The sequence below is a fragment of the Halichoerus grypus genome, chromosome 1 (genome assembly GCF_964656455.1).
Source record: "Halichoerus grypus chromosome 1, mHalGry1.hap1.1, whole genome shotgun sequence".
In the NCBI taxonomy this organism is placed as follows: Eukaryota; Metazoa; Chordata; class Mammalia; order Carnivora; family Phocidae; genus Halichoerus; species Halichoerus grypus.
In genome coordinates, this window is record NC_135712.1 from 97865172 (window position 1) to 98009350 (window position 144179).

The 144179-nt window shown below is 32.7% G+C and overlaps 1 protein-coding gene across 1 annotated transcript; it reads left to right on the top strand.

Annotated features, from left to right (window-relative positions):
- The first annotated feature begins 24828 nt into the window (after positions 1 to 24828).
- On the top strand, positions 24829 to 121208 carry SI (sucrase-isomaltase). The gene is made up of 47 exons (XM_036083581.2): positions 24829 to 24946; positions 26194 to 26330; positions 31661 to 31778; positions 32071 to 32180; positions 33118 to 33269; positions 34458 to 34629; positions 36237 to 36336; positions 37267 to 37379; positions 40147 to 40272; positions 41968 to 42099; positions 42186 to 42305; positions 44457 to 44570; positions 49254 to 49338; positions 50304 to 50421; positions 52211 to 52382; positions 55546 to 55662; positions 57623 to 57777; positions 58852 to 58936; positions 60393 to 60449; positions 61580 to 61704; positions 63295 to 63383; positions 66425 to 66474; positions 67184 to 67354; positions 69383 to 69538; positions 71155 to 71361; positions 74032 to 74186; positions 75865 to 76033; positions 77825 to 77921; positions 78020 to 78132; positions 78226 to 78351; positions 79856 to 79984; positions 80718 to 80828; positions 82751 to 82813; positions 88842 to 88958; positions 96596 to 96683; positions 97624 to 97762; positions 103238 to 103371; positions 104337 to 104371; positions 104456 to 104572; positions 107983 to 108131; positions 109894 to 109978; positions 110063 to 110119; positions 110731 to 110855; positions 113507 to 113595; positions 117396 to 117445; positions 117679 to 117846; positions 121090 to 121208. The coding sequence occupies exons 1-47, from the start codon at positions 24829 to 24831 to the stop codon at positions 121156 to 121158; spliced, it is 5484 nt and encodes a 1827-aa protein (XP_035939474.2). The 3' UTR covers positions 121159 to 121208.
- Positions 121209 to 144179: the final 22971 nt, after the last annotated feature.

The following is a 144179-nucleotide window of genomic DNA, read 5'->3' on the forward strand; positions in this document are numbered from 1 at the left end:
TTTGGCTTTATTCCTAAAGCCATATTTTATGATCATACTAAGGACATGTAAGGGAAATATAAGAACAGGTAAAGACAATGTAAAGACAGTATGTTAATATTGATAATAAAATATTAACTGATTTTATTAAAAGATCACCACGTGTCAGACATTTTGAAAACTGCATAATTTCTTGGTGAAAAATTCTGTTTATAAACTATTTTTAAAGTATATTTTTCAGTGTCTTTTTATAATAATGGAATAAATTTAAATGATCTGTGACAGGTAGATGTACCCTAGGTATTTATGATGTGTTAGTACAGTGGTTCTGCAAGGGTGACCAATCAAGGACTCCATAAATTCAAAACTTGTTATAATAATACAAATATATTATAAGCCTTTCAAATTTCTCACAAGTGTATAAAAAAGGTAATAACATAACAGGTTGAAAGCCAAGGCAGAAATGAGAATACAACTATCTTTTGTTAAACTGAACATTAAAGAGACTTGCAAAAAATGTAAAACAATGTCACTTCCCTTATTATTTTTTGTTTTGTACAATATATTTTTCCAGAAAATATTTTTATGTTTACATGTGATGAATTATTACCAATAATTTTAAATGACTTAATATTTTTAATTCTCATTTTTTCTATCAAATGTGGTAAGTATTCATAGATAAAATCCACATAATCAAAAGCTTGTTGGGAACTTCAGTATCTTTTAAGAAGGTAAAGGGGTCTTGAAATTAAATATTATAGAATCATTGGTCTAGCTAATACAAATAGCATAGCAGATTAGGAAAGTGCATATGTAACAAATTATAGGTCTAATTTACTTAATCTCTCTAACATAAATTTTGATTTCTGTAATTTGGAGATAATAATACAGCCCAAATCAGAGGGTGTCAAGTGATTCACGTAAATTTCTAGTAAAGTGTCTAATACACAATAGAGGCTTAATAAATATTCTCACATGAACCTCCTGAAAGTCTGGATTCATTAATTTCTATATGAAGTCTCAAATAACTGTGTGAAAAGATGATAGTCTGTGTTATATACAGGTGAATTCCATATGTGAAGGAAGCGGAAGAACAGGCCTAATAATAAAGGAACTGACATACCCTTGCCAAATGGAGAAATATTCTACTTTTGATTTGATGAGGACTTCAGTAGTTGTTTTTCATTGAGTTTATTACTCCAACAAAACTTCTCAAGAATTGGAATCAGTAATTTTCTAAGAGCCAGGATTATGAATTTTAAAGTAGTAAAGAAATGATTTTGACATAAACATTTGTATTAATTTTTATTTTACTTCAAATATAAGTGAACCCTTGAAGATATTTGATTGTTAACTGTACTTAATCTATGGTTTGGGAGAAAGAGGTTAGCAGCAAAATGTTTCCTGAAGCAGTTGAATGCATTGAATTGGAATCCAAAACATGTCAAATGTCAAATATTTTCGTTGCAGCATAACTTAATATTAAGTTAAGCTTTTTGACAACAATTAACCAATAGATCAACTGCTTTTTACCTGTTATTCCTAAGTTATTCATGAAAAGGAAAATGTTGTGACTTGTAAGCGTGTATTTTGTTCCCATCATATCTATATCACTTTACTTAAACATATGGCAAATTAAAATAAAGCTTAGCGAACACACATGGTATTAAAGGAAGGCATAGAACACAATTTGATATTTCTTATTTAGAATTGTAATTTCACTTATGAAACTTTGTTCTTATGTATACTGATTTTAGTAATATTACAGGCTTAGAAGAAACATTAACAGTCTAGCATTTGTCCAAAATAATAGAGTTTGACTTGTGTCAGGTTATTTAAAAACTCTAGCTTTGATTTTCTTTCTCAATTTTGTTTTCTATTTGGTGTCTTTTGTTCTGTATAGGCTTTTTGATTGTTTTGCCCATTTATGCAAAAAACTGCCTCTGGGACTGATCGTATTTCATTGAATCTGAAGATCACCTTGAATAATATGGACAATTTAAACATGTTAAGTCTTTCAATTCATGGACATAGGATGTCTTCCGTCTTCCCAGTATCGTATTTTTTTTTTTTTTTTTTTAAAGATTTTATTTATTTATTTGAGAGAGAGAGAATGAGAGACAGAGAGCATGAGAGGGGTTAGGGTCAGAGGGAGAAGCAGACCCCCTGCCGAGCAGGGAGCCCGATGCGGGACTCGATCCAGGGACTCCAGGATCATGACCTGAGCCGAAGGCAGTCGCTTAACCAACTGAGCCACCCAGGCGCCCCCCAGTATCGTATTTTTAATGTTCTAGTTATTTTTTATACCAATCTGTGCCAGAATTAAACGCACTTATATACCACTGCTACAGTATTACAGTTCTATTTGTCTTTATGTTTATCTTTACCAGCAAGCTGTATACTTTCTTATGCTATTATGTTGTTTTCTAGTGTCCTTTCCCACCCCCACCCCCAACTTGAAGGACTTCCTCTAACCTTCTTTGTAAGGCCAATCAGGTAACAATGAACTTCTACTTTTACTTATCTGGAAAGCCTTTAGTTCTTCTTAATTTTGAAGGACAGTTTATTTTATTTTTTTCTTTCAACACATTAAATATATCATTCTGACTGGCAAGATTTCTGCTTAGAAACCACTGTTAGTCTTATGAGGGCTCCCATGAATGTGAAGTTACTTTTTTCCTTGCTGCTTTCAAAATTTTCTCTTTGTCTTTGAATTTTGACAATTTCATTATGATGTATTTCTGTGTGAAATTTTGCAGATCATTTTACTTGGAGGTCATTGGGAATCTTGAACTTAGTTACCTGGTTATTTCTTTCCTTAATGTTGAGAAGTTTTCAACCATTTTTTCTTCAAATATAATTGTGGACCCTAGTGATTTTCTTGTTTTTCAAGACTGAAATAGAAAATTGTTTTAATTTTCAGAAATGAAACAAAACTATTGAATAATAGTTTAAAATTAAGTGAGATATGATAAACAGTAAATAATTGTTTCTTCTATTATGCACCTTGAATTCCCTAGTCCCATCAAAATAACATTGTATATCATAAAGCAGAATGAAGAGATAATTTTTCATAGCTCTCTGATAAAATTAACATAAAAAGTATTTTAAAAACATTTTTATTTTACATTTTATTTCTCTGTATATCTAAAGGAAGTATTCAGTTGAATTTTGTATTAAGCATATTAATACTGTATTGTACCATAAGATCCAGTAATTCCACTATATACCCAAAGAAAATAAAAACACTAATATTTTGAAAAGATATACACACCCCTATGTTTATTGCAGCATTATTTACAGTAGCCAAGAATGGAAGCAACCCAAGTGTCTATCCCTAGATGAATGAAGAATACACACACACATCCCATAGAATATTACTAATCCATAAAAAAGAATGTGATTTAGCCATATGCAACAGCATGGATGTCCCAGACAGTATAATGTTAAGTGAAATAAGTAAGACAGAGAAAGATAAATACCATATGAATTAACTTATATGTGGGATTTCAGAAACAAAACAAGCAAAGGAAATGGAGACAAACCAAAAAAAAAAGACTCTTAAATACAGAGATCACACTGATGGTTGCCAGAGGAGAGGTGAGTAGGGTGATGGGTGAAACAGATAAAGGGGATTAAGAGTACACTTATTTTGTTGAACATTGAGTAATGTGTAGAATTGTTGAATCATTATATTTTATACCTGAAACTAATATAACCCTGTATGTTAATTATACTTCAATTATAAAAAAAGAAAGAAAGGAACTGAGCTAGGTTTTGACTGGGAATATAAAACCAAAGATAAATATCCAACACACACACACACACACACACACACACACACACACACACACACTTTAATGAAAATACAATTGCTCTGTTGAATAAGAGTGATTTTATCATTAATTTTAAAATCTTTATATAATGTGTTCTGTTATTGAGGAGTACCACAAAGAATAAGGCAGATATGATGTCACATAGAGATTCTAATTGATCAGAAATTAAATAAGTGAACAATTAGATTCTAATTGAGGATGGAACTAAAATCACTTGACATTTTAGTTATTGTATTTCTTTAATTTAAAGTTAATTTTAATACATTTTTACCTTCCATCTACTTTTTTATTATTTATTTATTATTTTATTTTTTAATTAACATATAATGTATTATTTGTTTCAGTGGTACAGGTCTGTGATTCATCAGTCTTACACAACACACAATGCTCATTACAACTCATACCCTCCCCAATGTCCATCACCCAGTCACCCCATCTGCTAACCCCCTCCCCTCCAGCAACCCTCAGTTTGTTTCCTAAGATTAAGAGTCTCTTATGGTTTGTCTTCCTCTCTGGTTTCATCTTGTTTCATTTTTTTCCCTCTTTCCCTTTCATCCTCTGCCTTGAAAGTTTTTATCAGTAGATTTAGTTTAAAAGATGTGGGTAACTTCAACCCACTTTTTTTGAGTGTTCATAATGTATAAAACACTTTAGAAACAGAAAGGTAATTAGTCCACATTAGTATGTAATTCTCACTCTCAAATTAAGTTGTAATCTAGCTTGAGAGACAAATTTGTAAATAGCTGTCTATATTCTGAGGCTAATTTTCAAAAGTTCTATATTAAGGACTTAAGAAAAAAAAACTATATACTTTTATGTGGAAAAATTAAGGGATGCAGGGGATTGAGAAACAAACTGAAAGGACATGGCAATGGTATGAAATGAGCTGTATGTGGATCTGGTAATCCTTCCAAATTCCTGAAACTTGATACTGAAGTATAGTTTTTATTATTGGTAAACCTCCTCCTCAACAGAAGGATATTTGTACGGACTGATGCTGCTCTCAGCTTCTGGTGCCCTAGGAGGTTAAAAGCCAAAACTGTTCAAGGTCTCTTTTCCTCATTATGGCTTAATTGTCTCAAAGTGAGCTTTTAGTATCTAAAGTTGCTGAGGCAACTGGAAACAGTCGCTGGAAATGGCCTGAGAATAGACTGTCCTGTTTAATTAAGGACAGTAGGGGATTAGTTGAGTAGGGGATTGGTTTCCTATATGGATTACCAATTTAAAATATTATCAATATAAATTAATACATAATAAATGCTAATCATGTAACATTTTCTATTGGTTTTTCTGAAGACACTTTGAGAAGTTAGAGCACATTTTGGTTATCATCATATGGATTAAATGACTTTTCATTGTCTAATATCTTGAGGAGATTCTAGTGATTATTTTCTTAATTTTTTATATTCAGGATATATGGATGCCTACTAAGATTATTAGTCTAATTTTTGTATAACTGCTTAATCAAGTGCAAACTTTGACTCTTAATATCAATAGAAAGTTCAGGAAAAGGGTAGAAAACCAAAGGATGCTAAGCAATGCTAGGAAACAGCCATGAATAAAGCCTAAGAATTATCTGCTTAGGATGCTGTCAGCACTGTTAGACCCACAACTCTACTCCTTCCCAGTGAATCATCTCTGTTAGTTCAAGTAGCTGTAAGAGCAGGGAAAGAGACTCTCTGCTCCCCTCTGTCCTAAGGGACAATCCTTATATTTCATGTCTTGGGGTTTTTCCCTTCAATAGGAAGGGTTTTGAGATGTTAATACTATGATTTTTTTTTTAGCCAATATAGATTTATGATCAAGACTATATTGAAGGACCTTCAGTGTTTCCCAAGCTTGATGCTCTGCTAAAATGATAACATCAAAAAAATAAAATAGGCATTATACACAATTCAAAATTCATCATGACATCCTTTTCAAATACTATCTCCAGTATTTTGTTTTATATACTTTTCACGTGTTGATATTTGGAAACCTATCTTTTGATTTTAGGTTTTATTGTCTGTGCATATTATCTATGATTAGTAGGTTTTAATTGTGACTATAAATAACTCATTATAGTCATATATGCACAATGATTTTATTATCCCTGCAAGCTGGTGTTGCTTTACTTGTCATCAAATAGCCTAGTTTCAGTTTTGCTAGAGTCATGTTCATTAACTTACTGGTCAATTCACAGTTAATTTAATTCTGCTCTATTTTCAGAGTGGAGTAGCACTTAAGGAAAAATAAAGTGTTCTTTGATATATTAGGAGAAAACGTTTGATCTATGAAATTCTTCAAATTATAAATCAGTGTAGAATTAAACCCAAATCTTGCTTTGTGATTTTTGGCATAAACATTATTCTCAGTCTCAATGAGCCATCTGTAAAATGGTAATTATAAATTCTATTAGCAAGGTTTGGTAAGGTTTGAAGACAATCTAGGTAAATCTATCAGCACATATTATTTTTTAAAGATTTTATTTATTTGAGAGAGAGAGAGCAAGTGAGGGGGAGATGCAGAGGGAGAAGGAGAAGCGGACTCCCCATTGAGCAGGGAGCCCAACTCGGGACTCAATCCCAGAACCCTGAGATCATGACCTGAATTGAAGGCAGATACTTAACCAAGTGAGCCACCCAGGTGACTCTCAGCACATATTATTGAGAGCTCTGTCCCACACACCTGAAATCAATAGGGAGCAAAACAAGATCTACTTTTTTTTTTATTATATTATGTTAATCACCATACATTACATTATTAGTTTTTGATGTAGTGTTTCATGATTCATTGTTTGTGTATAACACCCAGTGTTCCATTCAGTACGTGCCCTCTTTAATACCCATCACCAGGCTAACCCATCCCCCCACCCCCCTCCCCTCTAGAACCGTCAGTTTGTTTCTCAGAGTCCATAGTCTCTCATGGTTCGTCTCCCCCTCCAATTCCTCCCCCTTCATTTTTCCCTTCCTGCTATCTTCTTCATCTTCTTTTTTTTTAAACATATAACGTATTATTTGTTTCAGAGGTACAGGTCTGTGATTCAACAGTCTTACACAATTCACAGCACTCACCATAGCACATACCCTCCCCAATGTCTATCACCCAGCCACTCCATCCCTCCCACCCCCCACCACTCCAGCAACCCTCAGTTTGTTTCCTGAGATTAAGAATTCCTCATATCAGTGAGGTCGTATGATACATGTCTTTCTCTGATTCACTTATTTCGCTCAGCATAATACCCTCCAGTTCTATCCATGTCGTTGCAAATGGCAAGATTTCGTTACTTTTGATGGCTGCATAATATTCCATTGTATATATATACCACATCTTCTTTAACCATTCATCTGTCGATGGACATCTTGGCTCTTTCCATAGTTTGGCTATTGTGGACATTACTGCTATAAACATTGGGGTGCATGTACCCCTTTGGGTCCCTACATTTGTATCTTTGGGGTAAATACCCAGTAGCGCAATTGCTGGGTCGTAGGGTAGCTCTATTTTCAACTTTTTGAGGAACCTCCATACTGTTTTCCAGAGTGGCTGTACCTACTCTTAAATGTATTTTTTGAAGTTTATAGAAATTCTGATAAAAGAAAAAGCCTTTAGAGCTGAGATGATCAAAATGCTTCATGCAAGAACTGAAGCATGAAAGATGATGGGTAGATTTTGAGGATGGTTACAATAGAAATGGTGACGCTAAAATATCTTGAAACATTTTAGGAGAAATTTGACAGGAAAAATTCTGAATTTAATTTGACTTTGAAGGATGAAGGTTCATTCAAGTAAAAATGTACAGTAGAATGTAAGGCATATTGCAGTTTAGGTGAGAAGATCAAACAAGAAAAAAATGTACAGTAGAAAGGCACACTGTAGTTTTGGTGAAAAGATAAACTAGAAAAACAAATTTAGCAGTTTTCAGTATAGAGTTGACAATTGAAGGATGAGTTCTCTGAGGGAAGGGATGTTGAGAAAGAACAGAGCTCCAAAGTAATATTGAAAATGTATAAACCATACTATTTTTTTGCTGTTCTAACTTTTAAGATCTAGCTCAATATTGCCTTGACTGTCATGAAAAATATGAAGAGTCCACTTTCAGAAAGTGAATATTGTGACTCCTCAAAATTCTATTTGGAAAACAAAGATGAATATCTAATTATATTTTAACTAATATACTAGTACAAATAAATACTTTATTTATAGATCAGGTAGGTGCATTTTTTTTCTAACATGATTTTTCCCCCAAAATATCTCTTTAGTATCTCTTTAGTATAGGAAATCTTTGAGGAACAGAAAATTATGTTTATTTTTTAGTAATGTCCACTTTCTAAAAAAGTACAAGACAATCTTGAAACTACAGAGAATATATTGGTTTCATGACCCTGAATTATAATTGAAAATAAATGTGTTTGTTTGTGTACCAATTTCTGATGAAAAGCTATATTGAATGCAGATGATTCCATCTTCTTCTTTTTTTTTTTTTTAAGATTTTATTTATTCATTTGAGAGAGAGAGAGCACAAAAGAGCACAAGCCGAGAAGAGGGGTGGAGGGAGAGGGAGAAGTAGGCTCCCACTGAGCAGGGAGCTTAACATAGGGCTCGATCCCAGGACCCTGAGCTCATGACCTAAGCTGAAAGCAGACTGCTTAATGGGCTGAGCCACCCAGACTCCCTGATGATTCCATCTTCTTATAGATTCTTATTTAGTAGTTAATTATGATTAGACACCATATTTATATTCAGTGCTTGTTCATAAGACAAGTTGTGTCTTTGAAATGTGGATATCATGAAGATTGATATAATCACGTTTCATTCATGATTAATTATTTTTAGGTTGCAGAAATAATTTTAAGATTAAGGAACTAATATATATACATATATATTTATTTTTTTGTTTATTAATAGCTTTTACTATTTTCTAGTTTAACACAAATTCTCAATATTACTCTTTCTCATAATGAAGATACTTGACTCAATGTGATATTTTAGGCATCTTTCCTATCTTATAATAAACTGAATATATACACATATATTCTAATCAATTTGTTTTCTAGCATCCTTTCCTCATATTCTCCCAAAATGTCTGTTTTAAAACAAAATAAAAAAAAATTGCTGGGTAGAAGAAAAGTCTAGATTTAGAGCCTGAGTACTTGCATTTTTTTTTTTTTTTAAACACACACACATCCACACACATACACATGAAATTTCTTGGGCTATATATGGTTGAATTATTGCCACTCCACCCTACCTACACTTCACTTCTGAGATGAAAAAGCAAGACATGTACAGGAGAGTGGAATTCACGTATATTCTTGTCAGCTCCTTTACGCTTGCAGGAAGGTATCAAAGTACCATCTTTCAGCTGACCGTTCAAGTACATACAACAGAGAACAATACTGGAGGTGCTTCTTAGGGAGTGTAACCAATGTCATTGCCAATTAATTCTTATCAAGTGGTCAATTTAGTGAGGCATTGATACTCTGAGAATGTATACAGATTTTTCATTTTAGTAAATATAGAGAGTATCCTATTTTAATACTAAAAATGTAGTCCTGATAATGTGTACTAAAGTCAATTTTAATACTAAAAATGTAGTCCTGATAATGTGTACTAAAGCCAATTTTCTGGTCTTAATGATTTCTATTTCCAGAGAGTTAAAAACATTTTAAATGACCCCAAATTACATTTTGCTTTTTTAGATTCAGTACCATTTATTATTGGGATTTTGTACATATTCACATTTGAAAACACAATTGTTTTACTTAAATTCATCGACCATCAGATTGAGGGAAATCTTTGCAACTTTAATCACACCTAAGGATGTCCTAAGTATAGGAAACTTATACTTTGTTGTCACTAATAAGAGAAATTTCTCTCTTTTTTTTTTTCCATTTTCCACTATTTTTATTTAAAAGTCTGGGTAAATTTTTTTTTATTATGTTATGTTAATTACCACACATTACATCATTAGTTTTTGATGTAGTGTTCCATGATTCATTGTCTGTGTATAACACCCAGGGCTCCATGCAGAATGTGCCCTCTTTAATACCCATCACCAGGCTAACCCATCCCTCTACCCTCTAATGAAAAAATGAAAAGTAAGTTTAATATAATTAATCTTAATCCATAAATAACTTAAAAACAGCATGGCATTTCAAGACTAAATTTTTGCTTATCTGGCTTAATCCAAATACATATTTTAGAATGCCTAACTTTCCTGTTTTCAATTTTTAATCCAACTACACCTTTTGATATATACTGACACCCCAAACCACCCATGTGTTAGAATCTACACCTCTGGACATCACTAGGTGAAAAAAATATTCTGAGCAATCATAAACTGAGATACCAAATATCTCATAAACTGAGATACCATGCTGTTGCACAAACATGGCTTTACTAACAAAAATAACAATGCTGCTTAAACTAAATTGAAAGTTATTGTCCAGTAACATTTGGTATCTCAGTTTATGATTGCTCAGAATTTTTTTTTTTCACCTAGCGATGTCCAGAGGTGTAGATTCTAATACATGGGTGGTTTGGGGTGTAAGTATATATCAAAAGGTGTAGTTGGATTAAAAATTGAAAACAGGAAAGTTAGGCATTCTAAAATATATATTTGGATTAAGCCAGATAAGCAAAAATTTAGTCTTGAAATGCCATGCTGTTTTTAAATTATTTATGGTTTAAGATTAATTATATTAAACTTACTTTTCATTTTTTTCATTAGGCTTATACTGAGGAGCAGTAGAAAAAACAAACCAACGAAGCTCATTGCCTTAGAAAATCTAAACAATATGATGTGATTTTGATTACCTAAGTCCTATACAAAAAAATGTACCTGAAATAAATATATATACACTCTAAGTATAGGAAATTGGTGTAAACTTCCTGAACAGATGGCTTTATTTTAGCTAATGAACACTGGAAATTACATAAATGATTCTGACTTTCATTTGGCATAGGTTACAAGAGAGCATAGAACAAATTTTATGGTCATTGATCTTAAATATTCAGGGAATTGTGTCATTATCATCAATCCTGATTTCTTCTAATTATATTTATTGTCTTGTTGCCATTCACTAATTATAAATACTATATTCTATGATGTTTTATAGATTTATATAAGCTCTCTTAAGTTCTTTTGTTATCACTGAGAGATTTGTACATAAATAAATAGGGCCACTTGCTAATGTATTCAGTGATATTTACTGAGTATTCACTATTTGATGGGCCACAGCTAACTAGTATGAGGCCATATTCTAAGTGGTTTAGAACACTGAAGGATTCTTAGTAAGACTATTGGCAACTATATGCAAATATTTATAAAACAAATTAGAAAATAAAGACATGAGAGAAAGTAAGGTACCATATGGAGTTTCAGAAATAATAGAAATTGCTAACAGTTAGGGAAAGAAAAGAGGTGTGGAAAAGTTAAAAAAAAAAAGTCTTCATAACAGAACATCAGACTTGAGCTCTAAGTAGTAGGATTTAAATATCAATACTGTGTTATACAGAATAAAATTCTTGTAAATAAGGTGAAGTGAATTTATTTCTAAAAATGTTAACTTACATTTCTTACAGATAGCAGTCTGTCCAACTTTAATAGGCTAAATGAGAGAAATAAATTTCTTCTTACAGGCTTTGGCAGGATAACCTTTCTAACAGCAGAGAGAATGTATTATTTTCTTCTTTGGGGTTTTGTAGGGTTTATTAATTAACTTTATCTAAAATTTATTGATTTATTTCTATGTGATATATATGGGGCTCTCCAGTATGAAGGATGGAAATATAAATTAAAAAAAATAACCAAATGGTAAGTTACATACTATTTAATGTTCCTTATCTTAAACATTTTAATTAAAATAATTTAAATAAATCAAATACAAATTAATAGACAAAACATTTAATTGGCTAAAACTCCAAACCCAAAACACCTCAATATCATTCCATTGTAGTTAAAATTACAAAATATATAGAAAATAAGAGTCAGTCGATTTATTATTTTTTAAAAATATAGCACATCATCAGACACCAGAAATTAAGAGGAGAAAGTATTAAAACAAGAAAACAAAAAGCAAGCAAACAAAAACCATCTGCAAAATGAAGATTCATCCTTAAAATCTATAGGATTGTGATGGCCTATGATAATCAGATCCTATCCTATTTTATTTTCCAAGCACTTCACTTCTTAAATTACATCGTCATAGGTTTTGATCTGTATTGCTTCCTTAAATCATGATTGGTTTTTGTTTTGAGGGTTTTTTTACAGTTATTTTTACTTTTTTTTACAAATAGTGTGTCAGAATCTGCTGCAATTGCCTGGATCATATAATCTTAGCCACTTAAGTGAGAAAAATAAATTTTTAATGAATTAAAATAACACAAATAAAATTATTTCTTTAGGCCTTTGGGAGAAAAGATGACAAAATGAAAGACACAGAAAGTCACTCTTTGTGTATTTCTTATTTTAAAACATGTTTATATTTAAAAAGGGATACTTTGATTGGTTATATTGTAGTTGTGGGACTTGATTCTTATTCTAAATGGTAAAAGAAAAGTTAAATCAAGTTACAAGTATTCTCCATACTTTTTTTTTTTAGAACAAGAATAAATAAAACTTGATGGTTCACTTAAGCAGCTTCAAGTGTACATTTTTTACCTTATTTTGAAAGTTTCAATAAAGATATTCAAAGTAAATGTCATACCCATGACAATTTCATCACACTTCCCAGATGTATTAGAAACCTTGCATTAATGAGGGGAATATCATTTCTCTAAGAATGTAGCACAGTATTGCCAGAGAGAACCATCTCACTACATTTTCTCCTATCACCCTCAACCCTTGATATACTCTCTATTTTATTATTATAGTAATATGGAGGTTGATGAAAATTAATATTTAGAAAGAAAATGTAGTTTTTAGTCAGGCATGTAAGTTGCTGGAATTTGCTAATTAAGCACAAAGCTCTATGGGAACCAGTGCCAAAGTATGGAAACCTCAACCACAACTGATGAATTGATGGGAGCTCAATGTGGACTAGTCTGAGAGGTAAAAACTGGGGGCCCAGTCATCAAGGGCTCTCACACTTTTTTGAGTTTTACTTCCAGGAGCTTGGCCTTTGCCCATTTTGTCCCATCTAGGGTAGAGAAGCTAAAAAACTAAGAGCATGTGTGAAGTTCATAGTTTAGAAGCACTAAAAGACTGAGGCCTTCTCATAGCACTGTAGAATTCTTTCCTTCTCCCTATATATTACCAAAAGGTTAATAAAGGACTGTTTACAGTAGTGTTTTCTTTATACTAAGTGCTTCATATCCAGCTGTCAAGAAAAAATTACAAGAATTACTAAAAGCCAAAAAAAAAAAAAAAAAAACAGTTTGAAGAAATAGAGCATCAGAACATGAATCAGATATGGCAGGAATGTTGGAACTATCAGACCTGGAATATAACAAAAATATTAGAAAGCTATGTCTCCAATGGGTAAAGCAGAAAGCATGCAAAAACATACAGATAATTTTAGAAAAGAGATGGGTAGCCTAAGAAGAACCAAAAATAAGTACTAGAGATGAAAAACCCTGTAACAGAATGAAGAATGGCTTTGATGGGTTTGTTGGTAGATGGTAAGTGGCCCAGGCAAGAATCTCTTAGCTTGAGGGTATCCTAATAGAAACTACTCAAACTGAAAAACAAGAAGAGTGTGAAAAAAAATAGAACAGAATATTCAAGGACTGTAGGAAAACTACAGAGGACTAACATGCTCATAATGGGTATTCCAGAAGGAGAAAAAAGAAAGAACACAAGAAATATTTGAAACAATAATGGCTGAGAGTTTCCCCAAATTAATGTCTGATACTGAACCATAGATCCAGGAAGGTCATAAAACTTTGTGTAGAATAAATCCTCAAAAAAAACCCACATCCATGAATATCATTTTCCAACTATAGAAAACTAAGAGAAAAAAATATACATGCACACACACACACATGCTGGAAGAAGCCATAGTTTAAAAACAAATTACTTATATAGAAGCAAAGATAAGAATTACATCCAACTTCTCAGAAAGAGTGTAAGTGAAAAGAGAGTAGAGTGAAATATTTAAAGTGTTGAAAGAGAAGAAATTGCCAACCTAGAATTTTGTTCCAAGGAAAAATTGTCTTTCAAGAGTGAAGGAGAAATGCTTTCTCAGACAAACACAATTTGAAGGAATATGTTGAAATAGACACAACTTGCAAGAAATGTTAAAAGAAATTCTTTAGAGAGAAAGAAAATAATAAAAGTCAAAAAGTCAGACCTATATAACTGTTGCATAAGGAATAGGTGAAGGCAAAATAAAAAATACTTATTTTTCTTTTTTTAAATTTAATTCAAGGTAGTTAACATATAGTATAGTATTGGTTTCAGGAATAGAATTTAGTGAATCATCACTTACATATAACACCTAGTACTTATCCCAACAAATGCCCTCCTTAATGCCTATCACCTATTTAGTCCATCCCCCTACCCGCCTCCCCTCCAGCAACCCCCAATTTGTTCTCTATAGTTAAGAATCTCTTCTGGTTTGCCTCCCTCTCTATTTTATCTTATTTTATTTTTCCTTCCCTTCCCTTATGTTCATTTGTTTTGTTTCTTAAATTCCACATATGAATGAAATCATGATATTTGTCTTTCTCTAATGGAATTATTTTGTTTAACATAATACACTCTAGTTCCATCCACATTGTTGCAAATGGCAAGGTTTCATTCTTTTTGATGGATGAGTAATATTCCATTGTATATTTATACCATCTCTTTATCCTTTCATCAGTCAATGGACATTAAGGGTCTTTCCATAATTTGGCTATTGCTGATAGTGCTGTTATAAATATTGGGGTGCATGTGCCCTTTCAAATCAGCATGTTTTTTATCCTTTGTATACATTTTTTATCCTTTGTATAAATCCCTATCCTTTGTATCAATTGCACCTAGTACTGCAATTGCTGGATCATAGGGTAGTTCTATTTTTAAAGTTTTGCAGAATCTCCATACTGTTTTCCAGAGAGGCTGCACCAGTTTGCATTCCTACCAACAGTGCAAAAGGGTTCCCCTTTCTCCACATCCTCACCAACACCTGTTGTTTCCTGAGCTGTTAATTTTAGCCATTCTGACAAGTGTGAGGTGATATCTCATTGTGGTTTTGATTTGTATTTCCCTGATGATCAGTGATGTTGAGCATTTTTTCATATGTCTGTTAGTCATTTGTATGTCTTTTTTGGAAAAATGTCTGTTCATTTCTTCTGAAAATATACATGGTATGATCTCAATCTTTTGTAAGGTTGAGGCCAGATTTGTGACCCAGTATGTGTTCTATTCTGGAAAATGTTCCATGTGCACTTAAAAAAATGTGTATTCTGCTGGTTTAGGATGAAATGTTCTGACTATGTCTATTAAGTCCATCTGGTCCAGTGTGTCATTCAAAGCCATCGCTTCCTTGATCTGCTCATATAATCTGTCCATTGCTGTAAGTAGGGTGTTAAAATCCCTTACTGTTACTGTATTATTATCAATGAGTTTCTTTAAGTTTGTTGTTAGTTCATTTATATATTTGGCTGCTCCCATGTTGGGAGCATAAATATTTACAACTGTTAGATCTTCTTGTTCGGTAGACCTCTTTATTATGATATAGTTCCCTTCTTCATCTCTTATTATAGTCTTTGGTTTAAAATCTAGTTTGTCCGATATAAGTATGGTTACTCCAGCTTTCTTTTGATGTCTATTAGCATGATAGATGGTTCTCCACTCCCCTCATTTTCAATCTGGAGGTGGCTTTGGGTCTAAAATGAGTCTCTTATAAGCAGCACTCAGTGGGTCTTGTTTTTGTTTTGTTTTGTTTTGTTTTTATTCATTCTGATACCTTATGTTTTTTGATTAGAGCATTTAGTCCATTTACATTTAGATTAATTATTGATAGACACGAATTTAGTGCCATTGTATTACCTGTAAAGTAGTTGTTCCTGTAGATTATCTCTGTTCCTTTCTAGCCTTTGTTGCTTTTGGTCTGTCTTTCCCACTCAAAGGATCACCTTTAATATCTCTTACAGAGGTGGTTTATTGTTCACCAACTCCTTTAGTTTTTGCTTGTCTCGGAAACTCTTTATTTCTCCTTCTATTCTGAATGACAGCCTTTTAGATAAAGTATTCTTGGCTGTATATTTTTCCCATTTAGAATGTTAAATATAACTTTCCACCTTCTTCTGGCCTTCCAAGTTTCTGTGGGTTGGTCTGCTGCTAACCTTATGTGTCTACCCTTGTAGGTTAAGGATCTTTTGTCCCTAGCTGCTTTCAGAATTCTCTCTTTATCTTTGTATTTTGCAAGTTACACTGTGATATGTCTTGGTATTGATTTTGTTGATTTTGAGGAGGGTTCTCTGTGCCTCTTGGACTTGAATGCCTGTTTCCTTCCCCAGACTAGGGAGGTTCTCAGCTATAATTTGTTCAAATAAACCTTTTGACCCTTTTTCCCACTCTTCTTCTGGGAATCCTGTGACATGGATATTGTTGTGCTTTATGGAATTGCTGAGTTCCCTAAGTCTATATTCATGATCTAATAGTTTTCTTTCCTTCTTTTTTTCAGCTTCATTATTTTCCATAATTTTATCTTCTGTATCACCTATTAATTCCTCTTCTTCCACCCTCGTTTTGATTTAATCCAGTAGGTTTTGCATCTCAGTTATACATTTTTTATTTCAGCCTGACAAGTTTTCAGGTCTTTTATCTCTGCAGCAAAGGGTTCTCTGGTATCTTCTATGCTTTTTTCAAGACCAGCTAGTATTCTTATGAATGCTGTTCTAAATTCTTGTTCAGATGTGTTGCTTATATCTATTTTGAGCAAATACTTCACTGTGATTTCTTCTTGATCTTTCTTTTGGGGAGAATTCATCCATCTTTTCATTTTGTCTAGGTTCCTGTCTTTTGCATGTTACAAAAGCTTGTTGTATCCTGCTCCTGAGAGTAATGTTATATTAAGAAGGGTTCATAAACTGTCCATGGCCTGGTGCTTCAGGAAGTGTTTTTGGCATATGCTGTGTGCACTCTGCTAATGTGTTTTGGCTGTTCTTTCCCACAAGTTAGTCATCTACAGAGTTCCTCCTTGATTGCAGTAGTGAGTGTTGGACCTTTAACTAGGTGTGCTTTAATATGTTTGTTAAAATAAGCCTGATTAAAAAAAAATTAAAACCTTATCCAAAAAAAGAGAAAAGGAAAAGGAACAAAAATGCAAACAGACAAACAAAAAAACTGTAAGCCTGATTCCAAGGAGAAAGAATGAAAGAAAGAAAGAAATAAGAAAGAAAAGAAAGAAATAAGAAAGAAAGAAAGAACCTGATCTAAACAATGAGAAAAGGAAACAAACGAACAAATAACTATAAGCCTGATTCCAAAGGAAAAAGGAAAGAAAGAAAAGAAAAGAAAAGTAAAGTAAAGTAAAGTAAAGAAAAGAAAGAAAAGAAAAGAAAAGAAAAGAAAAGAAAAGAAAAAAGAAAAGAAAAGAAAAGGGAAGGGAAGGGAAGGGAAGGGAAAGAAAGGAAAGGAAAGGAAAGGAAAGGGGAAAAAAAAAAAAAAACTTGGTCCTATTTCTACCAGAACTGAAGCTGACACTTTGCAGCATTCTATGGTCAGTAGACTTGGTACATGCAGGGGACCTGTATTGGTCCTCTGGGGGAGAGGCCCAATGCACTGGCTCACATTCAGACCTGCCCTAGTAAAGATGCCTATGCAGGTCTCAGAGGGATGTGGTTTGGTATAAGGGGCTCCAGCCTCTACTGGGGGTGCTGTGTTGCTCGCTGAAGTCCTACTGTGCCAGTGGACAGGGGTGGAAAATGGCATCATCCTGCCCTCTTGTGCCAGGGGAGGGAACTCATGACCACTGGTGTTCAGGAAACCCAAACAGAAAAGCAAACAACTTCCCCTCCTTTATTTATTCCAGGCTTCCATCAGCTCTTTGCCCTCAGACCAAATCTTAAAGGACCTGGCAAGGCGTGGACCCACCCAGAGCCTTGCAGCTCTGCACCAGGTGTCGTTCTGACCCAGAAAAGCAGTTGCATGACCACACAAGTGCCTGGAGTCTATGGTGAAGCACAGTGAAAAGCTACTACCTGGTTATCTGCCCTCTGTGCACCTCTGTCTCCTGCTTTTGAGTGGCTACTCAATGGCGCCCACGGGGTCCCTTGTCGTTGGAGAAGCAATATACCCTCTTCCAAATGTGCTACAGGAAGGGGAATGTTCTGTCCCAGGGCAACCCAGGGCATCCCCACACCACACTGTCCGCTCCTAGGCCTCTACCCTCCCTCTCTGGAGCACCACTGCCTGCCTGGCTTGACTGTGGCAAATGGCGCAGCCTTCTAAAACTGAGGAATTTGAGTGCCACTGTTTGCAAAAAAATTGCCATAGTCAGTTCCTCTCAGTTCCCCAGCCAGTGGTCTTGGGAGAGTGTTTTTCTTGCGTGATCCCCATGCGTTGCTCTCTCTTCCCCTCTCTCCCTCCTTTCCCATCTTCTTTCTGCAAAAAGGGCTCCCTTCCCTCCATGGCACCATGGTCTTTCTCACCCCCAATTCATGTCTCTAAACCTTGCAGCTGCTACGTTCTCTTCCTCTAAATTGTGCAGATTGCTCTTTTAATCCTCAGATCAATTTCCTAGTTGTTCAAAATGATTTGATGTTGATCTAGCTGTGTTTGAGAGACGAAGCTGCCCAGAGTCCTCCTACTGCTCCACTATCTTAATTCTTCCTCCCTCTCTTTCATTTTATAGTTCAGAGGAAGGTTAATGATCTAGGATGGATAGGTCTTTTCTTGTTTGTTTCAATTTTTTTTTATTTAAATTCTAGTTAGTTAAAATATAGTGTAATGTTAGTTTCAGGAGTAGAATTTGGTGATTTATCCACTTACGTATAACATGCAGTGCTAGTCACAACAAATGCCCTCCTTAAAACCATCACCCATTTAGCCCATCTCCCCACCCACCTCCCTTCCTTCAACACTCTGTTCTGTATAGTTAAAAGTCTCTTAAGGTTTGCATCCCTTTCTCTTTTTCCCATGTTTGTCTGTTTTGTTTCTTGTATTCTACATTGATTGAAATCATATTTTATTTACCTTTCTCTGACTGAATTATTTTGTTTAGCATAATACACATTAGCTCCATCCATGTCATTGCAAATGACAAGATTTCATTAATTCTTGTATTCCACATTGACTGAAATCATATTGTATTTATCTTTCTCTGGCTGAATTATTTTGTTTAGCATAATATGCAATAGCTCCATCATGTCATTGTAAATGGCAAGATTTCATTAATTCATTAATCCTTATGGCTGATGTATATATATATATATATATATATCTTTTTCAAGACTGCTTTGGCTATTCAGCATCTGTTGTGGTTCAATACAAATTTTAGGATTATTTGTTCTAGCTCTGTGAAAAATGCTGTTGGTATTTTGATAGGGATTGCATTAATTGTGAAGATTGCTTTGGGTAGTATAGACATTTTAACAATATTTGTTCTTCCAATCCATGCGCATGGAATGTTTTTCCATTTTTTTGTGTCACCTTCAGTTTCTTTGATCAGTGTTTTATAGTTTTCAGAGTACAGGTCTTTCACCTCTTTGATTAGGTTTATTCCTAAGTATCTTACTGTTTTTGGTGCTATTGTAAATTGGATTATAAATCATATAACTTCTAACCCAAAGTGTATGTTTGATGTGTATGATTTAACTACCGTATGTTTGAAATTCTGAAATGCACATTACAAAGTCTAAAGAGGGCAAAGTCCATAAAGAGAGTAGTTGAACACTAATCTGTCCTGTTTAGTAAAAGTGTAGTTTAAGTATAGTTCAGTGTCACTGCTGGCGTTTACAACTTTTTCTGCCTATTGCCTACCTAACTCAATTTTTATTAATTTACTTCATGCCATTTTAAATTTTTGCACAGTTTTTATATTAATAAGTAAAAAAAAATTTAAAACTCACAATTATTTTTAGATAAAAACAATATGTTTTAAGTTAAAACACATTTTTTCATTACTATATATAACTTCGTTATGTCTATAATTGAATACCTTTATATTGTAGTTTTGTCTGAATTTACCTCTAAGCAGTTCATGAGCCCATTACTTCCTTGGTCTTAAAGTTAATGAGTAGAACCAGAGTTAGGGTGGGAGGATATGGACCAAAGGGAGAAAAAGAAACTGTTCAAGGCAAAGGCCCGCTCACAGCACCAGACATGGAAACCTGAATATGAAATAGAAGGCATGAAAATTTCAAATCACATAAAGCTTTTTAAATTGAGAGGACAAACACTATTACTTAAAGTATTTCTACACATAAAAGTAAATCTAAAAGATAATTAATTAAAACTTGACAGATTTACAGTGTCAGTTCAAAGAGGTGAGAAACTGTAGTGTTTGATCTCACTCTTAAAAGAGGAGAAAAAGGGTAGACAATTTGCTAATTAGTTACTTTATTTTGAACCAATCAGAAAACTTAAATTGCAGGGAAAACAACTAACCTCAGTTTTAGGGTTGATCTCATAATGACTCTATCGGTAGGTATTTTTATTTCCTCTCTGTGAAGAGACTTAGGCTTTAAAACATTAACAAATTTGCCCCCAGTTTCTTAGGAATATGTAGTACAGCTGGCATTTGTACCTAGGTCTCTTGTGAGTGTAATGTTAGTTTCAGAAGTAGAATTTGGTGATTCATCACTTACGTATAACATGCAGTGCTAGTCACAACAAATGCCCTCCTTAAAACCATCACCCATTTAGCCCATCTCCCCACCCACCTCCCTTCCTTCAACACTCTGTTCTGTATAGTTAAAAGTCTCTTAAGGTTTGCATCCCTTTCTCTTTTTCCATGTTTATCTGTTTTGTTTCTTGTATTCCACATTGATTGAAATCATATTTTATTTATCTTTGGTAAATAAATTTGTATCAAATTCTTTGATCTTAAACACTTAAACACTATAGTGGCTTAAACCAGTAATGTAACTGATACTATAATTTTTACTGTATGAAATGGTGTTTAGTATAATTTTTGATAATTTAATTTTTGCTCTAAATAAAAAATATAAATAAAATGTTGGTTTTATTTCTAGATTACTTATTTATATATCTCTTCTTTTACATTTTATTCTAATAAATTTGCTCAGTCCTTCAACCTTAAAGTTAATAATGAGATGCAGGAGATAACTTTTATTTAATCATTACTTTTTAAATTATCTTCTATTTTATACCTATTTTATATATCTTCGTTAAATATTATCTTCTAATTGTTAATTCCTGCAAATGTTTTTCAGATCCTAGCTTACCAATGTTTCTACTTTTTAGTGATAGTTTAAATTTCACATAATTAGGTAAAACAATTTCACATAATTAGGTAAAACAATTTCCAAACAACATCTAAATAATGAAAGAAATAAAATTTTGAAGAAAAAAAACAATATAAGTAAATACTTTTATGTTCTTGGACTAGTTCATAGCTTCCAGAAATCAAAGACTATCTGAGGGCACAATTATTAATTAACTTAGATTCCTAAACAGAAATATTTATGCAACTATTTTCAGGGCTAAGTCTTTTTCCACTGCATGTTGAACAGAAGTTTATTAAATACTGACAGGCTGGTGAAGATACAATAAAACTTTATGAATAGCTCAATATATAGCTGAACAGTTTCCTTGATCACTACTTTGGCAGCCTCACCCAACTCTTGTACAACAGAGCAAACAGAACAGGCTATGAAATAAGGTAAGTTTACGGATCATATTTCTTTGTTTCTTTCATGTTTCTAAATAATTACTTATTCCCTTAATTCATGTTAGCAATATTCCTGTCTATTGGCACTTGTTTAAAATAGAAAAGATAACATATTTTCATTTGCCATTTTAAATATATATATATCTCTTGTACTAAAACAGGAGAAAACATTTTTAATTTTTTTAAGATATGAGAAAATTTTCTTTGCCCAGCTCTTCATTATAATTTTTGTCAGACTAAGTTGAATCAAAGCATGTTTATTTAATTACTTCATATAGAAAAAAAGATTCAAAAATATTTTGAAATATGTACAAATACTCTAAGTATGACTTAATGTATTTTATTTAGGAAAATATATATAGGCGGAATAGAATACAACAGTTATAAAACATTTAATCTTTTCTAGCAAAACTTTTAAAGATCAGTCAAGTTACCATCTAATAAAGTATTACTCATTTTGAAAATAAATATACACAGAAAGGACATCAATATATAATTTTCCCGAAAATGTTTTGCTTGAAATTACTGTGATCCAAAATGTGATCACTGTAATTACCATTTACAGCATATGAACAATTTTAGTACTGATTGTTTATGAGTAGTCACAAGAGTAATTTAATTTTAATACATTAATTTTGTTCTAATTCTTCAAGATAAAAGGTTTGCTTCATAACAATATGCATTTTTGCTTTTAGACTTTTCTTAAAAATAGAAAGGCACAATCCTTATTGACTTCTTTTTTTTTTTTTAAAGATTTTATTTATTTATTTGAGACAGAGAGAATGAGAGAGAGAGCACATGAGAGGGGGGAGGGTCAGAGGGAGAAGCAGGCTCCCTGCCGAGCAGGGAGCCAGATGCGGGACTCGATCCAGGGACTCCAGGATCATGACCTGAGCCGAAGGCAGTCGCTTAACCAACTGAGCCACCCAGGCGCCCTCCTTATTGACTTCTTGATACCAAAGTAAGATATTACTTTGAGTGAGACAAACTTATTTAAAGTTAAACATTAAATGCAACTGTGTCCTTTCTCACATAACATTGAGCAATTCAGTTTCATTTTCTTAACAGTTTCATATATCTCCTGCCACTTTGATTAAGTCTAGTTTATATTTGGGTTCTTTGAAGATTACAGATGCAATAAACAGCTTATATATGTGTAATAGGAAAGCATATGCTAAGGTTGAATGCTAGTCTTTAAACATTCATTCATAAAGTATATTTTTAAAAGTGAACTTGTGCTTACTTGTTGTCAGGCTCTGAACTACTTCCATGATTATTGCTATTAAGAATATAAAAATCCTGGGGCGCCTGGGTGGCTCAGTCTTAAGCGTCTGCCTTCAGCTCAGGTCATGATTCAGAGTCCTGGGATCGAGCCCCGCATCGGGCTCCCTGCTCTGCGGGAAGCCTGCTTCTCCCTCTCCCACTGCCCCGCTTGTGTTCCTGCTCTCGCTAACTCTCTCTCTCTGTCAAATAAATAAATAAATAAATAAATCTTTAAAAAAAAAATTAAAAAAAAAAGAATATAAAAATCCTGGGGTGCCTGGGTGGCACCGTTTGTTGTGTCAGACTCTTGGTTTTGGCTCAGGTTGTGATCTCAGGGTTGTGAAATCGAGCCTCACATGGGTCTCTGCCTTCAGCATAGAGTGCTTAAGACTCTCTCTCCATCTGCCCCTCCCTCCCACTCTCTCTCTCTCTCTCAAAAATAAATAAGTAAATAAATAAATAAATAAATAAATCTTTAAAAAACGAGTATAACAATACAATTAAGGAAATTAACATATATATTAATAAGGGCAATAGATATGCTATGTGACGTGGTAAAATGGAAAAAGGATAGATTAACTCTGTCTATAAGAGTAGTAGGAAAGGACTCGCCAAGAACATGGCATTTGAATTAGGCATAAATTGGCACTAACTTAGAAGAGCAAATGTGGAAGGATTGAAGGAAGATTAAATAGCATGTACTTAAGAAGGCATGTTACCCAAGAAAGATGTTGCAGTGGTGGAGATAAGATGAAGGTATAATTCTGAAAATATTTTGGAGATAGAACCAACAGGCCTTTTGAATGATTGAATGTTGTAGAAAGATATGAAAAAGGGAAAATACGTTTTTAGGTTGGGGCAACTCTATATATGAACTAACCTAAAAAATTACAGGAGAAGGGCCTAATGTGAGAAGCCCCCCCAAAATATTTTAAGATCAGCAATTTATAATCACTATATTGTACACCTGAAACAAATATTATACTGTATGTTAACTGAAACTAATATTACACTGTATGTTAACTAACTAGAATTTAAATAAAAACTCAAAAAAAAATAAAATGAGCAATTTATTAAAGCATTTACCATGGAAATTCCAAATTCCTATCTGAGTATATGCTATTGAAGTAAGATTTATATAAAAATCATAGAATACAGAAAAATCAGGGAAACTTGAAGAGTACGAGAGATAAGAGAGGTATAGTCAGAACTAAATTAAACAAATAAAATTTAAGATAATTACTGGAAGAAAGCTCTTCCCAATCTACATTTAGGTATCCTTTGTATGCTAACTCAAATACATAATGTTATCAGAAAATAAATACACATGTTTGATATGAGAGTTTCGTGTATCATACTTACATTTTGAGGGAGGAATTGGAGATGATTTAATTCAAACCTTTTTTTTTGAAGTGACAACTCCCAAATATATATTGTATACCTATACATTTTTCATAATATTTTATATTTGTATTCCATATATATTTATATTCTTTTCCACAATATTATTATAAGAAAGCAGTGTTGGAGTTCGAGAGACAGTGTTTAAAGTAGGAAGAACTAGAATTTTTGACTTTGAGAAAATAACTTATTTTCTCTAAGGTTGAAGTTCCTAACGGGCAAAATGTGGATAACAACATCTCCTTCAAAAAATAATGAGAATTAGGGGACACAGTGCAAGTGTCAGATTTCTTTAACTTGAGAAAGGCTCTAACATGAGAGAGCAAGGCACATCTGCTTGGAGATCTTTTCTTCCCTTTATGTTTCATCTTAGTTACTGCAATAATGTGTAACTCTATTTATTAAAAATTGCATGTGTTGTTTACATTTTGCCAATGTTTATTATTTTAGATTATAAACAACTGTCTGTACCTCTGCTTGTGTTGTACTTAGTTAAAAAAAGAGGAATGTATATACTCTTATGATAATGATGGTGGCTTACTGTAGTTATATATTTTACATTTTAAATATATATTTTCTTTCTTTAGATGGCAAGGAAGAAATTTACTGGATTAGAAATCTCTCTGATTGTCCTTTTTGCTGTAGTTACTGTAATAGCTATTGCCCTAATTGCTGTTTTAGCAACTAGGACACCTGCTGTTGAAGGTAAGTAATGTTAAAAATACTTGCACGTTATAATGAAGTTAAATAAAATTTGCCCCATAATAATTATGAATTTTTAAAAGTAATCTACATGAGATGAAACATGTGAAGAAAGATCTCAAGTAAGTTACATAATTATTCCAAGTTTTTCTATCCATTATATTACAGTTATTTCAATGAAGATCTTGTAATTAAGCAATTTATGTGCTTTGACATTAATGACCTTCCCCACATTGTGTTGCTTGAGAAATTGTAAAGAGGCAAAGGGATCAAAGTGATAATGGAAGGTGGAATAATCATCTAATGTTTTTAGTGAGGTTCTTCTTATTAATAGGAAGACCTGGGTTTTTGCTCTGGCCTTCAGATACTTGCAAAATTGGGGGGCAGGGTGGAAAATCTGGGGGAATACCCTCTTAATTTTAGTCTCATTTTTTTTTTTTAAGTGAGAGAGAGGATGTATAACAAAAACAGGTAGAGGGAAGGTGAAACAAAACTTGAAGTGTTTATCTTTTTTTTCTGAATATTTCTATCCTAATTTAGAGTAAATGCATACTACTCTGATCCACCCAACCTTCTCTTCTTTCATCATTCTCTCTTGACCAAATCAGAATTAGAAAGGCTGTTACAGATTATCTTTTAGTCTAATCATAGTTAGTTTTCTACTGCCATTAGTCATTTGTTTTACCTGCTCCTAGCAAATTGAAAGCTCACTACATTGTGACATGATCATTTTATCTTACCCATATCTGATTGCTGGAAAGTTCTTATTATATAGAATTGGGATTTATTTTTCTTTGCAGTTCCTTGCTTTCTCTTCTATTCACTTCAAAGTATTGTTTTCCTCCTACTTTTCTCTTCTACTCTAATTCTTGTCTCCTTCTCTATATTCTTTTCCCATCCATATAACGCCATCTTCTTTCTTCATCTATAAAACACATTTTTTCGTAAATGTGGTAGAATGGACATTTTGCTTCCTTTTGAATCTACCTCAAGACCTTCTGTGAAAATATTTTGTTTTTCTGCAGAAACAGTCAACAAGGCTCTGCACAGTCAATTTTTAAATATCGTTTGGATATTTTCCTTTTGTGACTAGGACTTGAATTTGTGGGTCTTTTATTAGCGTAACATTTATTTTTATTTTTATTATATATGTAAATTCATTTGTCTTTCAATGTAAGGTATTTATTACCCCCAAAATCTGAAAAAAAATTAACACCCTGTTTTATTTTATTAACCTCTTTCTTTCCTAGCAATTAGTAATTCTACTTCAACTCCACCTACCACTCGTACAACCACCGTGTATCCTGGTTTAGGAAAATGTCCAAGTGAGCTAAATGATCGTATCAATGAGAGAATAAACTGCATTCCAGAACAATTTCCAACACAGGTCTGCCACAAAAGACTTTAATATTTTCTATGAATATATATTAATTAAATTAAGATAATTGCTCAGTATTGGATCAATTCCATATTTTTAAAGATCTAGCCATCAATTAAGCTGCACTTATCTTTTTATTATAGCTCCATATAAAGAGATGAGAGATAATTGAAATTGATGAGCTTGCTTTTCTCTACTTCTATTCAATAAATTAATAAGTTAATATTTTTCCATGCTTAATAAGCTATTGTTAATTTTAAAAATCTTAAAGAAATTCTATCTTTGCAAATCTACTTCTTAAAAAAATATAGCCTTTGACAGTATAAGACATTTTAGAGACAATATGAATGCTCCATAAAAGTATTTATAATGATGGCATTAAGAAGCGTCTGGAAAATTAAGTAATACTGATATTTTGGAAAATTATTATTATTTATTTTTTAATTTTTTGGTAGTATGGGAGAGGAAGCTCAAATGGAGAAAATTAAGGGTAACTTAATAGGTTCATGTAACCCTAAGTTGACTCTTCCTGGTCTTCATAACATACATGGAAATAAAGGTCAATGAGAGTATGTGTGTGCGAACGTGTGTGTGTGTTCATATTTTGTAATATCTATATATTATATGCAATCTATAATATATTATGATATCTATATAATGTAAATATATATTAATCTGTGCATATTAAATATTATACTTTATGTATTATAATGTAATATGCATATCTACAGTATATTATGTAATATTTTATGCATGTAATATGCATATCTAATATATATTAAATCTATAATAGACATATCTGAATCTCACCTCTCTTACTCTTTCTATCATAAAAAAATAACTAAATGAACTATAAAATTTCTATTAGCCTTATCTTACCATTGTTACCTCATAGTTAACACATAATTTTCTGGTTAATTTGCTATGAAAAGTTGCAAAACAATGAGACTTTTCTTAGGACAACATCAGGAATAGTAGGTCTTTATAGCCTACCTACTGATAAAAGAGCTAGATAAATAGTGTTTACTGTGACATGCTAAGATAATTGGCCAGATATTCTCTTTAGGTATATTCTCTTTAGGAAACAATTGAAGCTTAACATAGAATTCTATTAGGAACAATATGGGCTGCTAAAATCTTAAAGGGAAACAACATTTCAAAGCCAATGGTTTAAGGTTTTGATGCCTACTATTTTTAATGTCAGCCTGTCAGGTTGCTAAAGAGTGTTTTCAATGCGAAACAAATTAAACTTAAGAATTTAGCAAATTTCAGCTAACATGTATTTGTCATTTAAGAAAAGAAGGGGAACTTAATTTAAGAGCAGCTATAATTCTAGCCAGAGTGTATTAGTCAGCCTGGGCTTCTATAATAAAATGCCAAGCTGGGTGACTTAAACAACACATTTATTTTCTCACTCTTGTGGAGGCTAGAAGTCAAGATGCCATCAGGGTTGGTTTCTTTCTTTCCTTTTTTTTTTTTTTTTCTAAAGATTTTATTTATTTGACAGAGAGAGACAGGACGAGAAAGGGAACACAAGCAGGGGGAGTGTGAGAGGGAGAAGCAGGCTTCCCGCGAAGGAAGGCAGCCTGATGCAGGGCTCGATCCCAGGACCCTGGGATCATGACCTGAGATGAAGGCAGACACTTAAGGACTGAGCCACCCAGGCGCCCAGGGTTGGTTTCTAGCAATACTTCTCTTTCTGGCTTGTAGACAGCTGCATTCTTGTGTCTTCAATGGTTTTTCCTCTGTGCATGCCCAGATAGAGAGAGGGAGTGTGTATGTGACCATGCTCTGAAGTCTCTTCTTTGTACGATGACACCAGTCCTATCAGATTCGCACCCAGCCTATGACTTCATTTAACCTTAATTACCTCCTTAAATGCGCTGTCTCCGAATACAGTCACACTGGGGGCAAAGGGTTTAGGGCTTCCTACATATGAATTGTGGGGGGACACAATTCAGTCCATAATACAATCAATCCACTATATAGTAATATACCTATTATTACATATATTTCTATATGCATAATCACACACATATAATAAAAATAAAAACATAACAAATGTATTTTTACCTACCAAAGTTTATACCTACTGATGCATACTTAATCTGTTTTACTTTCTGTTTTTTTCAAATTAAGAAGAAAGAAAATTGAAGTTCACTCATATGTGGAATTTAAGAAACAAAAAAAAATGAGCAAAGGGGAAAAAAAGAGAGAGAGAGGCAAATCAAGAAACAGACTCTTAGCTATAGAGAACAGACTGATGGTTACCAGAAGGGAGGTGGGTGGGGTAATGGAGATTAAGTAGGGCAATTGTGATGAACACCGGGTGTTGTATGGAAGTGTTGAATCACTATATTTTATATACACTTGAAATTAATATTACACTGTATCTTAATTAACTGGAATTTAAATAAAAACTTAAAAATAGATTAGGAATTAAAATAATAGGGGAAAATACCTGAAATCTTGAAAAATTGGCAGAATAACAATATAAATAGCAAGTATCAAAATCTATACTTATAAAATAAACCAAAATTATTCATATTTTAAAAGCAACAATGAGGATATACATTTTTAAACTAATGTTTTGGTGTGTATATGTAGTGGTACGAGTGATGTCTTCCAAAAAATTTATGTCTACTTGGAGCCTTAGAATATTACTTTATTTGGAAATAGGATCTTTGCAGATGTAATTAAGTGCTAAATGAGTTTATGCTGGATTAGGGTGGGGCCTAAATCCAATGGCTGGTGTCCTTATAAGAGAAGGGGATGCATAGAGAGAACTATAGGGAAGAAAGCAGTGTGAAGATAGAAGTAGAGATTGGAGTAAGGTATCTTCAAATCAAGAAATCCTAGATTACCAGGAGCTTTCAGAAGCTAGGAACAGACAAGGAAGCAGTCTTCCCTAGAGCCTTAGAGGGAGCATGGTTCTGCTACCACCTTGAGGTAGGACTTCTAGACTCCAGAATTGTGAGAGAATAAATTTCTGTTGATTCAGACAACCCTGTTTATGGCTGTTACAGCAGACCTAGGAATCCAATACAGTATGTTTGAAAGAATTTCATGTAACTCCATTTTACTGTATATTTTTTTTATTTTAGTAAAATATGATTGTAATTTACTTATTTCTTTTTTCTTAGCACCTTTACACCTTCCCAAATCAGTATATCTACATCTAATCCTACCTCTTTGTTTTGTACCAACATTTTTTTTAAAACATTTTATTTATTTATTTGACAGAGAGAGACAAGCAAGAGAGGGAACACAAGCAGGGTAGTGTGAGAGGGAGAAGCAGGCTTCCTGCTGAGCAGGGAGCCCAATGCTTATGCCGGGCTCTATCCCAGGACCCCAGGATCATGACCCAAGCTGAAGGCAGATGCTTAACGACTGAGCCACCCAGGCGCCCATTGTACCAACATTTTTAAAAGCCTTTTAGAAAGAATACTGCAGGGTGCTTGGGTGGCTCAGTTGGTTAAGTGTCTGCCTTTGGCTCAGGTCATGATCCCAGAATCCTGGGATCCAGCCCTGCATCGGGCTCCCTGCTCAGCGGGAGTGTGCTTATCCCTCTGCCTGCCGCTCCCACTGCTTGTGCTCTCTCTCTTTGGGTCAAATAAATAAAAAAATCTTTAAAAAATAAAAAAATACTACTGTAAATAACAATTTTTATGTAGTTATCTCTTTGTATTATTGGGAGTATATCTATAAGCTCTATAACTAGAAGGAAAATTTCCTGATAGAAGTCACACATACTTTATATTCTGATAGATAATGACCCTCTAAAATATCAGATCCAATTATACTTCCATTTGCAACGGACACGTATGTATGTGTATACGTGTGTGTGCATGTGTATGTGTATCTGAAGCCATTTTAATTTGATGTTAAAGTAGGAGAGAAGTTAGCATGTCAGCTACTAAAAATGTAGGCTTTAAACTTCTCTTCAAGGCAAATAACCACGAAAAAACATCTCACAGATGTTCAAATTATGAAAGTGTGTCACACTATTAAATTCAAATATTAAGTATATTTTTAATTATACGAATGTTAACACACAGCATTACCATGTGGCTCCACTTTTTATATAAGGATATATAATTTTTTCCACTTCACACAATCTTTCCATACAGATCATAAAACTACTCAAGAGTTCAGTGTTTTGCGTTATTCACTGGATGAAATGTCTGCAACTTGTTGTGGCACCTGGCACATAAAATTAGTTTAACTAGTTTACTTAAATACTAAACTAATAAGTGGCTGGAAATAACTGCCTTAAGCATTTTATGTAGGCTTGAATTCAGGGCATGTCTTCATCTTTATAGCCTCACTTGCAGCTTGATACTTAATTGATACACAAAAAATAATTCAATTTTTCTGGGTTGACTACATGACAACAGAAAAGATTATAATTACTCATAGGGCAGAAACTTTTATTTTTTTTTAAGATTTTATATATTTATCTATTTGGGGGAGAGAGAGAAAGAGAGAGGGAGGAGAGGGAGAGGGACAAGCAGGCTCTGCACACTGAGCGGGGAGCCCGATCCCACAACCCAGAGATATTGAGCTGTGATCAAGAGTCCTGTGTTTAACCAGCTTAGCCACCCAGGTGACCAGGGCAGGAACTTTAAAAAAAAAAAAATATGGGCTTAGTAGTATATCTTGAAATCTGGGATTGTGATACCTTCAGCTTTGTTCTTGTTTCTCAAGGTTACTTTGGCTACTTAGGTCTTTGTTGTTCCATACAAATTGTAGTATTATTTGTTCTGGTTCTGTGAAAAATGTTGGTATTTTGATATGGGTTGTATTGAATCTGTAGATTGCTTTGAGTAGTATACTCAAATAAAAAAGAAAATAGAAGTTGGGGCACCTGGGTAGTTAGTCGGTTAAGCATCTGCCTTTGGCTCAGGTCATGATCCTGGGGTTCTGGGATCGAGCCCCACCTCGGGTTCCCTGCTCAGCGGGGAGTCTGCTTCTCCTTCTCCCTCCTGCTTGTGCTCTCTCTTTCTATGTGTCAAATAAATAAAATAAATAAAATCTTAAAAAAAATTAAAAGCAAACAAAGAAAAACCATAGGTTTCTAATAATGTGTGTTGACATGTTAATTTGATAAATCACAACTCAGAGCATCAGTCTCTGGTAGGGTGTAATTAATTCATTGCTATTTCTGCCAAGTGAAAGGAACAAGAGAATAGATGATATGTTAACATATTATATGCTTGAATAAAGAAGCTTGTTTTTTCAAACATCTAATTCAAACATTTATTGGAATGAATGAATGCTTAGACTGACACATGATCACAGTACTAATCCTATGATTCCTTCTATAAATGTTTCATCAGGCAGCTTGTGCCATGCGAGCTTGCTGCTGGAAGCCATGGAATCACTCTCTTATTCCTTGGTGCTTCTTCGTAGATAACCATGGCTACAATGTTGACAAAGTGACAACAACAAGTACTGGTGAGAAATGTTCTCATGGTGATCCAATATAATATATTTTAAGTGGAAAACAAAAAATATATTTTAAATTTTTCTTTGGAAAAATATCTTAAATAGAATCAAATGGGAAGTTTGTACACAAGAATGTTTAAATTGCTTATATCAAGGATTTATTTTTTGCATAATTGTATCTTCCAAATAATAAAAGAAGTCATTATTTGTGATAAAGGCAATATAATTATAAAGCTAATTAATAATTATTAATCTTTATAAACAAAATTATCACTCATGCCAACTTTTTTCTTCCTTTAAGGACTTGAAGCCACATTAAACAGGATATCTTCACCTACGCTATTTGGAAATGACATTCCTAGTGTTCTCTTCACAACTCAAAATCAGACACCCAATCGTTTCCGGTTTAAGGTTTGGATTTTATTTATAAAGGGGAGTTAATCATGAAAAGCAGTGATGAGCACACCCTTCATCTTACCAAGACATTTTCCCTCTTAAGAAATATTTATTCGAAAGCAAAGGACTAATTGAACATGTTATTCCACTTTCCTGAACCTGTTTCCTGAAATGTAACATGAGAACAGTTCGTCCAGCAGTTATTTTTGAAGAATTTCATAATATAGTCAATGTAAAATATTGGATATAGTGTCTTGAGAAGAATAAACACTCAATAAACTTTAGTCATTTTTATTATTTCAACCACAGACTATGATGAAGAATTAGTTTAAAATTTGAGAAACATATTAATTGTGCTGTATAAATGGGACTTTTACTTACTAGTTCTTTTTACTGGTATCACTTTTATTCATGATTTTAAAGAAACTAATTCCTGCTATTTTTTAAGCAAGTAGTTTACTTGTATTGTCTTTTGGATTTGGAAGTGAAAACAACAACATATCCTTTGTATAGTACTTTTGTAAAGCAATTTCACAGGAATTAAGAGGTTATTTTTAGCAAAATTTAAAATCTTCATGGGATTTCTAAGGGGATGAACACTGAAAAGCAATAAGAATAATTAAATTCACAAAAATATACTAGTCAAAAATAAATGTTTAGTAATAGTATCATTAATTTCTCTATATTTTTTAATCAGTCACTAAAAATCTTTATATTATATATATATATTACTTTTATAATCAATTCTATATTCCTTGACAATTTATACAATTCTGTGCATAAGCATTCAACAATGTTAAAATTAAGTTTATGTCTAGATTAATAGCTCCTCTATTAAGTTACTAAATTTAGTATTTTTTATTCAAAACTTGCATTTAATACTTAATTCAGAACTGGAAAGTGAAATAATGATTTTGACTCAAATAATGCTAATTTGTTTAAATCTTTGCAGATTACTGATCCAAATAATAGAAGATATGAAGTTCCTCATCAGTTTGTAGGAGAATTTACTGGAACCGCAGCTACTGATACATTGTATGATGTGCAGGTTATAGAAAATCCATTTAGCATCAAAGTTATTAGAAAAAGCAATATGAGAACTTTGTAAGTATCTTATTTTACATTTCTATAAGGTTAAATAACTGGTCAATTTTATTCTATTATCACAGATTTAGGAACGCCTTAATTTTAAGGCATTTTCAGAAAAAATAATTTTCCTCCCCAAAGAGGGTGTGTATACATTCTTATAAAGATTATAATGGAAAAGGGGTTTTATTTCCTGTGGATGAAACGTATGAGAAAGTGAATGAAAATGTACAAATTGGGGCCAACCAAAAGTGAAGGTAAAGAGCTTCACTGATAGAATTTTAGCCTTGCCTATATTTTTACATAATTAGAACCCCTATTGTGTCCTTTCCGCATTGTTTATCATATTCTGTTGCCAATTTGTAGGATAAAATAGTTACTATTCAGAAAGGGGCTAATTCCCATAGTAATATTAAAGGACTTCATATATGCATATATGATATATATATATGAAAAATATATGATAAATATATGTTAAGTTAAATATTGCCTGAATGCCTTCATTATGAATGTATTTTGGGGGACATTTGTGGCAAGGGATTTAGTAATTTTCAAGATAAATGCTCTCATGTCTCTAAGAAGATTAACTAAGCAGCTGTCAAGATCAAATCTTAGTAATTATTTTTCTTAAAATATAGTTTGATAATTTACAATTGACGTTTTGTTAAATCATGAAAGTATTAAATACCATTTAACATTTCTTGTAGTATATATTTGATATGCATCAAACATACAGTCTTTTTCATTTTGGAAAAATCATTTTGAACTTAATCTTAATATATATGTTAGAGGTGTGAAAGCCAGTATGGTACTGTATTTTACAACTTTGTCTCTAGAGAAAGGCAGAACTGGGTTTGAAATCTGGCTTACTTATTACCAGTTTGTCACCTTAGAAAACATGAATTAATTTTCCCTATTTGTATTATTTGTAAAATGGAATTGATAATGGTAGTTATGCTTTAAGATTGTGATGAAGATTCAAAGAAAGAATGTGAACGAAGAATCATATTGGTGGTGATAAAGCAAATTGTGTCAATAGAATTAACAAATTCTGTTTATGATGTAATTCATATATTCCCAAGAAATGATCACAGCTCAAGATTGACATATTTAAAATGAAATATTCTGGATGATAACATATAGACCCTTCTTTGATAGAACATTTGTATGTTTCCAGATCACTTATTTATTTATTTTATTGTACAGGTTTGACACCAGCATTGGTCCCCTGGTATACTCCGACCAATATTTACAGATCTCAACCAAACTTCCCAGTGAATATGTCTATGGCTTTGGGGAACATATTCATAAGAGATTTCGTCATGATTTAAACTGGAAAACATGGCCAATTTTTACCCGTGATCAACTTCCTGGTGATGTAAGGAACTTTTTTTTTAATAAATAAAATATATTGGAGCAGATGATGATTTTAGCCTATTTGAAACCATTGTTTATTTGATGCCAGTGATACCTAATCCAGAAGCTTGTGTACTTTAGGGGTGAGGATTTATAGTAAAGTCCTAAATTAACTCAAAAATTAACCAACAGATGTTATGAATGCTTCAATAAGTGTATCTAGTTTATAAATATTTTCTTTTTCTTTTTATATTTTGTCATTCTCTTTTCAGTCATTCTTATGTTTAAACTTATCCATGGCAGGGCGCCTGAGTGGTTCAGTTGGTTGAGCAGTTGAGCGTCTGACTCTTGATCTCAGCTCAGGTCTTGATCTCACAGTTGTGAGTTCAAGCCCTATGTTGGGCTCTATGCTGGGCATGGAGCTTACTTAAGATACAAAAACAAGAACAAAAACAAATCTATCCATGGCTAGTCATTACACTAGAATCATTCTAAATACTAACTGTTCTATATCACTTTGTATGATATGGTGTCTGCCTATCCATTGGACATCATATTGTACATCTATGCCTGTTTTTTCCTCTTCCATAACATATGAAAATCTTCCATAGGTTTAAATATTTGCACAGGGGATCAGTTCCCTTTGTAAGTACTGAAACTTGAGGTTCTTTATCATTTGTACAATAAGTCACTGAGAGCTAATTTGAAGTTTAACCTCCTAAGAACTTCTCCCAAACTTCCCCATGCAGAATTAGTCTTTACTTTCTAACCCTTTATTCATATTTTAGTATGACAATAACCACAGGTTAGTATCTGTGTATATATTTGTCTATATTTCTAAAATATGAGATTCTTCAGGACAAAGACTCTATCATTAAGAAAATTTTTTTTTATCGATTCATGATTGCTTTAAGTCAATTCTTAGTGATTTTTAAAATGCCAGTGCTAACTATTTCATTCCCCAAAAATGAATAAGTAGGTTGTTGCTTTAAAGAGCTTCATTTGGTAGAGACCTACTACTAATAAACTGCTAATAATGATTCTACCAATCTTTTTTTATAGCATCACTATCTGTAATGAACAATTAATAAACACTAGGCTGAGAACTTCCTCACTATTTTCCATATATTCTTTCCTTTCACCTTCCATATCCAGCCAGGAACTCTTTTTCCTTTTACCTTTCAAGTGTATTTGCAATTGGTTTCAACCATTTCATGTACTTTTTAGCTCACAGCAAACATACTGCAGAAGTTCTTTGAGGATAGACATCATCTTGGAATTTCCTGAAGTGCCTTGGGCATACGTGGGGCATAATGAATAAATATGCCATTTTCTTATCATTAATAGCCTATTAACACTCACTTAATCATAATAAAACATAAAGGAAAATTAAGTAATCTATTCATAGTCTAATGAATATGTTATATATTTTATGTATTAACATATTAATAATCAAAATAAATTAATTTTTTGCTACAGTGTTTCATATGTTAAGTATAGTAGAGAAAATTAGAGATATGAGGATAAATTACAGAAACAAATTGGAATAGATAAGGGCTATTTTAAATATATATATTTTTTAATTTTAAATATACTTCAAAAATTAATTTTCAAATTTTTGCCTTACAGAATAATAATAATTTATATGGCCATCAAACATTCTTCATGTGCATTGAAGATAATTCTGGAAAGTCATTTGGTGTTTTCTTAATGAACAGCAATGCAATGGGTAAGAGTAATTTATCTGTAATATATTTAAATGAGGTTTAACTTGAAATGTTAGAACCGCTCTCTTATTTCAATCATAGGTACTGTATGTCAGAGTAAACTCTATTGTTAATGATTTAGTATGTGAAATTATTACAAGCAGCTTTCTTTCGTAGTAGTATGACAATGGAATTTTGCATATCAGTGGGGAGAGTGTACTATGTTGTGATATTCAGGCACTTTCTTTTCCCTTCAGAGCAACATTGAAACACATCCACGAAAAAGATTATTCCTATTTCCACAACCTCACTTATTAAGATAAGTTAATATACCACTACAAACAAAAAGAGAAAGGTCTATATAGGGAGAGAAAGAAGGAAGATTAATTTTTTAGTTTATCATAATTCAAATAATGTAGAATCTTTTTTTTTAAATATTGTGAGTGCAATACCAATGTTTAACAGATGAATCAGTGATAATAAAAAGCTACAAAATTGAACCATGTCCCAGCAAGAACAATATGTTATATGGTTATCCAGGCAATTATTGTCTACATTGAGAAAACAATAAAAACTTTTATAGTTTTTTCTTGGATATTGGTATGTGATAATAAGATCTTTTAGAGAATCTTCAATTAAAATAACTAATTGAAATGCAATTTTAGAAAAAAAAATATTTTTGTTGTAAAAGGACTGATCCGTTGCTATGCAGGGGATCCAGGGAAAGATTCTGCCAACATCTGTAAAAAGAAACATCTGAGATATCCTATCATAAACCTCATATATAGTGGCATTCTATTTTTTCCTATATTCTTCCTATTTTCAGTATCTTATTTTACCTTAATTATTTAGAAAGCCGTGTAAAAATATGTGGTTAATATGAAACACTTCAATTATTTTATCAATGCGTATATTTTTACTATTTATATGTGCTTCTCCAATTTTATTTGCAGAAATTTTCATTCAGCCTACTCCAATAGTAACTTACAGAGTTATTGGTGGAATTCTGGACTTTTACATCTTTCTAGGAGATACACCAGAACAAGTAGTTCAACGGTATCAAGAGGTATGTTTTACATTTATTTTATAAAATTATTTTCTACCATACTTTTCTTACACCTCACATGTCTAATTTTATTTAAGGTATCTGGGGCCTCTTAGTTGAATGGATTTTTAAGTCTTACCATTTTTCAGGTGTGAATAGGTGGTTTTTGTTTTTTCCAATACCATGAAGCCTATGCATATATTAAATGTGTATATTTCTGGTATCAAATTGTTTCTTGCTTCTAGGCAGCTGAGTTCAGGAGTAGGATTTCTTTGAAATGTTGCATATTAAGTCTTTACTTATTCATGACCTAGTTTTATGAGATAAAGCAAAGGGAAGTATCTTATCGTCAAGACTGAGAATAGGCAACGGATGTATTGGTCATACACCCCTTTGATAAAAATCCTAGAGGCAAGTGAATTATAAGGAAGGCCAGTGAAACTTGCTGTTAATGCACAGTAAGTATCTTATCATCAAGGCTGAGAATAGGCAACGATGTATAGGTCATACACCCCTTTGATAAAAATCCTAAAGGCAAGTGAGTTACAAGGAAGGCTAGTGAAATTTGCTGTTAATGCACAGTAGGTAAACTTCAGGCAAATTGGCTCTGATGCTCAGGCATAGAAGGGCAGATTTTGAAACATAGTCTGAAGTCATATTTTCTGTCTAAGCAACTTTTGCTTTCCTATTAAATAATGTTTTCATGAACCTAAGTCCAAGATGGGTCTTAGAGAGGTAAGGAATCCAGGGCTTACCTAGAGCCTGCTTCTAAAGTATAACTCTGTATTTCTTCTATATAATTCTTTTATACAATTGTTCTCCTGTGACTGTTGGTATATATAATTCCTGGTGTTAGTATGGAAAAATAAGTTCTTTTTATTGGCATAAGATTTAAGGATTATGCCAATTTTTAAAATCTTGTTTTATTGATATATCTTTGACATACAATTCCCATTTGCTAAATGATGTTAAAGGAGAAGTAATTACTATCAAAAACTTTCTTTAGTTAGGATCCAAAAATGTGAAATAAGAGTAGGTAGGATACACAAGTAAATAATTTACAGTGTCTAACAATTCCCAAGTTCCTATTAATAAATATGAGTTTCAGAAAAGCACACGAAATGTATAGTCTGTAATACTAAATCATAATTACAGTGTTAGGCTGAGCTTTATACAGACTTTGGGTATGGTTACTACACCATCAAAACAGTGAATAGCACATTTTTGAAAGAATTTTACATTGGCTTTGTGAGACATTAGCTGGGATTGTTGCATATTACATGCGGAGTAGAGTCTGTGGTCAGCAGTAGTTGAGTTTGAGTCATGCATGATGTATGAATGTAGCATATGTATAGTAGTGCACGTGCTTGTGCCATTTTATGGGTAGCCTTGCAGAGGCTTGAATTTGAGCAATAAGATACAATTGTGGTATAGAATTAATCACTGCGGTATTTAAGTGAGGTTTAAGTTATGTAGCGAGTAGGCAAAAGAAACTTTATTTCTTGTTTGAAGAAAAACAAATTTTTTTCTGTATAAGCTAACCCACTAGCTGTCTTAATGTTTTAAAATTTAAAATTTAATTCATTTGACTGCCCAAATAGTTTTAAAAACAATGTTTATATATAAATTATAAGATAAATAATACATGAATTAATATGGTATATAATAATATTTTGTATACTTTTATTAAAAATAAATTATGTCATATACATGTATAATACACAAAGACATTTCAATTACATGTCAAAATCTTCAGTGAAATTCTATGAAACATAAGATGAAATGAGTTTAAAAATGCTAATTTTTTGAGAGTTTTGATACTAATTTATTTTTAAAATAAATTTAATGTTTAATGAATAGAATAAAATAACCCAATACAAGTAATTTTTAAAAAATGTTACATTGTAGTTTTTTAAACATATATGATAGAGAAATCGTGAAGTATATATATATGCGCCTAATTAAAAAAAACCATCATGCCAATAAAGTCTTGTATTACAAGTGTCTTTATATAACCTAATACTAAGTTTTAGTGAAAATAATTACTATTAGTTACACCCATATTTCCAGGTGCAAAAACAGGTCCTCTGTTATGGTGACACACTGGTATGCTGTTGCTGATGTGTGCTGAGCTTGTTTGGGCCACAGAGAATGAGAGGAGAAGAGACTCTATTTGGCCCATGGGGAGAAGCCCTGCATGTGAATGAGATTACTTGATAAAATAATTGGGTCTGAGCCTTAAAGAACATATATTTTATTAATATATTAATATTAATTAAAGTTTATTAATTAAACATTAAACATTACTTAATATTAATATTTCAAAAAGGAGAAATATAAGCGCTGAAATATAAGAAGATAGAAATTGTATAGTTTTAAACATTTTTTCTTATATGAGGACCATTCATTCACTCATTCATTCATTCTGTTGCTACAGGAAGTGAGAGTGTGGTTGGACAATTTTCTTTTTCTCTTTGATGCTATTTTTATATTGTCTTTTTTAACTTTCCATGCTTGGCAAAATATATCTTTGCAAATACTACTTACTTAAGAGCTAACTTTCTAACTTTTTAACACAAAATAAACAAAGATGAGTGACAAAACATGAAGTGTTTTATAATAAAGTTCTAACAGAATATCCAGGACACAGAATTCAGATAACACTAAATCTTTGTTCAAAATATGTAATTTAACTTAAATAAATAGTAGAGATAACAGAATAAGAAACATGTTAATAATAATTTTAACACTCTTTATTGAAATTAATCAAACATCCATTTATTTCAAGCTTATTGGACGACCAGCAATGCCAGCATATTGGAGTCTTGGATTCCAACTGAGTCGCTGGAATTATAAGTCACTTGATGTAGTGAAAGAAGTGGTACAAAGAAATCGGAATGCTAGCATACCATTTGTAAGTGGGATGAAGGGTTTGTGGGAATATACACCGAGTTAAATATTATCACATAATAATAAATGTAGGAAATTGTCAGCGTTATACATAATATGATATGATATGATATAAGTATGGATTATTAAGCTGCATTTAAATGATAAAGTGTTTTTTAAATCCATACACAAGGCCAGGTCTTCTTTTTTTTTAAAATTTTTTATTGTTATGTTAATCCCCATACATTACATCATTAGTTTTAGATGTAGTGTTCCATGATTCATTGTTTGTGCGTAACACCCAGTGCTCCATGCAGAGCGTGCCCTCCTCAATACCCATCACCAGGCTAACCCATCCCCCCACCCTCCTCCCCTCCCCTCTAGAACCCTCAGTTTGTTTTTCAGAGTCCATCGTCTCTCATGGTTCGTCTCCCCCTCCGATTTCCCCCCCTTCATTCTTCCCCTAAGGCCAGGTCTTCTTGAAATTGTAAGGACTGATTATGAGTTATACTAGAACAGAATACTTTTTTTTTAAAAAAAGATTTTATTTATTCATTTGAGACACAGAGATACAGAGAGAAAGAGAGAGCATGAGGAGGGGGAGAGGCAGAGGGAGAGGGAGAGGGAGAAAGAGGCTCCCTGCTGAGCCAGGAGCCTGATGTGGGGCTTGATCCCAGGACCCTGGGATCATGACCTGAGCTGAAGGCAGAGGCTTAACTATCTGGGCCACCCAGGCGCCCCTAGAACAGAATACATTTTTAACTGTGAACATCACATTCATTTTTTTTTTAAAGGTTTTATTTATTTATTTGGCAGAGAAAGGGAGCACAAGCAGGGGGAACGGCAGGCTGAGGGAGAGGGAGAAGCAGGCTCCCCGCTGAGCAGGGAGCCCGATGCAGGGCTCGATCCCAGGACCCTGGGATCATGACCTGAGCCGAAGGCAGCCGCTTAATGACTGAGCCACTCAGGTGCCCCCACATTCAGTTTTTTAATATAGACTGTTTTTTACAGCCGATATAATTTTTAATGTAAAGAATATTTAGGAGCATCTGGGTGGCTCAGTGGTTTAAGTGTCGGACTCTTGGTTTCGGACCAGGTCCTGATCTTGCAGTTGTGGGATTGAGCCCCACATCGGGCTCTGTGCTCAGTACGGAGTCTGCTTCAGATTCTCTCCCTCTCTCTCTCTCAAATAAACAAATAAAATCTTAAAAAAAATATATTTAAAGTATTTTATGTAATATGTATGTTTTGTTTTCTTTTTCTTTTTAAGATTTTTAAGATTTTATTTATTTGAGAGAGAATGAGAGAGGGAGAGGGAGCATGAGAGAGAGGAGGGTCAGTGGGGAGTCCGACAACTTGGGGCTCCATCCTGAGACTCTGGGATCATGACCTGAGCAGAAGGCAGATGCTTAACCGACTGAGCCACCTAGGTGCCCCTATGTTTTGTTTTCTATATAATGATTCCCATATATAAAACATATTAATTTCCAGTGATCATCACTGAAACAAGTGTGAATAATTATTTAATGCTTTTGTACTTTAGAATTAGAAAAATTACTTTTATAAACAATTACAACTGTGTTTTTAGTGAAATAAAAGAGATCTAAGTACATTTACTTTTTAATCATTATATTTCTAATACAAATTCATTGGACTTAAAGGTTGAAGTGATTAGAGTTCTTTCAGTCTATTTATTGAAATATACTCTACTAATTTTCAGGATACACAGTACACTGATATTGACTATATGGAAGCCAAGAAAGACTTTACTTATGATAAAGTTGCATTTCAGGGGCTCCCTGAATTTGTTCAAGATTTACATGACCATGGACAGAAATACGTCATCATCTTGGTAATGACATTATATATTAATATATTTTTAGTATTCACACATTCACACTTGAAAGATTTTCTATAGTTTCTTCTCTCTATTATTAGGACCCTGCAATTTCAATAGATAAGCTTACCAATGGAGCAGCATATAAGACCTATGATAGGGGAAATGCAAAAAATGTGTGGGTAAATGAATCAGATGGGACTACAGCACTTATTGGAGAGGTAAATTTTGATATTCATTAAAGTTGTGTTGTTGAGATTTTCTGTTGTGCAACCACAAAGTTTTTGTAAGAGTGTGTGTGTGTGTGTGTGTGTGTATTTGCTTTCAAATCTGGAAATTTATTTTAAGTATTTTAATTGTGTAAAAAAATTTTAAAAAGCGGAAGTATTTCAATGATCTCTAAAACAGTTTTTGTAAGAAGACAGGTAATTTTCAGTGCTATATACGATTAAAACAAAACTAACAAAATATAACTTAGATTACAAAAATTCTAATAATTTCATGTAAAATAATTACTTATATAAATCAAGCACTTTTATGCTGGGTGTTAAATTTTATGATTTATATTTAATCCTCACAATAAAATAATGAGATAGCTATGATTGGAATTCTTACTTTATAGGTGAAAAAAGTGAATTTGAGAAAGTATAGTAACTTTCCTGATGTCACAGAGCTAATAAAAGCAGAGTTAGGAAACAGTTTGGATCCCAAATGCATAATTTTAACCAGAACAAACATTCTTTTGGAGACAACTTTATAAGATATATCAAAAACTGTAAAGTCTAGATATATTGACTTGGTAATTCCACTTCTGTAATTTAATCAAAGGAAATAAAGTAAGAGATAATGTCAATTTATTAAAAAATTATTATAGCATTATTTTTAAAATTAATTTTATTTTTCATTCGTTTTTAAAATTTTTATTGATTTATTTTTTAAATTTTATTTTATGTTATATTAATCACCATACATTACATCATTGGTTTTTGATGTATTATTCCATGATTCATTGTTTGTGTATAACACCCAGTGCTCCATTCAATACGTGCCCTTCTTAATACCCATCACCAGGCCAACCCATCCCCCCACACCCCCGCCCCTCTAGAATCCCCAGTTTGTTTCTCGGAGTCCATAGTGCCTCATGGTTCGTCTCCCCCTCTGATTCCCCCCCCTTCATTTTTCCCTTCCTACTATCTTCTTCTTTTTTTTAACGTATAATGTATTGTTTCAGAGGTACAGGTCTGTGATTCAACAGTCCTACACAATTCACAGCGCTCACCATAGCACATACCAGCCCCAGCATTATTTACAGTAATGAAGAATATCCTAACCATCACGTTTTATTACATTCATCGAAGTTAAAATTTCTGGTGAAAGTCTTATTCAAATAATTATGAGCTCCATCAGGAAATAAAAGTCGAATTTCTTCCTCATAATGCCTATTAATATCTTACAGAATATACTTTGTTGAGACCTGCTCCATTTGATATGGAAGGATCAGATAGCCAATATGCATAATTTGTATATAAAACAATATGATTTATTTCAGTTCATCTGAAATTGAATTCCTCTTGCCTATCATTATTTTAAGTAATAAGTAGATAATTTGAAGAAGCATAAATCATAAAGAGACAGCCTAGTATATATAGTGTTTAATAGCATGGACTCAGATACATAATTGCTGTGTTTGAATTCCTTCTGTGCCACATATTAATGGTGTGATCTTAAAAAATGTATTTAACTTCTCTGTTTATCACTCCTCTCATCTGTAAAGCGGGTTTAATTATAGTAAATAACTCATCTGGAAAGTGGTGATTAAAAATAATACCTCTCTCCTACAGTTCTAGCAAAGATTAAATGAGCTAATAATTATAAAAATGCTTGGAACAGTACCCAGCACATAACAAGTGTCATATTCTCATTTATTAAATAAAAAATAAATATACAAAGACTTTCTTTACTTGAATTTCTTGGAAGCAAATGCCTTTGAAAATTAAATAATGTATTTTCTTTTACCAAGCAATGAATATATTATATAATTTCTATTTGTTTTTAACCTAACCTATTAGGATGCTAAGAAATAAACTTAGTTGCAGTCAAAAGAGCAGCCTCATTCCATGCTCTTATATTTTTTGCCTTTTTAAATGCTTTATGGTCTCGCTCTACTTTACTGTCACTTAAATGCATTTTAAAGTAGGCCTACTTATTATATTATTATACATATAGATGATACATGGATCACATATACCTGAAGAAGTACAATATTATAACTTTAATATTTTTTTTACTATCTTCTACTCAATAACTTTGTATTATCACTTATTTATTTTCCCTTTTTTATATGTGTATATGTGAATGATCTATTCTTTTAGGTATGGCCAGGATTAACAGTATTCCCTGATTTTACTAATCCAAACTGCATAGATTGGTGGGCAGATGAATGCAACATTTTCCATCAAGAAGTGAAATATGATGGACTTTGGATTGTAAGTAGCTATTTTAAACCCACAATTTTAGAAAATTAACACAATTATTTTTCTATAAAATAATTACTAAGTTGACAAGGTATGGTTTGTTATGTATTGAACATGAAATTAAAAACTCTTAAAATATTTTTCTAGAATGTATAAATTCATACCTGTTATGTTCCTGAGTTAGAAAAGAATGAAAACTAAAAACGGTAAATTGAGAGTTTTCTTCTTCAGTAATACACTTTATAGAATAAATTTCATTTCTGTCCCTAAGGTGATATATTGTTATGACTCATAATTTATGTTTGAAAACAGTTAGCAAGATTTGGAGATAAGTAGTGCAATTCTAAAGATATTTATTACAGTCTACAGTATTCAAGCGATTGCAGCAATATGGGCTACAATAATAAATAAGCACTCAGCCTTCAGAAACTTTTTTTTTTCGTAATTTATGGGATAGAACAAAGCAAAATTGTAATAGGCTAAGTGTTTTATCACAAGATAAACAACAACAGCAACAACCAAAATCCTAGGTTTCTGGTAAAGTTATTAAAGAAAAATGCTAAAGTTTAAAAGTTTCTTTGAAGTTTTATATCTGTAACTATTGATTGCTTGCTTCTGGGTTTATTGTATAGAATGATACTGGGTGATAGTCAATTATTTAGAGGCTTTTTTTTTATGGAAACCGCAATCATATTTGGGGAATGAAACTACTTGGTGATCCCAGAATTCTGTGTCTCAGAAAAAAAGGCTAATAAACCTGAATACAGAGAGACCATCAGGGATTTTATTCAAAAGTATTACAACTGCACAGAATTTTGGAAGGAGATAATGGATGTCTTAGGCATAGCTATACTTTTCTTTGGCTACTTGGTTACAACAATATCTCTACTTTCATGAATTGCTCATTTTTCATTCAGTGATTATTATTTCTTTAATCAGTTACTTAGTTAACAAGTGTTTACTTTGCACCATCAATATATCAGGTATGTTGTGGAAAATACAAAGAGGAAAATTGTGTTTTTAGCCGACGACATGGAACTGAGTTAGAGGCTAGCATAATCTTCAGGATTATCTATGATGAATAGAATGAAGATGGAAAGGCTTTAGTTATTTGACACAAAATTAGTGAGATCACAATAATACCTAGCTGCTGATAGAAATAACAAAAATTTTCATTCCATTCTTGAGGGTTTTTTGTTGTTGTTGTTGTTGTTGTTGAGTTTTATTTTTTATTCCTGTCCCAATTTCAATGTATTATATAAGTTAAAAGTTTCTGGGGTTTTTTGTTTGTTTATTTTGTTATTGTTTTTGTTTGTGCTTAGGAAACAGAGTCCATTAGAGTTACAGTGTAAATGACACTTTAGGAATAGTAAAAGAGAATCTGACTGTGCTGTACATAGAGAATACTTCATTTCCTATATCCACTGGAGACAAATACTTGATTCATCTCCAAAGAGAAGGAGGGGATGGCATGAGGAAGAGCATCTGAGAAAGGCAGAATTGTTCTCATACTAATACATACACATTTGACTAAGCTTAAAAAACAAAACACATGATGATCAGTATGATTTCAAAGCTCACTAAACATCACTGAATTAATTTATATGATGTATAAGCAGTGGTTATACTGCTTCCAACTCTTACTTGAATAACTGCCAAATCCTACTGTTAAATTGTTTCCTTAATTCTTTCAATTTCTTCAGATTATTTGTTCCGATAGAATGAACATGCAGTAAAAAAGTATTATTCAACTGCTGAAATTTTATTTTTAGGTCAAATTTAAAAATAGTGTTATAATTTACTAGATTTCTAATTTAAATTCCATGCTAATGTTTTGAATTTTAAGTTTAAATATTAAAATCACTTTGGAAAATGATGTGAGCTTAAAGGTCATTGAAAAATAGATTTTTGCATATAAACATATACTTGAATTATCTTTTTGCATATAAACATATACTTGAATTATCTTTTTTTGCATCATTCTTGAGATAATCTTTTAATACTTGAGAAATAAGAGCCTAATGTATTTGGTATAATTAAGACTGAAGCTGTGATTTCAAAATAAAAGCATTAATCAATGTTTTTAAAATTCAAAGATCACTTCCTCTTTTTCTGAATAAATATACATATTGTTGTGATCATGTTGTTATGATTTCATTCTTAAAAATCTAATAAGCAGAATTCATCCATAAAGAAGCTCAATAATTTAATATATAGCACTAGGAAACTTAAAATTCAATGAGAAGATATATTCCAACAATTCATATATCCAAATAACTAGGGGATTATTTGGTTATATTCTCTCTACATTTTTATAGGATTCTTATAACAATTGAGTTATTTTAAAAATTATTTGAAAAATTGGGCTATTTTTATTTAGATTGAGTTTAAATGTGGAGCTGTGAAATGCCAACAGATTTTTAAAAAAATTTTATTAGCCACCAAACTTTTATACACAATTTTCGATTGATTTTAAAGAAAAGAACTTTCAGAAACATCCTTAAAAATGGTGTTGACAATTCCTAGAAATGGACATTACTCGATTTGGGATAATTTGAATGACACTTGAATATCTGTAGGTGTACTTATTACTATCAATTCACTGAGGCCTTTTCCTCAAGCCTTCCATTGCTTTGAACCTGCTGGTTGTAATATTAAAAATACTAATTGAGTTCATTTACATGAACATTAAATACAGTTCATTACATGACATTAAATACATGTACATCACTTAAATAATGTAAGTTAGAGAAAAATGTTTTCAGAATTTTCAAAAGTGCAAATATACAAAATACATTAAAAGAGATACAAATAAATTCTATTACATTATGTATAGTATGTTTAATATATTCATAATACAATCTTGCCAAGTAGACAGGATATTTTAAAAATAATCAAATGGCAAATATTGTATTTGTTGTAAAATATGGTTAAAATCGTGTAAAAGTTTTTTTTATTTTTTTCCTTTAGTACGTTAATACATTTATTTTTTTCCTTTAGTAGGTTAATACATTTATTTTTTTGAGTACACAAGACTCTCTTCCCTTTTATTGTGAACTGGTGAAATAATACATTTGATTTAATCTTGTTTACATGGTTGTATGATAAAGCAAATATTTTATTTTATTTTTATTTTTTTAAGTTTTTTTTAAATTCTAGTTAGTGAACTTACAGTGTAATATTGATGATTAAACAAATACATTTGATTAATTTTCATGTGAAATAAATTAATTTTTCTTTAAAAATTGTTTATTCTTAAATTACATAGATACTGTCTATTTGGAGTGAATGCTGGAAGGTCTTGTGAATTTTTTTGCAAATTTGTAAATACATAATTCAAATAGAATAGCATAAATTTCATAGTTAAATGTTTTGCCTTTTATTTTCTCAAGAATAATTTTATACAAAAGATCTTAAACAGTCTTAAAGTTTTAAACTTAAAGTTTTAAACTTAAAGTTTTAAAGTCTTGAACAAGTCTTAAAGTTTAAAATAATGCAACTCAATTCCCAGTTATGAATTTCAGCAGTTAAAGTTGTTTTTAAATTTAATTTAATTGGTGGATTTTTAAAGAAAAAATACTTAAGTTCACCTAAAATTATTGGCTGTGTAACTATAGTATCTCTTTGTATTAATTTTACTGGACATAGGAAAACAAAATTGAATATAATATTCCAGGTAATTTCAATAAAATAACCCCAATACTTTAGAATAACTATATAATTTTTCTTCTTTATGACTATTAGGAAAATATTTGGGAAATGGAAACATTTCCCTTTTAATATCTATTATCACAATGAAAATTTATTTTGTTCCTCCCTTGAGCAACCTTAATTTTTCACATTAACTCCATCTGAGCATGATGTGGATGGCAGAAGGGAAGAGTAATAAAGAAAATATATTTCTTCTGAGGAAAACAAAATTAACAAGGGACTTGACTGAGTGTGAAGCCTTTGTGAGAGCAGAGACTGCATATCACAGAGATGTGGAAAATACAGTTCAAAAATGTGTAGAAGTCCTTCAATGCAATTAACAGAGAAGGAGAAAAAATTCATTATTTCTTGAGCATATGTAGTGTGATATATGATTTTATATACATTATCTTTTTCATTCAAAGGCTTTATTTAAAGTTACAGTCACAGAACTTGTCTGTGGCAAGACAATATTGGGGCCTAGGTTTGCACAGCAAAAAAATCTATAAACACAACTCTGCCTCCAAGTGATGTTTAGGTCACTGGTTCTTATAATGCGGTCCAGCTGCCCTAGGGTTCCCTGAGACTCTTTCAGGGATTCAGTAAGGCGTAACTATTTTCATTACAATACTAAAATGCTGTTTACCTTGTTTCACTTTCATTCTCTTATGAGAGTGTAGGAATTGAAGGATATGCAAAAGGAGCTGTAGCTAGCAGCCAGCAAAATACATCATAGAACCTAGATAAATGTCAGCTGAGATGAGCAAACCATGTTGAATAAATGAATGTGTTGGAAATATGGACAATGGTGGACTCAGTGAGAAGACTGATACAACTATTTAGAAAAGACAGTTACTTAATACTTATAATGTAATTAATGTTTTATATGTATAATTCAAACTAGGTAAATTAAAAACATTTTGGTTATATACAACCCCTGAATCGCATCTAAGATACTTCTGTTATTACTTAAAATCTGCTGTTCTTCATATTATATCCATTCAGGACATGAATGAAGTTTCCAGCTTTATTCAAGGTTCAAAGAAAGGATGCGAAAACAACAAACTAAATTATCCACCTTTTACTCCTGGTAAATTTTATTTGGTTATTTACTTACCATTAACTGAGAATAATTTTCCTTGTTGACTGGTAAATTCTAGAATATATTTCTAAATCACAAAATTTGAGACAATTTTGAGACCCTGAAATCAATTATTTTTTGTTGGTTTGTTTGTATTTGTTTTACTGTGGGGCCTAAAATTTATGCTTACGAAAAAGAGGATGATTTTAAATTTTGGTATGGCATATTGACTTTATCACTGATAAATAGCCCATGATTAAATAATTAATGAAAAGAAACAAAATTTGTTTGAAATTATAATTTAAATGATCAAATTCTTTCCATGAGCACTATACTGTAAGTCTGGGCAGTTTTTAGAATGAACCTAATGTGAATAGTTATGTCTCATATATTCTAAAAGACAAGTTTTTCACCATTTAAAAATGGGTAAAAAATTTAACCAAAGAAAAGGTTTTGCTCTTAGGGGAATAGATAGTAATAAGTACATCTGAAGAAAGACGACAATAATTATGGCAATACCACATAAGCCTGCAAATGAAAGCACGATAAAATCTTTTCTGAAAAGCAGAGATTTGAATGGTTTGTAATTGTGTAACAGATTTGCATGTATAAATTAAAATATATTTAAATAAACTAAGCTATAAATCTTTAAAATGGGTGTATATTTATAGGATGTATAATACAAATGGGTATATATATAAATATATAGCTATAGATATATATACTTAAAGAGTGTTTTTTCTTTGGGTTTATATAGTACTGAAATTTGAAAGCAGAATATTTATTAGCAGAAGTGCAAACCTTACAGTTAATCAGCAGGAATAGAGGGTGGAGACCTAATTAGAACTTAGCTTCAATTGTCTTTCTTTTTTTTTTTTTAAACTATCATCTTACGTAGCACATTGTTTAAGGATTATGAAGTTTACAATGGCAAAATATCTCTTAAAAATCATTTCTTATGTATTTTTTCGAAGATATTCTTGACAAACTCCTGTATTCCAAAACAATTTGCATGGATGCTGTGCAATACTGGGGGAAGCAGTATGATGTTCACAGCCTCTATGGGTACAGCATGGCTATAGCCACAGAGAAGTAAGTGCAATTTCATTCAGAAACCTCTTTCATTTTTTTTGTTAAAGATTTTATTTACTTATTTGGCAGAGAGACAGAAAGAGCGCACAAGTAGGCAAAGCGGCAGGCAGAGGTAGAGGGGGAAACAGAAACAGCCCCCTGACGTGGGGCTCGATCCCAGGATCCTGGGATCATGACCTGAGCCTAAGGCAGACGCTTAACGACTGAGCCACCCAGGCACCCCCAGAAACCTCCATATTTATTGTGTGGAAATATATGTTATAATTTCCTAATATAGTTGGAAAATAGTAAGAATAAGAAAATAAAGAAAGGTAGTATTTTCATGGTAAAAAATTAAGGCATTAAAAACACCAGGACTCTTACTAACCTTCATGAATTTGGAACTCAGTTAATCAAGAACTATGCAGTGTATGTATTTAACTGTGATTCTTTTTTAATTCGTAGATTTAAATTATGCTTTCAAGTTTTGATTCAATCTGCTATCTCTGAATATAATGGTGTTCTAAGCATGAACTTCACAATTGGCCTGGGAGAGTGGTGTTTCTAAATAAGTGTTTATTTTTCAAAATCAAAGGTTTCAATTAAAATGTAGTTTTCTATGTAGTATCTCCCAAACTAATTTTCTAAGGCAGTGTGTCACTTGTGTATAAAAAAGAAACAAGTTAAAAAACAAAGGGGGACACCTGGGTGGCTCAGATGGTTAAGCGTCTGCCTTCGGCTCGGGTCATGATCTCAGGGTTCTGGGATCGAGTCCCACATCGGGCTCCCTGCTCCTTGGGAGCCTGCTTCTCCCTCTGCCTCTCTCTCTCTCTCTCTCTCTGTCTCTCATGAATAAATAAATAAAATCTTAAAAAAAAAAAAAAAAAAACAAAGGAAGGGGACAATCATATCTTGATTGCATACTATTTTCCAAGCATTAGATAAGGACCTATAATGCAATTGTCAATAAAACCCAGATCCTGATCTCAATACATTTTTAATTTTCTCATAATTAAGTAACCATGATCAAGTTTAATTCAAATCTACATTTGTCTATTCCCAAAACATTCCATCATATTACAGCTTTTATACACTGTCTTCATAGTGTTTACTTCACTTTTTAAACTCACTAGAGCATTATATATTGAAGTGTATAAATACATAAAATCTAGAAACAAAAAGCAATGCTATAGTTCAGTATTGTAAAGATAATAATATAGAATAGCCACCTGAGAATAACATTATATTTTTACTAAGGTAGTCTGGATAATCTTATATACTAAATCAAACTTTTGTATTTTTCCTGAATATTTCCCATTTATGGAAAAAATTATCAATAATACTCAGTTATCGGTAGAGGTGAGATGAATAATATTAGTAGTTGTGGATGGTAAACTTCTAGAAACAAACAAACTAAAATGCCTCTCAAATATGTAGCTTTTATTCCAACATCACATGCTAATATTTAAAAATACAGATATTAATATATCATTAGCATCATTGTGCCACAAAAATGCATACAGAGTTCAAGTTCAGTTTACAAAAACTTTATATTATAAAGGGATTTCAAGGAGTTTAGACCATATATGTTAAAAACAAATGTTGAGTGGAGACAAAAAACATGTTTATTTAATTTGGTAAAGAAAACGAAAGTCTGAACCACTTCTAATAGATTTCTTTTCTCTGTCTGATTGGAATGTATTAAAATAAGTAAATATTGATAGATAAATACAAAATTGGTATGAAAGATTGATAAAATATTTATATTTATATAAAAATAAATCTTATTAATTTACTTTTTTTTTTTTAGAGCTGTAGAAAAAGTTTTTCCTAATAAGAGAAGCTTTATTCTCACCCGGTCAACTTTTGCTGGATCAGGACGCTATGCTGCACACTGGTTAGGAGACAATACTGCTTCATGGGAACAAATGGAACAGTCTATCACAGGAATGCTGGAGTTCAATTTGTTTGGAATACCATTGGTAAGCAATTTCATACAGTGTTATTTATAAAAAATGTGAATTACTCTTACTTTTGTAATATTATCATCATAATGATTTTCAATAAAATGACTAAAGGTATGTTGCAGAAAAATTCAATCCTTATTCTTAGGGAATTTATGAGAAAAATAAGAATATGAATGATGTCTATAATATTTAAGCCATTAGAATGAGAAAATAGAATAAATAAAATTCAAGCAAATCAAATTAATACACAAAACAAATATCAATATAAACAAAGCATAGAAAAAGCTTACATAATATATATAAAGTACCTGATAAGATGGTAGGGAAAAATCCGAATATATTGGTAATAAAGGTAAATGTCAAAAGTCTAAATATATTTAAAATACTAGAATGTCAGTTTAGGTTAAAAAACAATAAAGCTATTTCCTCTATTTAAAAGATAAGAAAATAAAAGAAAAGATAAAAAATAAAAACGGAGAAAGTCTCAAAATTTTAAGAGCAGAGAAAATTTATTCTAGGCAACTCTAAACATAAAAAATCTGATGTCTCTATATCAAGCAAAAAAAGTATGTAATGTTGATATTCAACACCAAACAGGGCCACTACATAAAAAGAAATAATGAAAAATGTGTTAGGAAATTACAGTGATCACTTATTCTTTCTTTCATATACACAAAACAAAATGAAAACCAAAAACCAACCAACCAAAAACCACAATAAAAACCACACACACACACACACACACACACACACACACAGACTTTGGAAACACACACACACACACACACTCTTGACTTTGGAAATTAAAAAACACATTATCAAATGATTCTTGAGTCAAAAAATAAACTGAATGGAAATAGAAGGGGGGGAAAATCCTTAGAACTAAATGCTCACAATTATGCTTCATATCAAAACTGTGGGGTATCAGCTAAATTTATTTTAGAGGAAAACTTGTAACCTTAACTGCTTAGATTAAAAACAAACAAATGCTAAATATTAATGAGTAAAGTGAATAGATTAAGAAAATGGAAAAAAGAAAAACAGAATAAACCTAAAGAAAGAAGTAGGCAATGAAAATAAGAGAAGACATTAAGGCAATAAAAGCAAAGTTTCTAGAGAAAAATTAACAAAATGAAATTACAAAGGTGATTTTGAAAATTTGAATAAAATACAGCATTTTCAGCAGTTTTGTCTGAAAAAGAAGAAAAGATAAGCAATCTTATAATGTATTTTAAGATAAGATGTTATTTGTTATAGCAAGTAATTAATATACAATAACCAGGAGTAAATATTAAAACTAAATGTAGGACTTTTTTGAGAAAATGTTAAATAACTAAATAAATTAAATATATGTCATGTTCATAGATAATAAGGCTTAGTATATTAGAAATACGCATTCTCCCCAAACTATTACCCAGGTTCAGTGATATTCCAATTTAAACTATAAAGTGAATTTGAGGAACATCAAAGATTATTTAAACTTCATGTGGAAGACAATGCAATTTAAAGACGTAGAAAAGAGCATAAGGATTTACCCTGTCCAATAAAACAGTAATAAACACAATGATATTTGTCTCTGTATATTCAAACAGATTAATATGGCAAAATAAGATATAGGCCCATGCATTAATGAAATATGTTGAATGATAGCACTATCATTATAGATCAGTGAGGAAAGTATCAAATATTCATATGGACAATTGATTATCCATTTAAAAAAATGGGTCCATGCCTCACACCATACACAAAATCAATCTGAGATGGATTAAAGACCTATGTGTGAAAAGTAAACCTTAGACATATTAGAAGAAAATATGAATAATTCTGTGATGTTAGGTTAGGGGAATAATTTCTTAAACAGATCACAGAAGGCACAAATAATAAAGAAACATAAATTTGACTACAATAAAGTGAAAAAAAAACTTTTGTTCATCAAAAGACTATTTTAAAAGTTAAAAATAAAAAGTTCCCCACATACCAGGAAATGATATTTTCAATTAATATAGCCAATAAATGACTAATACTCAATTTAAAGTATCTACTATAAATCTGTAGAAGGTAAAAACAATAGAAAAATTAGGAAAGGATGTAAATAGGTAATTCTGTAGAAAGAGAAACCCATATGGACTCAGTAGAAATATGAAAAAGTTCTCAACTTCCCTAGTAATCAGAGAAATGCAAGTAAAAACTTTGGTGAAGTATACATTTCATATATAGGTGGCAAAAATTAAAAGTTTGAAAATAACAGGAATTGACAAGAAATGGAATAGTGGAAATTTTCATGTACTGTCAGTGTTTTTACAAATGGTTACAACCAGTTTTGATTAAACAATGTGTATTTCCAATAAGCCAGGAAAATCTTGAAAATATTTATATATATAATACCATAGAAGAAGGGTAAGTTTTTTTTTTTTTTTTTTAATATTCACAAAGAAACCTATGTATAAAACTTACAGGAGCATTTTTCATAGTTATGAGATCCCATATTATAGAAAACTAGAACTAAATGTTCACATTTAACACAAGTGAATCTCACAAAAATAATGCTTTGAGAAAAAAATGAAATGCTGTGTCATGCATACAATATGCCATTTACATAAAGTTAATAAACATACGAAACAATACTATATATTGTTTATGGGTACTTACATACTATTTAGAAAAATAAAAAAATGCTTGTAAACATTTAAATAAATGTAAACATACTAAATTAAGGATAGTAGTTTTTTCTGGAGGGTCCTTGAAGGAAGAGGAATGAAATTTTATATGGCTACATGTTAGGCAACATTTTTTACTATTTTCCTATTTACAGTAATATATTATAAATGAAAAAAATAAAATCATAGGAGATGAGTTTTGGATTAAGAAAAAACACATTTTAATAATATAATTTCACATTGCAAACTGAGTTAATAATGATTAGATCAAAGGAGAAAGTAAATATATGAGACTAACGATTTATAAAGAGGCAATGAAAAAAATTGTAAAATAATGCAATAAGAGGCAAGTACGAAGCAAAAATGGAAAATATAAAACTATGCTAAGGAAGAATATATGAAGACAATAAAGCAAAAGATTGTTAAGTAATGGAAATTAATCGGTTGAGGCATAAAATGTGATGCTCTGGGCAAATTTGAGACTCTTTACATTATGAGTAATAGATATATTTGTTATTTAGGTTGGAGCGGACATCTGTGGATTTGTGGCTAATACCACAGAAGAACTTTGTAGAAGGTGGATGCAACTTGGGGCATTTTATCCATTTTCCAGGAACCATAATGGTGATGTATATGAGGTAAATGCCTCTTGTTCTCCATGTTTTTAAATAAAACCTAATTCTAGTTTTAGCAATGTACTTAAATTTGTATCTATATAAGATATAGTCTGAAAGTTTGCAGCATAATTCATAAAGAAGAGTTAGACGTCCTCTTCTCAAAGCCTATAAATATTTTATATATTAAAAAATGGTCAAATAAGGAAATCATGAAATGTAATGGTGTCACAACATAAATATTTTATTTAAGCCTAGAGCATATACAAGTGTGTTATATCACTTTAATTTAAAATAATTTAATATTTAAAATTAAAGCCAAAACTTTTTGAGTCTGGATTCTGACAATGCAAGTTCCAGGTAACTTTCATAAAAAATATATTGTAATATTAAGGATTTCCAGCTTTTGTTCTATTAAAAAAACACAAGAAATTCAAGAGACTTGAAAAGTAGTTTGAGTCCAGAGTCTTTGCATAATAAGTAAAACTGGACTGATAGGTTGGGAAAAATAAAACTAACACATGCATCTGAACTGGTGGGAACAGAAGTACAAGGACATACTGAGATATTCTACCACCCCTATGAATTCGGCATGCTCTGGACTCTCAGAGACATATTTCTCAGAGGAAATGGGGAAATTAGGTGAAACCATTAAATCAATTAAGTTGATTGTTGCATGTTGGTTGAGAAATTATTCACTGTTCACATACTGGTTACATATAGAGCCATTAATACTGTTTGAGAAGAGGGACAATCACTCAGAGCTCTGCCTGGAAGGAGGCATGACAGAACAGAAGTAAAAGGTATAAATTGGGGATTAGTCATTTCCTAATCCACCTGAATGGTGCTTTAAAGAAATTTGTGCTCATGGAGATGTTGATATGAATTACATTACACTGTGTGTTTATTTATATCTCCCAAAAGCACATGCTAAGATAGACATGTTAGAGATTTATTGGTGAAAAACTTGTGAAGGATAAAGGGGAGGGAGCAGGAAAAAAATGAAGAGACCCTTCATATCACAATTGGGGTCTGAATCTGGTGAAGATGAAGGCAAGGAAGGAGGATTTTTAGGGAGAGTCACATACTGCAGCCCAATTCTAAGGAAGTTTCCACTCAGTCCAGTGGTGGTGAGTCTTCAAGGCAAAGTTGACCATTGGAAAAGTCCTGTATCTTCCAGGAATGAGCCTGAATAGTACCCCCACCATGCTCATTGATTAGCTGTGAGCAGCCAAAGGGAAATATCTTCAGGGTAAAATGATGGTGAATCCAGGGGGACAGTAGATGGTACCCTCAGTTAATTTTGCTACCCATAACGGGAGATCTGAGCAGATTTGCTCACATCAGTGCACCTGTGCTAATAGAGTCCATTGATCTAGCTTGGGCTCAGCAGGAAGGCTGTCCTTCAAGTTACAAGGCTTTGTGCTGGCCAGGCAGTCTGTTCCCTGTATCTCTGGGCCAGTAGACTACCTGGGCTTTTTCTTCTAATGGCAATGACAAGGCACAAGGCAGTAAGTCCTTAGGCAAGCACATTTCAAGCCTTTACATGAATATGTCACATGTACTAAGATCCCATTGGCCAGAGTATGTCCTTAGCTGAGCACAAAGTCAAGAGGTGGGGAAGTACAGTCCACCTTTAGTGGTAGGAACTGCAGAATTACACAATGAAGGTTGTGTGTACAAGAGAACATGAATATTAGAGCCAATAATTCAATCTACCACAAATAATATAGGTGAAAAATTCTTTGTTAAAATATATTTAAATGAAAAATGTCCAATTTAAAATAGTTTAATTGAAACATATATCCAAATTAAAACATAAAAAATAAAAATACTTATATAGTTTGATGATGAAAGAGGAACAATTTCAAATATTTATAAACAACCTAAAATATATATAACTTGCTTTTCAAAAATAGGTTAAATGCATAATTTTCATTCATTATTTTAGCGTTTTTATTTTAATGTCTGTTTTATTCCATAGCATCAGGATCCAGCATTTTTTGGGCAAAATTCTCTTTTGGTTAATTCATCAAGGCACTATTTGAATATTCGCTATACCTTATTACCTTTCCTCTATACTTTGTTTTACAAAGCCCATATGTTTGGAGAAACAGTAGCAAGACCAGTTCTTCATGAGTGAGTACTATGTTCAAGAATTTTAATAACTTTCAAATTATATTCAAACATACATTGAAAAATTAATGGAAAGTAATCAAGATGTCAAATAGATTTCTGCTTTTTTTACATTTATATAAATCATTTGATGAACTATGGAATGATAGTAGTAAATAAATATAATTAATTTAATTATTGGACAAGATTAAGCTAGAAATGTGGGAATTGAATAGAACTTAAAAGGAAAACAATACATAGGATATATTAGGGAAATTATATTAGTAAGATGAAATATGCAGTTATTGAAGACATATTATCTATATATTGTCAAAATCATCTAATTATGGATCAAGAGTATAGTATAGTTGCAGAGCAATTAATTGTGTCTGTCTTTGTATATCTTGAGCAAAGCAGGACCTTTCCTCAAGAAATGACTAAAGACCCTTTCCAATCCAGGTTAAAACAGGAACTTATAATGAAAAATTTTAAGGGAAGAAAGTAGAATATGAAAGATTTCTGGTACTTTACAAACTTAGAAGAGAAAATGAATTAAACAGAATAGTTACTTATTACAAATAATGAGTAACCTTATCATATCTGACAGATTTTTTTTGAGCCCAGATGAACTAATTCCCCCCCTTCCCTCCTTTCTTCCTTTTCTCCCTTCCTTCCTTCCTTTCTTCTTTCTTGAGTGTCAGATGAACCATAAGGATATAAGAACCATAGATTCAAAATGACATGTCAAACAAGTAAAATTAAAGCTAATGATCATTGGGGCACCTGGGTGGCTCAGTTGGTTAAGCAACTGCCTTCGGCTCAGGTCATGATCCTGGAGTCCCGGGATCGAGTCCCGCATCGGGCTCCCTGCTCAGCAGGGAGTCTGCTTCTCCCTCTGACCCTCCTCCCTCTCATGCTCTCTGTCTCTCATTCTCTCTCTCTAAAATAAATAAATAAAATCTTTAAAAAAAAAAAAAAAGCTAATGATCATTCCCAGGAAAAAACTGCAATGATAAACCAAATAAGGAATTTGGATAAACTTATTTTTTATCTTTATATTGTAAACATTGTCATTATGAAGCAAATTGTCATTCTTAGGTTTTATGAGGATATGAATAGCTGGAGTGAGGATACTCAGTTCTTATGGGGCCCCGCATTACTTATTACTCCTGTCTTGAAAGAGGTAGGTTTTACAATTTTAATAAATTTATTGCTTTTAAAGGATACTTTATAACCAACTTCCCACAAAATTATAAAAAAGACTTGGTTATAAATGTCACTCTTGTGTTCAGCAGCTACTCCTATTTAGGATGGTCTTAAACTGGCATGCTGATGAAAGGAAGGGCTAGGTTCATTTATTGATAAGTGATCTATTCTTATTTAGTTAGCAAGTTTATTTAGCATGGCTTGTGGAAATGACAATTGTGTTTTCTGTTGGAGTTGAAGTGGATGGTAGGCATTGTAATATCGAAAAGCTGTCCTCTGAACACCAATAGTTAAATTTTAACCATCGAGAATTAAACAAAGAATGTAGGTTAAAAAAAATATGTTACTCAACCTGACTGTTTCAACCTGATAAATGTTGAATTCTAAAATGTAGAAGAAATTCTGAAAAATTATAAAAATGTTAAGTAGATTTATGCTTTTCAAATATATAGTATGTAACTGGGGTGAAGAAAATGATATAAAATTAATATTCTTCTAAAAAAGAAAGCTTTATTTATGGAATCAAAATCTTGTAGTAATAACAATGAACTCTCATTTAACTAGATATTAACATATGTCAAGAGACATTGAAATTTTGCTAAATTGTAAATAAGGGGAAGATGAAAGCCAGTTGATCATATGAAAATATTGAAAATATAGTGGAGTGAGATTTTTGGTTTTTACCTATTATTTAGAAGTCTGTATGCCCATGGAAATATACAGAAATGAATGTGTACACACATTCACAATTACCATGTAGATTATAACAATAAAAATGCATTTTTTTAGTTGCTACTTAAATTAATTTCAACTTTGCTTTTGGTGTGGTTTATATTATTATATAAAACTAGTAAAGGGGCGCCTGGGTGGCTCAGTCGTTGAGCATCTGCCTTCGGCTCAGGTCATGATCCCAGGGTCCTGGGATCGAGCCCTGCATCAGGCTCCCTGCTCTGCAGGAAGCCTGCTTCTCCCTCTCCCACTCCCCCTGCTTGTGTTCCCTCTCTCGCTGTGTCTCTCTCTGTGTCAAATAAATAAAATCTTAAAAAAAAAAAAAACCTAGTAAAATAGCCTTTTGATTATTATATATAGGAAATATTGGAGTGGAACAGTACAAAGGAAGTTTTTTCTTGACTATTAAAACCCAACTTAATATTTTTTTTTTTAAGATTTTATTTATTTATTTGACAGAGAGAGACACAGAAAGAGAGGGAACACAAGCAGGAGGACTGGGAGAGGGAGAAGCAGGTTTCCCGCCGAGCAGGGAGCCCGATGCGGGGTTCGACCCTAGGACCCCGGGATCATCACTTGAGCGGAAGGCAGACGCTTAACGACTGAGCCACCCAGGCGCCCCGCAACTTAATATTTGATATGATACTCTTCTGATAAGTATTAAAGTAAACAAAAAGTGTATAAATTATCTTGCTTTATTTTAGGGAGCAGATACTGTGAGTGCATACATCCCTAATGCTACTTGGTATGATTATGAAACTGTAAGTGTCCTTAATATAATAATAGACTCACAAGTATTACACTGTTAAACATCTGTATGTGGAAACTTAATTCCCAACACATAGCGTATCTGTTTTCAGCATTTGTGTTATCATTACAAAAAAAGAATAATTCCAAATTTGAATAATGTGTAAAATTTGTGCAGGTATACATGTTTTGTTGCATGTGAGCAAGTATATGTTTGTTGCATGTGATTAATATAAAGTTATATTCTTTAGTACAAAGAGTTATATTATTCATTTTTAAATTGTGGAAATAAAAGTCAGGAGTAATTTTAGGAAGGAGTGGTGACTTATTTTGATGCTTTTCCTACTTTATATATTTATCTTATTGACAGAAGAATTGAGTATTGAGCTAATGGTAAGCGTTTGTTTTTATATGGCACATTCAAAAGTTTGGGAAAGATTTTCATTTCAACCTTGAAAAGGCAACATTGTAGCATTCATATACAACCTATTTTTTTAATTGACTAAGACCTTTTGAGAAGTATTTATTTTAAAAGGCATTATTTTGCATATCATTTATATTTGCTAAGCAGACCCTTTATTTTTATAGAAATGATTTTTATTTTATTTTAATTTTAAAAAAATATTTATTTGAGAGAGAGTTTGAGAGAGAGAGCAGGAGTGGGGAGAGAGGAAGAGAGAGAGGGAGAACCAGACTCCCGGCTGAGCAGGGAGGCTGACACAGGGCTTGATCCCAGGACCCTGAGATCATGACCTGAGCCGAAGACAGACGCTTAACCGTCTGAGCGACCTAGGTGCCCCAAAACAAAGATTTTTAAAAGCTTTTTAAAGAATGCTTAATTTTAAACCAAAACAAAGAATAAAAATAGGACTAATAAAGAATATTAATTATTGTAGAGGGGAAATTGATTTGTCTAAATTGATTTTTAATTTTTTTGAAAAAGTGAACTTATTTTTCTCCTGCTTTATTCAGTAAACTGAAAAAAAAGGATTTTTCAAAGTTAGAAAACAGCATATTAATATGCATTTAGATGACATGAATTGCTCACAGTAAAAATTATTTCTGTGTGTAAAATTGAATTCTTGTGAAATGGGTTTAAAGTCTTCACTAGTAATAAAAAATCTTTTTAACTTCCAAATATTAGGGTGCAAAAAGGCCATGGAAAAAGCAACGTATTAATATGTATCTTCCAGGAGACAAAATAGGATTACATGTTAGAGGAGGTTATATTATCCCCATTCAACAACCTGCTGTAACTACAACTGCAAGGTAAAATGAAAAATCATTAACTGAAATCTGAAATATAATTCAAGTTTTAATATTTCATATTTTATTAAGAATCAAAAATTAGTGTTTAGTTTTTTCACCAGAAGATATTTTACATATGGAGGGAATTCTTAAATATAATCATTTATAAAAAGATTCAAATTATGTAGCATTATTACAAATTTTTTGATTTAAAAAATGAACATGATTAGACCATAATTTTTCATATGCCAAAAATGTGGTGACATTCTCTATAGAATATGTGTAATTAAAGTTAATTGGTTATTCTTAATAAAAATATGAAAAATTAAAGTAAGTTATATAATTGTTGAAAGTGTCAGTTACATATTTAGATTTTCAATACATAAATGTCACAATGTTTTTCTTTCTGCTAAAATGTTTTACTTTAAATGATAAATGAGGTGGATAATTCTGTTTAGGGAAAGAATGAGATAGAAACTAAGTTGTTCAGTAAGAATAAATTCCAGAAATATTAAGAAAAAAAGAAGAAACTTGAAAATTCTTGTGCTCCATCTTGCAGCATTCATTCTGGGTACAAGAGCACAGAAGGGGTTATATTGAATGCACATATTTCCCCATATTCTGTAACACCCCAAGGGATAGTCACTTTCTATTTCTTAGCCTGCTGTGATTTCTTCATAACATTAAGAATATCTGGAATTATGTTATTTACTTTATCTTGTATATAATGTGTCCACTCCCTTTGACTCTAAACTCCATTAAGGCAAGGACTTCTCCCTGTTTTAGTCCCCAAACCAATAATAATAAAGTCCGCCCCATAATATGCTCTCTATTTTTGCTAAATATTTATTGAAGGAACAAATATATGAGTGAATGAATGTGTGCTAGTAACTTAATTTATTTGACATTCTATAACTGATTATTTTCAGACTGTAACTGTTCCATGACTGTTCTCTAAAAAATTAGTTATACTCTAGAGCTGTATTGAACAAGAGAAGCATACAATTTTGTGAGCATGCAGGATGGAATATATTCTATATAGAGCAGTTACCTGGGCTGTATAGCCTCAGGGGTACTAGTTTAGATTTAAAAACCTACAGTAATAGAGAAAAAAATTGTATTCATCATGTCTCATTCCTCATGATAGAATTAGCCTCATTTGTAAGGCCAGTAGATATTCTACTGAGCATCAAAATGTGTTTATATTGTACTTTTCTTTATTATGTATATAAGATGTAGTCTTGATAAATTACAAGGTAGAGTTAATTGAGATATGCAAATACATGTTAAATGTATTCTGCATTCATAAAGTATATTTAATTTTTCTTGTTTGAAGTATCATTATAATGTTTCAAATTTGTTGGTATCTTGCCTCCAAGAAATTCCGTATTATATTATTATATTTATTTCTTTCATTTATTTTATAAGTATATAAATTATTTGTCTCATGGAAAAAATAATAAATATAGACATGAATTTTATTGATATCAGTGTTCTCACATGAATGCAGAACGCCTACAGATCTGCTAAGTTGAAACTGACTTATTTATAGGATAGTCCACTATTATAAATTTATTTTGAATCACATATACACCCAAACTTACTTAACAGCCGGAAGAACCCTCTAGGACTTATAGTTGCATTAAATGAAGATAGCACAGCAAAAGGAGACTTTTTCTGGGATGATGGAGAAACTAAAAGTAAGTTTTAATGTGATATACTTTTAAATGTTCATTCTGATGATGGGAAAATTTGCCTTTATTGATACAACATTGCATCTATTTAAAAAATGTCACAAGTTTTATTTTTTAATTCCTTTTTTTATCTATCTTAGGATATTAGGTTACTTTATGAAATTTAACATCGTTCTTTATTATAAATATTGAATTACAGTATTTTTTTCTGTTGGTTCATTGTAAAATTTTTGACAAGTACAGATATCTTTTTTTAGATTATTTTTTAATTAGAGTAGTTAATAAATTCACAAATATACAAATTTTATCATATTTTCAACTCTCTTAAGAGTAGTGGTTAAAAACTAAAATTTTATTACTGTAAAAAAAACCTAACATTTAAAATTTTGTTTAATTAATGTTAAATTATTTGAGGTAAGAGTGTTATCATTTAAATATTTCACAATTTACTTTAATTAATAGTGTATTTAATTTTATTTCATAAGCCCCAAATTTGAGGATTCAGTACCCAAGTGAATAAAAAATGAGCCATTTTTTGCTAATATATAATTATGCCATATTAAATTTATCTGTTTAGATTTAGTCAATTACAACTACCCTCATAAATTTGTTAAGGTTTTTTTATCCCATTTCTTTTAATAGAAGACTCTTAGGTATGTGTTTTGTATTTTTGTATACAAAAAAATTATAGTTTAGCTTCTATTTTCGCTCACTCCTTCTCAGATGTATTAAAGAATATCCCATATGTCTTTATAAGTGTATGAAACATCCAAACATCTCTAACCTAATTTCAGGAAATAATCTATGCATTGGTGTGCTCTCTTATAATTTGAAAATATAGAATCTATGAAAAAATTCATGTTTTTAAGGCTTATTTATGAAAATATAGATTACCACAATATATCTGCTTCACCTACAGTCTTCCCTTGTCAATTGATGGTGATTTCATCTCTCCAAGAAACCAAAAACCATTTTTGACCATTTTTTCTCATAGCCTAGGAATTTCTCTTGGTTCTACCTTGACGTGGGTTCTCTCATCAGTTCCATCACTATCATTACTATCTTTCATTTTAATTCCTATAATAGCTCCCTAACTGGTCTGTCTATAGTTCTTGTCGAACCCCATTTACATTCTATTTACAATCCAGCAGGTGGAGTAATCCTTTTAAAAGATGATTCAACAATGAATCATGGAACACTACATCAAAAACTAATGATGTAATGTATGGTGATTAACATAACATCATAAAATAAAATTAAAAAAAAAGATGATTCAAATCATCACACTTCCCCTCAAAACCCTCTAATGATTCTCCATTTTATTCAGTTAGAAGCCTTAGTCTTTATCAAGACATAGACCACTCACCATGATCTGTATTTTGGCATATATGTGTGCACACACACACTTTTCCACTACTGCTCTCCTTTTCTCATTCTCCTCCAGCACACCAGCCTTCTTGCTCTGTCTCAAATACTTCAGAGACTAAGTACACTAGGGTGAGCTCTCCCATGAGAATAGATTCCAAATATTTACCACATAGAAGTTTCTTAAGATTGGATTCCTGCTGAATTAAATTATTTGTGATAATCAGTTAAAGAATGATGTTGAGATCATACCTGCGTTGATAACATGTGGGGCTTGATTTTGAGGTTATTCTTATTTCTCAAATTATATAAATATACCCAAATATATTTCTTTCTATATAAAAATACATATTGATAATTTACTTTCATCTCGGAAGATGGTTAAAAATATGAAGGAGATATGATTTAATCAGTTATCAAATACGGTATCTCTATAGTTATGTGCTTTGAAAAGTTAAAATCAGAATTTTCTAAATAATCAACTTGTAAATAAACAAATAAAATTACCTTCAATTCAGGTTATGATTTTTATTTCATTAATTAGGATTAAAATTTTAGGTAAATTAATATTGTTGAACATATATATAAATTTTCTGATTCCTTTTACTTTTTTCACTTTCTTTCCAATTATTTTAGCCATAATCTTCAGTTTCTCTGTTAAAGAAACATGTTAATAAAAAGTTCTCTTACATAGATAGTGTGGAAAATCATTGTCTCTTTCCATTTTCCTCATTAAAGTTTATTTTGGTCTTTAAAATATCTCCAGATTCACCTTATTTCCTCAAACAATGAAAAAAGTTAAAGATGCAAAATAGGGGCACCTGGGTGGCTCAGTCCTTAAGTCGCCTTCGGCTCAGGTCATGATCCCAGAGTCCTGGGATCGAGCCCCACATCAGGCTCCTTGCTCGGCAGGAAGCCTGCTTCTCCTTCTCCCACTCCCCCTCCTTGTGTTCCCTCTCTTGCTGTGTCTCTCTCTGGCAAATAAATAAATAAAAAATCTTTAAAAAAAAATAAAGATGCAAAATAAAATTGTGATGTGCCATATCTTCCAAAGATAAACTGAATTAAGTTACATGGTTTGCTAGAAAGAGATAAAATATCATTCATTAATGAATTTACAATTATGTATATTTTACTATAAGTTTTTTTCTCTTAATTTCCAGAAATATTTTAGCCATCTTTGAAAAATTAAACTAGGCACATTATGTATTCATTACCTTTACTTACTGGGATAATAAACTACCAAGATTATTTTGTATATAGGTGTTAAAGACTTTAATTTGAAAAGATAAGCTTTTTAATTTGCTTCATTAATAAACAGTATCTTTTAAAAAATTTTTAAAAAAGATTTATTTATTTATTTGAGAGAGAGAGAGAGAGCACATGCAAGCAGGGGGAGGGACAGAAGGAGACGGAGAAGGAGAGAAGTGGACTCCCCACTGAGCACAGAGCCTGACCAGGGGCTCAATCTCAGGACCCTAAGATCCAATCTCAGGACCTTGAGACCATGACCTGAGCTGAAGCCAAGAGTGGGACGCTCAAATGACTGAGACGCTCAGGAGCCCATAAACAGTACCTTTTATTTTAAATTTCTTAAGTGTTGTATAATCATAAAAATAGAGAATTTAACTAATAAAAAATTATATTTTTATCTGGTAACTCTTTTTTTTTTCCCATTTCAGATACCATACAAAATGGCAACTACATTTTATATACTTTTTCAGTTTCTAATGTAAGTATTCTCCTTGGACACATAGCTGAACATGTATCTTGCTAATGTCTGGGTTATGCATTTACCATGGATTTCTTTTGGAAAGATGTTTACCTTCAGATTTCAACAGAAAGAAATGAAATAAATTGTTAATTTTTTAAATTTAAGTTGTTAAATTATTAATACATTGTTACCTTAAATGTTTATATTTAAATGTAATAGATAACTTTGTGATAATGAAATTGATGCACAAAATTCTTCAAACATCTTAAAGTGTTATGTCTTGTTTAAGCAACATATTTGAAAATGCTTTAATATATCAGTCACAGCAATAGTTGTTATGGATTTTGATAAGGATGAAAAATTTACACACAAGGCTAAATTTTAATAATTAATAGCAATAGTTTTAGTAGATGTTGGATTTCTTCATATATTCTTTGTTGCCAAAGCTGTTATTCTTCATCAACATTAAGGCTAGAATGAGAAGAGATATATATGTGAGTTGCATCATGGGTAATTCAAGTTATCTCTGAAAATAAATTTTATGGCATCTATACAAAAAGTGAAAGAGTTATTAATGAGTATATTTATATATGCTACTTGGATGTGGAGAGCTGGTGGGAATGGAGGGATAGATGACTGGTTCTTTTTCTGTTTCATACCTGTATTATTTCAGGTTTGTATCCAAAGACTTTCTACTTAATATATACTATTATATACTTCTTTTCAGAACAAATTAGATATTATATGCACACATTCATCATACCAGGAAGGAACCACTTTAGCATTTGAGACTATAAAAATCCTTGGGTTGATAGACTCTGTTACACAAGTTACAGTGGTGGAAGATAATCAACCAATGAAAGATCACTACAATTTTACTTATACTGCTTCCAACCAGGTAAATTAAAAATTTTAAAGTATTTTAGCTGTCATATATTCTCACATTGAACATTATGTAACCATTTAGTCTCTTGGTTTTGTGATTTTTTTTTTTTTTTTCCCTTCATGACATTACTTCTTTTTTTTCCCTTTTGCTATCAATATTCCATTTTAGGTCATTCCAATTTCAGATACCAACATTAAAAGGACTCCTTGTTACTTCTCTTTATTTCATTTTATTTTGGATATCACTTATATACACCTTCTTAATATTTTTTCATACCATTTTCCAACCCTGAACTTTAATTTAATCACCTGTTGCATATAGTAAAGGTTCTAAATGCTTTAGCTTCTCATTTAATACTCTATCTTAAGATATCGATTGAATCTCTTTCTTCAGTCATTCTCTATGCTTCCCCTTTCAAGAACGCTCACTATCCTTGATAAATCTTATATTTTTTTCTTTGAATTTTTGTTTATACTCTTCCTTTCTCGGGCAATAGTAATTTTTGTCTCTTTTAAGATGTGTTCTAGAAAGGCACCTTGCTGGCTCAGTAGGAGAGCATGTAGGACTCTTGGTCTCAGGCCTGTGAGTTTGAGCCCCATGTTGAAAATAAAATCTCAAGATGTGAACTAGGGAGGGAAAAGGAGTCATAAGATAGGGCTTGAATTCCAGCCTTGCAATCTGTGCATTTAAACATATCAAATTAATTTCTTATTATCTCAGCTTTCTTATCTGTAAAATGTAATATTTAAATCATAATATTGCCTTGAATAATAAATTACTATATTTAAAATATAGATCATAATAATTTAAAACATTGGAATGAATTTTATTGACTTTTTTCCACTATTCATATACACCTTAAATTATTAGTAATATCAGAATAAATTATAAATTACTTGAGATATAGAATATTCTCTTAGAGTATTTTTTTTTCTAATTCTTAAGCCCTCTGGCCCAGAGTTTTTCACTTAGCAATTTTCATAAAAATATGTATTGGTTAATTATTTTTATTTAGTAAATATACTATAATTCTGTATATTCCTAGGACTATAATAATTAATATAAATTAAATAATACAGGCCTATTGAGAACTTTATGATTCTATCAAAGATTATCAAGAGAGTATAATATGAAAATCATTTTATTTGGTTTTTGCAATTTCAGTTTATATCTATGTCTGTATTTATGCTTATGTAAGAATTACCCAGACTCTAATAGACACACCTTCTTAATTCTGCTGTGTGTTGACTGATTTTTATATGAATTTTCAGTCCTGTATGTAGAAGTATGAAATTAAGTTATCAAAAAGTAAGCTATGAAGATGGAAGTCTGGGATAAATTTTGCCCATATTATTCTCAAGGTATAAAGACAACAAACATAATTTTGCAATATAATAATAAAAATCATTATGTATTAGAATATATATATATATATGTATGTAACTATCCTCTTATTTTTTCTTTTTTGCATCATGTCATGTTATCTCCTAACTTTCAAATTAGAGACAGAATTGAAGGAATAAGTATTTCTCTCCTCTGACTTGGGCCTCCATATCAACCTAAGTCATTAACTTTTCCCACCCTTGAGGGAACTAATATTTATTTTATACCTAATCTGTCCTAGGCATTGTGTTAAGTGTTTTAAATTTCATTTATCATTCATCCTGTATAGCAACCCCCCTTAGTAGGGACCAACATCCCCATTTTACAGGGGGAGGAAATTGAAGATAATAAAGGATAGGCAATTGTCCCAAAGAAGCATAAGCATTAAATGGCAGAACTGAGAGCTGAACTCATGTCTGGATTTAGCAATAATGCTTTTCATCAGTATTCTACAATTTCTCATACTTTTCTTATTTTGAGGTTCTAGCTATTTCAGTGGCATGACATATTTTCTCCTTTCTCATCTGTTAAGTATCCTATTAAAAGTACCAATGACTTGATTTGAAGAATTGCTGTGGTTGCTGCATTTTATAAATGTTAAGTATTTTTAAGTAGTCCAGTGCTCACAAATATTCTTTAATGTTTCTTTGTCTTCAGAGTCTCCTCATTTACAATCTCAACTTTAACCTTGGAAGAAACTTTACTGTTCAATGGAATCAAAATTTCTCAGTAAATGAAAGGTTTACTTGTTATCCAGATGCAGACCCTGCAAGTAAAGAAAAGTGTGAAGCACGTGGTTGTTTATGGGAAACGGTACTAAGAATTTTAATTATAATTCATAGTATGGCTTTTACATAAATATCTCAATGTAAGCATTATGTATTATAATTTTAATTCTACAGCATATGAACTAAATTCATCTAGAGAAACATTTGGGATTTGAAATTAGGACTTTGATAGACAATTTGTTTTTATCTTAATTAATTCTCCAAAGACATTTTAGTAAATGCTAGACTAAATGGATGTGTAAGTTGCTTTCCAGGCACTTTGGATTGTGTGCCTCACTTTACTTAATAAAGTATGCCCATTTTACTTACCAAAATAGTCCTCTATTGGTTGAACTCTTATTAGATGTTGACTATGGCTGAATAGCTTAATTTACTAAGATAATATGTCAGTAGGAGTCAGTCTTTCAAAAGCATTGTCTCAAGTTATTAAAACTTCTGAAATTGATGGGCTGTTATCAGTTCCACTGAGGGGTAATTTCTAGCCAGTTATTTTGGTCATCCATTCAAAAGAATGATGATTTGGTTAAACAAGACACAATTTATTTTTCTTTTACAAAAAAAGAGTCCCATGCCTGATATGCTGGCCTCTCAACATCATCAATGTCTTATATTTACCATTTCTTTTTTATCCTCAAGATTGTATTATGTCTTCTACCATTATGTATTCATTCCAGGCCCAAAGGTGGGAAGGGGACGGGCATCCTATTTTAATCAGCTTACACTCTTTTATTTTAAGGAAGTTTTGGAGGTCATATATAACTTCCTCAAAAGAGACTGGGACATGATGATGGGCACATTGCTTCTCCCAGCAATATGATAATTTAATAAATAAGAAAGATGGGAGAATGGACTATCATAAGGCAACTAGCCCTCAATGCCACCATTTATCATTCTTTTTCTTAGGTCCTAGCTTCCACTCTTATATAAACCAATCAGTTTTGATCTTTGGCCATAGTCCTTATTTATTTGTTTGTTTGTTTGTTTGTTTTTATGATATTCAGTTAGCCACTGTATAGTACATCATTAGTTTTTGATGTAGTGTTCAATGATTCATTAGTTAAGTATAACACCCAGTGCTCATCACAGCACATGCCCTCTTCAATACCCATCAACTTGCCACCCCCTCCCCCTGCATAGGCCCTATTTAAATACTGGTCAGGATGTAATTGACCAGTATAAGGATCAGTCATGAGATAAGGAATGATACAGTTTCATTATAAGTAAAAGAAAGAACTTTAAGTACAGGCCCTTCTGAGGGTTGTTGTAGAGCCATTTTACACACTAAAGACAATAGTCAGTATGAAGAATAAGAATAAGCATGGAATCAAAATTAATGAGTAATACTTAATTTTTGCAAAGACCATAGGGTCGTTCTATTTTCTGTTGAAAAGCTATGACATTTGACTCTTTTCCTCTACTGGTCTCTTTAGAGTCAAAATATAAATATTATATATAACATTTTAGTTATGGTGTTTTAAGTTGCATAATAGATATTTTGTGCTGTGATTATAATTTTATTTTAGTATTAAATAATAAAATTCATAAATTATACAACATGTGATTAAACATGTCTACCTTTTTTGAAGAGTCCATATTATAATGTTTACAATTTCTAGCAGTGAACATGTATTCTGTTTTTAGCCTCCTCTTAGCTCCCGAGCACCTGACTGTTACTTTCCTAGACAATACAACCCTTATTTGGTCAGTTCAACTCAGTATTCATCAATGGGTATAACGACTGACCTCCAACTGAATCCTACAAGAGCTCAAATAAAGCTACCTTCTGAACCCATCTCAACTCTTCGTGTGGAGGTGAAATATCACAAAAATGATGTGCTGCAGTTTAAGGTATGTTTAATATAAACTATGCATGACTCATCTCTCAAGACAAAAGATTCTGAATAGTTTAGATACTTCAATTTTAATGTGATATTAAGGATTATTAATTATATTGTAGACATTTTGATTTTATAAAAATAAAGTTTTTTTTTTCCTACTCAGCTCATATCTAGGTGCACAATAAATAAATCTTCTTATTTTTGCAACTTTGTGAATAATTAAACATGTAGTGGTGATTTAAAAAAAATTCAAATTCTTGCTAAATACATAAATTACTTAGAATCGGACTATGTTATAGTCCCATTAAAATAAACAAAACAGGGATGCCTGCTGGCTCAGTCGTTTAAACGTCAGCCTTCGGCTCAAGTCATGATCCCAGGGTGCTGAGATTGAGCCCAGGTCAGGCTCCCTGCTCAGCAGGGAGTCTGCTTCTCTCTCTCCCTCTTCCTCTGCCTCCTGCTTGTGCTCTCTCTCTCTCTCAAATAAATAAATAATCTTAAAAAAAAAACAGAAAAAAAATAAACAAAACAGGATACTATTTACATTGTTTTTAAATAGTGACCTGAATTTTCTGACCAGTGCAGTGGACATAAAAAAAAAAAAAAAATTCTTGCAACAGTACTCTTAGCAGTTAGTTTTTTTAATTGAAGTATAGTTGACACAAGATGTTACATTGGTTTGAGATGCACAAGATAGTGATTTGACAAGTCTATACTTCATGCTATGCTCACCACATGTGTAGCTACCATCTGTCACCATATAATGTTATTACAATACCATTGACTACATTCCCTAAGCTGTACCTTTCATCCCCCTAATGTATTCATTCCATAACTGTAAACCTGATCTCCCACACCCCTTCACCCACTTTGCCCATGCCTCCACCCCTCCCCTCTGGCAACAGTTTGTTCTCATTTTTTACTTAAGAGCTCCAAGGGAATCCGTTAAGAAAACTTCTAAAAATAATAAGATTAGCAAAATGACTGGATGTAAAATAATATCCAAAAAATGTTTTGCTGTATGCTATCATTCACCATTTAGAAATTGAAATGGAGGCAAGTCCCATTAGCAAAATCGAATGAGAAAAAAAATCAAATAAACAACAAAAACATAAAAAAAATCATAGGAGTAAATTGACTGTTTATAAGAAAAGACTTAAAAATGTTGATAGATTTTTTTTTAAAGATTTATTTATTTATCTGAGGGCGAGCCTATTGGGTGAGGTGGGGGAGGGGGCAGAGGGAAAGAAAGTCTTAAGCAGACTCCCTGCTGAGTGGGGAGCCAGATGCAGGGCTGATCTCACTACCCTGATATCACCACTGACCTGAGCGAAACCAAGAGTCAGACACCCAACCAATTGTGCCACCCAGGAGCCCCCCAAAAAGTGTTGATAGATTTTAAATAAGTACATTAAAAAATAAGCAAATTTTAAAAATCTTAAATAAGCCTATTTTTTTTAAAGTTAATTCATTTTCTTTAAGTTCATCTGGAAAAATAAACATATGACAATGGCAATAATTAAAACTCAGAAAAAGAAGAGATGATAAAATTTATGGAATTGGAAGAGTATGGAACTGCAGCCAGAAATACTTGAAAGTTTATTGAAAAAAGATGACATAAAAAATATATATGTGTGTGTGTAAAAGATGTGCTTGTATATATACAAAATCAATCAAACATAAGCTCAGAAAAAAAAATTAGTTGCATTTTTATCTTGTATCTGCCTAGTAAAAACCTTTCAAACCATAGATACAAAGGTATAAATCCCACAGGTAAAAATCTATATATTTTCTTACATGAAAATTAACCATATTTCAACATCGACAAACACTATAAAAAATTAGAAGGCAAACAAAAAATGGACAAGTATTTGCCACATACATGACAAAAAGCAAATGATTTCAATTTACACAATCAAGAAAAATAGTAAGACCTCATAAGCAGACATTTAACAGAAGAAATAAAAATTAGAGATAAAATATTAAAATACTTATGTTAGTTGAAAATAAAAGGAACAAAAGAAAAATTAAAAAAATGGGAACCTATATGTTGAATATCATGTAGAAAAAGGTTCATCCTTATCAGCAAGGAAATACATGACAATTAAAAAAATAAATGCTTTTAGTTTAACATAAAGTAATATTAGGGTATACATTTTGGTAAGAACATTAATTAGTAAACTATTTCTGGAAAATAGATATCAAAGCCCTACACATTTTAGTACACTCTCTCTGACCTAACACTATCACTTCTAAGAAATTTATTGAAGAAATAAAGAAATGAATAAACATACATAACCATTAACATTCATTGTAGGATCATACATGTGACCAAAAATATTGAAACAACTTCTGAGTCTGACCATGAATTGGTAAATAATTTTGTGTATCTATATAAGAGAATATTTAGCTCTAAAATTTTTTTGAAGATTTCTCATTGTATATAAAAATGAATTATAAAACAAAAAATGATAAAATGCAATTCATAATTTGATCTCATAAGGTGTGTATGTAGATTTCTGTTTAGTTATGTGAGCCATGAATAAGAATTAAGAATTATATAAACAAGAATTCTAATGTTCTTGTTTGAGCAATTATACTTAAATTATTTAATGATTATTTACATGATATTTCAGCAATAAGAGAGAAAAGTATTTTTTTCATTGTTTCTTTGCAATAGATTTACGACCTCCAAACTAAGAGATATGAAGTTCCAGTACCTTTAAACATTCCAGCCATGCCAACAAGTACTTATGAAAACAGACTTTATGATGTTGATATCAAAGAAAATCCTTTCGGCATCCAGATTCGAAGGAGAAGTACAGGAAGAGTTCTGTAAGTGATTGAATTATTTGCTCTGAGGAATATTTTGATTTTAGGTCAGGAGGGGGAAAGTAAGATTATTTTCACTGTGCTAGAGTATCAGTTATCACACCAAAAATGTTTCAATTTTATTAAATAACTTGGCCTGTTTTAACATTTTTAAACTAAACAATTATCACACTCACGGGACTATCATTAAGGATTAGTAAAATTTCATCTACATTTTGGATGTGATTGATTTCATTATTATCACACTCATTCTTCTAATCAAGTTGAGAACCAAAACAAAGACTCCTCTTGAAAAGTGTGAGTGTTAGCAAAAAAAGTAATTGGAAATGTGTTATGTAAGTATTTAATTAGAAATTAATTGAAATTGAAATTTATTAGTTCTGAAATCTGATAGAGTTAATACTATCTCTGCCAGGTAATGATGGAATGAAATTATGATACACATACATCTCTCTATATTTTTATGTTACAACAAATAAACTTATGTAAAAAAATATTTCTATTTTAGTAAAAAGTTGAGCTTTGTAGACAAAGTATAGTATATTAAAAGATACTTTTATGTAATTTAAGCTTGCCATGCTACTTTATAGAAGATGTTGTCAGGATGTTTTCAGGTATTGTCAGGATGGATACAAATAATGAAGAAACTTATGTCTGTATTGTTTTAAAAATTGTTTTGTTACGACCATATTTTTATTTCAGAGGATAAGAAGTGAAGTCATTTTGTAAAAAATTTCTGTTGCAATGGCATGATTTATTTTTATTTGGAAAACATTATTTTAATAATACTTCTCCAAAATCCTTAACATAAAAATTTGAATACGTGTCAAATTCTTTGTAATTCTTTTTTTTTCCTTCCAACTTTAATTTCTTTTCTTCCTCTTTTACATTCTTGCAAATGACTAGAAAAACAATACATTCTCTGTAACACATTTCTTCTGGATTTATTTTAAAACACCCATTTTTATAAATACAAAATTAAAGAAGAAAATGATTGGGAGTAGTAATTAGGGAGAGCTTGGAATTAAAATATCCATCATTGGATGCCTGGGTGGCTCAGTCGTTAAGCGTCTGCCGTTGGCTCAGGTCATGATCCCGGGGTCCTGGGATCGAGTCCGGCATTGGCTCCTTGCTCAGAGGGGAGCCTGCTTTTCCCTCTGCCTGCTTCTCCCCCTGGTTGTACTCTCTCTTTCTCTGTCGAATAAATAAAATATTTAAAAAACAAAAAAAAATTAAATATCCATCATGCCTTAGTTTATTTTGATATTGATTTCATTTTATTCTATATGTAGAAAAAGTTTACTGTATCTCAAGGGAACAGGAAAACAGAGGACTTTCAATTTCTGGGACATATATTACTTCTAGGCCAATATTATTTATAACTTCATATTAATTTTATTTTAAAAAACAGCATATATCTAAAGATAAACATATAATCATATTCATCATATAATTTATTTTATTAATAATGCTTAATTGAAATATATTTTAGATATTCTTTAACTTAGTCAAAAGGAAAATGTATGGGGATAATTATTTTCATTTGGTATTTGAGTACAATAAGTACACAGAGAAAAATATTACTGATTGTCAGATCACCTAAGAAAGAATTACCATTAGTTATTTGTGGTACTACTTTGTGTATATCTACAGGATTAGAATTGTTTTCTTTTCTTTTCAGTTGGGACTCCTACCTGCCTGGATTTGCTTTTAATGACCAGTTTATTCAAATATCTACTCGCCTGCCATCAGAATATATATATGGTTTTGGGGAAGTGGAACACACAGCATTTAAGAGAGACCTGAACTGGCATACTTGGGGAATGTTCACAAGAGACCAAGCCCCTGGTGTAGGTATTAATATTTGACTCCTCCATGAGGCAACTAAGACCATGATTAGGATCTCAGCCACTTCTCTGTAGGCCTGGACTTCAGTACTGAAGTAATGACAAGGGGGCCCCAGACCTGCTACAGTGATTTTCTAAAAAGCAAACAAAAAAGCCATGGACACAGGAGACAGGAGAAAGCAGAGGATTGGATGGATAACATCCTTGATTACAGTGAAAAGTGAGGTTGTAACCCCAACCCTATCCTCTCAATTGCATAGAACAAATATTCAGATTCAGAATCCCCTGCCAAATCAACTTTTACTCTCAGCTTTTAGAAATAACTGACTAGGGTTCTCCTTGAAAAAAAAATTTTTTTTTTACTTTTTTGATATTGATTAGATGCTAACTTTTTCCTTTATGATACCGAGCTACAGGTGTGCATTTTTATGAGGCCATACTGCTAGTTACATCTTTAGAAAATGTTTTTATATGCTTATGTCACTTTTCCCAATGTTTTGTCTTATTAATGGAATACATTTCATGAATATTTAATGAATTGCACAACTCATATTAACTATAGTTATTCTAAGCATATCATGAAAAAACACATTTTAATAAAAATACTAGCTCATTTCCATTTTTCATACATTATGTGTATCTAAAGGATATATTCAGTATGAGATTATAAATGTATATACTATTGCAATGACTTTTTATTGTTAGGTGCTTAAACAACTTTTATCTGTATCATAATTGTTCAAACTTAGATTATGAAGACTGTTTTTCATTTGTATCAACTTCAAAGTTTGTTTTACAAAATGTGTTTCTTTAAAACTGCAACATTAGTATTGGCATTATTAGGTTAATATAATCTTGACTCTCAAAATATAAATCTTCTTTCACATGCTAATCAAATACTGGGATACAGTGTGAGTCAAAGAAGTCAGTTGTTGTGGCTGTGTGTGTGTGTGTGTGTTTTATTTTTTGTATTTTTAGAGAGAACACAAGCAAGAGTGGGGAGGAGGGGTCGCAGACGGAGAGGTAGAGAGAGAATCCCAAGCAGGCTCCGTGCTCCTGGCAGAGCCCGACACAGGGCTCCATCTCAAGGTCCTGAGATTGATCTGAGCCAAAATCAAGAGTCGGAGGCTTAACAGACTGAACTACCCAGGTGCCCCTAAAGTTGTCAGTTTGATTAGGGATCATCAACTTAAAAGTTTTGTGACTTTTGCAAGTCATTTCATGACCCTGAGTATAGGTTTTTTATTCTGAAAAATGAAAAGATCTAGCTAAAATGAAATTAAATGTTTTATAAAATGTTGTATAAACAAGATATTATCATTTAAAATATTATCATAAATATCATATAAACTTAGATATTACCATATAAGTTCTTAAGAGGTTTGAATACTTTCATCATTTTAATCATTTCTAGGACATTTTATTATTGAAAAAGAGGTGCCAATTTATAAATAAATTAAGACATACCTGTAGAAAGAAACCCAACTACACTAATACCAATGGTTTTTTACATCAGTTAATATGACAATATTTGTGGGTGTTACAAATTTCTACATTCATTTGTATGCTCTAAAGCAGTAATGGTTCAAATAATAAGAAACATTTTTTCTAAAGGAGATATATTTATTTTAATTTAAGCATAGATTTGTGTACAAAGAAGGACCCTTTAAATTCATATAGGCTCAATCTTATAATGAATTTAAATATTACCTTGAAAAAATTCATATGCTACTATTATTTAAATATTATGCTATTATTACTTATATATTATATATGTTTAATTTTTTATTTTAGTATAAATTTAATTCCTATGGATTTCATCCTTATTACATGGCTCTGGAAGATGAAGGCTATGCTCATGGAGTTCTCTTACTTAACAGCAATGCAATGGGTAAAACAATCATTTGTTGAATTTCTTATATTTTATATGACTCTTTAGTAAACTAGTATACATAGATAAAAAATTGTAATCATATTTTGGATTTCCAGATGTTACATTTCAGCCAACTCCTGCTCTAACTTACCGTGTAATTGGAGGAATCTTGGACTTTTATATGTTCTTGGGCCCAACTCCTGAAGTTGCAACCCAGCAATACCATGAAGTATGATTGTAAATTAAAAAAAAAAAAAAAGTTTTCTTTGTAATATAAAGTAACTCTCTTAGTTCACAAATAACTCTTTTTTTTTCCCCAAAGGTAATTGGCCGACCAGTCATGCCACCTTACTGGGCTTTGGGATACCAATTATGTCATTATGGGTACAGAAATACTTCAGAAGTTGAGCAAGTATATAATGATATGGTGGCTGCTCAGATCCCCTATGTACGTATATAAATTTTTAAAACAGTGTTAAATATGTCATCTATAAAAGCAAAATAAAAAAATATGTATACTTTAAAATTAATCATTTGGCAATAATTCTTAGTTTTTTAGTAGCACCTAATGACTTGGTTATAAGATTTTTATAAAGTGTCTTTATTAGATGAAGGAAAAAGGATAGTATCATTCCTTTTTCTCCTTTCTCTCTAGTTCCATGACCCTGAATTGTACTAAACAAGTCACTGTGCACTTGTTTTTCTCTCATAAGCTTTGGGTTGCTTAAGTAATCAGATGTATTTCCCATATTTTTTTTATATGAGAATAAGAGTCCACAGAAACCTACTTCATCAGCTGATTTGACAAAATACGGAGAAGAAATTGGAAATGAAACTAAGTGATTTTTGCCCTGGAACAGTGATAGTTGTAAGGTTAGAACACAGAATTAGAGCACTTGCAGAATATTCTATTCCCTCAATATTTGGGAAACTAAATATTACTGAGTATCTAGAAATAATCATCCCTGTGATTTTATTTTTTAAACAGATTCAGGAATCCCAGGGGTCCTTCTGGGAGCACTTAAACAGTGAAATCCAGAATGCTTGGTATATAAGAACTCATTCTAAGAAGAATGAGAAGGGCCTCATTATAAGACATTGGTACATGTAGTAGAATCAAGTATATGATTCCTGAATACATTATTATGAGGAAATTAATTGTATAAGTAGATGATATAGAAATATACAAGTGAAAATTTTTTTTATAAAAAGGGAGTTTTTTTCCATATTAGGTCCATTATATGAGCCGTACTTTTTATAACACCTAGAAGAAGAAATTGAGTTAATGTCTATTACCAAAAAATAATTTAAAATTTTGCTATTTAGGTCTAAATGATGTCATGATAGAATTCAAACATTTATTAGTTTAAACATATTTGTAAATACCTATTTGTAAGCACTATTTTGATTATTTAAGCTTGGACTATAATTCTAAAAAGACTTTGTTAGATAATAAAAGAATCTTATAATTGATGGATTTACTAATAATTCTTTCTTCCCCTTTGGCAATATTAGAATTACTTGAAATTACCCCCTACTGGCTTTATGTTTCCAGAAATAAAACAACACCTATTTCTGTACATATTTTACAACATTCCAAATGCCATTTAACATAATTTCATAGCGTCATAAATCCTTTACTCTTGTGTCTTCCTATTTCCTTTGGGAATTACATAACAAAAGATACTGATCCAAAAGAATTTTTAGAAATCAAAAATTTTAAGTGAACTGTTAACAAACAGAACATTTATATGAACTTGCTTATGGACTATTTTGCATCTTTATACACTAGTTTTATTTGTTGAGCATTGTGTTGCTTGATTAATTCTCTTTAGGATTAAGTGAAGAGGCATTTAAACTTTCATATTGCTATTACTTTTATATGATGACAGAATGAGATGCACTGACTTCTGTGATTCTTACTCCACTGCCACAATCTTCATATCTTTTAGGATGTTCAATGTATAGACATTGATTACATGAAAAGGCAACAAGACTTTACAATTGATGAAAACTTCCGTGACCTTCCTCAGTTTGTTGACAAAATAAGACAGGAAGGAATGAGATACATTATTATCCTGGTCAGTATTTATATTTTATATTTTATCTGAGTCGTGTTATCTTGATTTCATTAAAATTTCTCTCTTAGAATGAGGTGGGGGGGGTGTTTCAAAATGGGAAGACTATTACTTTAAATTCTTCCCAAATCTAAAACTTTCTTCCTTTAAGACTTTTATTTACATGGGCTGTTACCAAGCTACCTTTACATTTTGGTATATCCTTAGAGATCTAAGACTGATTCTGGAAGTCAAAGGCAAGCTGTCTTCTAATAATCATAGAAGCTACAAACTAGCCTCAATTTGTAGAAGCTCTCACAAAGTTATAATGGATTTTCCATTTCTATACAATTCTCAAATCATTCTATGGGACTGCTTCTTATGCTTGTCATGTTTAAAAATTTGACTTCAATTTAGTGATTCAATGGGGAGAATATTTTATCAATATCTTCTAGTAAGCAAGACAGGCAACCAGTAATCCCACTGGGAGAAATAAAAACAAAACAAAAAAATGCCAGTAATCATTCTTGAAATCATAGCCAATACATTTTCAAAAGTTCTTAAAATTTCCTTCCAAGGAATTTAGAGGACAATCTAGCTAGAACACTGAAGTTTATGCTGTCAGTCTATTTGTCAGTCTATGTGAGAGCACAGTAAAATGATAATGTAATCATGGAAAATTTTTTTCATAACAGCAACCCAACTGGCTATACTTTTATTCCAGAGTTACCTGGTGTGTATTTCATTTTAATTTTAGGATCCAGCAATTTCAGGAAATGAAACAAAGTCTTACCCTGCATTTGAAAGAGGACTGGAGAAAGATGTTTTTGTCAAATGGCCTAACACCAATGATATTTTTTGGGCAAAGGTACTGAATTGATATCTTGAAATAAAATAAGTATATAATGTTATTTCATTGAAAGTTTCTATAGAGCAAAAAAAAATTGTTAAAGATATATTCAGAGGGAGAGATACAGGATACAGAAATGTAGCAATTTAATAGCTAATAATCAAAATAATATATACTCTTTTTTCAACCCAAATTATCAGAAACAGAGAAAGAATTTATATAGTTCATGTGTTTGTTTACTATTTGTTTCATCTTTAAATTGTCTTTTTTTTTTTTTTTAAAGATTTTATTTATTTATTTGACAGAGAGAGACATAGCGAGAGCAGGAACACAAGCAGGGGGAGTGGGAGAGGGAGAAGCAGGCTTCCCGCAGAGCAGGGAGCCCGATGTGGGACTCGATCCCAGGACCCTGGGATCATGACCTGAGCCGAAGGCAGACGCTTAACGACTGAGCCACCCAGGCGCCCTCTTTAAATTGTCTTTTATTGCATTTCTTAGAATGTCTTGTGTTTATTATAGAATTAGCATTAATAAGATGGTTGTTCATTATTCTACACTGCAAGTCATTTAAATGTTCGAACTTCTTTCATTAATAAAAGAGACAATGTTTTTAAGAGTTATACTTATATTCCTGACTTGAACAAGGAATATAATGTATTGTATTTCATTTAAGCAATAATATTCAGACCTGAGTGTATTAATTATTATAGAAAAATCCTGATTTGGCTTACATATAAAAGAGTAAACAAAAAATCCATTACTCCTAACTAGAATGAAAAACAAAAACAAAATTCCATGAGACGTGGTGAAATACAATATAGAATCCTTTTATTCATCTTGGACCAAAAATAACATATTAGTGATAAAAGTGGTGAAATTCAAACATAGCCTGTAGATTACTTAATAATATTGTATTAATGCCAATTTCTTGGTTTTGATAATTATAGAGAGGTTATAAATTTTTTAACTTTAGGGGAAACAGAGAACTCTAGGTATAATGTTGGTAGCTTTTCTGTAAGTCTGAAAATATTTCAAAACAAAAAGTTAAAAATAAAATAGAAAAAAATCCTATGATAAACTTGATGAGAAGTCATAACACCTTAAGAAACATGCAAGTATAGAGTATGGCATATTGGCCATAAAAAGGGTTTTTTTTCCTTCCTATTTTTTTCTTATTCTATATGTCTATACATTTCCTCAGATTTCTGTCTTCTGTTCCATTCCTTTAGGGAGCTGCTCCCCATCAGCAAGTAATCCCTTGTAGGTAACTAGTCCTTGGGAATTATCTACACTTTTTTTATATGGAACCATCTAACTTTTACAACATAGATTCAAATTCTCAGAGCTTTCAGCATGATTGAATTTGGGCTCAAGTTGTGTGTTTGTGGTTGAGGTAGAGGAAAACATTGGTAGGTGGGGGGGCAGGGACAGAGATGAAGATATGGAGGGAGAAAGAGGAGTATTTAGTACTAATTGTGAAAGCTAAGAAGATGTTTGCCTCAGCATGGCATCATCCAACTCAGATCTTCAATTCCTTTTAAATAAAAATATATCTATTGTTTTTAGCTTTTACTGCTGGAACAATTGCAGAAACAGTTTTAACATACCACATTAAATTAAATTTAGTATGTGCCTTCATATTATTCTCGACTAGAACTTTTGGTTACATGCATTGGTTTTAAAACCACTACCTACTACAAAGGTTGGCATTCTTTTTCCTATTTGCCATATTAAAGAGGAAATTAATATGAAAGATAGGAATAATTTGCAAATGTTACATTTACCAAAACACAAACTGAAAAAAAAAAAACAATTGAAAGAATTACTGGTCTCAACATATAATAATATGTCTCCAAAACCCTATTATACTTTATTTACAATATAGTCATACAATACTGAATTTATTTTCAACTATTTTCCCATTCCTTCTTTCTCTGTAGGTTTGGCCAGATTTGCCCAACATAACAATAGATGAAAGTCTAACTGAAGATGAAGCTGTTAATGTAAGTTTTACACTGATTGATTACATAACTAAAAGAAATTCAGCACTTGGATTTAATGATCATTTTGACCATTAATTCAATTTAAATATTTTCTTCAAAAAAGTAGATGACTTACTTTTAAATTCTCTATACCAGACCATATTTAAATCATACGGTATTTCTATTTTTAATTTTTTGAAGAATATCTGTGCTGTTTTCTTAAGTGGCTGTACCACTTTGCATTCCCACCAACAGTGCACAAGGATTCCAGTTTCTCCATATCCTTTCCAAAACTTGTTGTCTTTGTTTTTTGGCTAATAGCCATCCTAACAGATATGAGGTGATATCTCATTATGGTTTTTGCATTTTTCTGATGATAAGAGATTATGGGCATCTTTTCATCTACTTGCTGGCTATTTGCATGCATTCTTTAGAGAAATGTCTATTCAAGTCTTTGCCCCTATTTTAAGCAGGTTATTACGGTTCTTTTCTTTTTTTTTTTTTCCCATTGAGTGGTAGAACTTTTATATACTTTGGAGAGTCACACTGTATCTGATATATGGTGTTTAAATATTTTCTCTTGTTCTGTAGTTTGCCTTTCACTTTGTTGCTTGTTTCCTTTGCTATGAAGAAACTTTTTTGTTTGATTTAGTTACCTGTTTACTTTTGCTTTTATTGCCTGTGTTGTTGGTGTCATATCCATAAAATCTTTGCCAAGACCAATGTCATGAAGCTTTTCCCTTTGTTTTCTCCTAGAAGTTTTCCAGTTTCATGTGTTACATTAAAGTCTTTTCTCCATTTTGAGTTGATTCTTGTGTATGATTAAGATAAGGGTCCAATTTCATTCTTCTGCATATGTATATCCAGTTTTCCCAGTACCATTTGTTGAAGAGACTATCCTTTCTCCATTGTATATTTTTGGCACCCTTGTCAATGATTAGTTGACTATATATGTATGGATTGATTTCTATGCTCTCTATTAGGTGCCATTAGTCTATGTGTCTGTTTTTATGCTGGTATCATACTGTTTTAATTACTGTGGCTTTGGAGTATATTTTGAAATCAGGACATGTTATACTTTCAGCTTTGTTCTACTTTCTCAAGATTATTTTGGCTATTCAGGGTCTTTGTAGTTCCAAATGAATTGTAGAATTGTTTTTATATTTCTGTAAAAGATGCCACTGGGTTTTTGATAGAGGTTGCATTAAATCTAAAGATTGCTTCTGGGTAGCAGACATTTTCACAATATTAATTCTTCCAATCCATGAACATGGGATATCTTTCTATTTATCTGTGTCTTCTTCAATATCTTTCAGCAGTGTTTTGTAGTTTTCAGTGTACAAATCTTCCACCTCCTTACTTTTATTCCTAAGTACTTTATTATCTGGGTTGCTGTTATAAATTGGATTATTTTCCTAATTTACTTTTCTGATAGTTCATTGTTAGTGTATAAAAATGCAACTGATTTTTGCATGTTGATTTTATATTCTACAACTTTATTTAATTTATTAATTCTAACAGTGTGTATGTGTGTGAGTGTGTGTGTGAGAGAGAGAGAAAAACAGTTTTTTTTCTGAATGAGCATGATATTAGCTGGGGGTGTTTAATATATCATCATTATTATGCTGAGTTATTTCCTTCTATTCCTAGTTTGTTGAGAGTTTTTATCATGAAAGGGTGTTGAATTTTGTCAAATACTTTTTGTTTGGTCAGATGATCATGTGATTTTTATCCTCATTCTGTTAATGTGGTATATTACATCAATTGATTTTCATATGTTGAACAGTCCTTGCATCACAAGATTAAATTCTATGTGTTCATTGTGTATGACCTTTTTAATATGCTGCTGAATGTAGTTCTCTTGTATTTTGTTGAGGATGTTTGCATCTGTATTTATAAGAGGTATTATTCTGTAGTTTTTCTTTTTCTTCTGATATCTTTGACTTTTGTATGAGGGTTATGCTAGCCTTTTAAAATGAGTTTGGAAGCATTCTCACCACTTCAGTTTTGGGGGGATAAATTTGGAAGGATTGGCATTAATTCTTCCTTAAATGTTTGGTACAATTCTCCAATGTAGTCATTTGGTCCTGGACTCTTTTTTAGGGGGGTTTTGGTTACTGATTCAATCTCCTTACAAGTAATTTTTTTTCAGATTTCTATTTCATTATGATACAGTTTTATTAGGTTTTACGATTCTAGGAATTTATCATTTCTTCTAGGTTATCCATTTTTTGATGTTTAATTATTCATAGTGGTCTCTCATAATCATTTATAGGCTGAAAGTGAAGTGATGTGAAAAATGATATTCTATATAATGGCAACCAAAAGAGGGTGGCTATACTTATATCCAAAAAAATAGACTTTAAGTCAAAAACTGTCACAGGAGACAAATAAGGACATTATTAATGATAATAGGTTTAATTCATCAAGAAGATATAACAATTATGAATATATATGCACTCAACATCAGAGCACTTAAAGATATGCAACAAACATTGACAGAACTGAAAGAGAAGTACACAGTAGTACAAACAGTAGAAGCCTTTAATACTCCTTCTTCAATAATGGATGGAGCAAGTAGACAGAAAATCAACAAAGAAACATGGACCTAACACTATAGACCATATGGACTTAATAGACATTTACAGAACATTCTGCCCAACGGCTGCAGAACATTTTACCCAAGAGCACATGTTATGTTTTCCAGGATATATCACATATTAGGTTGCAAAATAAGTCTTAACAAATTTAAGAATGTTGAAATCATACAAAGTATGTGTTCTGACCACAGTGGAATGAAGCTAAAATCAGTATCAAAAGGAAAATTGGAAAATTCACAAATACATGGAAATAGAACAGTGCATTTTTGAATAACCAGTGGGTCAAAGAAGAAATCAAAAGGGAAATTATAAAATATGTTGAGACAAACAAAAATGAATATACAACAAACCAAAACTTACGGGATGCAGCAAAAGCAGTACTAAGAGGGAAGTTTATAATGATAAACACCCACAGTAAAGAAGAAAGATATCAAATAACCTAACTTTAGACCTCCAGGAACTATGAAAAGAACAAACTAAGCCCCAAACTAGCAGAAGAAAGGAAATTATAAAAATTAGACCAGAAATGAATGAATGAAACAATATCAAGACAATAGAAAAAATCAATGAAACTTAAGAGTTGGCAATCAATATTTTAGGTAGGTTAAATTGTAATCATTAAGTCATACAAGTTCATGTGTGAAAAATTAGAGAGAAATTCTTATTTAAAACTTACCAAATTATTTCTAGAGTTGACTCAAAGAATTACTGAACAATGTTGTTTAGGGAAAAAAAAAGTCAGAATTTTATCTTAATTGCAGTTCTACTCATCATTCTTGGGTAATATTAGCAACACGGTAGAGGAAGGCATAGCTGCTTTATCTAGATTTTGGAAGGCCCCTTCAATTTACAGTGGTTTATGTAGAATCACTTGAGATACCCTACCACAAAAGGTATACAGACTCTTGGATCACATGTACCTGATGAAATTTCTGGATATAACTAATGATTTGTATTAAAGGAATAGAGCAGCCACCTAAAAGAATAAAAGAAACAGAAAAATGAATGAATTGTGGAAAGAGCACAACAATAGAAGTTAAAAACAGGGTATTACATTTCTTACTTATTTTTCATTATAATCTAGGGGAGAAATTACAATCTAGCATAGGAAATATTTGTTGACTATACAAGACCAGTGCTCTAACCCCTGAGCTATGGAGCCAACCATTATTTGTTGACTATAAACCCATTGAGCCTTCTTTCCTTATAAGTAAAAGTAATTATTGGGCAAAATGATGTATTGAAGTATATCATTATATCAGCTCAAAAGTATTTATAACATACAGGTATTTCTTTATTAGTTTCAGAGGTAGAGCTTAGTGATTTATTGTTGCATATGACACCCAGTACTCATTATATCAAGTTCCCTCCTTAATGCCCATCATCCAATTATCCCTTCCCCTACCACCCACCTCTCCTCCAGCAACCCTCAGTTTGTACCTACAGTTAAGAGTCTCTTATGGTTTGCTTCCCTCTCAATTTTCATCTTATTTTTTCCTTACCTTCCCCTATGTTCATCTGTTTTGTTTCTTAAGTTCCACATATGAGTGAAATCATATGGTATTTGCCTTTCTCTTATTGACTTATTTCACTTAGCATAATACCCCCTAGTTCCATCCATGTCATTGAAAATGACAAGATTTCATTCTTTTTGATAGCTGAGGAATATTCCATTGTATATGTATACCACCTCTTCTTTATCCATTCATCTGTTGATGGACATCTTGGCTTTTTCCATATTTTGGTTATTGTGGACATTGCTGCTATAAACATTGGGGTACATGTGCCCCTTTAAATCACTATCTCTGCATCCTTTGGATAAATACCTTGTAGTGCAATTGCTGGGTCATATGGTAGCTCTATTTTCAACTTTTTGAGGAATCTCCATACTGCTTTCCAAAGTGGCTGCACCAGTTTGCATTCCCACCAACAGTATAAGAGGATTCCCTTTTCTCTGCATCCTCGCCAACATCTGTCATTTCCTGAGTTGTTAATTTTAGCCATTCTGATGGTGTGAGGTGGTATCTGATTGTGGTTTTGATTTGTAGTTCCCTGATGCCAAGTGATGTTGAGCATCTTTTCATGTGTCTGTTGGCCACTTGTATGTCTTCTTTGGAGAAATGTTTGTTCATGTCTTCTGTCCATTTCTTGACTGGATTTTTTGTTTTTGGGGTGTTGAGTTTGGTAAGTTCTTTATACATTTTGGATACTAGCCCTTTATCTGATGATACATTTGCAAATATCTTCTCTCATTCCATAGGTTGCCTTTTAGTTTTGCTGACTGTTTCCTTTGCTGTGCAAAAGCTTTTTATCATGATGAAATCTCAGTAGTTCATTTTTGCTTTTGTTTCTCTTGCCTTTGGAGATGTGTCTAGCAAGAAGTTGCTGCGATTGTGTTCTCCTCTAGGATTTTTGATGGATTCCGGTCTCACATTTAGGTCTTTGATCCATTTTGAGTTTATTTTTGTGTATAGTGTAGGAAAGTGGTACAATTTCACTCTTCTGCATGTTGCTGTCCAATTTTCCCAACACCTTTAATTGAAAAGACTGTTGTTTTTTTTTTTCCCCATTGGATATTCTTTCCTGCTTTGCCGAAGATTAGTTGACCATAGAGTTGAGGGTCCATTTCTGGGTCCTCTATTCCATTCCATTGATCTATGTGTCTTTTTGTGCCCGTACTATATGTGTTTTGTAGATCCCTATATTCCTTACCTTTGGCATTTTCTCTATGCACAATGCCTTCCCCTACCCTATTCATGGAGAAGACTATTCTGGCAGTTACTATATAGACTTAAAGTGTGACAGGAAAGCATGCAAGTGATGCCATGTTTTTCAGGCAATTGATTTACTTACAGAAGGTCAATCCTCTGCTAGCACACAGACTTTGACCTCAGAATTTATATGGGTAGGCTGACAAGTAGGGAATTTTCTTGGTAGGGAAAGAAGTAAATCACTTTTTCTCTGCTGGGGTGGGAAGGGTTAGATGTGAGAAAGACAAATGGTTGGGGTGGTAAAGAAATATATTGGTCTTAAAAGGGCAGAAAGCTGGGTAAACATTTTTTTTTTATCAGGTGAAACAGGCTAAACCAAGGTGTTTTCCTCTCCTATCATGCTCCACAAAAGTAAATCTGCATTATAGAGCTCTAAAGATACAAAGAAAAAAATTCTCTAAAACTCTAAGAAGCACTGAAAATATATTTCTGTGTGTTGTGAACTTTTTTTTGACAATCTATAAGGACCCCAAACCTGCTCCCTTCTGTCTCCATGTATATATCTCTTTTTTGACTCTTCATTGTTTTTGGTTAGAGAAAAATAATATACATTCATGCAATTACAGTTGGGATCAGGTTGCCTTCATTATCACCTGTGCACAGCTTGTGAATCTGACAGATAAATGTCTAACTTAGACATGCATGGTCTCTCTTCTGACTTCCTACATGATTTTACAGGCTTCCAGAGCTCATGTAGCTTTTCCAGATTTTTTCAAGAATGCCACAGCAGAGTGGTGGGCAAGGGAAATTACAGATTTCTATAATAACCAGATGAAGTTTGATGGCTTGTGGATTGTAAGTAAACATTAAGCAATTTATATTTTAAGTTGTTATTGTTTTATTTCTTATGTAGTTGTTATGCAGAATTCTTACTAGATTCTAATAATTCCAACAAAGTATTTTTTGTGAAAATAGCCCACTCATTTTTCCATAGAAAGGAAAGGCTTTTCCATATGCATAGGACTGTAAAATACAGTGTTAGCAATTCATTTTATGTGTACGGATGCTATTTCCTGAATATTTTCAACTTCACCAAGGAACCAAAAATAAAACCTCTCTTTATAACTATTTATAAATGCTTATAAACATTTATTTAAATTTTATTCAATGTAGGAATAAATCTCACATAACTGTCAGTCGTTAGTATAAGAAATCATAATCTCTTACAAATATAGCAAATTATCTTTCAAACAATCTCCTAATTTTAGATGTAACTTTAAAATGTTGGTAGTAAGAGGGGAAGGAGCTGAAATGGTGGAGTATTGGGAGGACCCTAGGATTGCCTCATCCTTCGAACACAGCTAGATATTAAATCATTCTGAATACCCAAGAAATTGATCTGATGACTGACAGAACAAACTGTACGACTAGAGGGAGAAAAGAGGCCACATCGTGGAAGGTAGGAGGTGCAGAGATGTGGTTTGGGGAAGAAATGATCACAGGTGCTGCTGAGGGGAGGGAGCCCTAGTTTCTGAGAGAGACAAAAGTGAGAGGAGCACATGGGATCACATAAGGAAGACACTTCCCCAAAGCCACTGGCTGGGAAAATGAGAAAGGGTGATTTTCATGAGTTTTTGCAACCAGCAGGGCTCAAAAACTGGAGTTTTAGAGGTCCATAGTGTGTCTGGGATAGAGCCCTAAGGGTACTGACCTACTCCTGTAGAAAATGCAGGCAGATAACACTGAGACATATGGTGCGATCTGAAGATTGCCTAAGATGCACTGGGAGAGGCTGTTCCCTCTTCTTGGAGCACATCTGAGAGAATGCTCTCTGAGAGTGCCTCTCTGAGTACAAAAGAGCTGGCTGGCACCATTTCCCTCCCCTGCCCCTCAACATAGCACAAGGACACCTGCTGAGGGTGTCTAGCCCAGACACTGGCTGTTTAGTGTGCTTTGCTCCAAATCTCATGCTCTTGCCCTCTGGTGCAACTGCCCTTTTGGGTTAAACCTGCATCAACCCTAGCACTTCTAGACCCTCCCTGAGAAGACCCATGCAAGTCCCCACCACACGAGGCCCTGAAGTTTGGAGTTTTAAAGCTTGGCCATCCAGGCTGCAATAGAGCCCAAAGTGCACTGTGCTTCTCCAAGCAGGCAAGCAACTTAGACACAGACAGTATGAAAACAACAATCTGAAAAGTGCTTAGAACACACAAGGAGACTCAAGAGGGTCTCCCTGACAGCAGAAGGCACTAAATCCCCTCTCTAGGGACAAAGGAGTTGGCTAGTGCTAATTCCCTACCCTGCTGCTCAGCATAAACTAACCTTAGTAAATAGCAAAGGGCCAACTATGGTTGCTTAAACTGCTTACACCAAGTCCTACCCCCTGCATTCCAATGGTACTGCTTTTCTTGGGCAAGTGTGCCTAAGAACCAATGCAGTTGGTCCCTCCCCCAGAAGACCAACACAAACCCCTGCATGCACCATACCTATTGACCATAGAGTTCTGTAAAGCTTCAGTTCTAATAGAAATAACATCAGGTCTCTTTTAACATTTGTTTTTTTTTTAGATTTTATTTATCAGAGAGAGAGAGAGAGATAGAGGCAGGCAGAGGGAGAAGCGGGCTCCTTCCTCAGCCAGGAGCCCGATGTGGGACTCGATCCCAGGACCCTGGATCATGACCTGAGCCAAAGGCAGACGCTTAACCGACTGAGCCACCCAGGCGTCCCAACATCAGGTCTCTTTTAACAAGCAGATCAAAGCACACCTAGATAAAACCCACCATACTCTGGCCAAAGTCTAAAGATTTCCTACTTCAGGCAAGGAATAACTCTGCAGAGGACTGACCTGAGGGGTAGAGCAGCCATAACAAAGCAGTAAAGTGCATGCAGCACACACCAGAGACACTTCCTGAACACCAGGCCCTGGACATTATATGACTTCTTTTTCATAAATCCATTACTCTCAGGAGCAGGAAACATAACAGGCTATCATAAAACACAGAAGAAGACAGAAAACTAGACAAAATGACAAGATGGAGAAATTCATCCCAAAAAGAAAGAACAAGAAAGGGTCATGGCCAGGGATCTAATCAAAACAGATATAAGTAATATGCCTGATCCAGAATTTAAAGCAACAATCATAAGGATACTAGCTTGGTTTGAGAAAAGTGTAGAAGACATCAGGAACACATATACCTCAGAGATAAAAGAGATTAAAACCAATCAGGCTGAAATGAAAAATACAATAACTGAGATTCAAAACTGACTGGAAGTAATGACCACAAGATGGAAGAAGCAGAGGAGTGAATAAGTGATATAGAATATAAAATTATGGAAAATAATGAAGCTGAAAAGAAGAGGGAAAGAAAAACATTGGATCATGAAAGTAGACTTAGGAAACTCAGTGACTCTATGATATATAATAACATTTGTATCATAGTAGTCCTAGAAGAAGAAGAAGAAGAAGAGAAAAGGGGGCAGGCTTATTTGAAGAAATTACAGCTGAAAACTTCTCTAATCTATGAAGGAAACAGACTTTCAAATCCAGGAGACACAGAGAACTCCCATCAAAATCAACAAAAGCCAGCCAACACCCAGACATACCATAGTAAAATTTGCAAAATACACAGATAAGGAAAGAATCTTGAAAGCAGCAAGGGAAAAATATCCTTAACCTGCAAGGGAAGACAAATAAGGTTTACAGCAAATTTATCCACAGAAACTAGCCAGACCAGAAGAGAGTGGCATGATATATATATGATAGTGTGCTGAATGGGAAAAATCTGCAGCTAAATATACTCCATCCAGAAAGGCTATCATTCAGAATAGAAGGAGAGATAAAGAGTTTCCCAAACAAACAAAAATTAAAGGAGTTTGTGACTACTAAACCAGCCCTGCAAGAAATATTAAAGGGGACTCTGAATGGGAAAGACCAATAGCAACAAAGACTAGAAAGGTCCAGAGAAAATCTCCAGAAACAATGACAAAACAAGTAATAGAAGGGCACTAAATTCACATCTATCAATAATTACTCTGACTGTAAGTGGACTAAATGTTCCAATCAAAAGATATAGAGTGTCAAAATGAATAAAAACAGGCCCATCTATATGCTAGCTGCAAGAGACTCATTTTTGAACTAAAGACACCTGCAGATTTAAAGTGAGGGGATGGAGAAACACTTACCATGAAATGGACATCAAAAGAAAGCCAGAGTAGCCATACATATGTCAGACAAACTAGATTTTAAATCAAAGACTGTAAGAAGAGATGAAGTGGGGCATTATATCATAATAAAGTGGTTTATCCAACAAGATGATCTAACAACTATAAATCATTTATAGCCCCAAATTGGGAGCACCCAGATATATAAAACAATTAATAACAAACATAAAGGAACTCATTGATAATACAGTAATAGTAAGGGACTTTAACACCCCACTTACAGCAATGGGCAGATCATCTAAGAAGAAGATCAACAAGGAAACAAGGTCTTTGATTGACACACTGGACCAGATGGATGTAACAGATATATTCAGAACATATTATCCTAAAGCAGCAGAACACACATTCTTTTCAAGTGCACATGGGATATTCTCTAGAATAGATCACATATTAGGTCACAAAGCAGGCCTCAACAAGTACAAAAAGATTGAGATCATACAATGCATATTTTCAGACCACAACACTATGAAATTTGAAGTCAACCACAAGAAAAAAATTGGGAAGACCACAAATACAGGGAGGATAAAGAATATCTTGCTAGATAATGAATGAGTCAACTAGGAAATTAAAGAAGAAATAAAAAAAATACATGGAAATAAATGAAAATGAAAAGATGATTGTCCAAAACCTTTGGGATGAAGCAAAAGTGGTCATAAAAGGGAAGTATATAGCAATACAAGCCTACCTCAAGAAGCAAGAAAAGTCTCAAATATACAACCTAACCCTACACCTACAGGAGCTAGAAAAAAACAAATGGAGCCTAAAGCCAACAGAAGAAGGGAAATAATAAATATTAGAGCAGAAATAAATAATATACAAACAAACAAACAAACAAACAAAAAACCCACAGAAGAAGAGATTAATGAAACCAGGAGCTGGTTCTTTGAAAAAAAATAATAAAATTGTAAACTAGACTTATTAAAAAGAAAAGACAAAAGACCCAAATAAATAAAATCACAAATGAGAGAGGAGAAACAACAACCCACAGAATAACACCACAGAAATACAAACAATTATAAGAGAATAGTATGAGAAATTATATGTCAACAAATTGGACAATTGGGAAGAAATGGATAAATTCCTAGAAACATATAAACTAACAAAACTGAAACAGGAAGAAATAGAAAACTTAAACAGACTGATAACCAACAAAGAAATTGAGTCAGTAATTAAAAATCTCCCAATTAACAAGAGTCCAGTGTCAGACGGCTACCCAGGAGAATTTTCCCGAACACTTAAAGAAGAATACCTATTCTTCTGAAGCTGTTCCAAAAAATAGAAATGGAAAAAAAAAAAAAAAAACTTCCAAACTAATTCTATGAGGCCAGGATTACCTTGACTGCAAAACCAGACAAAGCCCCCACCAAAAAGGAAAATTATGGACCAATATCCCTGATGAACATGGATGCAAAAATTGTCAACAAAATATTAGTAAATTGAATGCAACAGTACATTAAAAGAATCATTCACCATGATCACATGGGATTTATTCCTGGGTTGCCAGGGTGGTTCAATATTCATAAATCAATCAATGTGATACACCACATTAATAAAAGAAAGGATAAGAACCATATGATCCTCCCAATAGATGCAGAAAAAGCATTGACAAAGTATAACATCCATTCTTGATAAAAACCCTCAACAAAGTAGGGATAGAGGGAACATACCTCAACATCATAAAGACTGTATAAGAAAAACCCATAGCCAATAACATCCTCAATGGACAAAAACTGAGAGCTTTTCCTCTAAGGTCAGGAACAAGACAGTGATATCCACTCTCACCACTGTTATTTAACATAATACTGGAAGTCTTGGTCTCAGCAGTAAGGTAACAAAAAAGAAATAAATGGCATCCAACTGGCAAGGAGGAAGTCAAACTTTTACCCTTTGCAGATGACATGATACCCTGTGTACAAAACCTGAAAGACTCTGTCAAAAAATTACTAAAACTCAAACATGAATTCAGTAAAGTCCCAGGATACAAAATCAATGTACAGAAATCTGTTGCATTTCTGTGCACCAATAATGAAACAACAGAAAGAGAAATCAAGGAATCTATCCCATTTACAATTGCACCAAAAACTATAAGATACCTAGGAATAAACCTAACCAGAGATAAAAGATCTGTACTCTGAAAACTATAGAACACTTATGAAAGAAATTGAAGAGGACACAAAGAAATGGAAAAAACATTCCATGCTCATGGATTGGAAGAACAAATGTTAAAATGTTTATACTTCCCAAAGCAATCTACACTTTTAATGCAATCCCTATCAATATACTACCAACATTTTCCACAGAGCTAGAACAAACAATCCTAAAATTTGTATGGAACCAGAAAAGACCTCGAATAGCAGAAGAATGTTGAAAAAGAAAGCCAAAACTGGTGGCATCACTATTCCAGACTTCAAGCTATATTACAAAGCTGTAGTCATCAAGACAGTATGGCACTGGCACAAAAACAGACACATAGATCAATAAAACGGAAGAAAACCCAGAAATGGACCCACAACTCTATGGTGAACTAATCTTCGACAAAGCAGGAAAGAATATCCAATGGAAAAAAGACACTGTCTTCAACAAATGATATTGTGAAAACTGGATAACAAAATGTAGAAGAACGAAACTGGACCACTTCCTTACACCATATACAAAAATAAATTCAAAATGGATGAAAGACCTAAATGTGAGACAGGAAACCATCAAAATCCTAGAGGAAAACACAGGTAGTAACCTCTTTGACTTCGGCTGTAGCAACTTTTTACTAGATATGTCTCCGGAAGCAAGGGAAGCAAGAGCAAAAATGAACTATTGGGATTTCATCAAGATAAAAAGCATCTAAACAGCAAAGGAAACAATCAACAAAACTAAAAGTCAGCCTATGGAATGGGAGAAGATATTTGCAAATGTCTTATCAGATAAAGGGCTAGTATCCAAAATCTATAAAGAGCTTATCAAACTAAACATCCAAAAAACAAATAACCCAGTTGAGAAATGGACAGAAGACACAAACAGACATTTTTCCAAAGGAGACAGACAAATGGCTAACAGACACATGAAAAGATGCTCAACATTACTCATCATTAGGGAAATACAAATCAAAACTACAATAAGTTATCACCTCACACCTGTCAGAATGTCTAAAATTAACAACACAGGAAACAACAGGTGTTGGTGAGGATGCAGAAAAAGGGGAACTGTCTTACACTGATGGTGGGAATGCAAACTGGTGCAGCCACTCTGAAAAACAGTATGAGAGTCCTCAAAAAGTTAAAAATAGACCTACCCTACAACTCAGCAATTGCACTACTAAGTATTTACCTGAAGGGTACAGAAATACTGATTCAAAGGGATACATGCACCCCAATGTTTCTAGCAACATTATCAACAATAGCCAAATTATGGAAGAGCCCAAATGTGCATTGACTGATGAATGGATAAAGAAGTGGGGTGTGTGTGTGTGTGTGTGTGTGTGTGTGTGTGTGTGTGTATGGAATATTACTCAGCCACAAACAAGAACAAAATCTTGCCATTGGCAACAACATGGGTGGAGCTAGAGACTATTATGCTAAGTGAAATAAGGCAGTCAGAGAAAGACAAATACCATATGATTTCACTCATATGTGAAATTTAAGAACTGTAACAATTGACCATATGGGAAAAAAAGAGAGAGGCTAACCATAACACTCTTAACTATAGAGAACAAACTGAGGGTTGCTCTAGGGGAGGTGGGCAGAGGGATGGTTTAAATGGATGATGGGTATTAAGGAGGGCACTTGTGATGAGCACTGGGTGTTGTATATAAGTTATGAATCACTAAACTCTACACTTAAAAAATAAAAGTAAAAAAATAAAGAAATAAAAAGTTTTCTGTATAAACTATATTTTGTGGTTTTAAAAACCACATACAATTGCTTTTGTAAAAAAGCAATTGATTGAAGGCTCTGGGGCAGGAATGGAGAGAAAGACATGGGAGAATATACACCATTATAATTTAAATTTATGTCTAGAAAACATAGAAAATTCACTTTTTTATTTATATTTTATCTATAGAAAAATACAGGACACTTTATGTTTTTCAAAAGGAGTCATGAAATGTAAAAAAGAAACAGATAAATTAAATCTTTAGTATTGAGATGCCTTATATTTTTGCTCTTTAGAATAACGAATGTGCTCAAGTATGCTGCTTTAATTTATTGGCTCTCTGAATTAGTTCCTTTGAGAATATATCTTCTAAATTCTTTTTGTTCACTTTTCTCTCTTTTTTTAAGGACATGAATGAACCATCAAGTTTTGTGCATGGAACAGTTGGTAATAAATGCAGAAATACAGAGTTAAATTATCCGCCTTATTTCCCAGGTACAATATTGTTGCTACACCTTTGATGTTATTGGTATTTATTAATAAGGTTTATACACCTTATGATGTAGGGAATAGGTTTCACATTCCTAATTCCCACTACCCATCTACACATTGAACCATAACTCAACCCATTACCAACACTATTTAACATTATTTTGAGAAGAAAAATCAAGAAATATGTTGTGTTTATATGAACACATTCCTAACTAAACATGCTTAAAATTGTTACTTTTGACTTTCTTGAGAATCTCCCCAGATTTGAAAATTCTCAATAATTCTTAAGATTAAAAAAAAAACAAACTTTTATGACGTTTTCTTTTTAAATTTTTCTTCATTAGGGGAAAAATGAAAGAATACGGATAGCACTTCTTTGGTCATTCCTGACTCAAGAAAAAGGGGTCCAGTCACTCAGCATTCATCCTCCTACTCTTATGTTCATAAACTGTTGACATCTAAAGTGATGGCAAAGCTCTGAAAAAAATGCATCTTTAGCTGAGAAAAAGTGGATAAAAAATAAGTGTTGTTATAGCATTTGCCCAGTTCTTATCCCCAGGGCTTTATGTTACCAAGTGGATTTTTAATAAAAGTCTATTTAATCAGTATGTCACATCTGAGTGCTCAAAATATAGTAGACATTTAGGAGTACCCTTTTTATTTCAGGTTTGTATTAATTCATGTTAATTGGTAACATTTTCGTTGCTGAGTACAGTAAAATTTCCATATAGTTTTCAGTCACAATTGTAACTACAGTCAGTTACAATTGCAGATTTTTTTTCATTTTTAATTAGCAGAGACAAAGTGTACAAATGGTTAAAAAATCAATATTATTTTAAAACAATGATTAATGATTTGCCAAAAGAATTTATAGTTATGATTTATACATTTGGATACAGGGTACTTTATAATATATTAATATTTTTCCATTGCCTCTTCCCAGAACTCACAAAAAGAGCTAATGGATTACATTTCAGAACTATGTGTATGGAAACGGAGCAGATTCTTAGTGATGGATCATCCGTTTTGCATTACAATGTTCACAATCTATATGGATGGTCACAAATGAAACCTAGTTACGAGTAAGCAATGTTCATAATTATTCTTTTTGACTCTTTATTATCTTTTATTTTATTTTATTTTATTTTTATTTTTTTATTTATTTGAGAGAGAGAGAATGAGAGAGAGAGCACATGAGAGGGGGGAGGGTCAGAGGGAGAAGCAGACTCCCTGCCGAGCAGGGAACCCGATGCGGGACTCGATCCAGGGACTCCAGGATCATGACCTGAGCCGAAGGCAGTCGCTTAACCAACTGAGCCACCCAGGCGCCCTCTCTTTATTATCTTTTAGATATTAGATTTAATGTTTTACCTACTTCAAGATTTCTTCCCTGCTGACCTTATCTGGTAGCACTTTCCTTCCCAATGTTGTAACTTACTTGGTCCTTTATGGCACTTAGAATTATTGTGTTTCTCTCTCTCTCTTTCTCTTCCTCTCTCTTCATGTGTATTATTTATCATTGTTTTAAATTTTCATCCCATTCCAAAAGCAATTCTGAACAATGTTATTTTGTTCCTCAATAGCTCATAATAGCACAGTGATTAATAAATAATAGGTGTTCAATAAATAGTCGTGGATGAATAAATGAGTAAATAATATATAATTGATGTAATTAATTAAGGCATTAAAGTTTGGTTAAATCTGTTATTTAAATCTATTATAACCAAGTTACAATATGTGTAAGTGAACTTGATTTAATGTCCACAATAAAAAAACTTTTATGTGAGGCCAGTGATGATGGAACACAAACTATTCTTTGAATATCAAGTCTTTATTAGCACTGTCCAATAAGACTTTCTGTAATGATGGAAATGTTTTATAATTCTTAGGCTGTCCAATATGGTATCTACTATCCATATAAGGCTATTGAACAATATGGCTAGTGTGACTCAGAAATGGAGTTTTATTTTATTTTATTTTTTAAGATTTTATGTATTTATATAATTGAGAGAGAAAGAGAGAGTGCAAGAGAGAGAATCTCAAGCAGACATTCTGCTGAGTGTGAAGCCTGACATGGGGCTTGATCTTATGACCCTGAGATTATGACCTGAGCTGAAGTCAAGAGTTGGACACTTAACCGAGTCACCCAGGCATCCCCAGAAACAGAATTTTAAATTTTATTTAATTGTAATAAATTTAAATTTAAATTAATAGTCCCATGTGGCTAGTGTTCACCATATCACACAATGCAGCTTTAGGTCACTGGTTCTTTTTTGTTGTTGTTTTTTAAGACTTTTTTTACTTATTTGACAGAGAGAGAAACACAAGCAAGAGAGGGAACACAAGCAGCGGGAGTGGGAGAGGGAGAAGCAGGCTTCCCGCTGAGCAGGGAGCCTGATGCGGAACTCTATCCAGGACCCTGGGATCATGACCTGAGCTGAAGGCAGACGCTTAACCAACTGAGCCACCCAGGTGCCCCTAGGTCACTGGCTCTTAACTACACAGTATAATCACCTGGAGATTAAAAAAAAAAAAAATTGGATTTAATTGGTCTGTACTATACCTAAGACCTGAATTTTAAAAAATTTCCCAAGTGACTCCAGTGAGCATGTAGGGTTGAAAACCACAGCTCTAATATATGACTGAAGTTGGTAAAAGAATGAAAAGCATTTTGGAGTAAAGGGTATGGGTAATATTTCCTCAGTTAGTGAAACATGCTTATCTTAGAACCAAACTTTTTCAACCTAGAAGAGGTGAATTATTTAAGATATTATCACATGAATGAATGACCACAGATTTGTTCCCCAAATTCCAATGTAGGGACACTAAAATCATGTAGAAAGGCTAGGAAATACCATTTTTAAGAGTAAACAAATTGATCTTCAACAATATTTTTTTTATTGGGACAAATGTTTCTTTAAATTTACCGTACTGGAATATAATTTGGAGCACAATTATCCTCACTTTTTATCCTCAGCTAACCTCATTTTATCATAAAAATATAGATATTAAGAAGAACAAAAATACTGAAAATTGATTGATAATCTTGTTGGCAAAACTTGTGCATTCTGAGATGAAACTATGTAGTTTAAGGGAAATGGAAAAAAAAATTTCTTCCCTGAGGTAGTAAATTGAACTTCTGGAACACATTTCATGGTTCCTAGCACACTGTGGGATGCTTAGTAAATTTAAGGAAATGTAGGTAAATTTCTAAATAGTTGATATACAAAGATATTTAGGGAAATTTAGGGATATTTAAAGTACATTTTACTCTTAAATAACAAACATTATGAGGAAGAGATCAGTACAATCTTCCAAAGAACATTTTTAAATTTAAAGTCATAATACATTTCTTTAATAGTGTTAATTTTGCTCCTATTCATAAAATTTTCAGTAAAAGTTTCAACCACATTTGTTATTTAAATTAAACAAATTAATAAATTTTAAATGTTGAGTTAAATAGCTCAATTTACACATAACCCTAGAATTTTCATGTTTTAGATATTTTCTTGATATTTAATTTTTTCAGTTAGAAAAAAATGTTGAATTTTCCTTCAGAAATTTTAGAGATTAAATATAGTCTATATTTTTAAAAACCTTGACAAATGTAAAAGGACACATAAACAAATTACATTTACATTTAAGCAAAGGATGGATACTAAGGACTTTTTATTTATCATTGGAGAAAAGTGAAAGGATTAAACACAAATTTTTTTTCTTCAAGTTATCCAGACTGTAGTATTTTATTGTTCCTTTTTTTTGACGCAGCTTATGTCTTTCCAAACTGGTGCAGATTTGACATGCAACTAGTTCTTGCTACTGTTCTTTTCATTAAATATGTCACAAACAAGAAAAACCAAGGAAAGAATACAATGAGTGGACTCAGAAACAGGAGATAAATAATCAGCTTGAGAAACTGCAGTTTTAGAGGAAGGACCTTGGATACCAGTGGCAATGAAGTTTCATATGTAAATCCCATACAAAAACGTTCAGTCTTCAGTGGATTTCTTTCTCTTATTTAAAATTCAATGTGGAACTGAAACATAGCCTATGCTTCAAATGTAGGAATAAATACACTTAAAACTACCTCAAATTGTGCGTTCAAATTTCAGACAAGTATTCAAGGATTATATAACTATATATTCCATATTTTCAACTTCAACAACTCCTGAGTGACTTTAAAGATTATTACATATTTTTCATTAGAGAGAATGTAGAAAAATCAAAATCTTTGACTCCCTTTGGAAATTCTCCCTTTGGTGTTAAATATGTAATTTTTAAGTAAATGCCCCAGATTTTTGTAATCATAATTTAGAATGGAATAAAAAAGATCAAAAGATACAAGTTATTTTCTTAGATATTCCTATAGACTTTTTCCCAATAATTTAAGGTATTTTTAGAAGTTTTAAAATTCTTTTCAAAAAATGCTAATGTAGGCAACTATAAACACACAATAAAAATACTTCCATAACAGCATTACAATCCTTTCTATAAATTAGATTTTCCAAAATCAACTGGTAAAAGAGCACAAGCTGTCCTACAGGTGAAAAGTGTTTCTTAAAATTAAGCTATATTCATTATGACTAAACCATTTGTAAAGTTGGAACATGTTGAAAATATTTGGAAACTATTTATAGTGATGGGATTTTTAAATTATATTTTTAGTGGCAGCAAGTGATTTCTCAAAAGTTTCGTTCTCTAAATATTCTGTGAAGGGTTACGGAGGAGATTCTTCTAATGCAAGAAGTCCTTAAGAGAAAATTATTGTGAAAATATTTAACACAGAATTCTTCTCAATCAGAAATCTAACAAGGCATGTGTTCAGTTATTGATTTAAAGCCTCAGCAAAAAATGTTTGCATACAGCAGAAAAAAAAAGAAATTCTTTAAGAATATATATTTCTTGGGGGCGCCTGGGTGTCTCAGTCGGTTAAGCGTCTGCCTTCGGCTCAGGTCATGATCCCAGGGTCCTGGGATAGAGCCCCCTGTCAGGCTCTCTGCTCAGCTCTCTGCCCTGCCACTTCCCCTGCTCGTCTCATACTCTCTCTTTCTCTCTCTCACACTGTCAAATAAATAAAATTTAAAAAAATGATATATATTTCTCGAATGTGAACACATTAAGAATTTGGAACAGCTCTATCTTTATAAATACTTTTTGTATTAGTTAAATAAAATCAATTTTGTTTGCAAAGTAACTCAACTTAGAATGTACATTTTCACATATATTTTTAGATTGATCATCAGTTTTTTTTATTCTCTATATAAATAATCATTCATTTCTTGTTAAATGTCAGCAAATATATGTGAGGTATGTTAAATACGTTAATGTTCCTAAATAGACTATACACTTTATATTTATTCTAGAAAATGAAGCAATAAAAATAGTTTTCTTATGTTTTCTTTTTAAAGATGGGTATACATGCAAGTAGAAAATTTTAAGTTAGCAAGTACAATATGGTCTTTATTATTAACAGATGGTTCAATTTGTCATCTTATGTCCATTGAAAATACTTCCAGTTTCCTGTAATTTTGATTTGAAATATTCATTAATTCAAAAATTTATTGAGCTACTAGTATATGCCAAACACTGTATTAGGTGCAAAAAATACAAAGAAGATTAAGACATTATCTTTAACTTCAGGAATCTCAAGGTCTTACTGAAGAAACCTATATAAAAAGAAATCAGTACAAACACTGTGGTCCAAAGTGATTTTAAAGTCTGCTTAATTATTTGAAGTATTTTTTCCTGAATAGTTCTGTAGTCCTTATTCATATACAATTTATTTTAAATAATATAAACACTTTACTTGCAATTAATAGTGGGATATTTTTCTACTTTAGATGCTCTTATGATATCACAGAGAGAGAGAGATGCAGATAATATAAAATAATGCATTATTATATTATTTTTAGCACTAGAATATGTTTTAAAATGAATAATAAGTCATTGAAGACTGAGGAGGGGACAAAAGAAAAAAAAATGATGTAATTTGTAAAATTCATTCTCTTGATGTCTAGCCTTGGATAGATTCTGTGCTTGAAATAGAACAACTAGCTTTATTTTTAACACCCAAAAAACTTGCTCCCTTTAATCTACTCTCTAAAATAGAGAGTATTGTAGCAAAGATTCTCTGTAGAGTAATATGGAGATTAAGTGTTGACAAGTTATAATTGAGAAGGATTAGAGCAGTCAATAGTTAGAGCCTAGAACTTTATTCAAGAGAACACAGTTAAGTAAGAATAAAATGAGTTCATTCAAAAAACTCAAGATATGATAACTTCAGTAGTTGACTTAACTTGTATTCATTGAACAAATAAACAAAGGCCACTTAGGCATGTCAGTCTGGTAAATGTTGGAAGGGAAGAAACATACATGTCCTTTATGTTTGTGAGAATTTTATAGTATAATGAGAGAAGACTCATTTATAAAGAGCTAGTTGTAGTAAGAGAACACAAAAACACCATAAACACACACACACACACACACCTTTTTAATGAGGTGCTCATATGTAGAAATATCTGAAAATACCTCATGTAAAAACTTTCCATCTATCTTAGTGCATTGCAGAAGACAACTGGCAAAAGAGGAATTGTTATTTCTCGTTCCACATATCCTAGTGGTGGACAATGGGGAGGACATTGGCTTGGAGACAACTATGCACAATGGGACAGTTTGGCAAAATCGATCATTGGTATGTGAGTCACCATCTGTGTCATTACTCTGGTGAAGTTTCCTTTTAGGTATTCACTTTTGCTGGTACTAGTTCCTATACTTTATAAGTCCTTTTCAGAAACATGCTTTTTTGCATCATATTTTATGACAAATAACATGATGAAAAGACAGTGAGCTAGAAAGTAGGATCTGGGATGCTTTATAGAAACTAATGATATCTAACTAGTTTATTTTGAGAAAATAATTTCATCCTTTTGATCTCAGTTCCCTGGGAAAGGGCAGGAACTGGGAAAGATAACATCTAGAGCTAAGAATAGAAATGGGTAGAAATTCTAGATTCTAGGGAATAAGAATACGCATAGATGCTAAGGAATGAAACATTTCAAGCCAAATTTTTAAAGAGTTTTTTGACAATAGTTGGGTGAATAGTAAATAAGACATTATTATTTTAAAGGGGAAATGGATACTTTTCTGTTTCAGATCTAGTTTTAAAAATTCTTTATTGTTTATATTAGGATTCAAGGAAAACAATCAGTGTTTAGAAATATTACTTTAAAAGGAGAGCTGGGATATCGCATGAATCCTATATTATTGAAGTGATCTCAGATGATTTTATTTCACAAGGATAATTTTTTTTCCAAATGATGAGACCTATGGTTAAATAATTACATAGATAGCCTTTTATTTTAAAAAAATAAACCAAGGAAAATACTACCACTTTTTTCTCATACTATAATGTATTTATAACTGTTTTGTGCTCTAAATATACCATCTTGAAAGTGACATTTTGTAAATGTCATTAACACTATAACATAAAAAACTTGAATGCTGTAAGAGGAAATGATAGAAAGGTATATTAATAACCTGAAAAATGTTTCATTGGATTAGGTTATTAGAAATAGGACATCTTCATAAATAGAAAAAATCAAATATCAAAATATATGAAATAGTAGCTTTCTAAGTTTTTTCCTGATTTTTTTTAAGGTATGATGGAATTTAGTCTCTTTGGAATCTCATATGTAAGTAGCTCTATTCCTTTTATCTTCATAACTATAAAGATTAAGAAACAAATGATTAAAATTAAACATCACAATATATTTTAGACTGGAGCAGATATCTGTGGTTTCTTCAACAATTCAGAATATGAGCTCTGTGCCCGCTGGATGCAACTTGGAGCATTTTATCCATACTCAAGAAATCACAACACTGCATTTACTAGGGTATGTAGTTACTGCATCTACTCTCATTTCTTTTGCCCTACTAACCTTAGAAATTTTTAAATAGAATTCACCTTCTGCGAAAACTGAATGGGAAGATATCAGACAGGGAGACAAACCATGAGTGACTCTGGACTCTGGGAAACAAACTGAGGGTTATAGAAGGGAGGGGGGTGGGAGGATAGGGTAACTGGGTGATGGGTATTAAGGAGGGCACATGTTGTGATAAGCACTGGGTCTTATACACAACTAATGAATCATTGAACACTACATCAAAAACTAATGATGTACTATATGTTGGCTAACTGAACATAATAATAAACAAAAATCATTGCAAATTAAAAAAAAAAAAAAAAGAATTCACCCTACCAGGCTGATTTTCAATGCATACTTTGAATGAACCTCTACATTTACTGAGGACATCTGAGCTCATTGCTTTGAGAATTTTCTGATTTGGGTTACTTTATACTTTGGGGTTTAGAACTTGGTTAGCTGACATACTTACTGCTGTTCTATATAATTTTGGAATACCTGGGGGGAGGGGGGAACTGCTTCCTGAACTTCTTCCAACTGAGATAGAACAATAAAAAAGTCAGCTTCAAACTAAATAATTAGAAGTGAAAAGTCATTTGAAATACTAGTATCAGTGTATGAAAATGAGCAGATTTAAAAGGCAAATGTTAAGACAATGAGTTGAGAAATTGAGAAAAAAAAAGGAAAAGGGAATTATGAGAGCTAATTCTTGTGTGGTGGCACAACTCTCCATGTTACTAAATTGTCTGAAAGAAATTTTTGAGAAAGAGAGGTGACAATATTAAAAATTATGGAAACGTATGAATAATTAGAGGAAATATCTAACTAAGTGCTAAATTTTTTTTTTTTTTTTTAAGATTTTATTTATTTGTGAGAGAGACAATGAGAGACAGAGAGCATGAGAGGGAGGAGGGTCAGAGGGAGAAGCAGACTCCGGGCTGAGCAGGGAGCCTGATGTGGGACTCGATCCCGGGACTCCAGGATCATGACCTGAGCCGAAGGCAGTCGCTTAACCAACTGAGCCACCCAAGCGCCCCTAAGTGCTAAATTTTGTGATACTTTTAGTAAAGTGCAGAGGAAAGATGAATTATCAAAATGCACATCATGGAAGAATAGCAGACAGAGCTGGTCTTTGAAGGATGGGTTCTAGCAGTAGTAACTGAGTGGTGGAGCTCATCAGGTGCTATGAAATCTTTGTGTCCCTCCTGGGAAATTTTAGTTAGAATAGAGGGAAGGATTTATTTTAGAAAATGAAAATAAAAATGAAGATCTATATAAGGATAGAAGGCAGTATGGGACCACATTTTGGAAGAATTTGAAAGTTGGGCAGTAACATAGCTTGACGGAATAGGAATATTTTAACAGGAAAACTTGCTGTCAGTAATGCAATTTAGGAAGCTATAATATTGGAAGAGTGGAATGAATCAATAAAAGCCTACACAAGGATTTATTCAACCAGTATTTATGAAGAGTCTACTATTTAATATTTACAAAGTCCCTGCCCCATGATTCATATAATATAGGCAAGATAGAGATAATAAGCAATTATGTGTGTGTATGTGTATATGTATATATGTATATATATATGTATAGTCAGGTATAAATAAATGCGTATGAGGGAAAATGGTGTAAGCTAAAGTGATAGAGATTTAGGGGGAGTCAGTTTTAGGAGGAGTACTTAGGGAGGTCATCTTGGATGAAATGACTTAAGCATGGAGACTTGAGTGAGGCACAGCAACCAAAACCAATATAAGGATATGGGAGAGAATTTAGGTGGAGGGGGTAAGTGAAAGACTCCATGATGGGAAGGTGGCTGGAGTTTTGGAGAAGATGAAATGGAAGCAGAAAAAACTGAGGAAGTATTTCTAAATAAAAATCTTTGGAACAGAAGCTTCAACTTAAGTTTAATTATGAGGTAGTATAATTGAATTTAGGGATATATATGGTTTAGAATTAAGTCCTGTATTGTTAAAACTGAAATAATGTCAGTGAAGTCAGTAAGCAACAGATATGATTTTTACTTCTTTCTTCTTACTTGACTTTGGAAGTAGTAACAATAGGATCAGTTACAGCTTACTAATTTTTGAACCATTTTACTTTCAAGGTTTTGCCTATTCTAACATTATTACATATACCAGTGATAACAGTCATCATTCAAGCTTTCTTACTACCTAAATCTAAAAAAGTTGGCATCTGCATAGATATGGCATAGTTCTTAATATCATCATTCCTGTTGATATCAACAAAAAACATTGAAAGTATTTCTCCCTGGAGTTATGTGGCAGCCTGTTTGTTTCCTAGTACAAATTAAAATATAAAATACTAATCACCTTCCCTATTATTTTTTAACCAGTAAGTGCAACAACAACTTTTTTTTTTTTTTTTTTTTGAGTGAGAGAGAGAGCCATGCAAGTGGGGAGAGGGGCAGAGGGAGAGGGAGAGAATCTTAAGCAGGTTCCAGGCTCAGCGCAAAGCCTGATGTGAGGCTCCATCTCTTGACCCTAAGGTCATGACTTGAACTGAAATCAAGAGTTGGGGCGCCTGGGTGGCTCAGTCAGTTATGAATCTGCCTTTGGCTCAGGTCCTGATCCCGGGGTCCTGGGATCAAGCCCCACGTAGGGCTCCCTGCTCAGCAGAGAGACTGTTTCTCCCTCTCCATCTGCCCCTCCCTCTATTTGTGCTCTCTCTCTCTCTCACTCTCTCTCTGTCAAATAAATAAAAAATAAAATCTTAAAAAAAAAAAAAAAAGAGTTGGATGCTTAACCAACTAAGCCACCCAGGTGCCATGCAACATTTTTTAAAAGGCTTTAATCTTTCCAGTGTCAATTTTCGTTTTTACCTGGAGTGTATATTCCAGAGCAGACTAGGGCATGTCCTTCTTTCTTACCCAACATTACTTAGGTCCTCTCTTTCTCCTATCTTAATTCTTTAATATCATAATTTATCCATTTCTCATGAGAACACACAATGTGGGGGTCACCACGATGGGCTCTGCATGTCTCTGTTTATTTCAATCTACTTTTGTTCAGCATTTCAGTTCTTTTCCAGTCTTTTCATCCCTACACTGATTATCACCGTGATTGGCAATGTATTTACCATCTATTCAAATGTGAACTGCTCTTTACATATGTTCATCTAAACTAAATCAAGCTGAGTGTAATTTGCATTTTTCTTATTAAAATATTATGTTCTCTCTCTCTCCATCATATGAGCTAGAAATATTATTGCATAAGATTTTTGTGATTTTTGTGAAGAAAGTATACAGAACATGGCAGTGAATGAATACTATTTTGTACTTTTTATTTTCCAAACATGTATTTGAAAATTATGATTTAAACAAGGAAAAGAGCTTATGACTATTTCATTCTGCTTTGTTTCAGAGACAAGATCCTGCTTCATGGAATGAAACTTTTTCTGAAATGTCAAGGAATATTCTAAATATTAGATACACTTTATTGCCCTATTTCTATACACAGATGCATGAAATTCATGCTCATGGTGGCACTGTTATTCGACCCCTTTTGCATGAGTAAGTGCAAATTCTTTTTTCTGCCAAAAAGAGATAGATTTCATTTAATTTACTCAATAATCTCATATAGTGTAGGATATTTGAAATTGGAAACATTTTCATTGCTATTTTGGTACACATTTTACATAAATAAATATTAATAAACAAGATGATATTAAAAATGAAACATTAATCAGTTATTGAAAAATAATAAGTCTTAGAAATAATTACTATATACCCAGTGTTTAGATTTACATACCTTATTATATTGAATATTTTAAAAATGGAGGCAAGTAGTATTATCTCTATATAATGATTTGATTAACTGAAGTTTATAGCAGTTAAGTAAATCTACCATATATATATATGTGCCTGACTGAAGAAAACCATCTCACCTCTTCTTGGAGGTGTGTTATAGAGTACCCTAGAACAGTTCTAACATTTTCCTTAGAAAATTGTTTTCAATTCACTTCTTAAAACTCAAACTGATATATGATCAAATCTTAAAATTCTATTCTATGGAGCATAGTTATAAAAATTTTAGCCTGTTCTATTTTTAAGGCAAATACAAGCTAATTCTTACTGTTGATGTCACAACAACAACAACACATTCAAACAAAAATAACAAAACCTTTGAAATAATCAAACTTAACTTCTGTGTACTCTATATTACCAGAGTAATTGAGTAAGGTGATTTGTTAGATTGCACAATTGATAAATCAGTAAAAATACACAGCATGTATTTACTACATTAAATAATAATATGCAAGGCAAAATGATAAAAATAATAGGTTGATCAATATCCCATCTGTTCTGATGATAGGGTCTTAAAAAATAATAGGTCTTCCTAAATTCACATTATCCTCCAGTTATTTTATTAATTTATGTACCATAATCCATTCTTTATTTCTGGTAAAATTTTATTAATATCTTGCCTTTCTTATTTCCAGAGTTTCCCCTTCTGTCTTCTTCCTATTAACTTCCCAGAAGAGTCAGAATATCAACTCTGGACTGAGTCCCCAACTAAAACATTATTATTAACTCTGCAGACTCTTGTCCTTTTGAGAACATCTGGGCCTTTTTTTCCCATGGGAAGTCCATGAAGCAGTAAATTCAGCAGTCCACCTTGGCGAATCTCAGTTCGTAGAAAAATAAAACAAAAACAAAAGAACAAACAAACAAAAATGTGCAGTTCTGTTTCAATTAGAGAAAAAATGTGGACATTTAATAGTGACTATTCTCAAACTATGGAGAACAGATTTTGGTGTTTCCATTTGTATCTGAAATTCAGAAATACATTAAATGCACTATTCAGTGAGTTCTAATTTAAATAAAATAAGCAAAATCTTTTTTTTTATTTTTTGGCTCATTTCTATTTCTTCCCTTCTTTCTTTTTCTTCCCTTTTTCTCTTTCTTTCTTTCTTCCCTTTTCTTTCTTTTTTTTATTATGGATTCTGGGAAGCAAAATCTTTTTAAATTACTGAGTCAAGATTCTTATAGCACTCTTGCCTCACAATTCTCTTTCAGAGTATTTATAATTTTTGCTTCCTAGTTTGTTGATCTACTAGGCAAAGTTAATATTTGTACCTCTGTGAATTCTCTTCAAAGATTTCTCATTCAGTTGGCCTTATACAAATTCTCTGTATTTTGTCAGGAAGTTTAGTTATAGTCTACATTAACTACAGTATAGTCTATACTGCAAAATGTGATTTGAATAATTATTTTATGGTATTCAGGAGAAATGAAGTTCTTTGATTTAATTATTTGAAAATATTTTGTCAAGGTTCTTTAATGACAAGCTAACCTGGGATATATTCAAGCAGTTCTTGTGGGGTCCAGCGTTTATGGTTACTCCTGTGTTGGAACCTGTAAGTCTTATCATATATTTTTGTTCACAAAATATTATTTTTCTTGGCCTATATGTTTTTAATGACTGTATTTTTAAATTCCAGTATGCTGACACTGTACAAGGCTATGTCCCTGATGCCCGGTGGTTTGATTATCATACGGTAAGTGGTTAAGGAATTCTGGGGAATTGACTAAAAGGATATGAGTAACAGTTTGGTCCTAACCTTTTCATTGGCGGCATATTTGGTTTACTTTACACTTAAAAAGAGTAAGATATTTCTTGCTAATTACAGCTGAATCAAATTACCACACAGTGAAAGAGAGTTAATTTATTCTGCCATAGTTCGTTATGGAGTCATTGATTTATTTTATTGAATAAACATAGAGAGCGCACATTGTACACAAGAAGGTCATTGTCCTGTATCAAATATGCAAAATTATCATTAAAGCTAATACAGTCCTTCCAAGAATAATGTATATGACAAGTCAGGAATAACTTTTGTGACCTTTCAAAACCCACATATTTTCTGAATGAGAGCATCACAAGAACAAATAGTGGTGAATTACTTTCAAAGCTATTAATAACTAAGAACTAAGTGCATACTTTAAGTAACATGTTTTCCTGAATATGTGTTTGAGTTTTTATTAATTTTTATATTAAGTCTACGATACACTTATACCAATATTTTTGTCTGATACATCAAACACCAATATTGCTGATGATTCCATTTCTTGCTGCTTATGTTCTTCCTTCTAACCTTCTCATTTCCAGGGCCAAGATATTGGTGTCAGAGGAGAATTTCATGTATTTAACGCTCCTTTATATACAATAAACCTACATGTCCGTGGTGGTTACATCCTACCATGTCAAGAGCCTGATAAAAACACATTTTACAGGTAAGCGAAGTGTTTACAAGAGCTCAGATTAAATTTTGAGGTACGTCATGCTAGAATTGTCAAGAACTGGGAAGGGTCTGAGATTTTATCCTATTTCCAAATGAGCAAGTTAGTCTGTCACAGTGTCATGGATGTTGGGTAAGAGACAAATGTCTTTCTTACTCATGGCATAACAAGAGACTTGAATTTCATGTTTGTTCCAGTTTTCCTTGTCCCTGAAGTCCCATGGGGATGACATGGAGTGGACTAGGCCTAGGCAGATGCTGTGAATGTAGGAGGTTTGTGTCAGCTAAGGAACTCCAGGCTTAGGCACTCAGTCCTTTATAATGGGCTGTAAGCAAATCTGTTCATTCTTTGTTTTCAAGGGGACTTATCTTTATTATACTGGCCAATAAAAAGTTTTTTAAATTAATTTAAAAGCAAACACTGCCCTATCTTCTAATACTGTTTTCTTTAAAAACATCCATTAAAATATAGTTCAGGGGCACCTGGGTGGCTCAGTCAGTTGGGCATCCAACTCTTGATGTCTGCTGGGGTCATGATCTCAGGGTCGTGGGATCAAGCCCTACATAGGGCTTTGCACTCAACAGAGAGTCTGCTTGAGATTCTCTTTCTCCCTCTCCTTTTGCCTCTCCCCACCCATATGCAAGGATATGCAGGTATTTGAGACTCATGAAAAATTGTCTTCCAACATGATATTCCTTCTAATAGTAAGAAAGGTCCCCAGATCAAAATACCAACTAAAACTTCATGTCTTCTGTATAAATATGCAAAGATATTGACAAATGAATGTCTTGTATTTTGAGTGGCTGCTTTACCTAAGTACTCATCATTTTTGATGCCTCTGACATGTGGAAAGAAATATTATTTACTTCATTGAAACATGATTTCTTAAATGAATCTTTCTATAAACTTTAAGCCAATATTGCTCAGAAGATTTCTCTTTCCTTCCACCTTTTCTGTTCCGCCTTTCTACCTCCTTCTGTCAGTCCTGTGAAGTATTTCCCAACTCACTTTGGTCTATGAAAATGTAGGTATCCATTGAAAATATCACTGCTTCTTCAAACTACAAGTCCACTGCTGTCCACAGAAGAACCAGACCTGTTTTTTACAGCCTTGTCCCATATAAAGATGAAAGATAATTCATATTAATTCATATTTTCTACACATTACCATTCATAACTGATGATCTGGCTAAGACCTTCTCTTCATTGCCCTAGGACCCCTACCTGGTATTCTCTCCCTCTCATTCAGCAATATGCCCAACCTACCAGAGATCATGGGTCCACTGATTTTTTGTGTTTGATGTAAGAGTAAATCCTTTCACCAGAGTGGCCTAAGTTCCTGGCTTAGACATTCAGATTCTAGAGGACTCAGTCTCTGTTCCTCTTTTCTTCTCATGTTATATCCACTCATTTGGTGATTTACATGCTGACAGCCCCATTTGGCATGAATGGACTTTTTCTATCTCCTGGAACAATCCAGATCCATTTCTTTCAATATTCTACCCTGATACCAATTAAAGAGGAGATAATTATATCTGAGAAGTGAGGGCTTCGTGGAGGAGACCATTTATAAATTGGGCCTTGAAGAATCCTTTTGTTGTAAGAGACAAGTAGTGAGGCCACTGTGTGTGTGTGTGTGTGTGTGTGTGTGTGTGTGTATGTAGAGGAGTAAAGTAAATAGGATATCAGGGTTAGGTATATAGATAGGGTAGAATGTAAACTGTGAAACACTTTTTAATCTTAAGTTTTAAATATGTTGGAAAATTGTAGGTTAAACCAGATTTTTAATGTTGCTAATAAGATATACTTATCTTTTACCCTGCAACTATGAACTGAAATGCATACATACATATACATATATGTATGTAGTCATGCTGAGACATGATAACATCTTTACATGGACAATACCAAGTTGCTATAGAGATTTGAACTCTAGATGTTCTGGATATTTTAGAGAACTTCCATGGCAGTACAACTTTCAACATTTGTGATTGGAAAAGGCAATTATATCTAAGCATAATTTGTCTGAGAAATCCTTCCTTAGCAATATGAGGCTGTCAAACCAAATCACTTGTACAGTGAAGAGGGAAGCTGATAATTAGTTCACAGATGGGCTTATGTAGGCAAAAGCTTGGGAGGCATTGCCCATTTCAAGGTTAGAAATTACAACTTGCAGGCTACTCTTCACATTCTTATTGATAATTTCCAATGATAACTCAGTGATTTATGTATGGAAATGTGAAAAAGGCTTAAATTATAATAGATAAAAAACGCTATTAATATAGTTTCATGTTTAATGGTCAGTGGCAGGATTAGCAGAGAATAATAAATAAATATATCAATAAACTTAATATGGCTTTAACTATTATAAATGAGTCCCCTTTTGATCTGTTAAGTAGGTGATCTCTTGAGGTCAAAAGACATGCATGATATTTTCTATTAAATATGAAGGATTTTACGGTTTATATCATTCCTAGTAACTCATTATTAAGGGAAGGCCTTTAATTTTCTTTGTCTAAAACAGTTTGTATTCTCCTTAGTTGATATTCTTATTTGTTTTCCTTTGGATACTTATATGGATACCATATCATAACTATACATACACTATTCTATAAACATAGGTAAAATTATATTTCTTTTTTTTAGTCGACAAAATTACATGAAGCTCATTGTTGCTGCAGATACTAATCAGATGGCACAGGGATCTCTGTTTTGGGATGATGGAGAGAGTATAGGTAAGTGTCCCATTTAGTAAATAAATGTAATTGATGGCATACATATTATCTCACATTGCTTTTATGTTATCTACTTTAGTACATTGGAAGCTGAATGAAAGGCTAATAATATTATCCAAAGCTAAAGTAGCTGAATAATTAGCTAAATCAACTTAAAAACATAGTATTCTAAACATCAAAGACTTTCCTCTTACCCTAAGTGTAGTTAATCCCTATGGTAAATGTCTGAATAACTAAGAGATGTATATGGACAGAGAATGTATATTGATCATCTGTTACTCCCAGAAGGTGGCCCGTGCCATTCACATGACAGACATTCAGTACGTGTGAGGTCATCTGAGCTGAAATGCTACGTGCACGTGGCAATGCATAAAGGATGCCTCTAAAACATGAGATAGCCTAGAAACAAAACTCAACTTTGGTCTCTGTACTTCATTCCTATTTGTTTTTTAAATTCAATATTTTTTACATGAAAAGTTTAAGGATTTAAACTTAGATCTATGTTTACTCCATGACTGTTTCTTAAGATCAGACAGAACTGCTAGGCTTGCAACAGTGTGTGCTTTGCTGACCATTGCCATCAGAATCACTTGGAGTAGTTTATTAAGGATGCAGATTCTGAGAACCATTTAATTTCCATTAATTTGGGGAGAAGCCCAGGTATCACCTTTAGGTGATTATTATGTTGTTAAGTAAACACGAGTTGTGGATTAGGTTTATTGACTGTCATTAACAATGCCACTGTACTAGATGGGAGTTCTGAACATTCTCTTAACACAATAAAACTACATAAACACTAACATAAAAACTAACATCTGTGTGGAGCTGATGTTCTCATGGGGTAGTTCAGTGCAATTTAAATAAATTATCCACAGAAGACAGATCTTTCATTACTAGCCAAGAAATGTATTTTTCATCTTTTTAGGTAAATCATAGTTAATATTTTGCAACCCTAAGAAACGGGAATCTATTAGTAAATAAAGTGTATCAGAAGGTTGATACAAGAATCATTTGGTAAAAAGCAAGACTCTTAAAAAAACAAAAACCTTTTCCCAGTGTTTTGTGATTTAAGGTGAAGAATCAACCTCTATCAGTTAAAATCCTATGTTTTTAGAGTCCTGACCTTCGTTAACACATTAACTGGGGTTCGACAAAGTTTGCAGCCTTTCTCACCTGGGCCCAGCAGGCTGTACTTTGAATTTGCCTACAGTTTCCCAGGGTTGTAAAGTTGAGTTATGCATAATTTGCATCCTTGTCTTGGAACCTTTGAATTTACCTATCCAATAAATTGAGTTAATTCATTTGAACAGCAAGGGAGACAATGCTTCTCTTAGAAATTTTTTCTCCAGCTCTCCCTATCAAACTAAGATACAGATGAAATAACTTGGTATGACTTTTACCCTATTAAAGTTTCATGGGAGATTTTATTTTTTAATCACTGGAAAGTAACGACATACTTCAAATATTTATTTATGATCATTCCATGTAAGCATACAAAATTATTCTCGCCAATTTGGGGTTTTCTGATTATATTTCACAAACTCATTATATTTGTTGTAATTAAGTACGAAGATTTCAGATAATCCCTTGAAGTTTCTTGAGTAAATAGCAACAACAATATACAACAAATGCTTATGGAGTGTCTGATTCAGCAGGTCAGAATCTCCAAAGAAGTTTTCTCTCTCAGCAAGCCCATCAATCTAGTTGATAGGCATGGAATTATTTCCTCCTTTAAGTACATTCACATTTTATAAAATATTATTTGCTGACATATTTTTTTCTCTCAAAGAAAATCAAAGACAAAATATAGCGGTTCCCCCTTATCCATGGTTTTGCTTTCTGCAATTTCAGTTACCCGTGGAAAACCGCGGTGGAGAAACAGACAATCCTCCTTCTGATAGTGTCAGAAGGTCAGTAGTAGTCCAACGCTACGTCACAGTGCCCAAGTCATTCATCTCACTTCATCTCATCATGTAGGCATTTTATCATCTCCCATCATCACAACAAGAATGAATATAGCACACTAAGATATTGTGAGAGTGAGAGACCACACTCACATAACTTTTATTACAGTATATTGTTATAATTGTCCTATTTTATTATTAGTTACTGTTAATCTCTTACTGTGCCTAATTTATAAATTAAACTATATCAGAGGTAAGTATTATAGGAAAAAGCTTAGTATATCCAGGGCTTGGTACTGTCTGTAGTTTCAGGTCCCGAATGGGGGGTCTTAGAATCTAACCTCCCCCCACCTAAAGGGAGACTATTGTAAACTTATCTCGAAATTTGTGTATATTAAGTAAAGTCTGACCATTCTAGATAATAATGTTGTAGATTGGTAAAATCTTATTTTGTCCTACTTGTCTTTGAAATAGATATATGTGTACCCTTGACTGAGATCATATGTGGTATTTTTTGCTTATTTATTAAAACAACAACAAAACTGCCCATATCCTCCTAATAGCTTTCACTTTTGTGTTCTTTTATCTCATAGTTATATACTTTAAAAATTGCTCTTAAAAACTGAAGCTATAACTGTATATTTAAAAATTAGACTAAAATATTTGCCTTAAAACACGTATCAAATAAACCATGCATACATTAGTGTATAGAAAAAAAGGTTTTAGGCAGAATATAATTTAATTTTTAGTGTAGGCAAAATTAGTTGCAGATTAAGCAATTTTTCAAAGAATTATTTAATACAGTGCTGGCATGTATAAGTTGGAAAAGGCAATTAAAATTTGTTACTTTTTCAATGTTATTTTATTTTATTTTTTTAAAGATTTTATTTATTTTTTTGACAGAGTGAGACACAGTGAGAGAGGGAACGCAAGCAGGGGGAGTGGGAGAGGGAGAAGCAGGCTTCCTGCAGAGCAGGGAGCCCGATGTGGGGCTCCATCCCAGGACCCTGGGATCATGACCTGAGCCGAAGGCAGACGCTTAACTGACTGAGCCGCTCAGGCGCCCCTCAATGTTATTTTAACACTTGTTTCTGCCTTACCCATGCTTGTTTGGTTTTACATACAAACACAGTCTTAGAATTCAGGGAAAGCTGCACTTGACTCCAGATTTCGTTAATAATTATGTGATTCACTTTCAGCCATTTATTTAACTTCTCTGGAAGTCACATTCCTCTTCAACCATGAGAACAATAAAAGGACATACCTTTTAGAGCAGTGTGACAAAGTACTTAAAAGTTGACAAATAGTAAGCACTTAAATTTTAGCTGTAAAATTATTTTAAAAATTGATTTTAAATATGGCAAGATTATACTTAGATAAAGAAATGGATATAAACTCTGTTTTATCAGTTTGATTTCAGTAGACCTATAATAATCCCTAGCAACTGAATATTTTTCTCAAATGACACTAGAATAAGTTTCCATCATGTTCATTTTGCTTGTTAGATATGATTATACTGTGAGTCATTGAAGTGGCCAGTAAGTGTCCACCACTATCACCACCCAATTCTGTTTATTCTTGGACTTTTTTCACTCTCCCAGAGCTGTGTTAAGGTGATTTTAGACCTGTCATTCCTTCGTGTTACCCTCCTACACATAAATACACACACACACCAACCTACCCTGTCCTTCTAGGGACCTCTCTGATGATTCATCCTTCATATTTCAGTGCTCCTTGGACTGTGTTTGAACAAGTTAAGTAAACTTAGAGAAAAATGAGATATAACTTGATGGTATTTGATACCCTTTATACTAGGAAAGAGAAACAAAATATTCTTGTTTTTACTATTTTTCTTCTTTGGAAATATAAATATATTACCTTTTTTTCTCTCTACAGACACCTATGAAAAAGGCTTATATTTCTCGGCACAATTTAATTTAAACCAGGTATGTATTCATGTCAGATCATTTGTATGCAATTGTGTTAAATAATATTTGAAGTTTTATTCCATATTTTATATTTCCATATTTTATATTTATTGTATAACATACCTCATTTCAAATATATGAATAAATAATTTGCTGTACTATGAAATACATTTTGATTAACAGATACATGCTTTAAAAGATTTAATTGCTTTTGAAAGTGAAAGGTTTAAATTAGTTATTTTTCTTTATAGAATACCTTGACAAGCACTATACTGAAAAATGATTACATAAACAAAGATGAAATGAGGCTTGGATTCATCAGCATATGGGGGAAAGGGAGGACTTCTGTTAATGAGGTTAATCTCATATATAATGGAAATACAGAAGCAGTTAAATTTACTCAAGAACCAGACAAAGAGGTAAGTGATGTAAGAAAAAAAAATTAATGGAGTTTTTCAAAGCATCTATATGGATGTCTTCTATTACCTAACCCTAACAAAACATAATTATGGGTTGCCTATGACCTCTGTTGTTGTTTATTCATTTTCCTTAAACTTCCAAATGGATCTCCATATTATCATCCTTAGTAACCTGTCATACAAATCAACCTAGTGGCATCTGTGTTACAATTTTCCTGACATAATCAAAGCAAGATTAAATTTACATTAAGCCTCTAAGTCATTGTTATCCCTATATGGTAAAGTGCCTCAAAATATATATATTTTTTCAATTATAGAATGTTTACATTTAAATATTTAATACATCTTGGATAAAATATATTTGGGAATCCTTGCACAATTAATAGAAATGTCTATTGGCACTCATGAATAATTTCACATACAGGTGTATAAAGGTATGATTCATACAATAGACAAGGTATTGGGATTTTTATGTTAAAGTCCAGTTGCTGCCGATAATTAGTTTTTTACTTAGAACAAATAATTTTAAGCCTTCTTTTTCTTTCAAATTCAATAAGAATATGCAAGTGAACAATCTCTTTAGCTCCTTCCAATTCTAAATTCTGGAATCTGTGTCCCAAAAAGGTAGATTTAAAATAACATATATTCTAGTCAACAGCTAACTGTTATAAATGATCCAAGTACAAGGCTATGTCTCTACCACTAAAATTGTGTGTGTGTATGTACCTGGTAGTGTTTATAGCTTGATAAAAATAACTAGCTCTTAATCAACAGTCACTTCAGATACCTAACTTATAAAACAGCTAGTTGTTTGACTGACTTTAACTTAAAAAATTAATAATTGTATCTTGGACCACAGTCTTAGGTCCTCATAGATTTTACAAATGTGAGAGGTGAACAGCACCTGAAAGGTCATTCCATCCAGTTGAAACTTAATAGCTGTCCTATTGTTACTGCTGTTTTATAGGCCAGTGTTATTTCCCCTTTAATATAGAACTATGTCTTCATTACTATTTTGGCATCAGAATGCTTTTATTCCTTTAAATTATATCAAGGTTGGGAAGTTAAAGTTTTGTATACTTAATGTCCTTCCTTGGTAAAATAAAAGTTGATAACTCAGTGCCTCACCCCCATTTTTCTTCTTTTTAAAATTTCACCGGTTTATAAAATTGCAAGGTAAGGGAATCACTGATTTAGTCCAGAGGTCTCATATGGCAGACCAAGAAACTGAGTCCTTCAAAGGGAAAAATTAATTCTCCAGGAATTGATAGTCAATGGTTTTCGATCACAGTTAGCAATCAGTGTTTTTGAACTGCCCAAATTTAATCAGATTAAAAAGGATAATTTGCTATATATATTTTTTCTTTCTCTTTATTTAGTACTACATTGGTAAAAATAAAGCTCCTAACTTTTACTATAAAAATAAACTGAATACAGTCAGGTGAACAATGTTAAATTAGATATTTTAACATGTCAAGTATTATTTCAAGTTCATTTTGACCAGATACTTGGTATAAAAACATCATTTATAGAAAAAAGCTCATTCCACTGCTTCCAAACTAGTTCACAAAGAATTTTAAGTATTAAGAAGAAATTTTTATGATATTTTATTACCTCAGTGATTCCAAAAGAAGATATTAATTTTAACTACTAACAATTGAGTAGTTCCTTCTTAAATTCATTTAATAAAACAAGTATTTATGAGCACCTAGTGTTCCCAACCTTTATAGATATATGCTAAAAGTAGAGAGTGGTCAATTTCTTTATCCTGGTTACCCTTCTCCATCGGTGTGGGAATTACATGCAAAGCATGATTTAATTGCTGGATCGATACAAGATTTTATTTACTTATTCGAGAGAGAGAGAGAGAGAGGGAGAGCATGAGCAGGGGGAGGGGCAGCAGGAGAGGGACAAGAAGACTCCCCACTGAGCAGGGAGCCTGACACTGGGCTCTATCACAGGACCCGGGATCATGACCTGAGCTGAAGCCAGATGCTTAACCAACTGAGCCACCCACGTGCCCCTCTACTGATAGAATTTTTAAAACATTTTCCTAGCAACAATTATGGTTTTTTGCCTTATGTACAGGCATTAAAATTATCTTATGTACTTGTTGCTTTTCACTTTTGATATAAAGGAACTAAGTTAGGTTTTGGTGTAAGAGGGTCAGTTACAAATCTGGTTAATATGTATTTTTAAAAATTATTTAACTTTTACTTTTTCAACTCTTCTACTCTACAGTGTGGGAAATAAATCCTAGAATGTTGTGCTTTAGTGAAGAGTATATTTTATAAAGTCCCTAAGAAAGTGCCTGGTATTCAGTAAGCAGAAAAGGAATGTTGATTCTCTTCCTCTTCTCTTGCATATTTGATAATTGAATCTAAATTTTCTGAGCTAAGGCACAGAAAGTCATGTGAGGGGCACCCAGGTGGCTCAGTTGCGTCTGCCTTCGGCTCAGGTCATGATCCCAGGGTCCTGGGATCGAGCCCCTGCATCAGGCTTCCTGCTCAGCGGGAAGCCTGCTTCTCCCTCTCCCACTCCCCCTGCTTGTGTTCCCTCTCTCGCTGTGTCTCTCTCTGTCAAATAAATAAATAAAATCTTAAAAAAAAAAGGAAAGTCATGTGAGTGCTTTGGAGAAAAAGCAATGGTAAAGTCTAATGAAATCATCATATCATAAAAATATTACAGATGATTGACTACAGCTGCTCAATTAGTCACCTCCATAATTAGTCCCTACATGGTCTAATTGAGATTCTGTCCAGTGAAAGAAACTAACACAACAAAATTGAAATTATTAGCAATAAATTCAGCATCCTAAAGCATTTTGGGACTGATACAAAAGAAAACATATTTCCAGTCTAATTTTTGTGTGTAAATGTGCCCTAGTATTTGAGGGCAAGAAGCATAGAGATTTATGTAATGCGATTATAAATAATTCCATGTTTAGGAATATGAAGAAAGAATAAAATAATAGAAATCAAGATAATTGGTTAATAGTTTTAGTTTTCACAGTCTTTTAACAACCATTCCACCTCTCTAGGATTTATTTTTATCTGTATAATGAGTGGGTTGGGTGAGATTATTACTGAAATAGTTGCGAATGCTCTGGAATAAAAATTCATCAAAAAGAGAGAAACAAAGACTATTCTGTAACTTAGAGAGAATTTATATATGGAAATAATCTTTGTTAAAAAACAACACTGTTCTGATTAAACAATAATTACCATTTTACTTTGTTTTTAGATATTAAATATTGATCTGACAGTGAATAATGTTATTCTAGATGAACCAATACAAATCATCTGGTCATGAGATCACCATCAACTCCAGTTGTCAAAGGGAAATTAACACCTGGATTTAAGTTTCACTGTATTTATAGTTTTCTCTTTTTGTTGGTTTCTTATATTGTATAAAATATGAATTTCATAACATCTATTTAAAGTTATTCCACAACGTACAATAATATTAATACTAATTTTATTATATTAATGTGTTCTGGATCCAATTTTTTAACATATTGAGCAGGATTTAAATAGTTCTAGTTACCTTGCTAAGTATCAGCCAAAACTACAAACTAGTTACTAAATATATATGTGTGTAACTAAGACATTAGAACAGGTGATTTTTAAATGAATTTTTTGTGTAATTGTATACAATATTTTCTTCAATGTTTAGTAAATTTAAGTCATGTCACAATAGTTGTCATCAGATTTAATTCTTAGTATGTACATTTAATTAAAAAACAGAAAATAAAATGTATATAAGCATAGAAAGTATACATTTCTCTTTATTTTCCAAAAGGAAATTGTCCTAGTTTAGGTTGCTGTAACAAATTGTCATAGACTGAGTAGCTTGGGCAATAAACATTTATTTCTCATTGTTCCGGAGGCTCGGGAGTCTGAACAAGGTGGCAGCAGATTTGGTGTCTGGGAAGGACCTTCTTCCTGGTTTTGCAGATGGCCATCTTCCCCTTGTTATCTTCACATGGTGAAGAGCAGAAAGAAAAGAAACAAGCTCCCTGTTGTCTCTTCTTACAGGCACGAATCCCACTCATGGGGGTTTACCCTCATGACCTAATTACCTCCCAAAGGTGTCATCTCCAAATGCTAGTATACTGGAGATGAGGGGCTCAGCCAAAGAATTTTGGAGGGACTTAAGCATTCAGTCCATAGCAGAAATTCAAATTTCTTTTTTAGCTTTGCTAAAAAATATTAATTTTAAATTATATTAAATATTAAATATTTAATTTATTAAATTAGAGAAAATATATTAAAGTTTATTCTATTTATTTGGTTAAATAAAACATTCTAGCACATTCATGTAGGTTGGAAGACTCTAAATCATGGTCTAAAATAGTATTCATGGGACGCCTGGGTGGCTCAGTTGGTTAAGCGTCTGCCTTCAGCTCAGGTCATGATCTCAGGGTCCTGGGATCGAGTCCTGCATCAGGCTCCTTGCTCGGCGGAGAGCCTGCTTCTCCCTCTGCTTGCCGCTCTCTCTGTTTGTGCTCTCTTTCTCTGACAAATAAATAAAATCTTAAAAAATAAAATAAAATAAAATAAAATAGTATTCATTAGTATTTTTAACACTTAGATTTCTTCGAATTTACTTAAGTAATATCTGTAACTCAATATAATTTTTTTCTAATTAAAAATTAAAATATTGTTATAATGGAATCCTTAAGACAACTCATAACTCAGAATACAAAGACTGGTGAAACAATAATAAAGATAATAATGGTTATTATAAAAAAAAGAAAAAAATAACAAGTGTTGAGGATGTGGAGAAAAGAGAACACTTGCGCTCTTTTGGTGGGAATGTAAATTGGTGTAGTCACTATGGAAAATAGTATAGAGGTTCCTCAAAAAAATAAAAATAAAACTATCATAAGATACAGCAATTCTATTTCTGGGTATTTATCTGAAGAAAACAAAAATATTAACTCAAAAAATATATACACTTCATGTTCATTGCAGCACTATTTACAATAGCCAGGATATGGAAACAATTTAACAATCCATTCAAACATCAATCGATGGATGAATGGATAAAGAAATTGTGATATATATACACACAACAGAATATTATTCAGCCATAAAAAAGAATGAAATCTTATTTGCCATTTGTGGCAACATGGTTGGACCTTAAGGACATTATATTAAGTAAAAGAAATCATACAGAGAAAGACAAGTACCGTATAGTGTCTTATATGTGGACCTTAAAAACAAGCAAACACACAAAAAACAAGTTCATAGATGTAGTGAGCAGATTGATGGTTGCCAGAGGTGGGGGAGAACTGGGGGGATAAGAGAAATGGGAGAGGAGGGTCAAAGGTTAAAGAAAAGAAAAATGTGGGCGCCTGGGTGGCTCAGTCGTTAAGCGTCTGCCTTTGGCTCAGGTCATGATCCCAGGGTCTTGGGATCGAGTCCCACATCGGGCTCCCTGCTCGGCAGGAAGCCTGCTTCTCCCTCTCCCACTCCCCCTGCTTGTGTTCCTGCTCTCGCTATTTCTCACTCTGTCAAATAAGTAAATAAAATCTTTAAAAAAAAAAAAAAAGAAAAGAAAAATGTTATAATACTGTTACTGTTGGGGCACTTGGGTGGCTCAGTCAGTTAAGCGTCTGACTTCGGCTCAGATCACGATCCCAGGGTCCTGGGATCAGACCCCGCATCGGGCTCCCCGCTCTGCAGGAGGCCTGCTTCTCCCTCTCCCACTCCCCCTGCTTGTGTTCCCTCTCTCGCTGTGTCTCTTTTTGTCAAATAAATAAATAAAATCTTTAAAAAAAAAAAGAATACTGTTACTATGGAATATTTAAGACAATTCATAACTCAGAATACAAGGACCAGGGAAAACAATAATAATGATAATAATGGCAATAATAATGATAACAACAATAAAAGTAAATTAAGTTTACTGCTAAGAAATATAGAAATTGAGGAGAATTTACAAACAGATTATAAATAATAAAATCAGATGCTGGCAAGGAATCCAGTCACCAAAGATGTGACTATAAATAAGCATAGCCATTTTTGAATGGCAATCATGTAGTATTCAGTAAAATTAAGTTTATGTATCCCCTTTGACTCAGAGTTCCAATCTTGAGATACTTTAAAAGAGGTGAACAAAGAGGTACATACAAGCATATTTGCTGCTTGTTGTTGAAAAGAAAAAAAAAAACATCATTGACAGCTGTCAGCTTGGAGTTGGTTTGGCTCTAAAAATTAAGCCATGATGTTTTTCTACTGAAAATAAACATTTTCCCAGACACTAAACCACAGTGGAGCAAGACAAAAACAAGACTATTCCATCATCATTTTTGAGGACAGGAAACAATAAGAACACTCTCTAGGGGCGCCTGGGTGGCTCAGTCGTTAAGCATCTGCCCTCAGCTTAGGTCATGATCTCAGGGTCCTGGGATCGAGCCCCACATCGGGCTCCCTGCTCTGCGGGAAGCCTGCTTCTCCCTCTCGCACTCCCCCTGCTTGTGTTCCCTCTCTCGCTGTGTCTCTCTCTGTCAAATAAATAAAATCTTAAAAAAAAAAAACTCTCTAAATCACAAAAATACCCAACACCTGCTTCTCTGGACTAATATGATTGATTTGCTTTTTTTTTTTTTTAAATCAATTGCAGCTGTAGTTCTATTCCATTCCTTCCACTTCCTAGAGAAAAAAAAAATACAGTAATATAAAAGGCATCACTTTTGACTCTGGTAGCACAGAAGTAGAGATATTGTCTGTCCTAGTGGAGTTCTTACTGACAATACTTTTTACGGATCCTAAGTCACTTTTTGTAAGAAGAAATTTTGGTCCCATGATGAAACCAGTCAAAGTATGTTAGCTTTAAATATAAAGCTAATTTGTGTAATGGAACTATTACTGCAGCAATTGTTTAGTTCTCAATGTCATATTTCATATATGAGAGTGTGGAGGCTTCCAAGTATACATTTTAAGAGGGAATGATAAGTTACTTGTAGCCGTTCACATAAAAACGAGATGCCTATACTTGTCTCTCCTAAACAACCTGAGACCATCCATGGCTCTGTTCTGTACCACTGCTGTTTCACCTTATAATATCCTCCACAGACACTAACTTCCTCTTGTCTAGGCAAGGAAGAACTAATTTACTCTGGGGAACTTCAGGATATCAAAACAACTTTTCGCACATTAGTTTTCTATTGCTTTGTAACAAATTATCACAAACCTAGCAGTTTAAAAGAATTCAATTTTATAATTTCATAGTTTGCAAGAGTCAGGAGGTGGGTCCTGGCTTAGTTGGCGCCTCTGCTCAGGTCTCACAAGGCTGAAATCAAAAGGTTGGCTGGGTTATGTTCTCATCCTGAGACTAGACTGAGAAAGAATTTACTTCCAAGCTCAGTTAGGTTGTTGGCAAAATTCATTTTCTGGCATCAGTAGGACTGAGAAGCTACTCTCTTGGTGGTGGCCAGCTACAGGCTGCCCTCAGCTTCTAGATATTAACCTCACTTCCCAGGGGCCACCCACAGTTCCTTATGTATGCTTCCTTTACATTGCCACTTAACTTAGTGCAGCAAGGAGAATTTCTGGAGGAAGTCTGCTAGTAAAGGTGGAGTCTTGTGTGACATATCATAATCACTGAAATTATGTCTCATCCACTTGCCATAATCCATTGATTAGAATAAATGACATGCCCTGTCCACACTCAAGGGTAGGAAATTACACAAAGGTGTGAATTCCAGAAGGTGATGCTTATGGAAGTCATCTGAAATTCTGCCTGCTACATTCCTAAACTGATCCATGTGCCAAACAGAATGCTATCAAACTGAGAGAAATAAGAATCCAGTAGGATTTAAAAACCATACACTAAAGACAAGTATGTCCGTACCCAACAAACCATATTAAGCACTATAATAATCAATTAACAAGTATTTCTGCAGCACTGATTACACACAAAACTGTATAAGACATCATGTTGGCATTTAGAACCAAATTTCAGGTGGAGATAGAAACTTAACATGTACTGATAATCAGTTCCTTATTCCTTAGAAAACCAGCACATATTATCAACACTGAAAAAAATGTTCAAAATGAGTGTTCTGCAATTAAAAACTGTTTCACTGAATATGTAATATGTTCAGATTATGATTCTTTATCCAATTAAAGTAACTTTACTTGCTTTATGTTCTTGCCAGTGAGGTAATATACAAAATACAGAGAAGTATAGACTAATGATTTAGAAATGCAGCCCCCAACAGAACCCTAACATTTCTGTAAAGCCTCCAGATAAATAGAGAAAGATTTAGCAGGCTAAATCTTCTACTCCAACCACATTTCATCCATATTAGCTCCTGTTTATGTGACTTGTGCATTTGGCTACCCAATGAACATAAAATTGTGAGTCAAAAAAATGCGTTTATTTTTTTAATTTATTTTTTTTAAAACAGATGAGTTTAAATTCAGCTTCCAACATTTAATGGTGTCACATGTAGTGGGTGGTATCTGATGCATAATCTTGGCAATCTTCATTGTTCATAAGTAGTGACTAATGGCTGTGTTTCAAAACATACAAGTTATTTGATAAAGTAGAAAATACATGACATTCACTATCTTCCTTAGTGATTCACAAAATCAATGTTGTAAATCTGATTTAAGGGGTTAAGAAGATTAATTTGGTGATTACATGAAGAAGACTTACTTTGTAGTGATCCGAAATAAAATGACCAATATGTTAAAAAGCCTTATATTTTATATTTCAAATCCCTCTCCAGTCTATTATCTCCCCTCTATTCTTGTTCAGGTCCCCATTATTTCTAATCTGGAAACGTTTTTTTTAGAGCTTCCTAAATATCTCTTCTTGCGTCTCCTCTCATCTCCTCCAATCTTTCCCAATTACCACACAATACAGTAAAAATCTAAACTACAAATATCATTTTACTTTCTTGATCACACTTCTTCAGTGATTCCCCTCAGATAAAATCCAAAACTCTTAACTGTCATATGCAAGGTTCAAACTGAAAGGTTAAATAAAATGTAAAGTTCTACTAAAGAACATGACAAAAATGTTTTGGAAAGAAATACCTTATTTTTGATAAAGAGGTTCAATTTTATCTTAATCTCTCATACTCATTGTGTTTCTTCCTCCCTCACTACCTAGAATGTTGCTTCTTTCTGCCTTATTCTCTTAACAAATTCCTGTTAGGTTATAGTTAAGCTTCACTGTCAAATTAATGGGCATGATTTTCTAACTCCTTGAAGCAAAATTAGTTCTCTTTCCCTCAATGTTCCCATAGCACTTTCTGTATCACATTAATTTGAAATTGAAATTGGCTATTTATATCTTCCAAGTAGATTATTGGCTTTTGAGGCCAAAGAACTGGGATTGCCTCCCATCTTCTACTGTCTAACTCATTACATAGTAGTGGGTGTTAATAAATGTGTTGAATAAAGGCAAAAAAACAACAAAAAAAGGAAGTAAAAAATGTTATTAAGCTCTTAATAGTTGAATGGTAGAGAAGATAAACAAATAATCTATTAAGGCTTTTTCCTATGTCCAGAATCAGAAAAGAAGATACAGAAGATTATATATGATGTCTTACTTTTTTTGAGATCCAGAAAATTGCCCGTAAAAAAGACAAAGGTTTAAAAAACGAAAATATAAAAGAGCAGTCTTGTGCCATTTTCCCAACTACAGTATCATAAAAACTCAGAGTGAAGAAAAGGATATTTTATACTGTGAGATAAGGAAAAAAGAAAGAAGAATTCCTGACTCCGTACCCACTGGGAATTTGGGGAGGAAACTGATTTTCAGCAGAGGCCCGACATGAGGGATGGGAAGCTGTAGACTTGCAAAGCAAAGACCCGGCTTGCACTCCTGAGATTCTTTTAGTTTCTGAGTAATAAAACTGTCCCACTGTGCCCAGTGACACAATTGAAAGGAAACTCAATCCTAGACTTCTAGGCAGAGACATCAGTACCAGAGCCGATGGAAAGAACCACTTTGGTAAGGAGACAAAGACACAAAGGAGACTCATGTGTCGGCAAAAGCTAAGGGGTCTTCAGGTCCTGAAACAGATGAAAGAGAATGTACATATCATCAAGCAAGCTATTCTGTCCTTGAATAACCACTATTTGCTTATGCCTAGGGGAGAGACTAAAGAGCAATCCATAATAAATCTCTTATTTTCTGAGATGAAATTTGCATATTTCTTACACGATAAATAGTGGAGATTGAAAGAATATTAATAGTAAATTAATTTGAAATCTATTGATTCTCAATGTATATCATCTTTGCAGATGTTGATACATTTTATAACATCTTTATTGAGATATTCACAAACCATAAAATTCATTAAAGCGTACAAGTCAGTAGTTTTTACTATATATTCACACAATTCGGCAGCCATCACCAGTATCTGATTTTAGGTTGTTTTTATCATCCCCCAAATTCTCCCTACACATTAGCATCCACACTTCATTCTACCCTTCCTGCCCCTGGCAACCACTGATCTACTTGCTTTCTATAGATTTATTCATTCTGGACATTTTATATCAATAGAATCATACAGTACATAATCTTTTGTGACTGGATTGTTTTCACTTCATATAATGTTTTCAAGGTTCATTTACGTTTTAACATATATCAGCAATTTACTCCTTTTTATTAATGAATAATATTCTATTTTATGGATATACTACATTTGTTTATCCATCCTTCAATTGACAGACATTTGAATTTGTTCCACTTGTTGGCTATCATGAGTAATGTTACTATAATAAAGGCATATAGATTTGTGTACAAGACATATGTTTTCATACTCTTAGATATATACCTAAGAATGCAATTGCTAAGTGATATGGTAACTCCATGTTTAGCATTTTGAGAAACTTCAAAATTTTTCCAAAGTGGTTGAACCGTTTTACATTCCTACCAGCAGTATATGAGGGTTTCAATTTCTTCCTATCCTCACTAAGACTTGATACAGTCTTTTTGATTATAGCCATCTTGGGGAGGGGTGTAAAGTAGTACCTTACTTTGGTTTTGCATCCAAAATGATAAATGATGTTGAGCATCTTTTCATGTGCTTATTGGCCATTTGTACATCTTTGGAGAAAGTCTAGGTGACTTATGTGACTGTATGCACATATGTGCACGAAAGTATATAAAGTATTAATACAAGTGAAGTGCGAATAAATAGCCCCACTAGTAGGTGGGCAATTGATTTTTTATTTAGGGGAAAGTACAGTTCAAAAAAAATGTTAATCTTCTTAACAAATGGTTTTGGAACAATTGCCAACCACATTTATCCAATTTATCTCTTGGATCATATTTGAAAATTAACTCAAAGTAGTTTATAGACCTATATATAAAAACTAAAACCTATTAATTGTCTAGAAGAAAACACAGAAGAAAACTTTGTCACCTTGTATTAACCTAATATTTGTTGATATAACATAAAAAGCACAATATATCACAGAAAAAAATTGACAAATTTCTTTTTATGAAGATATAATAGCTTCTGCCCTGTTAAAGATACTGTATAGAGAATGCAAAGACAAACTACCGACTGAGAGAAAATATTTAGAAATTATGTATCTGATATAGAACTTTTATTCAAATATATTTAAAGGACTCTTAAAACACAATAATAACAATAAAATAAACATGCTTATTAAACAATGGACAAAAAAGGGGTGCCTGGGTGGCACAGTCAGTTGAACGACCAACTCTTGATTTTGGCTCAGGTCATGATCTCAAGAGTCATGAGATTGAGCCCCACATCTAGCTCCACACTGGGCATGGAGACTGCTTGGGGTTCTTCCTCTCCCTCTCCCTCTGCACCTCCCTCCCCCCCACCACTCTCTTTCTCAAAATAAATAAATAAACAAACAAAAACAAAATCTCAGCAATGTTTCATCAAAGGGTGTATATAGATGGCAAATAAGCACTTGTAAAGATGCCCAACATCATTAGTCATTAGGGAAATGCAATTAAAACCACAATGAGATACCATGACACACTTATTAGAATGACAAAATTTAAAACTGACAACATCAAATGCAGACAAGAATGAAGAGCAACCACAACTTTGAAACATTGCTGTTGAGAAGGTAAAATGGTATAGACACTTTGGAAAACAGTTTGGAGTTCTTTAAAAGTTAAGTATTCACCTATCATGTGACCCAGCAATCTTACTCTTATATATTTATCCAAATTAAATTAAGACTTGTGTCCACAAAAAGCTTATATGGAAATATTACAGTGACTTTATTCATAATTGCCAAAGTCTGAAAAATACCCAAATATACCTCAACTACAGGATGCATAAATAAATTATATGTATCTCAAAAAAGAAATAAATGACTAAGACTTGTTAAATCATAGAAGAAACTCTAATGCATTATACTAAGTATAGGAACTCAAACAAATTCATATTATTTGAAATTCTGTTAAAGCAAAGCTGAAGCAAAGGTCAGACCAGAGTTGTCAGGGACATGAGGTGGGGGAAGGACAAAGAGACACAGAGAATTAGTTTGGGGCAATGAAATTGTTCAATGTTCAATGAAATTGGTGACAGTTACAATGAGGTATGTATTTCTGAGAAGTTGCAAACTGCATACTTAAAAGGGTAAATTTTACCATAATAAATAAAGAATCCATATACAAAAGTAAATATAAATATGAATGCAAGTATATAAAGATCAAAAAGCAGGCAAAACCAATCAATTGGTGATAAAAGCCATGATAGTGATAACTTTTGTGGGGATTGTGACCAGAAGGGCATAAATGTGGTTTCTGGGTGCTGCTAATGTTCTTTTGCTTAGTCAGGTTTTAGTTCCAAAGGTGACTTAATTTTGTGGAAATTATTTTAGTTCTACATTTAGCTTTTTATTTGTATTTTTATATGTACCTGTCAATAGTTGACTTTAAAAATTGAAGGACTTCACAGATGAGATAATTAGAAACATGTTTGATGGTTTTGATTTAGTTCCTATATTTTATTTATTTTTTAAAGAATATTTAATTAATTAGTTTATTTATTTATTTATTTATTTAGAAAGTGAGAGTGTGAGCAGGGGGAGGGGCATAGGAAGAGGGAGAGAGAGAATCTCCAGCAGACTCCTCACTGAGCATGAAGCCCCACACAAGGCTCGATCTCACAACTCCAAGATCATGGCTTGAGCCTAAATCAAGAGTCAGACACCCCACTGATTGAGCCACACGGGCACCCCCCTATATTTTATTTCTTAGAGAAGTCTCTGTCTTATGTGAAAAAGGCTTGATCCATAATCCTACATAATCAGAACTGTTCTACCTAGGATAAGGAATATTTTACAGCAATAACTATAGAATACAGATATACATACAATAAAACATGCAATACAATCCTGGCAGAGCTTCTTTTTATAAATTAATTGTTCCAAATATGTTGGTGCTTTCAGTTAATAGTCTTCTGCTGGTCTCTTTCATGATTCTTTCTCTTGATGATCTTATTCATTCTTTTGGTTTTAGTATCCTCTCAATGAGATCAACTACCGTATCTGGGAGCACACATTTTTCTGCTCAGTCCCAAACTCAAATTTCAATCTGCCTTTGGGGTATATTTTTTTTAATGTAGTTTTATATAGTAATATGGCTTGAAAATCAAAAAGCACATAATCTGTGAAATTACTCTCAAATACCCAGCACTAACTACTCATTTCCCCTCCAAGCAATGTATTAGCTTTTTTTTTTTTAATAAACCATTGTGGGGGGGCGCCTGGGTCGCTCAGTCGTTAAGCATCTGCCTTCGGCTCAGGTCATGATCCCAGGGTCCTGGGATCGAGCCCTCCATCGGGCTCCCTGCTCCGCGGGAAGCCTGCTTCTCCCTCTCTCACTCCCCCTGCTTGTGTTCCCTTTCTTGCTGTGTCTCTCTCTGTCAAATAAATAAAATCTTAAAAAAAATTTAAAAATAAATAGATAAATAAATAAACCATTGTGGGTATTTTATATAGAGAGAAGCACATTTGTTTATATACCCTTTACCCACCTCCACCACCTTTTAAGGTACGGAAGTGGTCAGACTGGTAGGTACTTTGCTCTTCTCAAACTCACGCAATTAAAATTTGAACACATAACATATGTAACTCACAAAATGAGTATTGGAAAGATGTTTACAGGACAAAAAGCATATACATTCCCACATTTTCCCCCAAAAGTCCCCCTTCCTAACTTACTTTCATTGAATGGGCCACAGTTCTGTACTCAGATATTTGAAAACATTGACACCATTTTTTATTTTTCTATAATCTCTTCCACCTCACCCTTCCAGGCTTGTCTGTTTTTTTTTTCTTTTACGCCACAGTATTTGCCAGTCTTGTCCCTTCTTTTCTTTGCAATAACTATCACCTAATGAAGATTCTCATTACCTCAAACTCTATATTATTAAAATACTTCTTTTGTAGTCTGTCTGCCTTCAATCTCTCCATCCTGTAATCTACCTAGGACACACCTAAGAAAAATTATTCCCAAACGTCACTTTCATGATTTCTGTTTCCTTCTCAGCATATTTGACAGTTTTTGCATTTTTTCCCGACAGAATTGAAGTCAATATTGTTAGCCTATCCTAAAAGATTTTCTGCAATCCGAGAAACTGTGGCATAGGAAGTTAAGGACTGTCGCTGTGAAGTCAGAATTCTTGTTTTAGCATTGATATTACACAATACTAGATGTATGATCATAGGCTATATTAATAGTTAAAACATTTACTTTGTATGAGATACTTTATAAATCTTAATTTTCTCTGTTAATATTTAATAGGTACATGATATTATCATCCTAATTTTGTAAATGAGAAAAGTAAGGAACAAAAAGTTAAGTAACTTGCCCAAGTTCATATATCTAGTAAATATTGGAGATAAAATCCATCTGACTCTAGATACCACACTCTATATCTATACATTGTATAGCCTTGGTTAAAGTTAGCAATTCTCATTTTCCTCTGCTTACTCATGACTTCTATGTTCCAACTTCTCTCTTGGTTTCAATCCCAAAGAAAAAATGGTGTTGCCCACTGGTTTGTTTATTTGTTGCTATGTGAAAAATCACCCCAACATCTTGTGATTGAAAAAAAAAAACAATTTTAGTATCTTTCATAGTTTTATGAGCCTGCATTGGGTGTGTCATGTGGTACATCGATATAGGTGGGAACATGAGTCATATGAAGGCTTGATTGCCGAGAAATCCAAGATGACACCTTTACTAACATGTGGTGTCTCATTGTTCATCCTCATGGCCTCTCTTTATAATTGAGTTGCTTGGATTTCCTATATGGAAGCTCAGAGCTCCAAGGGGTAGAAGTAATACAATTAGTAAAAACAGTCACAGACCAGATTTAAGGAGTTGAAAGAATATACTCTTTCCATGTTGGAGTGGCAAATTGTTAAGCTACCAGATCTGTGAGTTTTATATTCTTTCCTCCAGCTTCTCCTTTTTGTTCTTTGCCTCACTGCTGGCACTGAAAATCTTCATTGCCTTCTCAGTATTAATTTTACTGGGATTTATATTTAGGAGAAATTACATAGGGCATTATATATATTAAGCAAGATTCCACTATTAGCAAATTAATTTGTACTCTAATTATCTATCAGTAATCTCCTTAAGTAATTTGAGGGTAAAAACATTAGAATGACACACACACAAAGTAAAAGAGGCAATGATATGGAAATTAAATCTGAGCTATGTAAATACTGTGCACATTTCTGTTTCCTCTGATTGTCCTTCATACACAACATGAAATTAAGTTATATCTCATGTATTTTCCTCTGATTACCAGGTCACTCAAATGGCAAGTTTTCATGTGACATAAATAGAAACAGTTGTTGGTCAGTAGATGGACGAGGAAAAAATAGATGGGATTTTTAATAAGTAAAAAAAGAGACAATGGTTTTTGCTTGTTTGCTTGCATAGATTTCAGAAAGTTATGCTAGGTGAGGAGAAATCCAAGAATAAGGGAGGAGCAAACTAATCAGTATTATACTCTCTGTGGGGAACAAAATATGTTTAACTTAGTCTATGTGAAGTTAATGTTTTTACTTACATCAAAGATGTGAGAGCAGATGCACACTGCACACTGAGGACTCTCCCTTGGAGTTCTTTTGGTTCAACTAGTAGGAAATTTTGAGACTCACCTTTTGAGCAGGCGACAAATCGCTGAGGAGATTGAGGTGCTTTTGTATTTGGGTCAATTAAATTTTTTATGGATGCATGTTTCAAAATTAATATTATTAATTATTGTTATTAATTATCTTATTTGCCCATGTATGTTCTGTCATATCTTTAGTGTTCTCTCAAAATTTAAATATTTTTCTCCTTATATTTTCTTTTAATGAAATTGTACTTTCTATTCCAAGTCCTTAATTAAAGTTTGAAAAATTGTTTGAAAAGTGTTCTTTAATAAAATGATTTTCTTTCTGCTTCTTGTTTGTTTTTATAGCTCCTTCTCATATTCTTAGGTATTTCAATAATTCTGGAAATTCTCTAAATAGCTGGATATAGGTTTGTTCCTTTTTAAACTTGACATATTGTTTAGGACCTGAAATTATCAGCTTTTCAATCAAGTAATTATTCCCTTAGTCACTCAGGCTTTCACATTTTATTCCTGCCTTATGTTCCTGCCTAATGCCTGGTTAAGCTTTTCCTCCTATGACATATGTTATTCACGCTCTTTAATGTCACTTTAGTAAATATTTTAAGGTTCTTTGATGTAGCTTTCTGTTTACTATGGGGATGCATATTGGTTTACTTTTGATATGAATATTAACAGTATGTAGTGACTAACACTTTACTTTAAAAATAAGATTGCAATAAAATAAGTTAATCGCCAAATTAGCTCTTCATCTACTCCTTCTTATTTCAAAATATGACCCCACCACTCTTCCAGTAGTTCTTGCCAAATTGGGGGTTCATCTTTGACAGTGACTTTTCCTTTATATCTCAGATCTAATGTGTCACCAAATCCTGTCAATTCTAGGTCCTAAATCTTTCTTGACTCTGTCTCCCGCTCTTCATCTCTCTTGCTACCATCATAGTACGAGCCATTGTTCATGCTCATCTGGAACACCCCAAGAGCTCATTAACAACTCCACCTCTTCAATTTCCTCAATTCCTGCCCTCTCCCTATATATTCTCTAGGTAGAAGTCAAAGTGATTTTTAATAAAACGCAAATACAGTTACATTACCACCATGCTTACCTATCATTACCTTCCCTTTACTCTTAGGGTAGAAATAAACCCTTAACATGAGCCCGGGAGTCTTTCGGATTTGTTATCGATTTAGTTCTCCGTACTTACCTTGTGTCAGACTCTCCTTTACTCTCCCTGCTCCAATTATACTCACCTTCTTTGTGTTTCTAGAAATCCCATGCTTCTTCCCACTTGAGACTTTTGAACATACTCTTCCCTTTGGACATATCCTGTTCTCCAGGTAATAGCACATCTAGCTTCCTCACGTTTTTCAGGTTTTTGCCAAGCAGCAGCCTCTCAGTGAGTTTGTACCACATTCTCTCTGTATTCCTCTTCCATGGTTCATCTTCAGCACTTACTGCCATAAGACACACTATATATTTTATTTATGTATCCATGTATTACCTGGCCTCCCTGACCCAGAATGAGAGCTCTTAGAGAGCAGGGCTTGCTTATTTGCTCATTGCCTTATCCCTTACTCCTAGAAGGTTGCCTGCCAGTGAGTAGGCACTCAATAAATGGTTTTGGAGGAATTAGCTGATCTTATTTAACTCCCCCTCACAATACTCAAAGTTTATATTTTTACCTCTATTTTTAAAATGAGGAAGCTGACTGATAAGGTCAGGCAGCAGGAAAGTGACAGAACAGGGATTAGAATCTCAGCTGTTTGGCTACTAAACATTCTGATTTGATGCCCTCATATGTACTTGCATGAATAGGAAAATCAAGTGTTTCCTCTAACAGAGTGATTAGTTTACATGGGCATTCCTGGGCACTCCATTTGCCTGTTTCTATCCATTTTAAATTATGTATCTTAAAAGAAAACAGAAATCAGTATTATTTACCTTGGCACTGATGGGTTTCTACATTTAATTAGTCATGTATGAGGTAAAATTTAGCTGACCTGAGGAGCATTCTCACCCCTGAAACATCAAAATACAGGAAACATTTGCATTCGATACACTGAAAATATGGATGCTTCCTTTTTCAGTTCAACACATCCTAATAGGTGTAAATTGGTTTAAAATGGGATTCAGAAATGTGTTTTATCTCTTCAAATATTGTTAACTTTTAAAATAGACTTTTCTTTAACAGGAATAAAATTTTCCTTGCTAGGAATTATGTTATGAAATGAAAACTTTGGAAACTTCATGCTGCATTCTATATTTATAATACTGAAATCCCTACAAAACACTGCCACAGACAGCTACCATCATGAGAATTACCACAGCAAATGCATTATTTTTTGGAAAAAGTTGCTATATTTGCCCAAGCATAAGACAACAAAAATCAGATAGTCATCCAGTTAAAAATTGGATTATCTGAGTAGTCCCGATGTAATCACAAGGATCCTTATGAGCAGAAGAGGGAGGCAGAAGAGAGTGATGTGATTGGCCATTTTTGGCCTTTAAGATGGAAGGGGGGCTCAAAACAAGAAATACATGCAATTTTTGGAAGGTGAAAAAAGTAAGAAAACTTATTTTCACCTGAAGCCTCCAGAAAGAATGGAGATCTGCTGACAAATTGATTTTAGCTGGTAAGGCTCATTCCAGACTCTGAGCTCCAGAACTGTAAGATAATAAATTTTTATCATTTTAATACTCTAAGTTTAAGTTTGTAATAATTTGTTACAGCAGCTGTAAAGAACTAATACACTGATATTTAAGGTATAACCTCAAATGACACTCAGAACTGTTGTTTTCATATATAGAACTTTCAAATCTATGTGCAATATTTTAGAGTAGAAATGCTAATAATGTATATATCTAGAGTTTAGTCTGTAACTTTGACTCAGGAAGATGTCTAATCACTGTGAGCAGAATCCTGCATATACTTTCTGAAGATGTCCATGCATCAGCCTATAGCTGTCACTGTGGAATAATGACTTCTCTCCTGGATTCTGTATTAAATACAAACTCTTCTAACAGGAATTCTTTGACAACAAAGTCTGGGAAATGTTTACAGACCTAATGACCCTGTGGTGAGAGTTTAGAAAGACAGGAGTGGAAGTGAATATCAATAAGCATTATTGGGGATATTAGCTGTATGACTCTAGGCAAATAATGTAATTATTTTCATCTGTAAAGAGGGGATAATAATAATATCTACTTTGTATATTTGTATGGATTAAAGAAAATGATCCTTAGAAATAATTTCAAGGAAATCTGATACACAGAAAAAGCTTAATATAGCTTAGCTGTTCTTGTTTTAATTTCAGAAGAAAATATTAAAATAGTAATACATGCAAGAGTGGGCATGGATTTAAATTCTGATTATTGTGTCACTTATTAGTTCTAGACATTTGCTAAATTAATCCTCTAGCCTTTCTTTTCATCAGCTATAAGATGTAGACCCATTCACCTATGAGATAACACATGGTTGGCACATTAAGTGATCAATATATTGAGGTCAATTTATCAATAACTATTATCACAAATAATACATTTAAAATGAATACATATCTTCTGATTAGACAAATTAATTTGTTTTGTCCATCAGTAAGTGAAAGCTGAATAGAAATATATGAAATGTAAAACAGGGCGTGTGATTACATTTTAAGCCTAGGTTTATCTTGAGAAGGAACATTAAAGGAAATAATTAATGAAGAACATTTTTCTTCCTACCCCCATTTCAATAAGAAAACTATCTCATATTGAACTCAATTGACTTGAAATCTGGGCTTCCTACTGTATTTAGTGCATGATAAAATCATACAATAAAGGAAATCATCTTTAGAATGCCTCTATAATAGAAAGGGTTTTTTGTTTTTTTTAATTGTCTGTTATTCAAGTAAATACACTGCATTGCCATTTTTAAAATTAAGCAAAGCATAAAACTAGAGAGAAAAATTTTAAGTTATCCAAATCACACCACCCCAAAATGACTGTAATTTACATTTGATGACCACCATTCTAGAAATCTCAATATTTATATGTACAGAGAGACCCCAAAAACTGTTTTTTTATAGAATGTTTAATTTTCCGTGTTACTGTTGCAACATAAAAACTCCAATAGCTTTTATATCCTATTTTCTGTTCTTACACCTTTTATAATTAGTACTCTCTTAGAAAAATGTATAATCTTGTAATTATAGAAGTTACCACACCACAGTTTTATTTGAAATTGTCATTTTAAACGATTATGTTTAGATTGTCATTAGGAAGGTGTTAGAAAAGATAAGATTGTATTCTTTTATTCTATGAAAAGAAAAAAATCTCTTTCACTTTAACTTTGATTTTACTTTCAAATGACCAAAAGACTACAGTTTTCCTAACATAACATGTTGTGTGTGTGTGTGTGTGTGTGTGTGTGTGTGTATGGTTTTTCAGAGAGAGTTTTTTTTTATAGACAATAAATTTTTATTCCTAATTGAGATTTGATTTTTTTTTTCAGAGAAGGGTTTTAAAAATTCTTATCTTTATTAAGAACCAAACATTTGTAAGCCTATTCCCAGGATTCAAATTTCCAAATTTTATACATCCAAACTATCAACGTAATCTTTAGGTAATACCCTTCAGCCTCACATTAAGATTAATGAGGGAGCAGACACACATGTAGAAGAGGAAACTGCATTGAATTTTTAATGCTGTGTCATAAGCTAAGCTCAATTCCTAGATAAATGTCTCCTTTCCACATATAAGTCTTCCAGCATGTGTATGATTGAATTTGTTCTACTTGAAAGTTGCAAATTACCATGCCATAGACTTTCCCAGTCATTCATGAATTGTCCGAACCAAGAATGCAAATGAAAGTTTTTATGACATTTCATTACAGATATTTATATTTGTACTTCTGGCTTGATTTCAAGAAGTTGCCCTGAATTATTTAAAGAAAGCTATAACTCTGACTTTTCAGACTGCTTGAGAAAAATAAATTCACTCTTGGTGACTTGATAAAATTCTTTCTCTTGAGTTTGCAAGACTGCTGGGCAGTTTCTGGTTCTTGGGTAGTTCAAGGCAGCATTCACTTGTGCCTACACATAGTGATTTCTCTGAATCACCAGGGGCAAAGAGGCCAACTTTCTTCTTACTAGAGATCTCAAAAATGTGCATTTAAATTTTAGGAATATGAACCATCAGATAAATTTATTATTGTGCTTGAGAATAAAGTCTGCTAGCTCTGAGATTAATAATATCTGGATGTTTTGAATTTTTATAAACCGCTTTGACATAGTTGCTCTACATTTTACTTTGCAGAAATGAGAATTTCAGTGGTGTAAAGAATTTCAGCACACAGATGTTCTATTGCAGGAGCTGAGCATCAAAAGGAAGAGTAACGGTGGAGAAAAGCTGGTTCAGCAAATGCTTATGTGATTTTCTTGCGTGGCTTGATAACTGGGAAGATGGTAGTACCATCAACTGAAATATTGAGATGATGAAGTAAGAAAACGGGGGAATTCCAGAGTACAGCGGAAGAGTTGCTGGGCAGTTAAGTCCACAGGCATTTGCTAAAATTAGCAACTTTTTTTTTTTTTTTGGATGTGCAAGGAAGGAGAGAATCAGGTGGAAAGTAATCAAGCATCTTGCCCGAAGTCCTTCAGCTATAGGAAGTGAAGTTAAATATTCAAACTCACCTTTTTCTAGCTCAAAAGTCGGTATCTTATCCAGTATACTGGTTAAAATCATGTGTGTAAATGAAATAATCATTAAAGGGCATGTAACATAAGGAAAACAATAAGATAAAGATAGAACTCTGGAAAAGATGAACATTTAATATTTGGGAAAGGAAAATAAATTTTGGAAGATCATTTAGGATTAGTCTGGGTGATATTAAAAAACAGAGGCAGTGATCTCCTGAAGTCAAAGAAAGTAAACAATCTCAAGTTGAAATGAGAAAAAGTAATCAGAGAGGTGTATGAAACAAGAAAACAAAACATTTTATCTGACTTCAATAATGAAATGGTATAGTGTGAAAAAAAATAATAAGTGGACTGAGAACTAAACATGCAATCTAGTTCCAGCAGGATCACTAACTTCTCTGAGTCTCAGCATTTTCAAACCCCAAATGAGCAGTTTATAAACAAAAACACTCTGGTCATTCTTATCAAATTTATAATAACCCAGGAAGAATTCAAGATATCTCTTTACGGAAAGTAGACATTTTATATTTAATTTCATTAAGGAATAGGAGAACTGCTAAAATATATGAGTAACCATCTTAACTTCAAATTCGAGCTATTTTATAGCCAATCCCAGATTGTTAACATCTTCTTTTACTTTGTGTAGTTAATTTATTTCAATATAAATATACCATTTGCCCTGTAATGCTCATTTACCCAATAAAAAAAAGAGAGGAAAATTTAAAGAAATTCTAATGAAGAAAAAGGAAAAATAACTGAAATTTTCAGAGGCAGACTCCATTTTCTTTTTGTTGGTTTGTTTGCTTAGGTGATTTCTTTCCTCTGGTTATTATGTTAGCAATATTTACTCCCATGAGGTTTGATTTTGTTCTATATAACAAATGTTTACTAGAAATAGATATATGTCTTATAAGTTTATAAAATTTCAATAGTATTGAGTAAACTGCCAGTTAGCAAACACGGAGTAATAATTAGGTTACTCATTCATAGTGAAAAATGATTGAAAATCAAAATGGTTATCCCATGGTGGGGGTGTTACTTCAGTATCTGTCATGTTTAAGATAAGGTTTTACAATAACATTAACTTATAATCATTGCATATATGGTTTCTTATGTGCAGTGAAATCTTATATAGAGCTGAATTAGATATATAGGGTCTATTTCTTAAAATAGTTAAGGGCCCAAAATATCTTTTTCTCATTTTTCATTCTGTAGTAAAATGCAATTGTTTTCAATTTTTGATTCTAGAATATATAGGATTAATTATCTAGCCTAATATAATTGATAGAATTGATAGATAATGATTAATTGATAAATAATGATTAATCACAATTCTTGTTTTAGGAGATGAGCTTAGAAAAAAAATGGAAAGATTCTATGCATAAATTATTTATGGTAATTAAAAATTTTATTAGCATATGAAATGTACTATGAAATCCTGAAATATTAAAACCTATATAAATTAGTTTTCACAGCAATTTTCAAACTTACATGTCCATCAAATCTATTTTCCAAAACATCTTTTAACATACAGTGGGATTATTGTTCCAAATAATATAATTAGTAGAGTATTAGTATAGTCCCTTTCTTAAAATTTACTTATTCTCTCTAGATTTGGGTTGTACCATACCAATTTTGTGGAGGCAAGGTAACCTATTTTCTGAAATTCCTATTTTTATTTCCTAGATTACACAAATTATTTTCATAGTCAAATTTGATTAGCTTTACAATTATGATTTCCTATAAGATACAATTACATCATGATTCAGAGTGTCATTTTCTAAACTGATCATAACATATTTTAGTAAAAATATTACTATTTTCCAATTTTACAAATAGAAAGCTAAGACTTCTCATTTCAGAGTAACATGGCAAACTATTAGAAGACTTCGAATTAACATCAATTTTTTTTCATTGCCATTGAATACTAGATGGTGCTTTCCATCTGTTACTTTATTCTGATTCTTTGAATATTGTTATGGGAATCTGTTACAATAAGATATCTATGAAGAGTCATATGCACTGGGCAGGTGTGTATATTCCTCAGTATTGCTTCTTTATTCAACAAGAGAAAAAATGGATTTTATATGATTAAACATTTTTTAAACTTTAGGATTTCAGAGAGGAATGAGTATGTTATCTTACATCTATGACATGTGTTTGATTCCAGGATATTTTAACCAAGTTCTTTCTTTCTTCTTTCCTTCTCCCTCTATAAGGAGCACATCTCCAAAGCAGTATCCCTTACAGGACACATTAAGAAAGCAAAGGGCGAAGGGAGAGAGAGAAGTAGGTCCCGACTCGGGGTTTAATCCCAGGACCCTGGGATCACGACCTGAGCTGAAGGCAGATGCTTAACCGACTGAACCACCCAGGCGCCCCAACTTAGTAAAATATTTCTTAACATAGAATCATATTGGTTTAGGTACTTCTTAAATAAACTGAAACATTCTTTTGGGTTATGGGAAAAAATGTGAGTTGGCAAATACGACTGCGTTGTTCTTGAAAACAATATACATGGGTTTTAATTTAATTCAACTATTTAGTTTAATTTTCTGTAATGTAATAGCATTGTTTAGGAACTGTCAATTCTAACTATTCTGTCTCATAGCCATGGAAAATTGTGTACTGTTTTATGTTCAGAAATTGTGTGTGTGTACGCTTGTACGTGAGCTTAGGTGCTATGGAAATTACTTATAGATGAACTATGTTGAAGATCTACCTTGCAGAACTCTACATGGAATCTCTATGAAAGTGTACAAGACTAGTTTTATTTCTACATTGTTTACTTACCGAGACTAGAAGATAAAACTAATGAAGAGTTTAGAAACTGGTTATAAACACAAAGGATTTGGCTTTATGAATCCTAAGTCATATAATGCTAATGACTCAAAGCCGTCTGAGAAAGAAATATGTTGAATAGACATGGTGCAGTCTAAGTTATGATAATAAGGGACCATATCGTTGAGTACACTTATCAAGGAGACAGATTTTTAATTTATCTTGAAATGATAATTCACAAACTCATCTATAAACATTTTCAAATTCTATTCTTCCTCACTTTCTACAAATCTAAAACAGTTATTTCCAGAGGAAAAAATCCATCTTGTTGATGAGGGTCCTAAAATATCAATACTTATAAATATTTACAAATAAAGTGAAAGAACCAGAACTATGATACCAGGTATATTGATTATTGTTTATGTATGCTGAATATAGAAGAAAACCGGAAGATGGACGTAGAGTCAGATAATTATTTGTTAAAGAGGAAAACTAAAACTAAGTATTCTGGAACGAAATGAAGAAAAAATTCAAAGGAAATTTGAGGTTTAGAACGGTATGTATAAAAACTGAAGTAGTGAACACAGACTAAAATGAGTTCAGAACTAACATTAAATGGCACATGGGGACTCAATAAACACCAAATGAATGAATCAATTAACATATGATAGTAACTTCTCATAATTTTAGCAAAAGAAAAGATTATAAAGATGCACACAAGAAAGAACTAAATATAGAACCCTCCCATCTTAATTATTGATTTGTATGAAAAGAAAGAAAGATACAAAGCAGAAAAACAAGAGATTTGGGATAGTCATTAGAGAGCAATATAAAAATAATTCATACATTGTAATGTCAATTTACAAATGAAGATAAACTGAATTTGGTGGCATAAAATTGAGATGGGGGATAAAATTGAGGGCATTAAATTATCAGCTAAGAAGACATTTTTACAAAGAAACCCTATGCATGTTGATAAAATATAATTTACAGTATGCTTAAAATAGGACGTTAAGGATAATGCAGGGGCACCATACACAACATTTCAAATAGAAATGACACTTTTAGAATTTTCCAGACAAGAGGGAGTTCTCACTCAAAACAATGTTGTGATAAAGAAAAGATTGTGAAGATGTCAATCATCATGATGACAAGCCAAAGCTGGGTAGAAATTGAAGTTGGAAAAGGCACAAGCCATGTGGTAAAGAGAAATGTCCAATTGAGCCTGTTTTTAAGGGACATAAAACTTACACGATTGTTGAACTAGCAATACCATATCTAAAAATTCATCATAAGAATATGAAGCAAATAAATTTTTAAAAGATTTTATTTATTTATTAGAGAAAGAGAGAGAGAGTGGGCATAAGTGAGCAGGGGGAGAGGCAGAGGGAGAGGGAGAGAGAAAATCTGGAGCAGACTCTGTGATGATCATGGAGCCTAACGCAGGGCTCAATCTCACTACCCTGAGGTCAAGACCTGAGCTAAAACCAAGAGCCCACTACTTAACTGACTGAGCCACCCAGGCACCCCTGAAGCAAATAAATTTTAAGTAATAATTATCAGTATTAAAAAAGATAGTAATATCTAAAGATATTTAGAGCTTAGAAAAACTCACAAATATTATGTGTACAATAATTAAAACTCATTTGTTTGAATAAATTCTGGAATGAAAATAAAACATTTAACTTAAGTAAGCATACATATATAGGCACATTTATTAGATTGGCAGAAATATATAAACTATTTTGAGCTGAAGTATGTTTTAAGGGTCTAAGCA

Bases quoted from the DNA above. Each gene is read 5' to 3' on its own strand.
- SI (XM_036083581.2), top strand. From the start codon at position 24,829: ATGGCAAGGAAGAAATTTACTGGATTAGAAATCTCTCTGATTGTCCTT. The intron at 37,380-40,146 runs GTATGTTTTACA...ATTTATTTCAAG, and splicing joins TAGTTCAACGGTATCAAGAG to CTTATTGGACGACCAGCAAT. The intron at 104,573-107,982 runs GTATGTAGTTAC...GCTTTGTTTCAG, and splicing joins ACAACACTGCATTTACTAGG to AGACAAGATCCTGCTTCATG.